We start from the raw sequence: 139,249 nt of genomic DNA on the forward strand, positions 1-139,249 counted from the left end.
AGATGGGTATATAGATATATGTAGATGGGCATATAGATAGATATGTAGATGGTATATAAGAGGATATGTAAATGGATATGTAGAATAGATATGTAGATGGGTATATAGGGATATGTAGATGGGTATATATGGATATATAGATCAATATAGGGATATATAGATGAATATATAGATGGATATGTAAATGGGTATATAATGGATATATAGATGGATATGTAGATGGGTATATAGATGGATATATAGGGATATGGAGATGGATATGTAGATGGATATATAGGGATATGTAGATGGATATGTAGATGGATATGTAGATGGGTATATAGGGATATGTAGATTATGTAGATGGATATATAAGGATATGTAGATGGATATGTAGATGGGTATATAAAGATATGTAGATGGGTATGTAGATGGATATATAAAGGGATATGTAGATGGATATGTAAATGGATATGTAGATGGGTATATAGGGAATATATAGATGGGTATATAGGGATATGTAGATGGGTATATAGATGGATATATAGAGATATGTGGATGGATATGTAGACGGATATAGGGATATGTAGATGGATATGTAGATGGGTATATAGGGATATGTAGATGGATATGTAGATGGGTATATAATGATATATATGTAGATGGGTATATAGATGGATATTGAGATGGGTATATAGATGGATATGTAGATGGATATATGGGGATATATAGATGGGTATACAGATGGATATGTAGATGGATATATAGATGGATATGTAGATGGGTATATAGGTGAATATATAGGGATATGTAGATGGATATGGCAGATGGATATATAGGGATATGTAGATGGATATGTAGATGGATATGTAGATGGGTATATAGGGATATGTATATAGGGATATGTAGATGGGTATATAGATGGATATGTAGATGGATATGTAGGGATATGTAGATGGATATATAGATGGATATTAATGGATATGTAGATGGATATGTAGGGATATGTAGATGGGTATATAGATGGATATGTAGATGGGTATATAGATGGATATGTAGATGGGTATATAGATGGATATGTAGGGATATGTAGATGGGTATGTAGATGGGTATATAGATGGATATATAGAGATATGTAGATGGATATGTAGATGGATATATAGGGATATGTAGATGGGTATATAGATGATATGTAGATGGATATGTAGATGGATATGTAGATGGGTACATATAGATTGGATATGTAGATGGATATATAAGGATATGTAGTGGGTATATAGATGGATATTTATGGATATGTAGATGGATATATAGGGATATGTAGATGGGTATATAGATGGGTATATAGATGGATATGTAGATGGGTATATAGGGATATGTAGATGGATATGTAGATGGGATATGTAGATGGGTATACAGATGGATATGTAGATGGATATAGATGGATATGTAGATGGATATGTAGATGGATATGTAGATGGGTATATAGATGGATATGTAGTAGATGGATATTTATATATAGGATATGTAGATGGGTATGTAGATGGATATAAAGATATAGATGGGTATGTAGATGGGTATATAGGGATATGTAGATATATGTAGATGGGTATATAGATAGATATGTAGATGGGTATATAGATGGATATGTAGATGGGTATATAGATGGATATGTAGATGGATATGTAGATATATATAGGGATATGTAGATGGATATATAGTATATATAGATATGTAGATGGATATGTAGATGGATATGTAGATGGATATAGGTGGATATGTAGATGGATATATAGGGATATGTAGATGGGTATATAGATAGATATGTAGATGGGTATATAGATGGATATGTAGATGGGTATATAGATGATATGTAGATGGATATATAGGATATATAGATGGGTATACAGATGGATATGTAGATGGATATATAGATGGATATGTAGATGGGTATATAGGTGGATATATAGATGATATATAGATGGATATGTAGATGGATATATAGGATATGTAGATGGATATGTAGATGGATATGTAGATGGGTATATAGGATATGTAGATGGGTATATAGATGGATATGCAGATGGGTATATAGGATATGTAGATGGATATAGATGGATATGTAGATGGTATATAGTATGTAGATGGATATGTAGATGGGTATAGATATGAATATGTAGATGGGTATATAGGGATATGTAGATGGGTATATAGATGGATATATGGTATATAGATGGATACAGATGGATATGTAGATGGATATATAGATAAGATATAGATGGGTATATAGGTGGATATAGATGGATATATAGATGGATATGTAGATGGGGTATATAGATGATATGTAGATGGATATATAAAGGGATGTGTAGATGGATATGTAGATGGATATGTAGATGGGTATATAGGGATGGCAAATGTATAGATGGATATGTAGATGGTATATAGGGATATGTAGATGGATATGTAGAAATAAATATGTAGATGGGTATATAGGGATATGTAGATGGGTATAGATGGATATATAGGATATGTAGATGGATATGTAGATGGATATATAGGGATATGTAGATGGATATATAGATGGGTATAAAGGGATATATAGATGGATATATGGAATGGATATGTAAATGGATATAGATGGATATTTATGGATATGTAGATGGATATAGATGATATATAGGGATATGTAGATGGGCATATAGATGGATATGTAGATGGGTATATAGGGATATAGGATATATGTGATGGATATGTAGATGGGTATATAGGGATATGTAGATGGATATAGATAGATGGATATATATGTAGATGGATATGTAGATGGATATGTAGATGGGTATATAAGATATGGATGGATATGTAGTGTAGATGGAGATGGGTATATAGATGGATATGTAGATGGGTATATAGATGGATATGTAGATGGATATATAGGGATATATAGATGGGTATACAGATGGATATGTAGATGGATATATAGATGGATATGTAGATGGATATAGTAGGATGGATATATAGATGGATATAGATGGTATATAGATATGTAGATGGGTATATAGATGGAAATATAGGGATATGTAGATGGATATATAGGGATATGTAGATGGATATATAGATGGATATGTAGATGGGTATATAGGGATATGTAGATGGGTATATAGATGGATATGTAGATGGGTATATAGGGATATGTAGATGGGTATATAGATGGATATGTAGATGGGTATATAGGGATATGTAGATGGGTATATAGATGGATATGTAGATGGATATATAGGGATATGTAGATGGGTATATAGATGATATGTAGATGGATATGTAGATGGGTATATAGGGATATGTAGATGGGTATATAGATGGGTATATAGATGGATATATAGGTGGATATGTAGATGGATATGTAGGGATATGTAGATGGATATATAGATGGATATTAATGGATATGTAGATGGGTATATAGATGGATATGTAGGGATATGTAGATGGGTATATAGATGGGTATGTAGATGGGTATATAGATGGATATATAGAGATATGTAGATGGATATGTAGATGGATATATAGGGATATGTAGATGGGTATATAGATGATATGTAGATGGATATGTAGATGGGTATATAGATGGATATATAGGGATATGTAGATGGGTATATAGATGGATATATAGGGATATATAGGTGGATATGTAGATGGATATATAGATGGATATGTAGATGGATATATAGGGATATGTAGATGGGTATATATGGATATGTAGATGGGTATATAGGGATATGTAGATGGGTATATAGGGATATGTAGATGGGTATAGATGGATATGTAGATGGGTATATAGGGATATGTAGATGGGTATATAGATGGATATGTAGATGGATATGTAGATGGGTATATAGATGGATATGTAGATGGATATGTAGATGGATATGTAGATGGGTATATAGCATATGTAGAAATGGTATATAGATGGATATATAGGGATATGTAGATGGATATGTAGATGGATATATAGGGATATGTAGATGGATATGTAGATGGATATGTAGATGGGTATATAGGGATATGTAGATGGATATGTAGATGGGTATATAGATAGATATGTAGATGGGTATATAGATGGATATTGAGATGGGTATATAGATGGATATGTAGATGGATATAGGGATATATAGATGGGTATACAGATGGATATGTAGATGGATATATAGATGGATATGTAGATGGTATATAGGTGGATATATAGGGATATGTAGATGGATATGTAGATGGATATATAGGGATATGTAGAGTGGATATGTAGATGAATATGTAGATGGGTATATAGGATATGTATATAGGGATATGTAGATGGGTATATAGATGGATATGTAGATGGGTATATAGGGATATGTAGATGGATATGTAGATGGATATGTAGATGGGTATATAGGGATATGTAGATGGATATGTAGATGGGTATATAGATAGATATGTAGATGGGTATATAGATGGATATGCAGATTGGCATATAGATGGATATGTAGATGGATATATAGGGATATGTAGATGGATATGTAGATGGATATATAGGGATGTGTAGATGGATATGTAGATGGGTATATAGGGATATGTAGATGGGTATATATATGGATATGTAGATGGTATATAGGGATATGTAGATGGATATGTAGATGGATATGTAGATGGGTATATAGGGATATGTAGATGGATATGTAGATGGGTATATAGATAGATATGTAGATGGGTATATAGATGGATATGTAGATGGGTATATAGATGGATATGTAGATATATGTAGATGGATATATAGGGGTATGTAGATGGGTATATAGATGGATATATAGGGATATGTAGATGGATATATAGATGGATATATAGGGATATGTAGATGGATATATAGATGGATATATAGGGATATGTAGATGGATATGTAGATGGATATATAGGTGGATATGTAGATGGATATATAGGGATATGTAGATGGGTATATAGATGGATATTTATGGATATGTAGATGGATATGTAGATGGATATATAGGGATATGTAGATGGGTATGTCTGATGGGTATATAGATGGATATGTAGATGGGTATATAGGGATATGTAGATGGGTATATAGTTGGATATGTAGATGGATATATAGGGATATGTAGATGGGTATATAGATGGATATATAGGTGGATATGTAGATGGATATGTAGATGGATATGTAGATGGGTATATAGATGGATATGTAGATGGTATATAGATGGATATGTAGATGGATATATAGTATGTAGATGGATATAGGGATATGTAGATGGGTATATAGATATGTAGATGGGTATAGATGGATATGTAGATGGGTATATAGGATATGTAGATGGGTATGTAGATGGATATATAGGGATATGTAGATGGATATGTAGATGGATATGTAGATGGGTATATAGGGATATGTAGATGGGTATATAGGGATATGTAGATGGATATATAGATGGATATATAGGGATATGTAGATGGATATGTAGATGGATATATAAGGATATGTAGATGGATATGTAGATGGATATGTAGATGGGTATATAGGGATATGTAGATGGATATGTAGATGGGTATATAGATGGATATGTAGATGCGATATAGATGGATATGTAGATGGGTATATAGATGGATATGTAGATGGATATATAGGGATATATAGATGGGTATACAGATGGATATGTAGATGGATATATAGAGATATGTAGATGGATATGTAGATGGATATATAGGGATATGTAGATGGATATGTAGATGGATATATAGGGATATGTAGATGGATATGTAGATGGATATGTAGATGGGTATATAGGGATATGTATATAGGGATATGTAGATGGGTATATAGATGGATATGTAGATGGGTATATAGATGGATATGTAGGGATATGTAGATGGGTATGTAGATGGATATATAGGGATATGTAGATGGGTATATAGATGGATATATAGGGATGTGTAGATGGATATGTAGATGGATATGTAGATGGGTATATAGGGATATGTAGATGGGTATATAGATGGATATGTAGATGGTATATAGGGATATGTAGATGGATATGTAGATGTGTATATAGGGATATGTAGATGGATATGTAGATGGGTATATAGATATATATGTAGATGGGTATATAGATGGATATGTAGATGGATATATAGGGATATGTAGATGGATATATAGGGATATGTAGATGGATATATAGATGGATATATAGGGATATGTAGATGGATATGTAGATGGGTATATAGGTGGATATGTAGATGGATATATAGGGATATGTAGATGGGTATATAGATGGATATGTAGATGGATATGTAGATGGATATATAGGGATATGTAGATGGGTATGTCTGATGGGTATATAGATGGATATGTAGATGGGTATATAGATGGATATGTAGATGGGTATATAGGGATATGTAGATGGATATGTAGATGGATATGTAGATGGGTATATAGGGATATGTAGATGGATATGTAGATGGGTATATAGATGGATATGTAGATGGGTATATAGATGGATATGTAGATGGATATATAGGGATATATAGATGGGTATACAGATGGATATGTAGATGGATATATAGATGGATATGTAGATGGGTATATAGGTGGATATATAGATGGATATATAGATGGATATGTAGATGGATATATAGGGATATGTAGATGGATATATAGATGGATATATAGGGATATGTAGATGGATATGTAGATGGATATATAGGGATATGTAGATGGATATGTAGATGGGTATATAGGGATATGTAGATGGATATGTAGATGGGTATATAGATGGATATGTAGATGGATATATAGGGATATGTAGATGGGTATATAGATGGATATGTAGATGGATATGTAGATGGATATATAGGGATATGTAGATGGGTATGTCTGATGGGTATATAGATGGATATGTAGATGGGTATATAGGGATATGTAGATGGGTATATAGATGGATATGTAGATGGGTATATAGGGATATGTAGATGGGTATATAGATGGATATGTAGATGGATATATAGGGATATATAGATGGGTATACAGATGGATATGTAGATGGATATATAGATGGATATGTAGATGGGTATATAGGTGGATATATAGGGATATGTAGATGGATATGTAGATGGATATATAGGGATATGTAGATGGATATGTAGATGGATATGTAGATGGGTATATAGGGATATGTAGATGGGTATATAGATGGATATGTAGATGGGTATATAGGGATATGTAGATGGATATATAGGGATATGTAGATGGGTATATAGGGATATGTAGATGGGTATATAGATGGGTATATAGATGGATATGTAGATGGGTATATAGATGGGTATATAGATGGATATGAAGATGGGTATATAGGTGGATATGTAGATGGGTATATAGATGGATATATAGATGGGTATATAGATGGATATATAGATGGGTATATAGATGGATATATAGATGGATATATAGGGACATGTAGATGGGTATATAGGGATATGTAGATGGGTATATAGATGGGTATATAGATGGATATGAAGATGGGTATATAGGTGGATATGTAGATGGGTATATAGATGGATATATAGATGGGTATATAGATGGATATGTAGATGGGTATATATAGGGATATGTAGATGGGTATATAGGTGGATATGTAGATGGGTATATAGATGGGTATATATAGGGATATGTAGATGGATATATAGATGGGTATATAGATGGGTATCTATAGGGATATGTAGGTGGGTATATAGATGGGTATATAGATGGATATGTAGATGGCTATATAGGTGGATATGTAGATGGATATATAGGTGGATATATAGATGGATATGTAGGTGGGTATATAGATGGGTATATAGATGGATATGTAGATGGGTATATAGGGATATGTAGATGGGTATATAGATGGATATGTAGATGGGAATATAGATGGGTATATAGGGATATGTAGATGGGTATATAGATGGATATGTAGATGGGTATATAGATGGGTATATAGATGGATATATAGATGGATATGTAGATGGATATGTACGGATATGTAGATGGGTATATAGATGGATATGTAGATGGGTATATAGATAGATATGTAGATGGATATGTAGATGGATGTATAGATGGATATGTAGATGGGTATGTAGATGGGTATATAGATGGATATGTAGATGGGTATATAGATGGATATGTAGATGGATATGTAGATGGATATGTACGGATATGTAGATGGGTATATAGATGGATATGTAGATGGGTATATAGATAGATATGTAGATGGATATGTAGATGGATGTATAGATGGATATGTAGATGGGTATGTAGATGGGTATATAGATGGATATGTAGATGGGTATATAGATGGATATGTAGATGGATATGTAGATGGATATATAGGGATATGTAGATGGGTATGTAGATGGGTATATAGATGGGTATATAGATGGATATATAGGGATATGTAGATGGATATATAGATGGATATATAGGGATATGTAGATGGGTATATAGATGGATATATAGGGATATGTAGATGGATATGTAGATGGGTATATAGATGGATATATATAGGGATATGTAGATGGGTATATAGATGGGTATATAGATGGATATATAGGGATATGTAGATGGGTATATAGGATATGTAGATGGATATGTAGATGGGTATATAGGGATATGTAGATGGATATGTAGATGGATATATAGGGATATGTAGATGGATATGTAGATGGGTATATAGGGATATGTAGATGGGTATATAGATGGATATGTAGATGGGTATATAGTGATATGTAGATGGATATGTAGATGGATATGTAGATGGGTATATAGGGATATGTAGATGGATATGTAGATGGGTATATAGATGGATATGTAGATGGGTATATAGATGGATATGTAGATGGCTATATAGGGATATGTAGATGGGTATGTAGATGGATATATAGGGATATGTAGATGGATATATAGGGATATGTAGATGGAAATGTAGATGGATATCTAGATGGGTATATAGGGATATGTAGATGGGTATATAGATGGATATGTAGATGGATATATAGGGATATGTAGATGGGTATATAGATGGATATGTAGATGGATATATAGGGATATGTAGATGGATATGTAGATGGATATGTAGATGGATATGTAGATGGATATGTAGATGGGTATATAGATGGATATATAGATGGGTATGTAGATGGGTATATAGATGGATATATAGAGATATGTAGATGGATATGTAGATGGATATATAGGGATATGTAGATGGATATATAGGGATATGTAGATGGATATGTAGATGGATATGTAGATGGGTATATAGATGGATATATAGGGGTATGTAGATGGGTATATAGATGGATATATAGAGATATATAGGTGGATATGTAGATGGATATATAGATGGATATGTAGATGGGGATCTTTCCATGACAGAGACTGACCAGGTGAATCCAGGTGAAGGCTATGATCCCTTATTGATGTCACTTGTTAATTACATTTTTTTGTAATGTAGAGTAACATTGTGATTTCAACAATCCTTGATTTACTGTGCAGCAGATATCATAGTCATCAAATCAACTGTTATGTGCAGAATACAATAGGTGTAGTAGAGTGAAATAGTTAATTTACAAGCCTTTAACCAAAAATGCCATTTTAAGAAAATAAAGCTAAGAAAATATTTACTAAATAAACTCAAGTTTTTAAAAACTATGACAATAAAATAACTATAACGAGGCTATATACAGGGGGTACCGGTACAGAGTCAATGTGGAGGCTATATACAGGGGGTACCGGTACAGAGTCAATGTGGAGGCTATATACAGGGGGTACCGGTACAGAGTCAATGTGGAGGTTATATACAGGGGGTACCGGTACAGAGTCAATGTGGAGACTATATACAGGGGGTACCGGTACAGAGTCAATGTGGAGACTATATACAGGGGGTACCGGTACAGAGTCAATGTGGAGACTATATATAGGGGGTACCGGTACAGAGTCAATGTGGAGACTATATATAGGGGGTACCGGTACAGAGTCAATGTGGAGGCTATATACAGGGGGTACCGGTACAGAGTCAATGTGGAGGCTATATACAGGGGGTACCGGTACAGAGTCAATGTGGAGGCTATATACAGGGGGTACCAGTACAGAGTCAATGTGGAGGCTATATACAGGGGGTACCAGTACAGAGACAGTGTGCGGGGGTACAGGTTAGTCGAGGTAATTTGTACATGTAGGTGGGGGTGAAGTGACTATGCAAAGATAAACAGTGAGTAACAGCAGTGTGAAAACAAAGGGGGGTCAATGTAAATAGACTGGTTAGCAATTTGATTAATTGTTCAGCAGTGGTTTGTGGGTAGAAGCTGTTTAGAAGCCTACTACCATCCGTAGCGCATTACAGTGGAATGCCCAACAGTTGTCACGATGCTCAGACCCTAGTCTACAGACAAGGTAGTCCTGTAGAACTTAGTCTCTCCTCACGTTGATATTCTACCTGCTCAGATAAAGACCAAGGAGAAGGGAAATTAAGTGTTACTTGTAAAACTAAATCTTTGTAGAAACATCCAGCCAACAGGAAGGATGAACAACAATGTTTTTTTTTTGTGTGTGTGTGAAGGAAGAAGCACAACGTAAAGGAGAGAGGATGGATGGATGTTCCACAGCTTATTGTATCGACTCTGCAGTTTCAGTATGCTTTTGCGGCACAGTCGATAGCGCGCTGGACTTCGGGCTAGAAGGTCGAGGGTACGAGACCCGCTCCCTGCCTGTTTCATTACAATAACTAAATTTAACAGATCTCGAGCATCTCAACATTTGTAGCCCAGTGAAGGCCACTATATCTGTAATGGAAACGTATTGCCCCAATAATCGTGTCAGATGTAAATGTAGCTGTTTGCTCCTCCTCTTGTGGTATATTGTAAAACCGTCTACAGTTGAGGACCATTCAATATCCCAGTTTTGTTTCCACGGATACGTGTCCAGGGGGGAAAAGGGGGGAGAGAGAAAGCACAGGGAGACGGCCGGATTACGCTCAAACAGACACGAAGCGCGCTTTGGGTGATTCGCGACCTTAAACCATTTTCTGGTAAGACTCCAGTTGATCGGATTTATGTTGTTTGATGTACTGCATGTTTAACTGTCGGATATGTATAGTAGCTTGATGTTTAAGGCTATGATGCAATTCATCACACTTAAAACGTACACCCCGCAGACGCAGATGGTTTAACGGTTTATGAATAGGCGATGATTTGATTCCTAAACCACTTCGTTAGAAAAGCAGGTTTGGCTTGGAGTTATTTCAATAATCAACCATGTGGTATTACAATGATTACATTGGCCACTGACAGTCGCCTAAATAGGCTAAGTGAGAAGGCAGAGAGAGGAATTAGTCTGTTTACCTGATGTGTTTGGCTTGAGGTCTATCCTCTTGCCTCTGAACATTGAAGGCAGGTTATCGTCTTTTTTTTGTCATGAATCTTGTTCTGGATGCAGCTCTGCGGAGTGGTCACTAGCTGGCCACAAAGTCTTTACAATCAGATTAACCTACACTCTAACCGGAACAACACTGTGCTAACACTAATACCTAACCCATACCCTTAAATTAAGACCAACGTGCTCATTTTGGTTTTCATACTTAAAATGGTCTAATTATGTTTTTTTTTTTACTTTGCAGCTGGCCTATCTACAGAAGCAGAAATCGTTTAGTTATGCCTCCATGACAAAACTCATCACAATAAATGTCAACCTGGCATCTTGAAGACCTTTGGCTGTTTCAGTAGCAATAGCAGTGCGCTAAACGCATTGTGTCAGTGGTAACATGCTAAATTGAAGTTTGCAGCCACAAATGCATTTTGTAGCTTACTTTTTTTCTGCGTCTTAAATAGCCCACTTCAGTGAGTCATGTCAGCCGCGGACATAGCAGGTCTAGTTTGAACTGAGGCAGAACTGGTGAATGTTTGTCATCAAAGTCTGCATGTGTGAAACTCAAGTGAGGACTGGAATATATGTGTTTTGGTTTAGTATGAGAGGTGGATGTCTGTTGAAAACAGGTCTGGACCTTCTCACCCCCTCTCCAGGTCAACTGTCACATGGACTCACGCTAGCAGAAGAAAAACAGTCTCTTGGGGAAAGCAACAATCAATGTTTCATGCATCTCTGTCCACAGAATAAGTAGGTCTATTTTAACTCTCATCTTTCAGAAACTAATAATACTAATATAGACAGACACCAGATAATTCAGAGGGGTTGGGTTAAATGTGGAAGAGACATTTTAGTTGAAGGCATTTCAGTTGTACTGACTAGGTATCCCCCTTTCATTCAGTTGTACTGACTAGGTATCCCCCTTTCATTCAGTTGTTCTGACTAGGTATCCCATTCAGTTGTACTGAGCCTTTCATTCAGTTGTACTGACTAGGTATCCCCCTTTCATTCAGTTGTTCTGACTAGGTATCCCCCTTCAGTTGTTCATTCATTCAGTTGTACTGACTAGGTGTCCCCCCCCTTTCATTCAGTTGTTCTGACTAGGTATCCCCCTTTCATTCAGTTGTTCTGACTAGGTATCCCCCTTTCATTCAGTTGTTCTGACTAGGTATCCCCCTTTCATTCAGTTGTACTGACTAGGTATCCCCCTTTCATTCAGTTGTTCTGACTAGGTATCCCCCTTTCATTCAGTTGTACTGACTAGGTATCCCCCCTTTCATTCAGTTGTACTGACTTATCCCCCTTTCATTCAGTTGTTCTGACTAGGTATCCCCCTTTCATTCAGTTGTTCTGACTAGGTATCCCCCCTTTCATTCAGTTGTACTGACTAGGTATCCCCCATTCAGTTGTACTGACTAGGTATCCCCCTTTCATTCAGTTGTACTGACTAGGTATCCCCCTTTCATTCAGTTGTATTCAGTTCCCCCTTTCATTCAGTTGTACTGACTAGGTATCCCCCTTTCATTCAGTTGTACTGACTAGGTATCCCCCCTTTCATTCAGTTGTACTGATTATCCCCCCTTCATTCAGTTGTACTGACTAGGTATCCCCCTTTCATTCAGTTGTTCTGACTAGGTATCCCCCTTTCATTCAGTTGTACTGACTAGGTATCCCCCTTTCATTCAGTTGTTCTGACTGATCTATTCAGTTGTATCTAGGTATCCCCCTTTCATTCAGTTGTACTGACTAGGTATCCCCCTTTCATTCAGTTGTTCTGACTAGGTATCCCCCTTTCATTCAGTTGTACTGACTAGGTATCCCCCTTTCATTCATTCAGTTGTACTGACTAGGTATCCCCCTTTCATTCAGTTGTTCTGACTAGGTATCCCCCTTTCATTCAGTTGTCTGATTATCCCCCTTTCATTCAGTTGTTCTGACTAGGTATCCCCCTTTCATTCAGTTGTACTGACTAGGTATCCCCCTTTCATTCAGTTGTTCTGACTAGGTATCCCCCTTTCATTCAGTTGTACTGACTAGGTATCCCCCTTTCATTCAGTTGTACTGACTAGGTATCCCCCTTTCATTCAGTTGTACTGACTAGGTATCCCCCCTTTCATTCAGTTGTTCTGACTAGGTATCCCCCTTTCATTCAGTTGTTCTGACTAGGTATCCCCCTTTCATTCAGTTGTACTGACTAGGTATCCCCCCTTTCATTCAGTTGTACTGACTAGGTATCCCCCCTTTCATTCAGTTGTTCTGACTAGGTATCCCCCTTTCATTCAGTTGTACTGACTAGGTATCCCCCATTCAGTTGTTCTTTCATTCAGTTGTACTGACTAGGTATCCCCCCTTTCATTCAGTTGTTCTGACTAGGTATCCCCCATTCAGTTTCATTCAGTTGTACTGACTAGGTATCCCCCTTTCATTCAGTTGTTCTGACTAGGTATCCCCCTTTCATTCAGTTGTTCTGACTAGGTATCCCCCTTTCATTCAGTTGTTCTGACTTATCCCCCTTTCATTCAGTTGTACTGACTAGGTATCCCCCTTTCATTCAGTTGTACTGACTAGGTATCCCCCTTTCATTCAGTTGTACTGACTAGGTATCCCCCTTTCATTCAGTTGTTCTGACTAGGTATCCCCCTTTCATTCAGTTGTTCTGACTAGGTATCCCCCTTTCATTCAGTTGTTCTGACTAGGTATCCCCCATTCAGTTTCATTCATTCAGTTGTACTGACTAGGTATCCCCCTTTCATTCAGTTGTTCTGACTAGGTATCCCCCTTTCATTCAGTTGTTCTGACTAGGTATCCCCCTTTCATTTGTCATTCAGTTGTACTGACTAGGTCCCCCTTTCATCCCCCTGACTAGGTATCCCCCTTCATTCAGTTGTTCTGACTAGGTATCCCCTTTCATTCAGTTGTTCTGACTAGGTATCCCCCATTCAGTTGTTCTGACTAGGTATCCCCCTTTCATTCAGTTGTTCTGACTAGGTATCCCCCCTTTCATTCAGTTGTTCTGACTAGGTATCCCCCTTTCATTCAGTTGTTCTGACTAGGTATCCCCCTTTCATTCAGTTGTTCTGACTAGGTATCCCCCTTTCATTCAGTTGTACTGACTAGGTATCCCCCTTTCATTCAGTTGTTCTGACTAGGTATCCCCCTTTCATTCAGTTGTTCTGAGGTATCCCCCTTTCATTCAGTCCCCCCCCTTTCATTCAGTTGTTCTGACTAGGTATCCCCCTTTCATTCAGTTGTACTGACTAGGTATCCCCCTTTCATTCAGTTGTACTGACTAGGTATCCCCCAGTTTCATTCAGTTGTACTGACTAGGTATCCCCCTTTCATTCAGTTGTTCTTCAGACTAGGTATCCCCCTTTCATTCAGTTGTTCTGACTAGGTATCCCCCTTTCATTCAGTTGTACATTCCCCCTTTCATTCAGTTGTACTGACTGGTATCCCCCTTTCATTCAGTTGTTCTGATCCCCCCCTTTCATTCAGTTGTTCTGACTAGGTATCCCCCTTTCATTCAGTTGTTCTGACTAGGTATCCCCCTTTCATTGAGTTGTTCTTCAGTCCCCCTGTCATTCAGTTGTTCTGACTAGGTATCCTCCCTTCTTCCATCTTCAGCCTTGTAGTCAGAATCTTGCTGCCCTTCTCCTTCTCCTTCTTCTTCTTTTTTAAATCATGTTTTATGACTGTCAGACTGGGTAATCGAAATCACATGAACTCTAATTGCCACTGTGAATAGTCATTTGAGTTCAAAAGTTATTCATGAATGTGAACCTAAGAACAAGGATAATGAGGACTTAATAGCGTGATTAAACACCTACTGAGGGTGTCAGGGGTGGACGAGGCATGAGCCTCTCTGAATAATAGAGACAATCAATGCCTGCGTTCCAAATGGGAGCCTATTCCCTATCTAGTGCACTACGTTTGACCGGAGCCCTATGGGCCATGGCACCCTATTCCCTATGGGTCCTGGCCAAAAGTAGTGCACTACGTAGGAAATAGGGTGCCAATTGAGACCAAAGACAATCTTCTCTTCACATGAATATTCATATATTATCTTCACGTGAATATTCATATATTCTCTTCACATTAATATTCATATCCCTGTGATTGGAACTCAACAACAGCAGACGTCTGCAATCACTAATTAGTATTTGTTAGTAAAAACGGGACTTGAAAGAAGCGAGAATATTGGTAGAATTGGAATGGGAGGGAGAGAGAGAGAGTAGAAGGGATAGAATGGGAGGGAGAGAGAGTGGAAAGGAGAGAGAGTGGAAGGGAGAGAGAGTAGAAGGGAGAGAGAGTGGAAGGAGAGAGAGTAGAAGGGATAGAATGGGAGGGAGAGATAGTGGAAGGGAGAGAATGGGAGGGAGAGATAGTGGAAGGGAGAGAGAGTAGAAGGGAGAGAGAGTAGAAGGGAGAGATAGTGGAAAGGATAGAATGGGAGGGAGAGATAGTGGAAAGGATAGAATGGGAGGGAGAGATAGTGGAAGGGAGAGAGAGTGGACGGGAGAGAGAGTGGAAGGGAGAGAGAGTAGAAGGGAGAGAGAGTGGAAGGGATATAATGGGAGGGAGAGAGAGTAGAAGGGAGAGAGTGTGGAAGGGAGAGAGAGTGGACGGGAGAGAGAGTGGACGGGAGAGAGAGTGGAAGGGAGAGAGAGAGAGAGGAAGGGATAGAATGGAAGGGATAGAATGGGAGAGAGGGAGAGGAGTAAGAGGAAGGGAGAGAGAGTGGAAGGGAGAGAGAGTGGAAGGAGAGAGAGTGGAAGGGAGAGAGAGAGAAGGGAGAGAGAGAGGAAGGGAGAGAGAGTGGAAGGGATAGAATGAATGGGAGGGAGAGAGTAGAAGGAAGAGAGAGTAGAAGGGAGAGAGAGAGGAAGGAGAGAGAGAGGGCGGGAGAGAGTGGAAGGGAGAGAGAGTGGAAGGAGAGAGAGTAGAAGGGAGAGAGAGTGAAGGGAGAGAGAGTGGACGGGAGAGAGTGTGGAAGGGATATAATGGGAGGGAGAGAGAGTAGAAGGGAGAGAGAGTGAAGGGATATAATGGGAGGGAGAGAGAGTAGAAGGGAGAGAGAGTGTGGACGGGAGAGAGTGGAAGGGAGAGAGAGTGGAAGGGAGAGAGAGTAGAAGGGAGAGAGAGTGGAAGGGAGAGAGAGTGGAAGGGAGAGAGAGTGGAAGGGATATAATGGGAGGGAGAGAGTGTGGAAGGGAGAGAGTGTAGAAGGGATAGAATGGGAGGGAGAGATAGTGGAAGGGAGAGATAGTGGAAGGGAGAGAGAGTGGAAGGGAGAGAGAGTGGAAGGGAGAGAGAGTGGAAGGGAGAGAGAGTGGAAGGGATATAATGGGAGGGAGAGAGTGTGGAAGGGAGAGAGTGTGGAAGGGAGAGAGTGTGGAAGGAGAGAGAGTGAAGGGAGAGAGAGGGAAGGGAGATAGAGTGGAAGGGAGAGAGAGTGGAAGGGAGAGAGAGTGGAAGGGATATAATGGGAGGGAGAGAGTGGAAGGGATAGAATGGGAGGGAGAGAGAGTAGAAGGGAGAGAGTGTGGAAGGGAGAGAGAGTGGAAAGGAGAGAGTATGGATGGGAGAGAGAGTGGAAGGGAGAGAGAGTGGACGGGAGAGAGAGTGGAAGGAGAGAGAGTGGAAGGGATATAATGGGAGGGAGAGAGAGTAGAAGGGAGAGAGAGTGTGGACGGGAGAGAGTGGAAGGGAGAGAGAGTGGAAGGGAGAGAGAGTAGAAGGGAGAGAGAGTGGAAGGGAGAGAGAGTGGACGGGAGAGAGAGTGGAAAGGAGAGAGTGTAGAAGGGATAGAATGGGAGGGAGAGATAGTGGAAGGGAGAGATAGTGGAAGGGAGAGAGAGTGGAAGGGAGAGAGAGTGGAAGGGAGAGAGAGTGGAAGGGAGAGAGAGTGGAAGGGAGAGAGAGTGGAAGGGAGAGAGAGTGGAAGGGATATAATGGGAGGGAGAGAGTGTGGAAGGGAGAGTGTGGAAGGGAGAGAGTGTGGAAGGGAGAGAGTGTGGAAGGGAGAGAGAGTGGAAGGGAGAGAGAGTGGAAGGGAGAGAGAGTGGAAGGGAGAGAGAGTGGAAGGGATATAATGGGAGGGAGAGAGTGGAAGGGATAGAATGGGAGGGAGAGAGAGTAGAAGGAAGAGAGAGTAGAAGGGAGAGAGTGTGGAAGGGAGAGAGAGGGAAAGGAGAGAGTATGGATGGGAGAGAGAGTGGAAGGGAGAGAGAGTGGACGGGAGAGAGAGTGGACGGGAGAGAGAGTGGAAGGGAGAGAGAGTGGAAGGGATATAATGGGAGGGAGAGAGTGTGGAAGGGAGAGAGTGTGGAAGGGAGAGAGTGTGGAAGGGAGAGAGTGTGGAAGGGAGAGAGAGTGGAAGGGAGAGAGAGTGGAAGGGAGAGAGAGTGGAAAGGAGAGAGTATGGATGGGAGAGAGAGTGGAAGGGAGAGAGAGGGAAAGGAGAGAGTATGGATGGGAGAGAGAGTGGAAGGGAGAGAGAGTGGACTGGAGAGAGTGTGGACGGGAGAGAGAGTGGAAGGGAGAGAGAGTGGAAGGGATATAATGGGAGGGAGAGAGAGTAGAAGGGAGAGAGAGTGGACGGGAGAGAGAGTGGACGGGAGAGAGTGTGGAAGGGAGAGAGAGTGGAAGGGATATAATGGGAGGGAGAGAGTGGAAGGAAGAGCGAGTAGAAGGGAGAGAGTGTGGAAGGGAGAGAGAGTGGAAAGGAGAGAGTATGGATGGGAGAGAGAGTGGAAGGGAGAGAGAGTGGACTGGAGAGAGTGTGGACGGGAGAGAGAGTGGAAGGGAGAGAGAGTGGAAGGGATATAATGGGAGGGAGAGAGAGTAGAAGGGAGAGAGAGTGGACGGGAGAGAGAGTGGACGGGAGAGAGTGTGGACGGGAGAGAGAGTAGAAGGGAGAGAGAGTGGAAAGGAGAGAGTATGGATGGGAGAGAGAGTGGAAGGGAGAGAGAGTGGACTGGAGAGAGAGTGGAAGGGAGAGAGAGTGGAAGGAGAGAGAGTGGAAGGGATATAATGGGAGGGAGAGAGAGTAGAAGGGAGAGAGTGTGGAAGGGAGAGAGAGTGGACGGGAGAGAGAGTGGACGGGAGAGAGTGTGGACGGGAGAGAGAGTAGAAGGGAGAGAGAGTGGAAGGGATATAATGGAAGGGAGAGAGTGTGGAAGGGAGAGAGAGTGGAAGGGAGAGAGAGTGGAAGGGAGAGAGAGAGAAGGGATATAATGGGAGGGAGAGAGAGTAGAAGGGAGAGAGAGTGGAAGGGATAGAATGGGAGGGAGAGAGAGTAGAAGGAAGAGAGAGTAGAAGGAAGAGAGAGAGAAGGGAGAGAGAGTGGAAGGGAGAGAGAGTGGAAGGGAGAGAGAGTAGAAGGGAGAGAGAGTGGAAGGGAGAGAGAGTGGAAGGGAGAGAGAGTGGGCGGAGAGAGAGTGGAAGGGAGAGAGAGTGGAAGGAGAGAGTGTGGAAGGGATATAATGGGAGGGAGAGAGAGTAGAAGGGAGAGAGAGTGGAAGGGATATAATGGGAGGGAGAGAGAGTAGAAGGGAGAGAGAGTGGACGGGAGAGAGTGTGGAAGGGATATAATGGGAGGGAGAGAGAGTAGAAGGGAGAGAGAGTGGAAGGGATATAATGGGAGGGATAGAGAGTAGAAGGGAGAGAGAGTGTGGACGGGAGAGAGTGGAAGGGAGAGAGAGTGGAAGGGAGAGAGAGTAGAAGGGAGAGAGAGTGGAAGGGAGAGAGAGTGGAAGGGAGAGAGAGTGGAATGGATATAATGGGAGGGAGAGAGTGTGGAAGGGAGAGAGTGTAGAAGGGATAGAATGGGAGGGAGAGATAGTGGAAGGAGAGATAGTGGAAGGGAGAGAGAGTGGAAGGGAGAGAGAGTGGAAGGGAGAGAGAGGAAGGGAGAGAGAGTGGAAGGGATATAATGGGAGGGAGAGAGTGTGGAAGGGAGAGAGTGTGGAAGGGAGAGAGTGTGGAAGGGAGAGAGAGTGGAAGGGAGAGAGAGTGGAAGGGAGAGAGAGTGGAAGGGAGAGAGAGTGGAAGGGAGAGAGAGTGGAAGGGATATAATGGGAGGGAGAGAGGGAAGGGATAGAATGGGAGGGAGAGAGAGTAGAAGGGAGAGAGTGTGGAAGGGAGAGAGAGTGGAAAGGAGAGAGTATGGATGGGAGAGAGAGTGGAAGGGAGAGAGAGTGGACGGGAGAGAGAGTGGAAGGGAGAGAGAGTGGAAGGGATATAATGGGAGGGAGAGAGAGTAGAAGGAGAGAGAGTGTGGACGGGAGAGAGTGGAAGGGAGAGAGAGTGGAAGGGAGAGAGAGTAGAAGGGAGAGAGAGTGGAAGGGAGAGAGAGTGGACGGGAGAGAGAGTGGAAAGGAGAGAGTGTAGAAGGGATAGAATGGGAGGGAGAGATAGTGGAAGGGAGAGATAGTGGAAGGGAGAGAGAGTGGAAGGGAGAGAGAGTGGAAGGGAGAGAGAGTGGAAGGGAGAGAGAGTGGAAGGGAGAGAGAGTGGAAGGGAGAGAGAGTGGAAGGGATATAATGGGAGGGAGAGAGTGTGGAAGGGAGAGTGTGGAAGGGAGAGAGTGTGGAAGGGAGAGAGTGTGGAAGGGAGAGAGAGTGGAAGGGAGAGAGAGTGGAAGGGAGAGAGAGTGGAAGGAGAGAGAGTGGAAGGGATATAATGGGAGGGAGAGAGTGGAAGGGATAGAATGGGAGGGAGAGAGAGTAGAAGGAAGAGAGAGTAGAAGGGAGAGAGTGTGGAAGGGAGAGAGAGTGGAAGGAGAGAGTATGGATGGGAGAGAGAGTGGAAGGGAGAGAGAGTGGACGGGAGAGAGAGTGGAAGGGAGAGAGAGTGGAAGGGATATAATGGGAGGGAGAGAGTGTGGAAGGGAGAGAGTGTGGAAGGGAGAGAGTGTGGAAGGGAGAGAGTGGAAGGAGAGAGAGTGGAAGGAGAGAGAGTGGAAGGGAGAGAGAGTGGAAAGGAGAGAGTATGGATGGGAGAGAGAGTGGAAGGGAGAGAGAGTGGAAAGGAGAGAGTATGGATGGGAGAGAGAGTGAAGGGAGAGAGAGTGGACTGGAGAGAGTGTGGACGGGAGAGAGAGTGGAAGGGAGAGAGAGAGTGGAAGGGATATAATGGGAGGGAGAGAGAGTAGAAGGGAGAGAGAGTGGACGGGAGAGAGAGTGGACGGGAGAGAGTGTGGAAGGGAGAGAGAGGGAAGGGATATAATGGGAGGGAGAGAGTGGAAGGAAGAGCGAGAAGGGAGAGAGTGTGGAAGGAGAGAGAGGGAAAGGAGAGAGTATGGATGGGAGAGAGAGTGGAAGGGAGAGAGAGTGGACTGAGAGAGTGTGGACGGGAGAGAGAGTGGAAGGGAGAGAGAGTGGAAGGGATATAATGGGAGGGAGAGAGAGTAGAAGGGAGAGAGAGTGGACGGGAGAGAGAGTGGACGGGAGAGAGTGTGGACGGGAGAGAGAGTAGAAGGAGAGAGAGTGGAAAGGAGAGAGTATGGATGGGAGAGAGAGGGAAGGAGAGAGAGTGGACTGGAGAGAGAGTGGAAGGGAGAGAGAGTGGAAGGGAGAGAGAGTGGAAGGGATATAATGGGAGGGAGAGAGAGTAGAAGGGAGAGAGTGTGGAAGGGAGAGAGAGTGGACGGGAGAGAGAGGGACGGGAGAGAGTGTGGACGGGAGAGAGAGTAGAAGGGAGAGAGAGTGGAAGGGATATAATGGAAGGGAGAGAGTGTGGAAGGGAGAGAGAGTGGAAGGGAGAGAGAGTGAGGAAGGGAGAGAGAGTAGAAGGGATATAATGGGAGGGAGAGAGAGTAGAAGGGAGAGAGAGTGGAAGGGATAGAATGGGAGGGAGAGAGAGTAGAAGGAAGAGAGAGTAGAAGGAAGAGAGAGTAGAAGGGAGAGAGAGTGGAAGGGAGAGAGAGTGGAAGGGAGAGAGAGAGAAGGGAGAGAGTGTGGAAGGGAGAGAGAGTGGAAGGAGAGAGAGGAAAGGGAGAGAGTGGGCGGGAGAGAGAGTGGAAGGGAGAGAGAGTGGAAGGGAGAGAGAGTGGGCGGGAGAGAGAGTGGAAGGGAGAGAGAGTAGAAGGGAGAGAGAGTGGAAGGGAGAGAGAGTGGAAGGGAGAGAGAGTGGACGGGAGAGAGTGTGGAAGGGATATAATGGGAGGGAGAGAGAGTAGAAGGGAGAGAGAGTGGAAGGGATATAATGGGAGGGAGAGAGAGTAGAAGGAGAGAGAGTGGACGGGAGAGAGAGTGGACGGGAGAGAGTGTGGACGGGAGAGAGAGTGGAAGGGAGAGAGAGTGGAAGGGAGAGAGAGTGGACGGGAGAGAGAGTGGAAGGAGAGAGAGTGGAAGGGATATAATGGGAGGGAGAGAGTGTGGAAGGGAGAGAGTGTGAAGGGAGAGAGTGTGGAAGGGAGAGAGAGGGAAGGAGAGAGAGTGGAAGGGAGAGAGAGTGGAAGGATATAATGGGAGGGAGAGAGGGAAGGGATAGAATGGGAGGGAGAGAGAGTAGAAGGAAGAGAGAGTAGAAGGGAGAGAGTGTGGAAGGGAGAGAGAGTGGAAAGGAGAGAGTATGGATGGGAGAGAGAGGGAAGGGAGAGAGAGTGGACTGGAGAGAGTGTGGACGGGAGAGAGAGTGGAAGGGAGAGAGAGTGGAAGGGATATAATGGGAGGGAGAGAGAGTAGAAGGGAGAGAGTGTGGAAGGGAGAGAGAGTGGACGGGAGAGAGAGTGGACGGGAGAGAGTGTGGACGGGAGAGAGAGTAGAAGGGAGAGAGAGTGGAAAGGAGAGAGTATGGATGGGAGAGAGAGTGGAAGGGAGAGAGAGTGGACTGGAGAGAGTGTGGACGGGAGAGAGAGTGGAAGGGAGAGAGAGTGGAAGGGATATAATGGGAGGGAGAGAGAGTAGAAGGGAGAGAGTGTGGAAGGGATATAATGGGAGGGAGAGAGAGTAGAAGGGAGAGAGAGTGGAAGGGATATAATGGGAGGGAGAGAGAGTAGAAGGGAGAGAGTGTGGAAGGGAGAGAGAGTGGACGGGAGAGAGAGTGGACGGGAGAGAGTGTGGACGGGAGAGAGAGTAGAAGGAGAGAGAGTGGAAGGGATATAATGGGAGGGAGAGAGAGTAGAAGGGAGAGAGTGTGGAAGGGAGAGAGAGTGGAAGGGAGAGGGAGAGAAATCCGAGCAAGGGTAGCATTCCAGAGGGACATCAGAGACTGTAACGTTCTCTGCTTCACGGAAACATGGCTCACTGGAGAGACGCAATCCGAAGCGGTGCAGCCAGCGGGTTTCTCCACGCATCGCGCCGACAGAAACAAACATCTCTCTGGTAAGAAGACGGGTGGGGGCGTATGCCTTATGGCCAACGTGACATGGTGTGATGAAGGAAACATACAGGAACTCAAATCCTTCTGTTCACCTGATTTAGAATTCCTCACAATCAAATGTAGACCGCATTATCTACCAAGAGAATTCTCTTCGATTATAATCACAGCCGTATATATCCCCCCCCAAGCAGACACATCGATGGCTCTGAACGAACTTTATTTAACTCTCTGCAAACTGGAAACGATTTATCCGGAGGCTGCATTCATTGTAGCTGGGGATTTTAACAAGGCTAATCTGAAAACAAGACTCCCTAAATTTTATCAGCATATTGATTGCGCAACCAGGGGTGGAAAGACCCTGGATCATTGTTACTCTAACTTCCGCGACGCATATAAGGCCCTGCCCCGCCCCCTTTCGGAAAAGCTGACCACGACTCCATTTTGTTGATCCCTGCCTACAGACAGAAACTAAAACAAGAAGCTCCCACGCTGAGGTCTGTCCAACGCTGGTCCGACCAAGCTGACTCCACACTCCAAGACTGCTTCCATCACGTGGACTGGGAGATGTTTCGTATTGCGTCAGACAACAACATTGACGAATACGCTGATACGGTGTGCGAGTTCATTAGAACGTGCGTTGAAGATGTCGTTCCCATAGCAACGATTAAAACATTCCCTAACCAGAAACCGTGGATTGATGGCAGCATTCGTGTGAAACTGAAGGCACGAACCACTGCTTTTAATCAGGGCAAGGTGTCTGGTAACATGACTGAATACAAACAGTGCAGCTATTCCTCCGCAAGGCTATCAAACAAGCTAAGCGCCAGTACAGAGACAAAGTAGAATCTCAATTCAACGGCTCAGACACAAGAGGTATGTGGCAGGGTCTACAGTCAATCACGGACTACAGGAAGAAACCCAGCCCAGTCACGGACCAGGATGTCTTGCTCCCAGGCAGACTAAATAACTTTTTGCCCGCTTTGAGGACAATACAGTGCCACTGACACGGCCTGCAACGGAATCATGCGGTCTCTCCTTCACTGCAGCCGAAGTGAGTAAGACATTTAAACGTGTTAACCCTCGCAAGGCTGCAGGCCCAGACGGCATCCCCAGCCGCGCCTCAGAGCATGCGCAGACCAGCTGGCCGGTGTGTTTACGGACATATTCAACCAATCCCTATACCAGTCTGCTGTTCCCACATGCTTCAAGAGGGCCACCATTGTTCCTGTTCCCAAGAAAGCTAAGGTAACTGAGCTAAACGACTACCGCCCGTAGCACTCACATCCGTCATCATGAAGTGCTTTGAGAGACTAGTCAAGGACCATATCACCTCCACCCTACCTGACACCCTTGACCCACTCCAATTTGCTTACCGCCCAAATAGGTCCACAGACGATGCAATCTCAACCACACTGCACACTGCCCTAACCCATCTGGACAAGAGGAATACCTATGTGAGAATGCTGTTCATCGACTACAGCTCGGCATTCAACACCATAGTACCCTCCAAGCTCGTCATCAAGCTCGAGACCCTGGGTCTCGACCCCGCCCTGTGCAACTGGGTACTGGACTTCCTGACGGGCCGCCCCAGGTGGTGAGGGTAGGCAACAACATCTCCTCCCGCTGATCCTCAACACTGGGGCCCCACAAGGGTGCGTTCTGAGCCCCCTCCTGTACTCCCTGTTCACCCACGACTGCGTGGCCATGCACGCCTCCAACTCAATCATCAAGTTTGCGGACGACACAACAGTGGTAGGCTTGATTACCAACAACGACGAGACGGCCTACAGGGAGGAGGTGAGGGCCCTCGGAGTGTGGTGTCAGGAAAATAACCTCACACTCAACGTCAACAAAACTAAGGAGATGATTGTGGACTTCAGGAAACAGCAGAGGGAACACCCCCCATCCACATCGATGGAACAGTAGTGGAGAGGGTAGCAAGTTTTAAGTTCCTCGGCATACACATCACAGACAAACTGAATTGGTCCACTCACACAGACAGCATCGTGAGGAAGGCGCAGCAGCGCCTCTTCAACCTCAGGAGGCTGAAGAAATTCGGCTTGTCACCAAAAGCACTCACAAACTTCTACAGATGCACAATCGAGAGCATCCTGGCGGGCTGTATCACCGCCTGGTATGGCAACTGCACCGCCCTCAACCGTAAGGCTCTCCAGAGGGTAGTGAGGTCTGCACAACGCATCACCGGGGGCAAACTACCTGCCCTCCAGGACACCTACACCACCCGATGCTACAGGAAGGCCATAAAGATCATCAAGGACATCAACCACCCGAGCCACTGCCTGTTCACCCCGCTGTCATCCAGAAGGCGAGGTCAGTACAGGTGCATCAAAGCTGGGACCGAGAGACTGAAAAACAGCTTCTATCTCAAGGCCATCAGACTGTTAAACAGCCACCACTAACATTGAGTGGCTACTGCCAACACACTGTCAATGACACTGACTCTACTCCAGCCACTTTAATCATGGGAATTGATGGGAAATTATGTAAATATATCACTAGCCACTTTAAACAATGCTACCTTATATAATGTTACTTACCCTACATTGTTCATCTCATATGCATACGTTGATACTGTACTCTATATCATCGACTGCATCCTTATGTAATACATGTATCACTAGCCACTTTAACTATGCCACTTGGTTTACATACTTATCTCATATGTATATACTGTACTCGATATCATCTACTGTATCTTGCCTATGCTGCTCTGTACCATCACTCATTCATATATCCTTATGTACATATTCTTATCCCCTTACACTGTGTATAAGACAGTAGTTTTTTTTTTTTGGAATTGTTAGTTAGATTACTTGCTCGTTATTACTGCATTGTCGGAACTAGAAGCACAAGCATTTCGCTACACTCGCATTAACATCTGCTAACCATGTGTATGTGACAAATAAAATTTGATTTGATTTGATTTGATTTGAGAGAGAGTAGAAGGGATATAATGGGAGGGAGAGAGAGTAGAAGGGAGAGAGAGTGGAAGGGATAGAATGGGAGGGAGAGAGAGTAGAAGGAAGAGAGAGTAGAAGGGAGAGAGAGTGGAAGGGAGAGAGAGTGGAAGGGAGAGAGAGTAGAAGGGAGAGAGTGTGGAAGGGAGAGAGTGTGGACGGGAGAGAGAGTGGAAGGGAGAGAGAGTGGAAGGGAGAGAGAGTGGGCGGGAGAGAGAGTGGAAGGGAGAGAGAGTAGAAGGGAGAGAGAGTGGAAGGGAGAGAGAGTGGACGGGAGAGAGTGTGGAAGGGATATAATGGGAGGGAGAGAGAGTAGAAGGGAGAGAGAGTGGAAGGGATATAATGGGAGGGAGAGAGAGTAGAAGGGAGAGAGAGTGGACGGGAGAGAGAGTGGACGGGAGAGAGTGTGGACGGGAGAGAGAGTGGAAGGGAGAGAGAGTGGAAGGGAGAGAGTGTGGACGGGAGAGAGAGAGTGTGGACGGGAGAGAGAGTGTGGAAGGGAGAGAGTGTGGAAGGGAGAGAGAGTGGACGGGAGAGAGAGTGGAAAGGAGAGAGAGTGTGGACGGGAGAGAGAGTGGAAAGGAGAGAGAGATTGAGGGAGTGAGAGATGAAAAATGACAGAGAGGGAGAGCGAAAGTAAGAGAGAAGGTGTGATTGACCTGGACATGGAGATGCCTGCTGGGTGGTTGTCTGGTCTCAAGTGTTTCCCAGGTTTGACATCCAACTGAATACAGACTGATTATAGATACATGTTTCTATCTGATATTATCATGTATCTCTGTTTCTGCCTGTTTCTGCCTGTTCCTATCTGATATTATCATGTATCTGTTTCTGCCTGTTTCTGCCTGTTCCTATCTGATATTATCATATATCTCTGTTTCTGCCTGTTTCTGCCTGTTGCTCTCTGATATTATCATATATCTCTGTTTCTGCCTGTTCCTATCTGATATTATCATGTATCTCTGTTTCTGCCTGTTTCTGCCTGTTGCTCTCTGATATTATCATATATCTCTGTTTCTGCCTGTTCCTATCTGATATTATCATATATCTCTGTTTCTGCCTGTTCCTATCTGATATTATCATATATCTCTGTTTCTGCCTGTTCCTATCTGATATTATCATGTATATGATGTTATCATGTATCTCTGTCTATGAAACAGGATTCTGCAGTCATTTATCTACCCAACAGTAATATCATATCAAGATATCCTTCAATTAATACTAGAATGGTTGTAGGTATGAAGTCATCATTTCAGGGGATGTACTGAGAAACTACTGTAAATGTAACAAAGAGTCTTCATCGACACGGCCGACTGACTTCCCTGTTTTCCCCCTCTCCCCTCCCTCTCCTCATTCCTCTTCTCCCAGGTTGATTGACAAGCCCGCCGTCTAATCAAATCGAATCGTCGACCATGATTGCAACAGGGGGCCTCCTGCGTATGAACCGGGACTCCCAGCACTCTAAGAACCAAGCTGAGAACAAGAGGAAGAGGAAACAAGCCAAGAGAAAGAAGAACGATGTAGTTGTGGTGGGAAGCATGATGTACTTCAATACCCATCATGCTCTGTACTACAATACCCATGATGCTTTGTATATTGCATCTAGTTTAGAACGATGTGGTGGTGGGTAGCATGATGGACTACAATACCCATGATGCTTTGTATATTGCATCTAGTTTAGAACGATGTGGTGGTGGTGGGTAGCATGATGGACTACAATACCCATCATGCTCTGTACTACAGTACCCATGATGCTTTGTATATTGCATCAGGTTTAGAACGATGTGGTGGTGGTGGGTAGCATGATGGACTACAGTACCCATGATGCTTTGTATATTGCATCTAGTTTAGAACGATGTGTTGGTGGGGGGTAGCATGATGGACTACAGTACCCATGATGCTTTGTATATTGCATCTAGTTTAGAACGATGTGGTGGTGGTGGGTAGCATGATGGACTACAGTACCCATGATGCTTTGTATATTGCATCAGGTTTAGAACGATGTGGTGGTGGTGGGTAGCATGATGGACTACAGTACCCATGATGCTTTGTGTATTGCATCAGGTTTAGAACGATGTGGTGGTGGTGGGTAGCATGTTGGACTACAGTACCCATGATGCTTTGTGTATTGCATCAGGTTTAGAACGATGTGGTGGTGGTGGGTAGCATGATGGACTACAGTACCCATGATGCTTTGTATATTGCATCAGGTTTAGAACGATGTGGTGGTGGTGGGTAGCATGATGGACTACAGTACCCATGATGCTTTGTGTATTGCATCAGGTTTAGAACGACGTGTTGGTGGTGGCTAGCATGATGGACTACAGTACCCATGATGCTTTGTATATTACATCTACTTTAGAACGATGTGTTGGTGGTGGGTAGCATGATGGACTACAATACCCATCATGCTCTGTACTACAGTACCCATGATGCTTTGTATATTGCATCTAGTTTAGAACGATGTGTTGGTGGTGGGTAGCATGATGGACTACAATACCCATCATGCTCTGTACTACAGTACCCATGATGCTTTGTATATTGCATCAGGTTTAGAACGATGTGGTGGTGGTGGGTAGCATGATGGACTACAGTACCCATGATGCTTTGTATATTGCATCTAGTTTAGAACGATGTGTTGGTGGTGGGTAGCATGATGGACTACAGTACCCATGATGCTTTGTGTATTGCATCAGGTTTAGAACGATGTGTTGGTGGTGGGTAGCATGATGGACTACAGTACCCATGATGCTTTGTGTATTGCATCAGGTTTAGAACGATGTGGTGGTGGTGGGTAGCATGTTGGACTACAGTACCCATGATGCTTTGTGTATTGCATCAGGTTTAGAACGATGTGGTGGTGGTGGGTAGCATGTTGGACTACAGTACCCATGATGCTTTGTGTATTGCATCAGGTTTAGAACGATGTGGTAGCATGATGGACTAAACTGGAGAAGTGAAAATCTTCTTTAGCTTTTTATTTTCTCGATTTCAAAAGACACAAACTAGATTCGAGCCAATGCGTAGTTCAGCACAACGCGACCCGATGACGTGTTTCTGCGCATGAGCTTAGCTAGCTCACTTCACCAAGACATCGCCTACAAGTGTGATCAGGGATTTCTATAGGAGAAGCAGTTTCTAGGCATCTTCATACTTAACCATCTTTGACAATGTGGTGGTGGCTGGTCGCATGGTGTACTAAACTACATTACCCATAATGCTTGGCGTATTAAGAATTCAGCCATAGCAGAAGAATTATACAGTTGTTTGAAGTACAGTAGACCAATATAGCTACTACCATAGGTGTCAAAGCTGTGTGCTGGAAAACCTTGGTAGAGCATGGGTGAAGATAGGGAAACTCATTTTAATTCCCTGGCTTTTTTCATCTTTTATCCAGACTCACTTCTCAGTTCTGACTTAAAAACAAGAGCTGTGTTGGAATACCCATACTACAATACTGTATACCACATATTAATGAGTATATATCTGTAAACTATTAGTTCATTTTAGTGTACAGTAAATGAACGGTATCCTTTCAGTTGAGCGTACTAGAACTTCGCCTGTCTACCGGAAGTTGATGCTGTTGCTATGCAACATCTTGCTAGCTTGTTAGCATAACAAATGACGAGCTAAAAATGTTACGATTTCGAGTGTGTTCAGAAATTCAATCTGGGGTGCCAGAGTGCACTTTGGGCGTTTGTAAATCCAGAGCGTTTCACTATCTGAGCATTCAGAGCACACACTGATACTGGACGCATTCAAAGGCAGTCTGGCACCCAAGCTGGCTCACTGGCTCACTGGCTCACTGGCTCACTGGCTCACTGGCTCACTGGCTCACTGGCTCACTGGCTCACTGGCTCACTGGCTCACTGGCTCACTGGCTCACTGGCTCACTGGCTCACTGGCTCACTGGCTCACTCTGACCATTTTACTCGCCCTAGCAGAGCTGGTTAGGCTGTTTTCGTGTTATCAAATCAAATCCAATGTTATTTGTCACATGCACCAAATACAACAGGTGTTGTAGACCTTACAGTGAAATGGTGAATACAACAGGTGTAGGTAGACCTCACAGTGAAATGCTGAATACAACAGGTGTAGTAGACCTTACAGTGAAATGCTGAATACAACAGGTGTAGTAGACCTTACAGTGAAATGGTGAATACAACAGGTGTAGGTAGACCTCACAGTGAAATGCTGAATACAACAGGTGTAGTAGACCTTACAGTGAAATGCTGAATACAACAGGTGTAGTAGACCTTACATTGAAATGCTGAATACAACAGGTGTAGTAGACCTTACAGTGAAATGCTGAATACAACAGGTGTAGTAGTCCTTACAGTGAAATGCTGAATACAACAGGTGTAGTAGACCTTACAGTGAAATACTGAATACAACAGGTGTAGTAGACCTTACAGTGAAATGCTGAATACAACAGGTGTAGTAGACCTTACATTGAAATGCTGAATACAACAGGTGTAGTAGACCTTACAGTGAAATGCTGAATACAACAGGTGTAGTAGTCCTTACAGTGAAATGCTGAATACAACAGGTGTAGTAGACCTTACAGTGAAATGCTGAATACAACAGGTGTAGTAGACCTTACAGTGAAATGCTGAATACAACAGGTGTAGTAGACCTTACAGTGAAATGCTGAATACAACAGGTGTAGTAGACCTCACAGTGAAATGCTGAATACAACAGGTGTAGTAGACCTTACAGTGAAATGCTGAATACAACAGGTGTAGTAGACCTCACAGTGAAATGCTGAATACAACAGGTGTAGTAGACCTCACAGTGAAATGCTGAATACAACAGGTGTAGTAGACCTTACATTGAAATGCTGAATACAACAGGTGTAGTAGACCTTACATTGAAATGCTGAATACAACAGGTGTAGTAGACCTTACAGTGAAATGCTGAATACAACAGGTGTAGTAGTCCTTACAGTGAAATGCTGAATACAACAGGTGTAGTAGACCTTACAGTGAAATGCTGAATACAACAGGTGTAGTAGACCTTACAGTGAAATGCTGAATACAACAGGTGTAGTAGACCTTACAGTGAAATGCTGAATACAACAGGTGTAGTAGACCTCACAGTGAAATGCTGAATACAACAGGTGTAGTAGACCTTACAGTGAAATGCTGAATACAACAGGTGTAGTAGACCTCACAGTGAAATGCTGAATACAACAGGTGTAGTAGACCTCACAGTGAAATGCTGAATACAACAGGTGTAGTAGACCTCACAGTGAAATGCTGAATACAACAGGTGTAGTAGACCTTACAGTGAAATGCTGAATACAACAGGTGTAGTAGACCTTACAGTGAAATGCTGAATACAACAGGTGTAGTAGACCTCACAGTGAAATGCTGAATACAACAGGTGTAGTAGACCTTACAGTGAAATGCTGAATACAACAGGTGTAGTAGACCTTACAGTGAAATGCTGAATACAACAGGTGTAGTAGACCTTACAGTGAAATGCTGAATACAACAGGTGTAGTAGACCTTACAGTGAAATGCTGAATACAACAGGTGTAGTAGACCTCACAGTGAAATGCTGAATACAACAGGTGTAGTAGACCTCACAGTGAAATGCTGAATACAACAGGTGTAGTAGACCTTACAGTGAAATGCTGAATACAACAGGTGTAGTAGACCTCACAGTGAAATGCTGAATACAACAGGTGTAGTAGACCTCACAGTGAAATGCTGAATACAACAGGTGTAGTAGACCTTACAGTGAAATGCTGAATACAACAGGTGTAGTAGACCTTACAGTGAAATGCTGAATACAACAGGTGTAGTAGACCTTACAGTGAAATACTGAATACAACAGGTGTAGGTAGACCTTACATTGAAATGCTGAATACAACAGGTGTAGTAGACCTTACAGTGAAATGCTGAATACAACAGGTGTAGTAGACCTTACAGTGAAATACTGAATACAACAGGTGTAGGTAGACCTCACAGTGAAATGCTTCCTTACAAGCCCTGGTACATACTGCTGTAATGCTATGTGGTCCATAAGGATAGAGTAGCTAACATACTGCTGTAATGCTATGTGGTCCATAAGGCTATAGTAGCTAACATACTGGTACATACTGCTGTAATGCTACGTGGTCCATAAGGATAGAGTAGCTAACATACTGGTACATACTGCTGTAATGCTATGTGGTCCATAAGGATAGAGTAGCTAACATACTGGTACATACTGCTGTAATGCTATGTGGTCCATAAGGATAGAGTAGCTAACATACTGCTGTAATGCTATGTGGTCCATAAGGATAGAGTAGCTAACATACTGGTACATACTGCTGTAATGCTATGTGGTCCATAAGGATAGAGTAGCTAACATACTGGTACATACTGCTGTAATGCTATGTGTTCCATAAGGATAGAGTAGCTAACATACTGCTGTAATGCTATGTGGTCCATAAGGATAGAGTAGCTAACGTACTGGTACATACTGCTGTAATGCTATGTGGTCCATAAGGATAGAGTAGCTAACGTACTGGTACATACTGCTGTAATGCTATGTGGTCCATAAGGATAGAGTAGCTAACATACTGGTACATACTGCTGTAATGCTATGTGGTCCATAAGGATAGAGTAGCTAACATACTGGTACATACTGCTGTAATGCTATGTGGTCCATAAGGATAGAGTAGCTAACATACTGGTACATACTGCTGTAATGCTATGTGGTCCATAAGGATAGAGTAGCTAACATACTGGTACATACTGCTGTAATGCTATGTGGTCCATAAGGATAGAGTAGCTAACATACTGGTACATACTGCTGTAATGCTATGTGGTCCATACGGATAGAGTAGCTAACATACTGGTACATACTGCTGTAATGCTATGTGGTCCATAAGGATAGAGTAGCTAACATACTGGTACATACTGCTGTAATGCTATGTGGTCCATAAGGATAGAGTAGCTAACATACTGGTACATACTGCTGTAATGCTATGTGGTCCATAAGGATAGAGTAGCTAACATACTGGTACATACTGCTGTAATGCTATGTGGTCCATAAGGATAGAGTAGCTAACATACTGGTACATACTGCTGTAATGCTATGTGGTCCATAAGGATAGAGTAGCTAACATACTGGTACATACTGCTGTAATGCTATGTGGTCCATAAGGATAGAGTAGCTAACATACTGGTACATACTGCTGTAATGCTATGTGGTCCATAAGGATAGAGTAGCTAACATACTGGTACATACTGCTGTAATGCTATGTGGTCCATAAGGATAGAGTAGCTAACATACTGGTACATACTGCTGTAATGCTATGTGGTCCATAAGGATAGAGTAGCTAACGTACTGGTACATACTGCTGTAATGCTATGTGGTCCATAAGGATAGAGTAGCTAACATACTGGTACATACTGCTGTAATGCTATGTGGTCCATACGGATAGAGTAGCTAACATACTGGTACATACTGCTGTAATGCTATGTGGTCCATAAGGATAGAGTAGCTAACAAATTGTCAGCCAACATAACGTGTAACGTAACTGATTTGAATTACTTTATTACATTGCTCAACATTTTCTTAACATTTTGTCATAATTAGTTAAAGCAATGAATTTGTATCCGCTTCTCGTCGGACTTCGGCTGCATATTTTCCGCCATTTTCTGAAGAAATGCATTATGGGCCCTTAAAAGCACGGAAATAGTGTCCACTGCTTGTACACGTCATATTTTGGCAAATTTAGTACGACATCCGGGAACTTTTGGCATACTAACTATATCCATACTATGACCAATAAGCACACGACATACCCAATTCACCTCACAAATAGTACAGCTAGTATGAGAATGCAAAACACAGCTCTAGTTTCTGTGTTAAAATCTATGTTTATCCTAGAAAATACATTCCTGAACTCTATTATAATGATGTCATGTCTGTCTCCTTACGAATCCAGGTGAAGGGGAAACTCAACCTGTGTTCCCCGCCTGGGCTGGTGGCCACGGTGGGACTGGTGGTGTTGATGGTTGGGATAGCCATGGCTGTACTGGGCTACTGGCCACATGAAGGCCACAGCCAGGGGAAGGTATCCGGGGTATCACCAGGGGAGGAGCGGAGAGACAACGGCAGGATGAGCTACTCCAAGAGCCCCCTGGTGTCTGTCACCTGGAGCAATAACAAGGATAACAACACAGCCAACCAGACTGTTGGGGAGTTGACCAACCAGACTGTTGGGGAGTTGACCAACCAGACTGTTGGGGAGTTGACCAACCAGACTGTTGGGGAGTTGACCAACCAGACTGTTGGGGAGTTGACCAACCAGACTGTTGAGGAGTTGACCAACCAGACTGTTGAGGAGTTGACCAACCAGACTGTTGGGGAGTTGACCAACCAGACTGTTGAGGAGTTGACCAACCAGACTGTTGAGGAGTTGACCAACCAGACCGTAGGGGAGTTGACCAACCTGACTGTTGAGGAGTTGACCAACCAGACTGTTGAGGAGTTGACCAACCTGACTGTTGAGGAGTTGACCAACCTGACTGTTGAGGAGTTGACCAACCTGACTGTTGAGGAGTTGACCAACCTGACTGTTGAGGAGTTGACCAACCAGACTGTTGAGGAGTTGACCAACCAGACTGTTGAGGAGTTGACCAACCAGACTGTTGAGGAGTTTACCAACCAGACTGTAGGGGAGTTGACCAACCAGACCGTTGAGGAGTTGACCAACCAGACTGTTGAGGAGTTGACCAACCAGACCGTTGAGGAGTTGACCAACCAGACGAGTGTCGAGTTGACGAGCCAGACTAGTGTTGTTGTCAATGGAAGTTTATCTGTACTTGTATCTGGTAATGGTAGTGTACTTGTATCTGGTAATGGTAGTGTACTTGTATCGGTACCTACCCCTCCTCCTCCTATACCCTCAGGTAGGTTATTTTTTACTAAGATATTTTTACTTACAAAACATTCATCAGGTTGTTCATTCTGTCTACTTTGCAAAGATCCTCTCGCTCTTATCTTGGTCAGGTCATTATTGTAAAAGAAAATGTGTTCTCAGTGACTAAGTTGCTTAAATAAGGGGTAGTCATTTTTCTCCCCCCTCCATCTTCTTCCCATCCTTCAGGTGGGTTGCTCTCTGACTTCTTGGACAACTATCTGTCCTCAGACCACCTGAAGGTGTTCGGGCCCTTAGTCATGGGGATAGGCATATTTATCTTCATCTGTGCAAACGCTGTGCTTCACGAGAACAGAGACCAGAAGACCAAAGTCATCAACCTTAGAGATATCTACTCCACGGTCATCGACCTCCACAGCACACGGACCAAGGAATACTCTCCGAGTAACGGACTGGTCAACTACGTGCAGTCCAGAGGTAGTGTTGAATTACAGTGGCAAGAGAAAAAAAAGGGGTTCTACCTGGAACCATAAAGGGTTCTACCTGGAACCATAAAGGGTTCTTCCTGGAACCATAAAGGGTTCTACCTGGAACCATAAAGGGTTCTACCTGGAACCATAAAGGGTTCTACCTGGAACCATAAAGGGTTCTACCTGGAACCAAAAAGGGTTCTACCTGGAACCAAAAAGGGTTCTTTAAAATGGTTCTCCTATGGGGAAAGTCGAAGAACCCTTTTAGATTATAGATAGCAGCTTATTTTCTAAGAGTGAATAGCTGTTGTTTTTATGGAATAATGTATAGAATTACAGTGGCAAGGAAAAGGTGTGTGAACCCTCAGGAATTACCTGGATTTCTGCATAAATATGACATAACATTTGATCTGATCTTCATCTAAGTCACAACAATAGACAAACACAGTCTGCTTAAACTAACAACACACAAATTATTGTTTTTTTATTGTCTATATTGAATACATAATTTAAACATTCACATTGTAGGTTGGAAAAAGTATGTGAACCCCCTAATGACTTCTCCAAAAGCTAATTGGAGTCAGGAGTCAACTAACCTGGAATCAATGAGACGAGATTGGAGATGTTGGTTAGAGCTGCCATGTCCCATAAAGAATACTCACAAAATTTGAATTTGCTATTCACAAGAAGCGTTGCCTGATGTGAACCATGCCTTGAAGAAAAGAGATCTCAGAAGACCTAAGATTGAGTTGTTGACTTGCATAAAGCTGGAAAGGGTTACAAAAGTATCTCTAAAAGTCAGTCCACGGTAAGGCAAATTGTCTATAAATGGAGAAAGTTCAGCACGGTTGCTACTCTCCCTAGGAGAGGCTGTCCTGCAAAGATGACTGCAGGATCACAGCGCAGAATTCTCAATGAGGTTAAGAAGAATCCTAGAGTGTCAGCTAAAGACTTACAGAAATCTCTGGAACATGCTAACATCTCTGTTGACGAGTCTCCGATACGTAAAACACTAAACAAGAATGGTGTTCATGGGAGGACACCACGGAAGAAGCCACTGCTGTCCAAAAACAACATTGCTGCACGTCTGAAGTTTGCAAAGGAGCACCTGGATGTTCCACAGCACTACTGGCAACATATTCTGTGGACAGATGAAACTACAGTTGAGTTGTTTGGAAGCAACATACATGTGTGTGTGGAGAAGAAAAAGGCCCAGCACACCAACATCAACCTCATCCCAACTGTAAAGTCTGGTGGAGGGAGTATCATGGTTTGGGGCTGCTTTGCTGCCTCGGGGTCTGGACAGCTTGCTATCATCAACAGAAAAATGAATTCCCAAGTTTATCAAGACATTTTGCAGGAGAATGTAAGGCTGTCCGCCTATTGAAGCTCAACAGAAGTTGGGTGATGCAACAGGACAACGACCCAAAAGACAGAAGTAACTCAATAAAAGAGTGGTTTGAACAGAAGAAAATACGCCTTCTGGAGTGGCCCAGTCAGTCCTGACCTCAAGAGAGCGGTTCACACCATCCCAAGAATATTGTGGAACTGAAACAGAATGGAAAGAGGAATGGTCCAAAATTCAGAAAACGTTTGGTTGAGGTTATTGCTGCCAAAGGAGGGTCAAATTGCTGCCAAGGGTTCACATACATTTCCCACCCTGCACTGTGAATGTTTACACGGTGTGTTCAATAAAGACATGAAAACATAGAATTGTTTGTGTGTTATTAGTTTAAGCAGACTCTGTTTGTCTATTTTTGTGACTTAGATGAAGATCAGATCACATTTTATGACCATTTTATGACAGAAATGCAGGTAATTCTAAAAGGTTCACATACCTTTTTTTCCCCCCTGTTTACTCAGGGTCTTTCAACCCCAGAAGAACGCTAGAGCTTGGTGGCAGATCCTGGCTTTCCAACACCGGGTCCGGCCACCAGGGGGAGTCCGTCAGCACTGAGCAGCAGTCCAGACGACCGTCGATTGCTGGGAGGCAGCGTAGCTGGTCTAGAGACAACCAGACATTCACAGACACTGTCTACAGTATCTACAGTGACCAGAAGTGCAGGTACTGTATATGATACAGTTTCTATAGCCTCGTTTGACAGTCCTGATCACGCGAGATCACTGTCTGTTTCTCTAGATGCGTGAAAAAAAAAATAGAATGTGACCTCGCATGATAAGGATGGTTGAACAAGCGTACATTGTATATGTTGCAAAATAAATTACATGTAACGTTTTCTAATCTTATCTAATCAGGTGTTCGGAGCAGGTGCCCTACCCCAGTCAGTGGGACTCAGAGCAGGCCTCGCACCCCAGTCAGTGGGACTCAGAGCAGGCCTCGCACCCCAGTCAGTGGGACTCAGAGCAGGCCTCGCACCCCAGTCAGTGGGACTCAGAGCAGGCCTCGCACCCCAGGCAGTGGGACTCAGAGCAGGCCTCGTACTTTATTGAAAATGGGATCGAGGAAGAGCAGGTAGCAGGCTATAGTCTGGGCACTAAAGAGAAGGATGCTTCAAGAAAGGGCTCGTTGAAGGATGCCTTCAGGAGGAGCTCGACGTCATTGACTCCCCAGGAGTTAAGAGGGTCTAGCAATTACCCTTACTGAACACCAGGAAGGTGCTACAGGGACAGACCCTCACCCCACAGGGCTCCCAACTATCCCCTTCCTCCCACTCATGTCTCCAGGGTGATGATGGAGATGGGGTCTTGTCTGTCACCCAACTCCCTCTTCAGTCTCCAATGCAGCCTCACTGTAATCGTCTGTCTTCCAAGGCAGCAGGGCCCGGCGGCTCAGCTGTCCACTTCTGGAGAGGTCGAACAGTAAGCGATACATCAAACTGGAAACCATGGGCGGAGAGTCCTTCAAGGCAGTGGATGTAGCAACTTCCTGTGTGCCCGACTCGAACCAGGAAGAGGAAAGGGAAGTAGCAGTCGTTCAGGGAGAAGAAGAAGGAAAAGGAGGGGGAGTAAGTCACCTTTAGCTCTTCTTGATCTGAACTCTGGATACTGTAATCCCCAGCTCTTCAACAGAGGAACCCTAAATAGTTCTGCCTCGGCATGTTATCATTTAGATGGATATGAATAGGAAAATACAGGGCTCAAACCCCATCTAGAATCAAGGTGTGGCCTAAGGGAACTCAGAGGAGAGGGTGTGATCAGAGTGGCTCCCAGTTCTTCAACAGATATGACATGTCTTGTCATGTTATGTTATTCTTTCGCATGTGTTTGGGATTGAGGTTTTTACTGTAGCTGTACACAGTTGATGGCAATAGAACATGGACACTGGTATATTTTTTTATTTTACCTTTATTTAACTAGGCAAGTCAGTTAAGAACAAATTCTTATTTACAATGACGGCCTAGGAACAGTGGGTTGTTCTGCCCCTGCCTGTTCAGGGGCAGAACGACAGATTTGTACCTTGTCAGCTCGGTGGTTTGAACTTGCAACCTTCCGGTTGCTAGTCCAACGCTCTAACCACCAGGCTACCCTGCCACCCCAATGTATGTATATATATAAAATACCATTTTATTAGCCATGGACACCGTTGACTTTCAGATCACCAACATGAGGTGAACCACACAAATCAATATCCAGGTCAAAGTATTCCAATGTTTTTTTTCAATGTAACAAATGCAATAATTTGTCTCGATTAAAAAAATGTTGATATTATTTGTAAAAAATAAAATAAAATACCTATAGTATAATTAATTGTTCTGAAATGTTCCTATGTTCCTAATGTTCCACTAGATTTAATGAAACTGTGACACAAAATAAAGCTTTAGTTTAAGAAATAGTTTCTAGGTGTTTCTATGTGCCAGAAATGGAATCTCAGGTAGAATATCGTTCAGATTTTGTGACGAGTTGAGGTGAAAATTAGGTTTCGACTGTTGGATGTATGTTTAATTATGAATAAATAAAGTGGGCTTTAATGTAGATGGCCTGATACATTTATCTGATCCCCCCCCCTCCCTTGTACATGCTGTACCAAAATAGCAATATTGACATTATCCACACTCTATTCAATGAAAATCTAGTCAGTGAAAATGGTACTCTAAACCACAGTCTCTACATCAGTCTAACATGTCCATCTAGTGGTGAAAATGTGTTATTGCTTTTTCTGTCAGCCTCAAGGTATTTTACGAAGCGCCCCTTCCTGTGGGTGTGCTTTGACCAGGGGTGCAACTTTCACTGGGGATGGGGTCCCCCCCCCCAGCTTCTGAAATAGCATTTTTGCCCCCAGTTTTATCATTGGGATGTGATACAAAATGTGTCAAGGCTTTAGGACGATGAGGTGATGTAAGCTGTTTGGAATGTTTATCAGACTGGATATAAAAAAAAAAAAATTATGTCCCCCCCCCACTTCTAACACTAAAAGTTGCACCCCTGGCTTTAACCAATTACTTTAACCAATAGGCCATGTTTGAAATTAATGGGCAAACAATTGAAACCAAGAGAGGTGGCGATAGAGCAGTCGGAACGTTCCGTAGTAGTAGCAAAGATGGTATGATGGTATGAAGATAGACTAAAACAAGCTTTTCCAATAGAAATCCTGGATCACACTTGTAGGCACTTTTCTGAGCTAAACTGACCAACAGATGCACCTCCAACAACACATACAAACTCACATAACACTGCCCCAATTTCTCTCTCAACCGTGTAAGGGCTTTTTTTTTCACGCCTCCCCAAGAGTGCTTGTTAAGAGACGCATCGCTGCTGCGCCCCACAAACATTCTGTCCCCCGCAAAAAAATCGTACATAAATCATGTAGCAGATATAGGATAAGGTAGAAAGAGGATGTGGCCTTTTCTGTAGCTTACAGGCTGAAGATAAAATGGATGACATTGAAATGAGACAGACACATTTTTAAATCATGCCGGTTTCTCCGATAGAGACGGTCTAAACTTATACTGTTACACAAACACATTGCAAATAGGCTAAACAGGATAAATATTATAATAATAATAATAATATATATATATATATAATATACTCCTGATAAAGTTGGGTAACTGATATTCAGAGCTTAAATAGCCAAATGGATTAGTCACAGGAATCAGGAATAATAAAGCCAATGCAATGGCCTGTTTTACAAATGTTGTCCCTACCACATTGCATTCATACAATTCCATTGTGGGCTGACATGGTAGACTCAGATTTTTATCAGGTTTGGACCAGCCTTGATTTGAACCAAAACATATATGTCTATAAGTGACGTCTTTTCACCTTTCATTCAGAACCGAAAATGAACCTGAATTCAACGTCTGGAAAATATATATCTATATTTTAGACGTATTTTTAACGTCCCTTTTCTTATTGGGACTATTCTAGTAGGGAGCCGCAATTGTTTTGTCAGCGAAGGGCGGCAGAATGGTCAGCTTTGGGTCTAATGGTCGTCTTGCACCGAACTGGCACTCCTTCGATATAACGCTTTTTTTTTTAAACGAAAATAAATTAAAACGTGTCAGGTTTGTCACTTTTATTAGGTTTGAGTAATAACATGATCGGAATCTTATATTTTTTATTTTTTTACTTCTTGAAACCCCAAATCCCGTCCTGGTCCGTTTGTTTCGCAAAAGCGTTCCCGGAAATCTCGCGATGTTGCGCCTCTGGGTTTAAACACTCTGTGGTCGTAGTGCCTGTAAAAACCTTCCCACCCGAAGCAAGTTAGTTGTGAAGAAAACAAATCTGCGATCAGCGTCGCACTGTCGGAAATCCTTCTCCTTTAGGACAGTTTTGTCACATCTGTGGTCGCGAAAGAGTTGTGCGAGGGTTTCTGAGAAGAACACGAGTCAGGTAACGTGCTTTTAGTTTGAGATAATGTGTGTGTTGTTGTTTTTTTTCATGGGACAGAATCAAATCTGGTAAAGTGTATTTTGTTAGTAGGAGCGACAGTTTTGAAACGTGCTGATCTGACTGATTTGAACCAGATGTTGCAGACCATAAGTTGACTTGTCAAAATGTGTTGTGCCCTTTCATTTAGAGACTAAAAGCACGTTATGATTCAGCACCAAAAAGACATTTCGGGAATACATACGATCATTTTGAGAAACAAATATGAGACTGCATATTTCACCACGTGTCAACGTTTTGAATATATATGTATCCCAAAATACAACTATAGGCTGCGGTTATTTGGTATATGTGAAAATGTGACCCTGTGATCGCACTCTGTCTCAGGACACATTTCACAAAAAAAATACTATTCTTTCTACTTTTTTTGCCTGAACTCTTCCCAAACCGACTGTCCATGCACTCAGTTTGACAATGAATGATCGAGGTGTTTTTTTGTTGAGGTTTTTATAGCAAAATCAATACATTTTGTAAATAGTGCACATATTCAATACTGCGGTGGTGAACAGGGGTACATGGTGATATTCAGCGCGGGAGTTATTAACAGAATAGTTTTTGTCCTTCAACATGTTGGGACCTGTCTGTCTGGGACCTGTCTGTCTGGGACCTGTCTGTCTGGGACCTGTCTGTCTGCGACCTATGTGTCTGCTACTGGCTACTGAAATGGTGAGTACCACAGCAATATACTCCATGTAGCCTCAGGTTTTTATTTATTTTACAATCATTTTGCATTTAATCTTGCCCATAACATTGTTCTCTCAACAAATGAAGATACTGTACACACTCTTAACATATTTTTCTTATCACCAGTTGAATTGAAACGCCGTGCTAAACATCAAGATATTACACTGATGATTTTAGTGAAAGACAGTTCCAGGAACTAATCATACCAGACACATTATTATCTTGGTAGGCAGAATATATACTCTTGTATATGGCATCTGATAACCCAAGCCTGTCCTGTGATTGTGACATGTTGATATCAGCACTTTTAACAGAATTCCTTCACATTAGACCTTCCTGAATTCACCTCCGTGTTTAAATTGCTGATCAAGCTCAACTTGTTTTCCTGTACAGACACACACACACACACACAGAGACACGCTCATCTGACCGAGAGCAGATATCTTCGTATGCAACAGATGGGTTTAGGTTTGGAAAGGGGAAGTGTATTCAGTCTGTTCACATGTGATGTTTTCTACTTGTTTCTGAAGAGTGTCTGAAGAAGTTACGTAAGTTGCTGACCGTAGATTGAAAACAGTCATAGGTCTATGTCAATGGTGCTGACTATATCTGCTGACAATGAACTAGTGCCGACTAATCCTATTAGTTGTTGTACATATACACGTGACTTATCATCATAATGGTTTTCAATTATGGATGTAGTTTTGATTCAAAATGGGGCAGTATGTATGTTATTTTGTTGTCGCCTTCTTTTTCACTATGAGCAATGGTCAGTGGTTGAAAGTGGCGTTTATGAACTAGAAATATATATTTTAAAAAAATTAGAAAATAGCATCTGTCTTTTGTCCGGGTTAGATCTTAGGAGCAGCGGAGGCCGTTGAGGGGAGGACGGCTCATGATAATGGCCCGAAAAGGAATAGTATCAAACACATGTTTTTAAATCTGTTTGATTTCATTCACTCCATTCCAGCCATTATCATGAGCCGTCCTCCCCTCAACAGCCTCCACTGTTTAGGCGATAGGAGCCGGGTAAAGTCCATGGAACGTCACATTTATTGTTTTGCCAGTGATAGTTAACTTACTATTGAGACCTACTGTAGTGGGGTCAACACTGAGATGAACCATGGTATTGAGACCTACTGTAGTAGGGTCAACACTGAGATGAACCATGGTATTGAGACCTACTGTAGTGGGGTCAACACTGAGATGAACCATGGTATTGAGACCTACTGTAGTGGGGTCAACACTGAGATGAACCATGGTATTGAGACCTACTGTAGTGGGGTCAACACTGAGATGAACCATGGTATTGAGACCTACTGTAGTGGGGTCAACACTGAGATGAACCATGGTATTGAGACCTACTGTAGTGGGGTCAACACTGAGATGAACCATGGTATTGAGACCTACTGTCAACACTGAGATGAACCATGGTATTGAGACCTACTGTAGTGGGGTCAACACTGAGATGAACCATGGTATTGAGACCTACTGTAGTGGGGTCAACACTGAGATGAACCATGGTATTGAGACCTACTGTAGTAGGGTCAACACTGAGATGAACCATGGTATTGAGACCTACTGTAGTGGGGTCAACACTGAGATGAACCATGGTATTGAGACCTACTGTAGTGGGGTCAACACTGAGATGAACCATGGTATTGAGACCTACTGTAGTAGGGTCAACACTGAGATGAACCATGGTATTGAGACCTACTGTAGTGGGGTCAACACTGAGATGAACCATGGTATTGAGACCTACTGTAGTAGGGTCAACACTGAGATGAACCATGGTATTGAGACCTACTGTAGTAGGGTCAACACTGAGATGAACCATGGTATTGAGACCTACTGTAGTAGAGTCAACACTGAGATGAACCATGGTATTAAGACCTACTGTAGTGGGGTCAACACTGAGAGGTGAAACATGGTATTGAGACCTACTGTAGTAGGGTCAACGCTGAGATGAACCATGGTATTGAGACCTACTGTAGTGGGGTCAACACTGAGAGATGAACCATGGTATTGAGACCTACTGTAGTAGGGTCAACACTGAGATGAACCATGGTATTGAGACCTACTGTAGTAGGGTCAACACTGAGATGAACCATGGTATTGAGACCTACTGTAGTGGGGTCAACACTGAGATGAACCATGGTATTGAGACCTACTGTAGTAGGGTCAACACTGAGAGGTGAAACATGGTATTGAGACCTACTGTAGTGGGGTCAACACTGAGATGAACCATGGTATTGAGACCTACTGTAGTGGGGTCAACACTGAGATGAACCATGGTATTGAGACCTACTGTAGTGGGGTCAACACTGAGAGGTGAAACATGGTATTGAGACCTACTGTAGTGGGGTCAACACTGAGAGGTGAAACATGGTATTGAGACCTACTGTAGTAGGGTCAACACTGAGATGAACCATGGTATTGAGACCTACTGTAGTAGGGTCAACACTGAGATGAACCATGGTATTGAGACCTACTGTAGTGGGGTCAACACTGAGAGATGAACCATGGTATTGAGACCTACTGTGGTGGGGTCAACACTGAGAGGTGAAACATGGTATTGAGACCTACTGTAGTAGGGTCAACACAGAGGTGAACCATGGTATTGAGACCTACTGTAGTGGGGTCAACACTGAGAGGTGAACCATGGTATTGAGACCTACTGTGGTGGTGTCAACACTGAGAGGTGAAACATGGTATTGAGACCTACTGTAGTAGGGTCAACACTGAGATGAACCATGGTATTGAGACCTACTGTAGTGGGGTCAACACTGAGATGAACCATGGTATTGAGACCTACTGTAGTGGGGTCAACACTGAGATGAACCATGGTATTGAGACCTACTGTAGTGGGGTCAACACTGAGATGAACCATGGTATTGAGACCTACTGTAGTGGGGTCAACACTGAGATGAACCATGGTATTCAGACCTACTGTAGTGGGGTCAACACTGAGATGAACCATGGTATTGAGACCTACTGTAGTGGGGTCAACACTGAGAGGTGAACCATGGTATTGAGACCTACTGTAGTGGGGTCAACACTGAGAGATGAACCATGGTATTGAGACCTACTGTGGTGGGGTCAACACTGAGAGATGAAACATGGTATTGAGACCTACTGTAGTGGGGTCAACACTGAGAGGTGAACCATGGTATTGAGCCCTACTGTAGTGGGGTCAACACTGAGAGATGAACCATGGTATTGAGACCTACTGTAGTGGGGTCAACACTGAGAGATGAACCATGGTATTGAGACCTACTGTAGTGGGGTCAACACTGAGAGATGAACCATGGTATTGAGAGTTAACACTGAGAGGTGAAACATGGTATTGAGACCTACTGTAGTAGGGTCAACACTGAGATGAACCATGGTATTGAAACCTACTGTAGTAGGGTCAACACTGAGATGAACCATGGTATTGAGACCTACTGTAGTAGGGTCAACACTGAGATGAACCATGGTATTGAGACCTACTGTAGTGGGGTCAACACTGAGATGAACCATGGTATTGAGACCTACTGTAGTGGGGTCAACACTGAGATGAACCATGGTATTCAGACCTACTGTAGTGGGGTCAACACTGAGATGAACCATGGTATTGAGACCTACTGTAGTGGGGTCAACACTGAGATGAACCATGGTATTGAGACCTACTGTAGTGGGGTCAACACTGAGATGAACCATGGTATTGAGACCTACTGTAGTGGGGTCAACACTGAGAGGTGAAACATGGTATTGAGACCTACTGTAGTGGGGTCAACACTGAGATGAACCATGGTATTGAGACCTACTGTAGTGGGGTCAACACTGAGATGAACCATGGTATTGAGACCTACTGTAGTAGGGTCAACACTGAGATGAACCATGGTATTGAGACCTACTGTAGTGGGGTCAACACTGAGATGAACCATGGTATTGAGACCTACTGTAGTGGGGTCAACACTGAGATGAACCATGGTATTGAGACCTACTGTAGTGGGGTCAACACTGAGAGATGAACCATGGTATTGAGACCTACTGTAGTAGGGTCAACACTGAGATGAACCATGGTATTGAGACCTACTGTAGTGGGGTCAACACTGAGATGAACCATGGTATTGAGACCTACTGTAGTGGGGTCAACATTGAGAGATGAACCATGGTATTGAGACCTACTGTAGTGGGGTCAACACTGAGAGATGAACCATGGTATTGAGACCTACTGTAGTGGGGTCAACACTGAGAGATGAAACAATGATAAGGTGTACTTTACTGTGTCTGTATGCTTGTGTTTACACAGGCAGCCTAGTTGTGATATTTTTTTTACACTATTTTTTACACTATTTTTTTTTTACACTTGGCATTTTGACCAATCCGATGAGCTCTTTTGTCCATATGGAATTAGGCTGCTTTTACACAGGTAGCCCATCTAGCTGAGGCATCTGAATCAATCATATTGTCATTTTGAGACTGTAATACTGACACAACATCATATTTGTTCAGGATGCAAAGTCACTCTCCTGCCTTACACTTGAGAGCTATTTGGTAGGACTGTGTGTGAGAGAGAGAGACACAGATTGGGGTTAAAGGTCAGTCACGTGTGATAGCTGGTCTGTCTTTATCATGATGTAGCAATAAGCTGCACAAAGGTTGAAGAAACTCCACCACACACAATCAGCATACCCTGACGCACTCAGCATACCCTGACGCACTCAGCATACCCTGACGCACTCAGCATACCCTGACGCACTTGCTTGTAGAGAAAGAGGGAAGGAGACAGTGGTGTATTCCACCTGCAATCACATGACAGCTGAGTAGAGTAAAGCTGAGTAGAGTAGAGTAGAGGCTGAGTAGAACTAAATAGAGCTGAATTGAGTAGAGCTGAGCTGAGCCTGCACAGTGGCTGAGTAGGGCCTGCACAGTGGCTGAGTAGGGCCTGCACAGTGGCTGAGTAGGGCCTGCACAGTGGCTGAGTAGGGCCTGCACAGTGGCTGAGTAGGGCCTGCACAGTGGCTGAGTAGGGCCTGCACAGTGGCTGAGTAGGGCCTGCACAGTGGCTGAGTAGGGCCTGCACAGTGGCTGAGTAGGGCCTGCACAGTGGCTGAGTAGGGCCTGCACAGTGGCTGAGTAGTAGAATAGAGCTGAGTTGGTCGGTGTCGTCATCACAGACTTGTGCCATCAGCAGAGAGACTTTACCACTCTCACCTTGCCCCAGTCCCTCCTTCTGCCAGGTGTGTACAGACGCTGTCCTTCCCTCCTTCCCAGTCTCAATGTGGTCTGATCTGTCTCTCTCACACACACACACACACACACACCGAGTGTGGTCTGGGCAACACGTGAGCATTAGTTTTGCGTAGGCTAGGAAAAACTTCCTTGGTGTCGGTGAAGAGGGGTGTGATACCGGATCAATCTCGCCTGGCACAGTGATGATAACCGTTATCTATCTCCCGACTCTTCAGTATGGCTTGGACCTTGGTTTTTGCCTTGTAAAAAGCTACGGTGCTGGAGATGGTGGGTATCTATGGGTATTAATAGTGGAGTGCTTAGGGTTGGCTTCTCTTTGAAGGCTCTTTCAAGTGGGCCGTGGTGACGTCTTTGCCTGAGTCTGAAATGACTCCCTACCTACTCCCACAGGGCTCTGGTCTAAAGTAGTGCACTATGTAGGGAATAGGGTTCCATAGGGCTCTGGCAAAAGTAGTGCACTATATAGGGTTCCATAGGGCTCTGGTCTAAAGTAGTGCACTATATAGGGAATAGGGTTCCATAGGGCTCTGGTCTAAAGTAGTGCACTATATAGGGAATAGGGTTCCATTTCAGATGCAGGACCTCTCTCTTTTTACATCTGTTTGAGAATATTGTTGCTCTGAAGTGGTGAAACTGTGTAGCCCGGTCCTAGAGCTGTCTGTGTTTCCTAACTCCTAGAGCTGTCTGTGTTTCCTAACTCCTAGATCGGTCTGTGTTTCCTAACTCCTAGAGCTGTCTGTGTTTCCTAACTCCTAGAGCTGTCTGTGTTTCCTAACTCCTAGATCGGTCTGTGTTTCCTAACTCCTAGAGCTGTTTGTGTTTCCTAACTCCTAGAGCTGTTTGTGTTTCCTAACTCCTAGAGCTGTCTGTGTTTCCTAACTCCTAGATCGGTCTGTGTTTCCTAACTCCTAGATCGGTCTGTGTTTCCTAACTCCTAGAGCTGTTTGTGTTTCCTAACTCCTAGATCGGTCTGTGTTTCTAACTCCTAGATCGGTCTGTGTTTCCTAACTCCTAGATCGGTCTGTGTTTCCTAACTCCTGGTGGTCTGTGTTTCCTAACTCCTAGGTCGGTCTGTGTTTCCTAACTCCTAGGTCGGGCTGTGTTTCCTAACTCCTAGAGCTGTTTGTGTTTCCTAACTCCTAGAGCTGTTTGTGTTTCCTAACTCCTAGATCGGTCTGTGTTTCCTAACTCCTAGATCGGTCTGTGTTTCCTAACTCCTAGATCGGTCTGTGTTTCCTAACTCCTAGATCGGTCTGTGTTGTCTAACCCTGCCAACTCCTATGGTCACGCAAACAATAGGACCATAAGAGTTGTCAAGGCAGAACAAACAGGTCTGGGACCAGGCTTAACATTTTAAATGATTGTATTGTATAATTGTTAATAGCCACGCCTTCAATCCATAACTACCAATATGCCTACTGGAAGATCCCTGATGTACTTAGCTTTGATCTAATACTGTGGGTGTGCTTCAACCTGATCTATTATGTGTGATGTCTTGGTTCCTGTTCCTTTAACACGTCCAACCTGATCTATTCTGATTCGTTGTGTGATGTCTTGGTTCCTGTTCCTTTAACATGAAAGCATGAGTAATTCAGAATGTGAGCTGAGGACAGTGGGATATAGGGAAGGGGAATTGTCACAAATGGCAATCTGTTCCAGGCACTAGACAAGTCGTTGAGAACTGACCAATCAGAGGAGGGTATCGCTGACCACTCCCACAACCAGGGGTCCTAGAGTTATGAGCAGCACATGGAGCGACAGCCACAATCATCACTTATCCCACTGCTTTACACACACATTTCAAAGGTTAGGATTACTCACTGCATTTATGAGGCACTATGCTTCTCCTGGAAGATTAGTGCTTGCGGCATACACGTGCAAGGCCAGGCAGTTCACCGTGAAGAAGACGGTCTACTCAAGAGGAGGATTGGGACACAGTGGAACAGTCGTCATATACTGAGTCGGTGGGACTGAGGCCCCGACGAGTCCCACCTGTATGGATATCAGGACGTCAACAGGGTAACTAAAGGAACATGTTGGTGACACAGAGGTGCAAGGTCATGCAGTTTACGATAACGAAGAAGACAGGCTGTCTGAGCATTCTCTGGTCAACTCTGTCCTCATGTTGAAAAGTACGTTAGAGAGAAGAAATTGGATGATACTGAGGAATCAAAGATCCCTTTCAGGCTAAATGAATCATGTCCAATTCAATTAAGGTAGCCAGATCTCCTTTAACACCCTTTAAGTGCATTTGTGGGGGTGGGGGTGGGTACTCCCCAGGGAGCACAGAACAGAGTCCAGTCCAGACATCACGTGTTGTACAGTATGTCTGTGTGTTGTTTCCTCATATAGTGCCTGTAGCGTATTTCAGGCTAATATACTGCCAACATGCATCTTAAGCTATATATATATATATATATATATATAATTTTTTTAACCTTTTACTTAACTAGGCAAGTCAGTTAAGAACAAATTCTTATTTACAATGACGGACCTAGGAACAGTGGGTTAACTCCCTTGTTCAGGGGCAGAACTGATTTTTACCTTGTCAGCTTGGGGGGGATTTGATCTGGCAACCTTTGGGTTACTAGTCCAACACTCCAACCACTAGGCTACCTGCCGTCCCTACACTCTAACCACTAGGCTCCCTGCCGTCCCTACACTCTAACCACTAGGCTCCCTGCCGTCCCTACACTCTAACCACTAGGCTACCTGCCGTCCCTACACTCTAACCACTAGGCTACCTGCCGTCCCTACGCTCTAACCACTAGGCTACCTGCCGTCCCTCCGCTCTAACCACTAGGCTACCTGCCGTCCCTACGCTCTAACCACTAGGCTACCTGCCGTCCCTACGCTCTAACCACTAGGCTACCTGCCTCTAACCACTAGGCTACCTGCCTCCCCTACACTCTAACCACTAGGCTACCTGAAGTCCCTACACTAACAACTAGGCTACCTGCCATCCCTACGCTCTAACCACTAGGCTACCTGCCGTCCCTACACTTTAACCACTAGGCTACCTGCCGTCCCTACACTTTAACCACTAGGCTACCTGCCGTCCCTACACTCTAACCACTAGGCTACCTGCCTCCCTAACCACTAGGCTACCTGCCGTCCCTACACTTTAACCACTAGGCTACCTGCCGTCCCTACACTCTAACCACTAGGCTACCTGCCTCCCTAGCCACCACTAGGCTACCTGCCGTCCCTACACTCTAACCACTAGGCTACCTGCCTCCCCTACACTCTAACCACTAGGCTACCTGCCGCCCCTACACTCTAACCACTAGGCTACCTGCCGTCCCTACACTCTAACCACTAGGCTACCTGCCGCCCCCACACTCTAACCACTAGGCTACCTGCCGCCCCCACACTCTAACCACTAGGCTACCTGCGTCCCTACACTAACCACTAGGCTCCATGCCGCTCCCACTACTCCCTGCTGTCGCTCTAACCACTAGGTTACCTGCCGTCCCTACGCTCTAACCACTAGGATACCTGCCGTCCCTACGCTCTAACCACTAGGCTACCTGCCGTCCCTACGCTCTAACCACTAGGCTACCTGCCGTCCCTACACTCTAACCACTAGGCTACCTGCCGTCCCTACGCTCTAACCACTAGGCTACCTGCCGTCCCTATGCTCTAACCACTAGGATACCTGCCGTCCCTACGCTCTAACCACTAGGATACCTGCCTCCCCTACGCTCTAACCACTAGGCTACCTGCCGTCCCCACGCTCTAACCACTAGGATACCTGCCGTCCCCACGCTCTAACCACTAGGCTACCTGCCGTCCCTACGCTCTAACCACTAGGCTACCTGCCGTCCCTACGCTCTAACCACTAGGCTACCTGCCGTCCCTACGCTCTAACCACTAGGCTCCCTGCTGTCGCTCTAACCACTAGGCTACCTGCTGTCCCAAATTAATGAGGAATGCTTTTCCAACAGTCTTGAAGGAGTTCCCACATATGCTGAGCACTTGTTGGCTGCTTTGTCCTTCACTCTGCGGTCCAACTCATCCCAAACCATCTCAATTGGGTTGAGGTCTGGGGATTGTGGAGGCCAGGTCATCTGATGCAGTACTCCATCACTCTCCTTCACTCTCCTCTGGAATCAGTTCAATTGCTCTGGGCGGTGCGAACAAAGGATTCACTTCAGGACAAAAGTTTAAGACATTTTTTTTGGTTACTACACGATTCCATACGTGTTATTTCATAGTTTTGATGTCTTCACTATTATTCTACAATGTAGAAAATAGTAAAATTAAGAAAAATCCCGGAATAAGTGAGGTGTTCTAACACCCTTGACCGTAGTGTGTGTCTCTCTCTCTCTCTCTATATATATATATATATATAAATAAATAAATAAATAAAATGGAAAGTACTAATGTTACTGTCTCCACTACAACAACAAAAATACAATTTTTTCCTTGAAACATTTAATTTAAATAGTGTAGAATTCCATTCATTCCTATGGTGGACTGCTCCTTCTTGGTAGTACCAATAATGGCCAACCGATGGCTTCGAAGCCTCTCATTGGCCAATACATAGCATCAGAAATCCATGGTTTATATCATTGACACTAACCGCCAATTAGATGTTTCACGGGTCCACCCAAATACCTGAGAACCGACCCGGGACCCGAGTGGGCCTGGGTTCAAAATGCTAACTTTTTCCTCGAGGTCAGGTCTGTAAGTCATCGGATCTTGGGTCTATGTAACTTTAAATGATAGACCTGACCACAGCTCTGTATATGTTTATGTTATGCTAATAAGGTGAATTTATTGACTTATAGAAGGCCTAGCCAACATTTTAAAGACGGTTTTGTTAACCAGAAGAGCAACGTGGCTGATAAACATATATTTTTTTTGTTACTCTGGTCCAATTGGGCCTGGTCTAGGTTTGGTTGTTCTCTGGTCCGTCCGGGTCCCCCATTTTTGTTGTTGTTATGATGATTGGGTGTGGGTCTGATTGTCCTCGGGTCCTAAAAGCTCTTCTCTGCTCTTTGGACCTGAAGATCTCTTGCCCCAATCAATAGTAGAGAAATGCAAACTGATCTTAGATCAAGGACCATTACTCCAAAATATCACCTAGTCCTTGCCATTCGGGTTCCTTGTGAAGTCCAACTCTCACGTCACCCTATTGAAGTTGAAATTTAAACCGGTAAGGGTTTGTTTAGGGTAGGGACGTCCCACGTATCCCTGATAACACCAACTATATGACAGGCAGAATCCCTAGCTGAGCTGCGTCTGTGACAGTCGGGTCTGATAGGCTGGTTGGAGAACACCACGGCTGCTATAGCGGAGGCTCCGGAAGGAAGGTTCTACCGTCTACCGTCTACCGTAGCCCGGCTACACCACGGATCTACTGTTTTGCGCAATACCGAACCGACAGACGGAGAGAGAGAGAGCTTTACCATACATTTTTTGTTGTTGTACCGGGTACAGTTTCTATTCTGTAGTCGTTAAACCGATTGGAAGACGTGTTGTCTGGTATGTGAATATATATATATCTTTTTACGTGTGAAGGCGATGCTTCCCTGATTTCTCCCCGACCATTACAACTAGCGGACTTCGTTTTCTGTTTTGCAGAAACAGTCATGCGGTACAGCCAAAAATGACATTCAATATGTTTATTTCGTGTTTGGTCGTAACCTTTTCTGGCGCGTCTGTCTGTTACATTGTAAACGTTAATAACGATATAGCTTGTCTAATGTTGTTAGCAGTCTGCCGGACTAGATCTTTTTATTTACGAAGCGAATATCTGTGCCTTTATGTTAACGCTACGACAAGCCTGCACTCATCAAACAGTCTAGTCTGATACTAGTCTGATACTTCATCATATCATTTTACCGATCAAAAAGACATGTTATAGCCAACGCTGGCAGGAAAACATCTTGTTTTGAGGCAATGAATTCATCATGGATGTCATCTACCGATAACGTCGAGTCAGCTATTGTCTGACTTGTGATTGAATCTCTTTCCATCCGACTGTATGTTTTATTTGCTAGACGGTTTGATAAGAAAACCCCCCTCTGCACCGTCATGTGTCTCATTTCCAATCCATTTGACTGTTATTGATCTGCATTGCGGTGGGAGTGGTTTCCAATGTGGAATATCTTTTTGTCGGCCCCCTTAGTATCACAGCACCATATTCTCTACACAGTATGGTCGCAGTCTGACTTGAACCCCGCCGTTACAAGATGCATAAGCTAAGCAACGCTAACATTATGTTGTTTTGTTGTTGTTGCCAATGCTTTGCGAAAGGTGCTACAAAGGCGTTGTCAGCATGTTTTCCAATCATTATTGTTAGCTGGAAGAAGGAGGCATCTTTAGGTCACGCATCCTTCTACTGTAGCGTTTGGATGGAAGAGTAGGTAACTCTCTCCCAGCGGTCTGCGGGTATAACACCGACCTAATGCTATTACTCATATCATGATTCGTGTAGCATGGCGGTTGATTAAATCAGCCACAGTACAGGCTAGTTTATATCATACTATCAGATGTGATATCATGGTACATGTTGAAGTGTACAAGACCTTGGTAGTATAATATGTTGCTGGTATAGTAGATAGTCGGACATTACTGTGAGCGCAGTTGGAGAACCCCTATAGAGCACCAGTAGACAAGTCCTGTTACACCTAAAGGGAACAAGACCTGAAGTGGAATCGAGTACAGTAACTATATTTCTGGTACAGGCTAGTCAAGACGGACATATATACAACACAGACCTGAACAAACCCTGCAATGGTCTGCAGTAGCATGTTGTAGCCTACTGTGTCTCCCTGGTACACTGCATGTAGTAGGACCCATTCGGAAGTACGATATACAGTAGGCCTGATATTTTATGAAGGTCTGAAATATCCTAATATCTCCCTGGTAGAGTAGTCAGACATTACATGTGATTTAGAGATTAGTGTTCCAGTTAATCCCATCAAGAGGTGTGGTCCATCTGTACTCTATTAAATCTACTAATCCACATCTCAGCCACACCAAGCAGATGTTAACAGCACCTTGTTGGTTAGTTGTGTTTTCCACAATCTTTGACATTTTTAAAGTACTCACGGAGTTGTAATATATCTATGGTGAAATGTCATCTGTTTTTTGAGAAAAAAACTAAACAAATGTACAGTCGTTTTGTTCATAGAATTCTTCATCTATTTGTGGAGAAGAAGAACAACAAGATGACTCGGGAAGTTTCAGAGATGGGAAGAGGGATGAGGGTGGAGAGAGGGATGAGAGTGGTGGAGGGGTGAAGGGAGGATGGAGAGAGGGGTGAGAGTGGTGGAGGGATGAGAGTGGTGGAGGGTGGAGAGAGGGATGAGAGTGGTGGAGGGTGGAGAGAGGGATGAGAGTGGTGGAGGGTGGAGAGAGGGATGAGAGTGGTGGAGGGTGGAGAGAGGGATGAGAGTGGTGGAGAGAGGGGTGAGAGGGGTGGAGGGTGGAGAGAGGGATGAGAGTGGTGGAGGGGTGAAGGGAGGGTGGAGAGAGGGATGAGAGTGGTGGAGGGATGAGAGTGGTGGAGGGATGAGAGTGGTGGAGGGTGGAGAGAGGGATGAGAGTGGTGGAGGGATGAGAGTGGTGGAGAGTTTCAGAGATGGGAAGTCAGATTGTGGTTGGAAGTTAGGCTGACTTCTCATCATGTTTTAGTATTGCTGGGATATCGTATCCTCCAGCCAGTCAGTGTCTGTGTCCTGCCTCCAGCCAGTCATAGTGTCTGTGTCCTGCCTCCAGCCAGTCATAGTGTCTGTGTCCTGCCTCCAGCCAGTCATAGTGTCTGTGTCCTGCCTCCAGCCAGTCATAGTGTCTGTGTCCTGCCTCCAGCCAGTCATAGTGTCTGTGTCCTGCCTCCAGCCAGTCATAGTGTTGGGTGGTTAGATGGTTCTGAATGTGTGAGAAATGGCCATGCAGTCACTTCTGTGTAACCTCTCTAAGTCCTCGTGGTGGAGAGAGGGATGAGCGGGGTGGAGAGAGGGATGAGCGGGGTGGAGAGAGGGATGAGCGGGGTGGAGAGAGGGATGATGAGCGGGGTGGAGAGAGGGATGATGAGCGGGGTGGAGAGAGGGATGATGAGCGGGGTGGAGAGAGGGATGATGAGCGGGGTGGAGAGAGGGATGATGAGCGGGGTGGAGAGAGGGATGATGAGAGGGGTGGAGAGAGGGATGATGAGAGGGGTGGAGAGAGGGATGATGAGAGGGGTGGAGAGAGAGATGATGAGAGTGCTGGAGAGCAGGATGATGAGAGTACTGGAGAGGAGAGACATGGGGTCCAGCTGTGGATCTGTAGTTCTGGGTAACAGAGCACACGCACAGGAGCACAGATGGCATGTCATCCTCAATCTGTACAGCAGGCCTCTGTCCAACGGTGTGCATTACAAAGCAATTACAAATCAACATTCAATTCCTCCTAGAACACTTTGTACAGAACGCCATGTTGGCTACAGTATGTGATGTCTTGGGTTCTGATTGTTATCATGTACAGTGCCTACAGAAAGGATTCATACCCCTGGACAAATGTTGTGTTAGTCTGAATTGAAAATTGATTCAATGTTGATTTTGTTGTCACTGGCTTACAAACAATACCACATAATGTCAAAGTGGAATAATGCAAAAAAAAAAAAAGTAAGTTTTACAAATTGAATTACAAATGGAAAAGCTGAAATGTCTTGGATTCAAACCCCTTGACTTGTTTTCCACATTATGTTGTTCCAGTCTGAATATTCACCGGCCTAAACACAATACCTCATAATGACATCACAATAACCCATAATGACATCACAATAACCCCATAATGACATCACAATAATAAATGGAATTATGTTTTTAGAAAGTTTTACAAATGAATAAAAAATGAAAATCTGAAATGTCTTGTGTCAATAAGTATTCATCCCTTTGTTATGGAAAGCTTAAATTAGCTCAGGAGTGAAAATGTGCTTAACATGTCATGTAATAAGTTGCATGGACTCACTCTGTGTACAATAATAGTGTTTAACATGATTTTTGAATGACTACCTCATCTCTGTACCCCACACATTACAATTATCTGTACGGTCAGTGAATTTCAAACACAGATTCAACCACAAAGACCTCACTAAGAAGGGCACCTATTGGTAGATGGGTCAACGATGTTGTAGTTACTCCACAATACTAACCTAATTGACAGAGTAAAACAAAGGAAAACCAGTTTCAAGTCTTGCCATAGATTTTCAAGTTGATTTAAAGTCAAAACTGTAACTCGGCCACTCAGGAACATTCACTGTCTTCTTGGTGAGCAACTACAGTGTGCATTTGGTATGTCCCAGTGTCTGGTTGAAAGCAGAGTGAACCAGGTTTTCCTCTAGGATTTTTGCCTGTGCTTAGCTCCATTCCATTAATTTTTTTTTATCCTGAAACACTCCCCAGTCCTTAACAATTACAAGCATACCCATAACATGATTCAGCCACCACTATGCTTGAAAATATGCAGAGTGGGTAGCGTCCTCTGGTTGTTTTTATATTGTTTAATCAAACTTCAGTCATAATGGAGAAAGCTTAATTTAAAACCACTTAGAATATATTTTCTACCACCCTAAGGTTATGCACAACCTATAAAGCAAATATCTAACTTTATTTTGTATTTTTCAAAAGCATCAAATACACTCAATATGAAAAATATTGTGATATGATGTTTTGGAGATATCACCCAGCCCTAATTTAGGATCTATTTAATGAATCTGGTGATCTTAATGCATCCTGAATCACTCCAGTCCAACTCTAGCCTTAATAAACACATGTTCTGGAGTCACACCCGGTCCAACTCTAGCCTTAATAAACACATGTTCTGGAGTCACACCCGGTCCAAATCTAGCCTTAATAAACACATGTTCTGGAGTCACACCCGGTCCAACTCTAGCCTTAATAAACACATGTTCTGGAGTCACACCCGGTCCAACTCTAGCCTTAATAAACACATGTTCTGGAGTCACACCCGGTCCAACTCTAGCCTTAATAAACACATGTTCTGGAGTCACACCCGGTCCAACTCCAGGATAGAAACAGTAATAATGTCTACCAAATGGCACCCTATTCCCTACGTAGTGCACTACTACCCTATAGGCCCTGGTCTAAAGTAGTGCACTACTACCCTATGGGCCCTGGTCTAAAGTAGTGCACTACTACCCTATAGACCTTGGTCTAAAGTAGTGCACTACTACCCTATGGATCTTGGTCTAAAGTAGTGCACTACTACCCTATGGACCCTGGTCTAAAGTAGTGCACTACTACCCTATGGACCCTGGTCTAAAGTAGTGCACTACTACCCTATGGGCCCTGGTCTAAAGTAGTGCACTACTACCCTATGGGCCCTGGTCTAAAGTAGTGCACTACTACCCTATGGGCCCTGGTCTAAAGTAGTGCACTACTGCCCTATGGACCCTGGTCTAAAGTAGTGCACTACTACCCTATGGGCACTACTACCCTATGGGCCCTGGTCTAAAGTAGTGCACTACTACCCTATGGGCTCTGGTCTAAAGTAGTGCACTACTACCCTATGGGCCCTGGTCTAAAGTAGTGCACTACTGCCCTATGGACCCTGGTCTAAAGTAGTGCACTACTACCCTATGGATCCTGGTCTAAAGTAGTGCACTACTGCCCTATGGGCCCTGGTCTAAAGTAGTGCACTACTACCCTATGGGCCCTGGTCTAAAGTAGTGCACTACTACCCTATGGGCCCTGGTCTAAAGTAGTGCACTACTACCCTATGGGCCCTGGTCTAAAGTAGTGCACTACTACCCTATGGGCCCTGGTCTAAAGTAGTGCACTACTACCCTATAGATCTTGGTCAAAAGTAGTGCACTACTACCCTATAGACCCTGGTCTAAAGTAGTGCACTACTACCCTATAGACCCTGGTCTAAAGTAGTGCACTATTTAGGGAATAGGGTGCCATTTGGGATAAAGAAACAAGCTGCTTATGGCTTTGAAAGGATTTATTTCTGTTTTATGAAAACAGGGCTGGATTTATAACGAAATCAAATCAACATTATGCAAATCCTTTAAAAAAAGATCATCTTCTCTCTTCTCTGAGTGAGCGGGTAGTGTATTGTTGTGGGTTGGCAGAGCCTGGATTGGCATCTCATTGTAATCCTATTCCCAGCTCAGTCGCCACGTAAACGCAGCCAAGAGAGAAGGGTAGAGAAGGTAGATTCTATCGTACACACAAGCTACAGTGAAACAACAAATCCTTAGTTGGGACGAGAGTTTGATGACGGTGAACAGTGGTCCCTCCTTGTAGGACTTCAACTTTCTCTTGTAACGGATAACATAACAATGACCTCACAGCTGTTCCCTGTTCAGTGTTTTTCACTATGCAGTTACTAAATGTCCCATTACAACCGTCCGCTATGTATTCAGAGCTTTTGCAGCCTGTACTTCCCTTATTGGCTGTGGGATCCTGGGGGCTCTCTATTACCATGTCTGTGGGTAAGAGCCCCGAGCCTGAAGCACTGTGTTAAATCTCTCTCTCTGTGGGATCCTGGGGGCTCTCTATTACCATGTCTGTGGGTAAGAGCCCCGAGCCTGAAGGAGGAAGCACAGTGTTAAATCTCTCTCTCTGTGGGATCCTGGGGGCTCTCTATTACCATGTCTGTGGGTAAGAGCCCCGAGCCTGAAGCACTGTGTTAAATCTCTCTCTCTCTCTCTCTCTCTGTGGGTAAGAGCCCCAAGCCTGAAGCACTGTGTTAAATCTCTCTCTGTGGGATCCTGGGGGCTCTCTATTACCATGTCTGTGGGTAAGAGCCCCGAGCCTGAAGCACTGTGTTAAATCTCTCTCTCTGTGGGATCCTGGGGGCTCTCTATTACCATGTCTGTGGGTAAGAGCCCCGAGCCTGAAGCACTGTGTTAAATCTCTCTCTCTGTGGGATCCTGGGGGCTCTCTATTACCATGTCTGTGGGTAAGAGCCCCGAGCCTGAAGCACTGTGTTAAATCTCTCTCTCTCTCTCTCTCTCTGTGGGTAAGCCCCAAGCCTGAAGCACTGTGTTAAATCTCTCTCTCTGTGGGATCCTGGGGGCTCTCTATTACCATGTCTGTGGGTAAGAGCCCCAAGCCTGAAGCACTGTGTTAAATCTCTCTCTCTGTGGGATCCTGGGGGCTCTCTATTACCATGTCTGTGGGTAAGAGCCCCGAGCCTGAAGCACTGTGTTAAATCTCTCTCTCTGTGGGATCCTGGGGGCTCTCTATTACCATGTCTGTGGGTAAGAGCCCCGAGCCTGAAGGAGGAAACACTGTGTTAAATCTCTCTCTGTGGGATCCTGGGGGCTCTCTATTACCATGTCTGTGGGTAAGAGCCCCAAGCCTGAAGCACTGTGTTAAATCTCTCTCTCTGTGGGATCCTGGGGGCTCTCTATTACCATGTCTGTGGGTAAGAGCCCCGAGCCTGAAGCACTGTGTTAAATCTCTCTCTCTGGGGATCCTGGGGGCTCTCTATTACCATGTCTGTGGGTAAGAGCCCCAAGCCTGAAGCACTGTGTTAAATCTCTCTCTCTGTGGGATCCTGGGGCTCTCTATTACCATGTCTGTGGGTAGCCCCAAGCCTGAAGCACTGTGTTAAATCTCTCTCTCTCTGTGGGTAAGAGCCCCAAGCCTGAAGCACTGTGTTAAATCTCTCTCTCTGTGGGTAAGAGCCCCAAGCCTGAAGCACTGTGTTAAATCTCTCTCTCTCTGTGGGTAAGAGCCCCAAGCCTGAAGCACTGTGTTAAATCTCTCTCTCTCTCTGTGGGTAAGAGCCCCAAGCCTGAAGCACTGTGTTAAATCTCTCTCTCTCTGTGGGTAAGAGCCCCAAGCCTGAAGCACTGTGTTAAATCTCTCTCTCTCTGTGGGTAAGAGCCCCAAGCCTGAAGCACTGTGTTAAATCTCTCTCTCTCTGTGGGTAAGAGCCCCAAGCCTGAAGCACTGTGTTAAATCTCTCTCTCTCTGTGGGTAAGAGCCCCAAGCCTGAAGCACTGTGTTAAATCTCTCTCTCTCTGTGGGTAAGAGCCCCAAGCCTGAAGCACTGTGTTAAATCTCTCTCTCTCTGTGGGTAAGAGCCCCAAGCCTGAAGCACTGTGTTAAATCTCTCTCTCTGTGGGTAAGAGCCCCAAGCCTGAAGCACTGTGTTAAATCTCTCTCTCTCTCTGTGGGTAAGAGCCCCAAGCCTGAAGCACTGTGTTAAATCTCTCTCTCTCTGTGGGTAAGAGCCCCAAGCCTGAAGCACTGTGTTAAATCTCTCTCTCTCTGTGGGTAAGAGCCCCAAGCCTGAAGCCCTGTGTTAAATCTCTCTCTCTCTCTGTGGGTAAGAGCCCCAAGCCTGAAGCCCTAGATATCCCCGGAGGAAGCACTGTGTTTAAAATAGCTGGTCATGGCCCTCCCAGATATGTCAGACATCCATACTATGCACCTCTAGGTACTCCACATAGTCTACAGAGGCCTGCCAGCGTGATCTGGCCGTCCCTAGATAACCAGGATGGTGATCAGAGGTTTTTGTTTCCTCCTCTTAATGTGGTGATGGTTTCCCAGTTGAAAGGTTTGTTACTTGCCCATTATTAGTCTGTTACTCTATCCATGCACCTCATGGTTACTCTATCCATGCACCTCATTCATTTTTGTATTTAAAAAAAAAAAAAAGCGTTATTTAACTAGGCAAGTCAGACTTCTTATTTACAATGACGGCCTAGGAACAGTGGGTTAACTGGTCTAGGAACAGTGGGGTTAACTGGCCTAGGAACAGTGGGGTTAACTGGCCTAGGAACAGTGGGGTTAACGGGCCTAGGAACAGTGGGGTTAACTGCCTTGTTCAGAGGCAGAACAACAGATTTTTTTTACCTTGTCCAGAGGCAGAACAACAGATTTTTTTTACCTTGTCCACTCGGGGGGGATTCGATCTTGCAGCCTTTGGGTTACTAGTCCAATGCTCTAACCACTAGGCTACCCTGCCACCTAGTTGATGGGTGTCACTGTGAGGTAGGAGCAGTAGACTGAACGCTTAAAAAAAATAAAAAAATAATGGAAGACTGACTTGAATTGTGAGGATAACCACAATTCTATTCTTAGTTATGATCTAAAACTATTGGTTTTCTAACCCAAAGTTGCAAAGAAAATGTTATATTTAATAAACACAAGAGCCCAGCAAAATGGATAAAAGTGTTGTGGTATAGCAGGAACAGCAGCATCTAGTGGTCAAAACATGGTACTTTCACATGACTTCATGCTGAATAATACAAGCCACTTCAATTACTAATTTCTCTGAACAGGAAAAAAATATATTCACAGGGAATACATTACATAGTATGGAGAAGAAATACTCCAATCCGCAGCATCATACTACTTGTCAAACAGAGCACTTCTACTTTATTCTGGTTGTTGGGGGTGGGATTGGCATGGTCCGTGGGCGACCTTTTTATTGTTTGGGGTGGGATTGCTCATGTCTTACTCTTTGGTAGGAAAAAGTTTAGTCCAAATCGGATGTTGAGTACTGTTTATTGAATATTATATGAATCCTATCAATTTAAAATGGGTACAATCAATTAGCCAACTTTCTCAGAGAACATTTTATTTAAACAAAATAATGTTTCAGGAATGCCAATCTTACCTGTTTCTAACTACAAAAACAATTTCCTAACCATCTGAGATCGGGTGGGTATCATCATGGCTTGCTGAAATGACATGGAACGACTCCTAGTTGACTCATCTAAATCCTCTCTTCCGCCTCCTCTTTCTCTCAGTCGCCATGACGACTGAATCAGGAGCCGACTCTGAGCCTAAGCAGCAGCAGCAGGGGAAAGGAGGGAAGGAGAAAGGAGGGAAGGAGAAAGGAGGGAAGGAGAAGACAGCAGAACACTTCCCAGCCGCCACGGGACACAGCACACCTGCCAGGAGTAACCAGGTGAGACTTCGTAGCTACTGATTTGTTAATTCACTGACATTACAGTGTAGTAGGGGGTCACAGTGCTGAGCAGGTTGTTTACTCTGTTGAACAGAGCCCTATTCCCTATATAGTGCACTACTGTTTATTATGGATCCCCATTAGTTCCTGCCAAGGCAGCAGCTACTCTTCCTGGGGTCCAGCAAAATTATGGCAGTTTGTAAAATTTCACAGTACAAGTATCTACAGTACAAAATCTGTGTGTGCAAGTGTCTGTGCCTATGTTTGTGTCTCTTCACAGTCCCCGCTGTTCAATAAGATGTTTTTTTATCTCTTTTTAAAATCTGATTCTCCTGCTGCGTCAGTTACCTGATGTGGAATAGAGTTCCATGTAGTCAGGGCTCTATGTAGTACTGTGGAATAGAGTTCCATGTAGTCAGGGCTCTATGTAGTACTGTGGAATAGAGTTCCATGTAGTCAGGGCTCTGTGTAGTACTGTGGAATAGAGTTCCATGTAGTCAGGGCTCTATGTAGTACTGTGGAATAGAGTTCCATGTAGTCAGGGCTCTATGTAGTACTGTGGAATAGAGTTCCATGTAGTCAGGGCTCTATGTAGTACTGTGGAATAGAGTTCCATGTAGTCAGGGCTCTATGTAGTACTGTGGAATAGAGTTCCATGTAGTCAGGGCTCTGTGTAGTACTGTGGAATAGAGTTCCATGTAGTCAGGGCTCTGTGTAGCATGTCATTTGTAAAGATTGAAAAAAGTTAGGGGCCTAGACAGCTGCCCTGGGGAATACCTGATTCTATCTGGATTATGTTGAAGAGGTTTCCATTAAAGAACACCCTCTGTGTTCTGTTAGACAGGTAATGCTTTACACCCCCTGCTATAATGTGGATAAAGCCATAACACATACGTTTTTCCAGCAGCAGACTATGATCGATAATGTCAAAAGCTGCACTGAAGTCTAACAAAACAGCCCCCACAATCTTTTTAATCATACATTTCTCTCAGCCAATCATCAGTCATTTGTGTAAGTGCTGTGCTTGTTGAATGTCCTTCCCTATAAGCATGCTGAAATGCTGTTGTAAATTTGTTTACAGTGAAACAAATTGTCAGTTGGAAGTTCGGTGAAAAATTAGATTTTCTTGCGAGGACAAGAAAACTAAGGAAAGTTGTTTTTGGGGATGGGACTGATCAAACATTGTCATAGTGGATTATTTTCCTCTGCCTATTTAATGACTAAACACTGTCATTCTGTTTCTTATCTGTCATTGACATACCAACAACACATACTTAACAGACACTTACTCACCTAGCTACTTTAAGATGGATGCAGTAATAACTAATGGATACATTCTGGATAAGAGTGTTTGCTCAATGACAAAAAATGTACACGGAAAATGTAGACAACTGGCTCCTAATGAAGCCTCAATCGCTAAACCCTGTCGGTGTTTCCTTTCTCTAGTTTGAGGAGGACCTGTCGTCAACCAGGTCGTCAACCAGTCGCCTGTCAATCAAGTCTCCACTGAGGGGAGTCAGGAAGCTGAAGAACATGCAGTGTAAAATCACCCTGCTAGATGGCTCTGACTACACCACGACGGTGGACGTGAGTACAGGGGGGGTGAGGAAGAGGAGGAGAGGAGGAGGTTGCTATCTGCCATCCGTCCAGGGTGGATGTGAGTACAGGGGGTGAGGAAGAGGAGGAGGTTGCTGCTGCTATCTGCCATCCGTCCAGGGTGGATGTGAGTACAGGGGGCGGGGGGAGAGGAGGAGGTTGCTGCTGCTATCTCCCGTCCGTCCAGGGTGGATGTGATTGGACGAAAGTCTAATAGCTAATTTCAGATTTGATCTCTCCCTCTCTCTCTCAAATTAGACAGATAAAATTAACTTTTCTGCCATCAAATATCCAGAGAAACTATCATCTCCCTCCACCAGCCTCCTCCCTCCACCAGCCTCCTCCCTCCACCAGCCCCTCCCTCCACCAGCCCCTCCCTCCATCAGCCTCCTCCCTCCACCAGCCTCCTCCCTCCACAGTAACAACAACTTAGCTTCCAGTTCTGTCAGATGTATTTAGTCTAGAGTTGTGTGTGTAGACAAGCGGGGAGAAGCTTCAACATACCAAGGACTAAACCTTCCTTCCACCCAAACAAACAACCAAATCTGCTTTAGCCAGATAGATGGAGCCCCGTTAGGGGGGAGATTAGCCCTATGTTTGGGTGGGGGCTTTGGAACAGGAGACGTTTGTGTGGTTGTGTAGAGGGGTTTAGGAACGGTTGTTTGGGGTGTGGGTTTAAGAAAGAGTGGTTGAACAGTTTGTCTGTCTGTCTGTCTGTCTGTCTGTGTGTGTGTGTGTGTGTGTGTGTGTGTGTAGAGGGGTTTAGGAACGGTTGTTCGGTTTGGGGTGTGGGTTTAAGAGGATCAGTGTCATTCTCACTGTTCTCTGTGTGAGTCACTCCCAATCCTACTTTACCCTCCTGCTGTGGACATCCAGCACTTCTGAACAACGTCTCATCTGGACGGGGTGTAGACATACAGGGATTGGTGTATGAGCTCATTTGGGGGTCGTTGGGGGGGTAGATTGCAGTAACTGTTGGGGTCATGTTTACATTTTTGGAATTAATACAATTTGGTTTCTTGCTTCATATTGAGTTATACTGATAGTAATTTATATTGAGTTATACCTGGACTGATACAGTCATTGATTGGCAGATGAAGTAAATGCACACGCCCACACAGAACAGTTATTGGATGTTGAGGGAAGAGAGAGAGACGACTTCAGGAGCTCAGCCTTCCACACAGAGAGACCAGCTGCTTCCACGTTTTACACTGTGCTACATTCTACATCATGACGTCATAATCAGAACACAAGGAGAATGATTGAGAGCTGTTTATATGACCCCCTGGGGTGTGGGTCTGTGGCGGGGTCATGTATTAGTGTATGGGCCTCCCCTGCATGAGAGAAGACTGTGAGGAGGGGAGAGAGCCTCCCGAGGGATCTCCCTGGGTTGCCTCATCTGTTTACAGATTTATAGTACCCCCTCCTCTCCTTCAGTCCTTCTCCCTCCACCAGCCCCCTCCTCCCTCGTCCCCTCCCTCCTCCACCCCTCCCTCCTCCACCCCTCCCTCCTCCACCCCTCCCTCCTCCACCCCTCCCTCCTCCACCCCTCCCTCCTCCACCCCTCGCCCTCACCTCCCTCCTCCCCTCCTCCCTCCACCCCTCGCCCTCACCTCCCTCCTCCTCCCCTCCCTCCTCCACTCCTCCCTCCCCTCCCTCCTCCACTCCCCTCCCTCCCTCCTCCCTCCATCAGCCCCTCCCTCCTCCTCCCTCCATCAGCCCCTCCCTCCTCCCTCCATCAGCCTCCTCCCTCCACCAGCCCCTCCCTCCACCCCTCCCTCCTCCCTCCATCAGCCCCTCCCTCCATCCACCCCTCCCTCCTCCCTCCACCAGCCCCTCCCTCCACCCCTCCCTCCTCCCTCCATCAGCCTCCTCCCTCCACCAGCCCCTCCCTCCACCCCTCCCTCCTCCCTCCATCAGCCCCTCCCTCCTCCTCGCCCTCACCTCCCTCCTCCTCCCCTCCCTCCTCCACTCCTCCCTCCCCTCCCTCCTCCACTCCCCTCCCTCCCTCCCTCCTCCCTCCATCAGCCCCTCCCTCCCTCCTCCCTCCATCAGCCCCTCTCTCCTCCCTCCATCAGCCTCCTCCCTCCACCAGCCCCTCCCTCCACCCCTCCCTCCTCCCTCCATCAGCCCCTCCCTCCTCCTCCCTCCACCCCTCCCTCCTCCCTCGATCAGCCCCTCCCTCCACCCCTCCCTCCTCCCTCCATCAGCCCCTCCCTCCACCCCTCGCCCTCACCTCCCTCCTCCCTCCTCCGCCCCTCCACCCCTCCCTCCTCCCTCCTCCACCCCTCCCTCCTCCCTACACCAGCCCCTTCCTCCTCCCTCCACCAGCCCCTCCCTCCTCCCTCCACCCCTCCCTCCTCCCTCCATCAGCCCCTCCCTCCTCCCTCCATCAGCCCCTCCCTCCTCCCTCCATCAGCCCCTCCATCCACCCCTCGCCCTCACCTCCCTCCTCCGCCCCTCCACCCCTCCCTCCATCAGCCCCTCCCTCCACCCCTCCCTCCTCCCTCCATCAGCCCCTCCCTCCACCCCTCCCTCCATCAGCCTCCTCCCTCCACCAGCCCCTCCCTCCACCCCCCTCCCTCCTCCCTCCATCAGCCTCCTCCCTCCACCCCTCACCCTCACCTCCCTCCTCCTCCCCCTCCCTCCCTCCTCCCCCTCCATCAGCCCCTCCCCTGCACCCCTCCCTCCTCCCTCCTCCCTCCACCAGCCCCCTCCCTCCACCAGCCTCCTCCCTCCACCAGCCTCCTCCCTCCACCAGCCTCCTCCCTCCACCAGCCTCCTCCCTCCACCAGCCTCCTCCCTCCACCAGCCCCTCCCTCCATCAGCCTCCTCCCTCCACCAGCCCCTTGGACCAGGCAGCTATGAGGTCAGCTACTGTAAACATGTCAAGGTTAAAGTACAGCTACACACTGACACAGGCTATATGACTGTACATGAACACACAGGCCGGCTGGTTAAAGCCAGCAACATATCACACAGGCCAGCTGGTTACAGGCTGGTTACAGCCAGCAACATATCACACAGGCCAGCTGGTTACAGGCTGGTTACAGCCAGCAACATATCACACAGGCCAGCTGGTTACAGGCTGGTTACAGCCAGCAACATATCACACAGGCCAGCTGGTTACAGGCTGGTTACAGCCAGCAACATATCACACAGGCCAGCTGGTTACAGGCTGGTTACATTTACGTTGTAGGGAGTCTGTTTTTATCTCATTCCCATTACTGTCGGAAGATCAGTTTAGTACTGACAGACTGTCTCCCTTTCTCTCTCTGTCTCTCTCACTGTCTCTCTGTCTCTCTCACTGTCTCTCTCTCACTGTCTCTCTCTGTCACTGTCTCTCTCTCTCTGTCACTGTCTCTCTCCCTCTCTCTCACTGTCTCCCTCTCTCTCACTCTCTCTCACTGTCTCTCTGTCTCTGTCACTGTCACTGTCTCTCTCTCTCTGTCTCTGTCTCTCTCTCTCTGTCTCTCTCTCTCTCTCTGTCTCTCTCACTATCACTGTCACTGTCTCTCTCTCTCTCTGTCTCTGTCTCTCTCTCTCTGTCTCTCTCTCTGTCTCTCTCTCTGTCTCTCTCTCTCTCTGTCTCTCTCTCTCTCACTGTGTCTCTCTCTCTCTCACTGTGTCACTCTCTCTCTCAATGTCTCTCTCTCACTGTCACTCTCTCTCTCTCACTCTCTCCCTCGCTCACCCCCTGTGGGGAAAAATGTATTCACTGTGATCTTCCTTCAAGTCTGAGGGAAGAATCATTAGTTTCCCCTTGTAGCTCGACCTTTTAAAACAAAAATCTAGTTTACCCTACGACTTACATGCTGCTGTTTTGGTGTTGTTATTAAGGAGTCATCGAGGGGTTGGTGTAGTTAAGTGTGATATATATATATATATATATATATATATATATATAATATAACGGTTTATCTCTACTGTATTACCGCCACCACCTTAGCTTAGTGGCTGTTTTCTTTTAATATGGGTTTTACTGTTGTAACCCTGAGCTCCAATCTCATTATTAATAAGCTTCGGTTTTCGTAGAACCTTTTTAAGAACGGCCATAGTTACTATGGGAGGGGGGGGGTTCGATTCACAGCCTAAATACAGTTTTCATAGTGCAGAATCGGGGCCGGGCGGACGGTTCATAGTGCAGAATCGGGGCCGGGCGGACGGTTCATAGTGCAGAATCGGGGGCCGGGCGGACGGTTCATAGTGCAGAATCGGGGCCGGGCGGACGGTTCATAGTGCAGAATCGGGGCCGGGCGGACGGTTCATAGTGCAGAATCGGGGCCGGGCGGACGGTTCATAGTGCAGAATCGGGGCCGGGCGGACGGTTCATAGTGCAGAATCGGGGCCGGGCGGACGGTTCATAGTGCAGAATCGGGGGCCGGGCGGACGGTTCATAGTGCAGAATCGGGGGCCGGGCGGACGGTTCATAGTGCAGAATCGGGGGCCGGGCGGACGTCAGTCTGTGTTGGTGTGACTGTCTGATTGCGCTAGGTTGATGTTGTGCTGGTGTGACATCAGTCTGTGCTAACTGCCGGGGATGTTGTTCCTGCTGGTTTTGAAGTGTCTGTCGAAGCCTCTTTTAATAGGCTTGAGAATCACACACAAGCCTGTCAGATGTAACTCGTAACCTCGGGGAGGCATCGAGAGCAGAGTTATGCCAGGGCTCTGTGAGAGTGGGGAGAGGGAGGGAGGTGGTAACAGCAACCTAAATATATCCCCAGGGACTCAGAGGGAGTTCGACTGGAAGCTAGCCAGACTGCACAGCTACAGCCTGCTGTGAAAGAAGAAGAGGAGGAGGAGGAGGAGGATAACACACAGAGAGGAGGAGGATAACACACAGAGAGGAGGAGGATAACACACAGAGAGGAGGAGGAGGATAACACACAGAGAGGAGGAGGAGGATAACACACAGAGAGGAGGAGGAGGATAACTCACAGAGAGGAGGAGGAGGAGGGAGGATAACTCACAGAGAGGAGGAGGAGGAGGATAACTCACAGAGAGGAGGAGGAGGATAACACACAGAGAGGAGGAGGAGGAGGAGGATAACACACAGAGAGGAGGAGGAGGATAACTCACAGAGAGGAGGAGGAGGATAACACACAGATGAGGAGGAGGAGGATAACACACAGGGAGGAGGAGGTGGATAACACACAGAGAGGAGGAGGTGGATAACACACAGAGAGGAGGAGGTGGATAACACACAGAGAGGAGGAGGTGGATAACACACAGAGAGGAGGAGGATAACACACAGAGAGGAGGAGGAGGATAACACACAGAGAGGAGGAGGAGGATAACACACAGAGAGGAGGAGGAGGATAACACACAGAGAGGAGGAGGAGGATAACACACAGAGGAGGAGGAGGATAACACACACAGAGAGGAGGAGGAGGATACACAGAGGAGGAGGAGGATAACACGCAGAGAGGAGGAGGAGGAGGATAACACGCAGAGGAGGAGGAGGAGGATAACACACACAGAGAGGAGGAGGAGGATACACAGAGGAGGAGGAGGAGGATACACAGAGGAGGAGGAGGATAACACACAGAGAGGAGGAGGAGGATAACACACAGATAGGAGGAGGAGGAGGATAACACACAGAGAGGAGGAGGAGGATAACACACAGAGATGAGGAGGAGGAGGATAACACACAGAGATGAGGAGGAGGAGGATAACACACAGAGGAGGAGGATAACACGCAGAGAGGAGGAGGAGGAGGATAACACGCAGAGAGGAGGATGAGGAGGATAACACGCAGAGAGGAGAGGGAGGAGGATAACATGCAGAGAGGAGAGGGAGGAGGATAACACGCAGAGAGGAGGAGGTGGATAACACACAGAGAGGAGGAGGAGGATAACACACAGAGAGGAGGTGGATAACACACAGAGAGGAGGAGGAGGATAACACACAGAGAGGAGGAGGAGGTTAACACACAGAGGAGGAGGAGGAGGATAACACACAGAGAGGAGGAGGAGGATAACACACAGAGAGGAGGAGGAGGATAACACACAGAGAGGAGGAGGAGGATAACACACAGAGAGGAGGAGGGGGATAACACACAGAGAGGAGGAGGTGGATAACACACATAGAGGAGGAGGAGGTTAACACACAGAGGAGGAGGAGGAGGTTAACACACAGAGAGGAGGAGGAGGATAACACACAGAGAGGAGAAGGAGGATAACACACAGAGAGGAGGAGGGGGATAACACACAGAGACGGGTTCCATTATCCACTAGAGACAGGCTCCGTTATGTTCCGTTATCCACTAGAGACGGGTTCCGTTATCCACTAGAGGCGGGTTCCGTTATGTTCCGTTATCCACTAGAGACGGGCTCCGTTATCCATTAGAGACGGGCTCCGTTATGTTCCATTATCCATTAGCGACGGGCTCCGTTATGTTCCGTTATCCACTAGAGACGGGCTCCGTTATGTTCCATTATCCACTAGAGACGGGTTCCGTTATCCACTAGAGATGGACTCCGTTATGTTCCGTTATCCACTAGAGACGGGTTCCGTTATGTTCCGTTATCCACTAGAGACTGGTTCCGTTATCCACTAGAGGCGGGCTCCGTTATGTTCCGTTATCCACTAGAGACGGGTTCCGTTATCCACTAGAGACGGGTTCCGTTATCCACTAGAGACGGGCTCCGTTACGTTCCGTTATCCACTAGAGACGTGTTCCATTATCCACTAGAGACGGGTTCCGTTATGTTCCGTTATCCACTAGAGACGGGTTCCGTTATCCACTAGAGACGGGCTCCGTTACGTTCCGTTATCCACTCGAGACGGGCTCCGTTACGTTCCGTTATCCACTCGAGACGGGCTCCGTTGTCCACTCGAGACGGGCTCCATTGTCCACTAGAGACGGGCTCCATTGTCCACTAGAGACGGGCTCCATTGTCCACTAGAATCCAGTGTTTCTTTGTCAAACGGTTATATTTCAGTCTTCTGTGATGTATATAAAGTGTAATATTGGGATCTCCTGTGTGGTACAGGTGTAGACTTTTATTTCAAAGTAGATTTTGTTTAAGACTACCAAGAAACACTCCGACTGTGATTTATCCCACTGCAGTAATATACATTTAGGCATTAATTCCAAAAGGTTAAGGTTTATGGTAAACAAAATTAAAAGTGCCAGCCTAGCACTGGGGATTGAACCTGCGATCCTCGGAGCCAGCCTAGCACTACCTGCGATCCAGCCTAGCACTGGGGATTGAACCTGCGATCCTCGGAGCCAGCCTAGCACTGGGGATTGAACCTGCGATCCTCGGAGCCAGCCTAGCACTGGGGATTGAACCTGCGATCCACGGAGCCAGCCTAGCACTGGGGATTGAACCTGCGATCCACGGAGCCAGCCTAGCACTGGGGATTGAACCTGCGATCCTCGGAGCCAGCCTAGCACTGGGGATTGAACCTGCGATCCTCGGAGCCAGCCTAGCACTGGGGATTGAACCTGCGATCCTCGGAGCCAGCCTAGCACTGGGGATTGAACCTGCGATCCACGGAGCCAGCCTAGCACTGGGGATTGAACCTGCGATCCTCGGAGCCAGTATACGCCCATCCGTCAATCCCGTCCGCAGTTCCCTAGCAAGCCTATGGTAAGAGTGATCACCGTTGCCCCTAGTGACCGGTATTGACATCGTCACCCGCCGTCCCGTGGTACTGGACGAACGTCGAATACTGCATTCGATCTGGTGTGACCTCGCTGTCACACTGCCTCATTAGCATACCACTTGGAGAGAAGAAATGTGTTGGGCATTCCTAGGTATATGCTAGTGTAGCAGGACCTGAGTCTGGCTCATGGTCTCGTAATGAGGTAGCCCTGGGGGAATTTCCTCATGGTCTAATGGAAGATGTTGTTTTCTCCCGTGGGGGACCCGGGTTCAGATCCCAACCCTGACATTAGTGTGCACTGTGGACAATGAAATATGAAATCACCCAACAGCCTCCCTGTATTGTTCTCCTATAGTGTGAACTCTGACCCTTGTTCAATAACTGCTCTCTGTGTGTCACCAGAAACGAGCCAGAGGCCAGCTGCTGTTTGCCAAGGTGTGTGACCATCTGAACCTGCTGGAGACGGACTACTTTGGCATCACGTACCGCGACGTGGAGAACCAGAAGGTAGAGGAAGAGGCTCATCAAATATGTCTGTCTGTCCTGTCTGTCTGTATGTCCTGTCTGTCTGTATGTCCTGTCTGTATGTCCTGTCTGTCTGTATGTCTTGTCTGTCTGTATGTCCTGTCTGTATGTCTTGTCTGTCTGTCTGTCTGTCTGTCTGTCTGTCTGTCTGTCTGTCTGTCTGTATGTCCTGGCTGTCTGTCTGTATGTCCTGGCTGTCTGTTGTCGTGTCTGTCTGTTGTCGTGTCTGTCTGTTGTCGTGTCTGTGGTATCATGTACTGTGATGTGGAGAGCCAGAAGGTAGAGGAAGAGTATTATAACTAGGGCCCTTTTTATCGATTAAGCATTTGGAAGGAGGAGTGCTGAGCTAGGATAAATGTTGTGCTCCGGAGTGGAGCAGAGGTCTAAGACACTGCATCTCAGTGCTAGAGGCGTCACTACAGACCCTGGTTCAGAGGTCTAAGACACTGCATCTCAGGGCTAGAGGCGTCACTACAGACCCTGGTTCAGCGGTCTAAGACACTGCATCTCAGTGCTAGAGGCGTCACTACAGACCCTGGTTCAGCGGTCTAAGACACTGCATCTCAGTGCTAGAGGCGTCACTACAGACCCTGGTTCAGCGGTCTAAGACACTGCATCTCAGTGTTAGAGGTGTCACTACAGACCCTGGCCTGGTTCAGAGGTCTAAGACACTGCATCTCAGTGCTAGAGGGCTCACTACAGACCCTGGTTCAAAGGTCTAAGTGTTCGAGGCGTCACTACAGACCCTGGTTCAGAGGTCTAAGACACGGCATCTCAGTGCTAGAGGCGTCACTACAGACCCTGGTTCGAATCCAGGCTGTATCACAAACGACCGTGATTGGGAGTCCCATAAGGCGGCGCACAATTGGCCCAGTGTCGTCCGGGTTTGGCCGATGTAGGCCCGTCATTGTAAATTAGAATTTGTTCTTTAACTGACTTGCCAAGTTTAAATAAAGGTTAAATCATTTATTTTATTTTTTATCAATTCCTAAACTTGGTGTGGGGCAGTGTTGCATAGACAAGGGGGGGGGGACCGGATCCTAGATTAACACAACTACTCTGAGATGTTTGTGGATACCGGCCCTCTGTGTGGACAGACTGACAATAGTTTCCCCAGGGGACTTTCTCAGGGCAGTGGTAACGTAGCAGGCTCTGCTAATGACTGGATACGTGGTCATTCATTGATTTTTATTAATATATATCATTGCCTCTTTCTCCAGAACTGGCTTGACCCGAACAAGGAACTGAAGAAGCAGATAAGGAGTGAGTTGCAGTGTGTTTATAGGGTTACACTATACTGCACTACACTATACTGCACTACACTATGCTGCACTACACTATGCTGCACTACACTATACTGCACTACACTATACTGCACTACACTATGCTGCACTACACTATACTGCACTACACTATACTGCACTACACTATACTGCACTACACTATGCTGCACTACACTATGCTGCACTACACTATACTGCACTACACTATGCTGCACTACACTATACTGCACTACACTATACTGCACTACACTATACTGCACTACACTATACTGCACTACACTATGCTGCACTACACTATGCTGCACTACACTATACTGCACTACACTATACTGCACTACACTATACTGCACTACACTATGCTGCACTACACTATGCTGCACTACACTATACTGCACTACACTATGCTGCACTACACTATGCTGCACTACACTATGCTGCACTACACTATGCTGCACTACACTATACTGCACTACACTATACTGCACTACACTATACTGCACTACACTATACTGCACTACACTATACTGCACTACACTATGTTACACTACACTATGTTACACTACACTATACTGCACTACACTATACTGCACTACACTATGTTACACTACACTATGTTACACTACACTATGTTGCACTACACTATGTTACACTACACTATGCTGCACTACACTATACTGCACTACACTATGTTACACTACACTATACTGCACTACACTATACTGCACTACACTATGTTACACTACACTATGTTACACTACACTATGTTGCACTACACTATGTTACACTACACTAGACTGCACTGCACTACTCTATACTGCACTGCACTATACTGCACTACACTATGCTGCACTACACTATGTTGCACTATGCTGCACTACACTATACTACACTATACTGCGCTACACTATGCTGCACTACACTATGTTACACTACACTATACTGCACTACACTATACTGCACTATACTGCACTACACTATGTTACACTACACTATGTTACACTACACTATGTTACACTACACTATGTTACACTACACTATACTGCACTACACTACACTATGCTGCACTACACTATGCTGCACTACACTATACTGCACTAAACTATACTGCACTACACTATACTGCACTACACTGTTACACTACACTATGTTACACTACACTATACTGCACTACACTATACTGCACTACACTATGTTACACTACACTATACTGCACTACACTATACTGCACTACATTATGTTACACTATACTGCACTACACTATTACACTATACTGCACTACACTATGTTACACTACACTATACTGCACTACACTATGTTACACTACACTATACTGCACTACACTATGTTACACTACACTATACTGCACTACACTATACTGCACTACACTATGTTACACTACACTATACTGCACTACACTATACTGCACTACACTATGTTACACTACACTATACTGCACTACACTATGTTACACTACACTATACTGCACTACACTATACTGCACTACACTATACTGCACTACACTATACTGCACTACACTATGTTACACTACACTATACTGCACTACACTATACTACACTACACTATACTGCACTACACTATACTGCACTACATTATGTTACACTATACTGCACTACACCATACTATACTACACTATACTGCACTACACTATACTGCACTACATTATGTTACACTATACTGCACTACACCATACTATACTACACTATACTGCACTACACTATACTGCACTACATTATGTTACACTATACTGCACTACACTATACTGCACTACACTATACTGCACTACACTATACTGCACTACACTATGTTACACTATACTGCACTACACTATGTTACACTATACTGCACTACACTATGTTACACTACACTATACTGCACTACACTGCACTACTATAGTCTATACTGTACAACACTACTATAGTCTATACTATACAACACTATACTATAGTCTATACTATACAACACTACTATAGTCTATACTATACTATACAACACTACTATAGTCTATACGATACAACACTACTATAGTCTATACTATACAACACTACTATAGTCTATACTATACAACACTACTATAGTCTATACTATAGTCTATACTATACTATACAACACTACTATAGTCTATACTATACAACACTACTATAGTCTATACTATAACATATACTATACAACACTACTATAGTCTATACTGTACAACACTACTATAGTCTATACTATACAACTATACTATAGTCTATACTATAACATATACTATACAACACTACTATAGTCTATACTGTACAACACTACTATAGTCTATACTATACAGCACTACTATAGTCTATACTATAACATATACTATACAACACTACTATAGTCTATACTGTACAACACTACTATAGTCTATACTATAACATATACTATACAACACTACTATAGTCTATACTATACAACACTACTATAGTCTATACTATACAACACTACTATAGTCTATACTATACAACACTACTATAGTCTATACTATACAACACTACTATAGTCTATACTATACAACACTACTATAGTCTATACTATACAACACTACTATAGTCTATACTATACAACACTACTATAGTCTATACTATACAACACTACTATAGTCTATACTATACAACACTACTATAGTCTATACTATACAACAATACTATAGTCTATACTATACAACACTATACTATAGTCTATACTATACAACACTATACTATAGTCTATACTATACAACACTATACTATAGTCTGTACTATACAACACTACTATAGTCTATACCCTGCAACACTATACCATAGTCTATACTTTATTGTTCTGCAGGTGGCCCCTGGAACACTATACTATAACATATACTATACAACACTACTATAGTCTATACTATGCAACACTACTATAGTCTATACTATACAACACTACTATAGTCTATACTATACAACACTGTACTATACAACACTACTATAGTCTATACTATACAACACTACTATAGTCTGTACTATACAACACTATACTATAGTCTATACTATACAACACTACTATAGTCTATACTATACTATACAACACTATACTATAGTCTATACTATACAACACTACTATAGTCTATACTATAGTCTATACTATACAACACTACTATAGTCTATACTATACAACACTACTATAGTCTATACTATAACATATACTATACAACACTACTATAGTCTATACTGTACAACACTACTATAGTCTATACTATAGTCTATACTATACTATACAACACTACTATAGTCTATACTCTACAACACTACTATAGTCTATACTATAGTCTATACTATACAACACTACTATAGTCTATACTATACAACACTACTATAGTCTGTACTATAGTCTGTACTATACAACACTACTATAGTCTATACTATACAACACTACTATAGTCTATACTATACAACACTACTATAGTCTATACTATACAACACTATACTATAGTCTGTACTATACAACACTACTATAGTCTATACTATACAACACTACTATAGTCTATACTATACAACACTACTATAGTCTATTCTATACAACACTACTATAGTCTATACTATACAATGGTCTATACTTTATTGTTCTGCAGGTGGCCCCTGGAACACTATACTATAGTCTATACTATACAACACTACTATAGTCTATGCTATGCAACACTATACTATAGTCTATACTATACAACACTACTATAGTCTATACTATACTATAGTCTATACTTTGTTGTTCTGCAGGTGGTCCCTGGAACTTTGGCTTCAACGTCAAGTTCTACCCCCCAGACCCTGCCCAGCTGTCTGAAGACATCACCAGGTGGGTTGGATGGATCGGCTGCATTGTCAAAGCCTCTGAAATACAGTATGTTGCTATTTATGGTTTAATAATCGTACTGGCATCACTCTCTCTCCCACTCTCTCTCCCCTTCTCTGTTTTACTCTCCCCTTCTCTCCCCCTCCTCTCTCTCTCTCCCCTATGCCTCCCCATCTCTCTCTCCCTTCACTCTCCCCCATTCCTCTCTCTCTCCCCTATGCCTCCCCATCTCACTCCCCCTCCTCTCTCTCTCTCTCTCGCCCCTCTCTCTCCCCCCTCCTCTCTCTCACCCCCTCCTCTCTCTCACCCCCTCCTCTCTCTCACCCCCTCCTCTCTTGCTCTCTCTCCCCCTCCTCTCCTTGCTCTCTCTCCCCCCTCCTCTCCTTGCTCTCTCTCCCCCTCCTCTCCTTGCTCTCTCTCCCCCTCCTCTCCTTGCTCTCTCTCCCCCTCCTCTCCTTGCTCTCTCTCCCCCTCCTCTCCTTGCTCTCTCTCCCCCTCCTCTCCTTGCTCTCTCTCCCCCTCCTCCTCTCTTGCTCTCTCTCCCCCCCTCCTCTCCTTGCTCTCTCCCCTCCTCTCTCGCTCTCTCTCCCCCCTCCTCTCTCTCTCTCTCCCCCTCCTCTCTCTCTCTCTGTCTCTCTCTCTCTCTCTCTCTCTCTGGCTCTCTGGCTCTCTCTCTCTCTCTCTCGCTCTCTCTCTCTCTCTCTCTCTCTCTGTCTCTCTCTTTCTCTCTCTCTCTCTGGCTCTCTCTCTCTCTCTCTCGCTCTCTCTCTCTCTCTGGCTCTCTCTCTCTCTCTGGCTCTCTCTCTCTCTCTCTGGCTCTCTCTCTCTCTCTGGCTCTCTCTCTCTCTCTGGCTCTCTCTCTCTGGCTCTCTCTCTCTCTCTCTCTCTGGCTCTCTCTTCTCTCTCTCTCTAGGTACTACCTGTGTCTCCAGCTGCGTGATGACATGGTGTCTGGTCGTCTCCCCTGTTCCTTCACCACCCACACCATACTGGGCTCCTACACGGTCCAGTCAGAGCTGGGGGACTATGACCCCGAGGAGACGGAGTACAACAGTGAGCTCCGCTTCGCTCCGAACCACACCAAGGAACTCGAGGACAAGGTCATGGACCTACACAAGAACTACAAGTATGTCCGGCAATAGATTTTCCCCGTAGTTACAGGACATGTAGGTGAATAAAGGACATCTCTGAGCCCCGTAGTTACAGGACATCTCTGAGCCCCGTAGTTACAGGACATCTCTGAGCCCCGTAGTTACAGGACATGTAGGTGAATAAAGGACATCTCTGAGCCCCGTAGTTACAGGACATCTCTGAGCCCCGTAGTTACAGGACATGTAGGTGAATAAAGGACATCTCTGAGCCCCGTAGTTACAGGACATCTCTGAGCCCCGTAGTTACAGGACATCTCTGAGCCCCGTAGTTACAGGACATGTAGTTGAATAAAGGACATCTCTGAGCCCCGTAGTTACAGGACATCTCTGAGCCCCGTAGTTACAGGACATCTCTGAGCCCCGTAGTTACAGGACATCTCTGAGCCCCGTAGTTACAGGACATCTCTGAGCCCCGTAGTTACAGGACATCTCTGAGCCCGTAGTTACAGGACATCTCTGAGCCCCGTAGTTACAGGACATCTCTGAGCCCCGTAGTTACAGGACATCTCTGAGCCCGTAGTTACAGGACATCTCTGAGCCCCGTAGTTACAGGACATCTCTGAGCCCCGTTGTTACAGGACATCTCTGAGCCCCGTAGTTACAGGATGTAGTTGATGCCTGATGTCTGTTTTCAGAGGGATGACCCCAGCTGAAGCAGAGTTACACTTTCTGGAGAATGCCAAGAAACTGTCCATGTATGGAGTAGACCTGCATCACGCCAAGGTACACACACACACCACACACACACACACACCACACACACACACCACACACACACACACCACACACACACACCACACACACACACCAAACACACACACACACACACCACACACACACACACACACACACACACACACACACACACACACACACACACACACACACACACACACACACACACACACACACACACACACACACACACACACACACACCACACACACACACCACACACACACACACACACACACACACACACACACACACACACACACACACACACCACAAACACACACCACACACCTACATACACCACACACACCTACATACACCACACACACCTACATACACCACACACACCTACATACACCACACACACCTACATACACCACACACACCTACATACACCACACACACCTACATACACCACACACACCTACATACACCACACACACCTACATACACCACACACACCTACATACACCACACACACCTACATACACCACACACACACCACACACCTACACACACACACACACACCTACATACACACACACACACACACACACACACACCTACATACACCACACACACACACACACACACACACCTACATACACCACACACACCACACATCTACATACACCACACACCTACATACACCACACACACACACACACACACACACACCTACATACACCTACACACACCACACCAAACTCTCTCTCTCACTTCACTGCTTTGTCAGAGGCACTCTGCTCGTCCTTCCAATGCACCGCTGCTGTCTCAGTGATGTCGATGCTTAACACCAACACTGGGCTGCTACTTCAATGTCTGTATGTGCTGTGAGCCAACTGCCTGGGGCCATCTTCCTCCGCTCTAGCAGGACTGCTGCCTGACTGTTACCATCTCTGTTAGTCTCACTGACTGTTACCATCGCTGTTAGTTTCACTGACTGTTACCATCGCTGTTAGTTTCACTGACTGTTACCATCGCTGTTAGTTTCACTGACTGTTACCATCGCTGTTAGTTTCACTGACTGTTACCATCGCTGTTAGTTTCACTGACTGTTACCATCGCTGTTAGTTTCACTGACTGTTACCATCTCTGTTAGTTTCACTGACTGTTACCATCGCTGTTAGTTTCACTGACTGTTACCATCGCTGTTAGTCTCACTGACTGTTACCATTGCTGTTAGTTTCACTGACTGTTACCATCGCTGTTAGTTTCACTGACTGTTACCATCGCTGTTAGTTTCACTGACTGTTACCATCGCTGTTAGTTTCACTGACTGTTACCATCGCTGTTAGTCTCACTGACTGTTACCATTGCTGTTAGTTTCACTGACTGTTACCATCGCTGTTAGTTTCACTGACTGTTACCATCGCTGTTAGTCTCACTGACTGTTACCATTGCTGTTAGTTTCACTGACTGTTACCATCGCTGTTAGTTTCACTGACTGTTACCATCGCTGTTAGTCTCACTGACTGTTACCATTGCTGTTAGTCTCACTGACTGTTACCATCGCTGTTAGTTTCACTGACTGTTACCATCGCTGTTAGTTTCACTGACTGTTACCATCGCTGTTAGTTTCACTGACTGTTACCATCGCTGTTAGTTTCACTGACTGTTACCATCGCTGTTAGTTTCACTGACTGTTACCATCGCTGTTAGTTTCACTGACTGTTACCATCGCTGTTAGTTTCACTGACTGTTACCATCGCTGTTAGTTTCACTAACTCCATGAGGCTCCGCATTGGACTGGCCTGACTTGGCTTCCTTGAGATTATGTACTGTAGTCTCCTCTGTCTTAAAGACGTGTTTGATTGTATTAATCTCATTGGGCAGACAGATGGAGGGGGGGGGGACACAGACAGACAGACAGACCGATGTAGAGAGAGACAGACAGACCGACGTAGAGAGAGAGAGACAGACAGACAGACCGACGTAGAGAGACAGAGAGACAGACAGACCGACGTAGAGAGACAGAGAGACAGACAGACCGACGTAGAGAGAGAGAGAGAGACAGACAGACCGACGTAGAGAGAGAGAGAGACAGACAGACCGACGTAGAGAGAGAGAGAGACAGACAGATCGACGTAGAGAGAGAGAGAGACAGACAGACCGACGTAGAGAGAGACAGACAGACAGACCGAGACAGACACAGACCGACGTAGAGAGAGACGGACAGACACAGACCGACGTAGAGAGAGACGGACAGACACAGACCGACGTAGAGAGAGACGGACAGACACAGACAGACGTAGAGAGAGACGGACAGACACAGACCGACGTAGAGAGAGACGGACAGACACAGACCGACGTAGAGAGACGGACAGACACAGAGAGACGGACAGACACAGACCGACGGACACAGAGAGACGGACAGACACAGACCGACGGACAGACACAGACCGACGTAGAGAGAGACGGACAGACACAGACCGACGTAGAGAGAGACGGACAGACACAGACCGACGTAGAGAGAGACGGACAGACACAGACCGACGTAGAGAGAGACGGACAGACACAGACCGACGTAGAGAGAGACGGACAGACACAGACCGACGTAGAGAGAGACGGACAGACACAGACCGACGTAGAGAGAGACGGACAGACACAGACCGACGTAGAGAGAGACGGACAGACACAGACCGACGTAGAGAGAGACGGACAGACACAGACCGACGTAGAGAGAGACGGACAGACACAGACCGACGTAGAGAGAGACTGACAGACACAGACCGACGTAGAGAGAGACGGACAGACACAGACCGACGTAGAGAGAGACGGACAGACACAGACCGACGTAGAGAGAGACGGACGGACAGACAGACCGACGTAGAGAGAGACGGACGGACAGACAGACCGACGTAGAGAGAGACGGACGGACAGACAGACCGACGTAGAGAGAGACGGACGGACAGACAGACCGACGTAGAGAGAGACGGACGGACAGACAGACCGACGTAGAGAGAGACGGACGGACAGACAGACCGACGTAGAGAGAGACGGACGGACAGACAGATCGACGTAGAGAGAGAGACGGACGGACAGACAGACAGACAGACCGACGTAGTGAGAGATGGGCAGACAGACAGGGAGAAGTAGCTTCCATCCACTAGTACACTTTGAATACAGATTAGTAGTGATGAACAGGGAGAAGTCCATCCACTAGTACACTTTGAATACAGATTAGTGGTGATGAACAGGGAGAAGTCCATCCACTAGTACACTTTGAATACAGATTAGTAGTGATGAACAGGGAGAAGTCCATCCACTAGTACACTTTGAATACAGATTAGTGGTGATGAACAGGGAGAAGTCCATCCACTAGTACACTTTGAATACAGATTAGTGGTGATGAACAGGGAGAAGTCCATCCACTAGTACACTTTGAATACAGATTAGTGGTGATGAACAGGGAGAAGTCCATCCACTAGTACACTTTGAATACAGATTAGTAGTGATGAACAGGGAGAAGTCCATCCACTAGTACACTTTGAATACAGATTAGTGGTGATGAACAGGGAGAAGTCCATCCACTAGTACACTTTGAATACAGATGACTTTTTTCAGCATTTAATAATCCATTTGACTTGTTGAATCGGATCAGCATTGTTGTTTTCTCTCCTCTCATTAAACCACCTGGCTAGTTGGTGGGAAGCCCGTTTGAGTGTTTGGCTCCAGCTAAAGGGGAGGTAAGCGACCCGCTGCATCGTGTGGTGTGTTTATTATTCACGCATGGCTTAAGCTTAGCGGTCATCATGCTAACTGTGGCTTGTTTTTACCCATCATCACCCTCTCCAACGTGTCCCCCTCCCCCCCCTCAGATACACACGTCGTGTACATGTAGAGTAGGAGGTGAGAGATGAAGCCATGCTCCGGTATCCAACTGCCTGTCCGTAGCCGGTTACCGTCAGAACCCAACGCTTGCCCATCCTCTACCCTTCCTCCCTCCACGACTGTTAGAGAAAGAGAAGAATCACTGCCTTCTTAGCGTTGTGCTTCTGTTTCATACTTCCTAGTGAAGGGGTATACACACTGAAACTCCTTCTTTGTGTACTAATTGGGTGTGTTCCAGGACTCTGAAGGCGTAGAGATCATGCTAGGCGTGTGCTCCAGTGGTCTGCTCATCTACAGAGACAGACTGAGAATCAACAGGTTTGCCTGGCCCAAGGTCCTCAAGATCTCCTACAAGAGAAACAACTTCTACATCAAGATACGCCCCGGAGAGGTAAACACACCAACAACATCAACAACAACTGTAGATCTGTTACAAACCGGGTCAGGTGTTTTACCATGTGACTTGACCAGGAAAACTTATGGCCCGGGGCCTAGTCAGACGACTTCTCTGTGGCCCGGGGCCTAGTCAGGCGACTTCTCTGTGGCCCGGTGTCTAGTCAGACGACTTCTCTGTGGCCCGGGGCCTAGTCAGACGACTTCTCTGTGGCCCGGGGCCTAGTCAGACGACTTCTCTGTGGCCCGGGGCCTGGTTAGACGACTTCTCTGTGGCCCGGGGCCTAGTCAGACGACTCCTTTGTGACCCGGGGTTTTTCCTGGTTACGTTATGTGGTCAGTGAAAACCTCTTGTCCCTAGTCATAACATTAGTTTCTATTTGGGAAATGAATTAAAAGTTGCAGACTACTATATTTAAGGACATTTAATTGCTTCTGTTCTGACATGACCACCGCCGCTATCCTTTCCTCCTCTCCTACCCTTCTCTCCTCTCTTCTCCCCCTTCCCATCCCTCCTCTCATCCTTCTCTCCTCCCCCCCTTCCCTCCTCTCATGTCTCTCCTCTTCTCTCTCTCTCCTCTCTCCTGCCCACTCCCTCCTCTTCTCTCTCTCTCTCTCCTGCCCACTCCCTCCTCTTCTCTCTCTCTCCTCTCTCCTGCCCACTCTCTCCTCTCCTCTTCTCTCTCTCTCTCTCTCTCTCCTGCCCACTCTCTCCTCTCCTCTTCTCTCTCTCTCTCTCTCCTCTCTCCTGCCCACTATCTCCTCTCCTCTCTCTCTCTCCTCTCCTCTCTCTCTTCTGAGACACTTGTAACATCACCATCTCTTGCAGTTTGAGCAGTTCGAGAGCACGATTGGCTTCAAGCTCCCTAACCACCGTGCAGCCAAGAGGCTGTGGAAGACCTGTGTCGAGCACCACACGTTCTTCAGGTAAGAGATGTTTGTAGCCTGTCCTTACGATTTGATACGGAGTCTTCAGGTATTCACACCCCTTGACTTACTCCACATGTTGTTGTGTTACAGCCTGAATTCAAAATGGGTTTTTTCCCTCACCCATCTACCCACAATACCTCATAATGACGAGGTGAAAACATGTTTGTAGATAAATGTAGTAAATTCATTGAAAATTAAATACAGAAATATCCAATTTCCGTAAGTATTCACACCCCTGAGTCAATACATGTTAGACACACCTTTGGCAGCGATTACACCTGTGAGTCTTTCTGGGTAAGTCTCTAAGAGCTGTGAGTCTTTCTGGGTAAGTTTCTAAGAGTGATTACAGCTGTGAGTCTTTCTGGGTAAGTCTCTAAGAGCTATGAGTCTTTCTGGGTAAGCCTCTAAGAGCTGTGAGTCTTTCTGGGTAAGTCTCTAAGAGCTTTGCACACCTGGATTGTACAATATTGCAAATTATTCTAAAAGAAATTCTTCAAGCTCTGTCAAAAGGTGTTCTGGAGGTTTTTTCCCCCCTCTGGTTCCTCTGTGACATGCTGGTAGAAATTAGGTAAAACTGATTTAAGTTTACCTGCATTAAAGTCCCCGGCCACTAGGAGCGCCACTTCTGAATGAGCATTTTGTTGTTTGCTTATGGCCTTATAAAGCGTGATGAGTGAGGTCTTGGTGCCAGGAACAGTTTGTGGTGGTAAATAGATGGATACGAATAATACAGATATGAGAACTCTCTTGGTAGATAGTGTGGTCTACAGCTTATCATGAGGTACTCCACCTCAGGCGAGCAATACCTCGAGACTTCTTTTAATATTAGACATCGCACACCAGCTGTTATTGACAAATAGACACACACCACCACCCCTCATCTTACCAGACGTAGCTGTTATTGACAAATAGACACACACACCACCGCCCCTCGTCTTACCAGACGTAGCTGCTCTGTCCTGCCGAACGACAGATTTGTACCTTGTCAGCTCGGGCGTTTGAACTTGCAACCTTCCGGTTACTAGTCCAACGCTCTAACCAACAGGCTACCCTGCCGCCCCAAAATGATTTTACATTTTTAAAATGATTTTAAATCAAATTGGGTTACATGTCTGAGATCTGTTTTGATGTACTGTAAATTAAATGTATTATTATTGTAAAATATACAGATTTTTTTGATCACATAATTGTTGAATTTAGTCTAACTTTTTTTCTCCTCTGTCAGGTTGGTGTCTCCAGAGGCCCCCCCGAAGAAGTTCCTAGGTCTTGGTTCTAAGTTCCGCTACAGCGGTAGAACCCAGGCTCAGACCCGGAGAGTCTCCTCTCAGATCATCAGGGCCGCGCCCATCTTCGAACGCTCCTCCTCCAAACGCTACACCATGTCGCGCAGCTTGGACGGAGGTACTGAGTTAATGTGGAGGCTATATACAGGGGGTACCGGTATAGAGTCAATGTGGAGGCTATATACAGGGGGTACCGGTACAGAGTCAATGTGGAGGCTATATACAGGGTATTACGGTACAGAGTCAATGTGGAGACTATATACAGGGGGTACCGGTATAGAGTCAATGTGGAGGCTATATACAGGGGGTACCAGTACAGAGTCAATGTGGAGGCTATATACAGGGGGTACCGGTACAGAGTCAATGTGGAGGCTATATACAGGGTATTACGGTACAGAGTCAATGTGGAGGCTATATACAGGGTATTACGGTACAGAGTCAATGTGGAGGCTATATACAGGGTATTACGGTACAGAGTCAATGTGGAGGCTATATACAGGGTATTACGGTACAGAGTCAATGTGGAGGCTATATACAGGGTGTTACGGTACAGAGTCAATGTGGAGGCTATATACAGGGTATTACGGTACAGAGTCAATGTGGAGGCTATATACAGGGTGTTACGGTACAGAGTGAATGTTGAGGCTATATACAGGGTGTTACGGTACAGAGTCAATGTGGAGGCTATATACAGGGTATTACGGTACAGAGTCAATGTGGAGGCTATATACAGGGTATTACGGTACAGAGTCAATGTGGAGGCTATATACAGGGTATTACGGTATAGAGTCAATGTGGAGACTATATACAGGGTATTACGGTACAGAGTCAATGTGGAGGCTATATACAGGGGGTACCGGTACAGAGTCAATGTGGAGGCTATATACAGGGTATTACGGTACAGAGTCAATGTGGAGGCTATATACAGGGTATTACGGTACAGAGTCAATGTGGAGGCTATATACAGGGTATTACGGTACAGAGTCAATGTGGAGGCTATATACAGGGTATTACGGTACAGAGTCAATGTGGAGGCTATATACAGGGTATTACGGTACAGAGTCAATGTGGAGGCTATATACAGGGTATTACGGTACAGAGTCAATGTGGAGGCTATATACAGGGTATTACGGTACAGAGTCAATGTGGAGGCTATATACAGGGTATTACGGTACAGAGTCAATGTGGAGGCTATATACAGGGTATTACGGTACAGAGTCAATGTGGAGGCTATATACAGGGTGTACTGGTACAGAGTCAATGTGGAGGCTATATACAGGGTATTACGGTACAGAGTCAATGTGGAGGCTATATACAGGGTGTTACGGTACAGAGTCAATGAGGAGGCAATATACAGGGTATTACGGTACAGAGTCAATGTGGAGGCTATATACAGGGTATTACGGTATAGAGTCAATGTGGAGACTATATACAGGGTATTACGGTACAGAGTCAATGTGGAGGCTATATACAGGGGGTACCGGTACAGAGTCAATGTGGAGGCTATATACAGGGTATTACGGTACAGAGTCAATGTGGAGGCTATATACAGGGTATTACGGTACAGAGTCAATGTGGAGGCTATATACAGGGTATTACGGTACAGAGTCAATGTGGAGGCTATATACAGGGTGTTACGGTACAGAGTCAATGTGGAGGCTATATACAGGGTGTTACGGTACAGAGTCAATGTGGAGGCTATATACAGGGTGTACTGGTACAGAGTCAATGTGGAGGCTATATACAGGGTATTACGGTACAGAGTCAATGTGGAGGCTATATACAGGGTATTACGGTACAGAGTCAATGTGGAGGCTATATACAGGGTATTACGGTACAGAGTCAATGTGGAGGCTATATACAGGGGGTACCGGTACAGAGTCAATGTGGAGGCTATATACAGGGTATTACGGTACAGAGTCAATGTGGAGGCTATATACAGGGTATTACGGTACAGAGTCCATGTGGAGGCTATATACAGGGTATTACGGTACAGAGTCAATGTGGAGGCTATATACAGGGTGTTACGGTACAGAGTCAATGTGGAGGCTATATACAGGGTGTTACGGTACAGAGTCAATGTGGAGGCTATATACAGGGTGTACTGGTACAGAGTCAATGTGGAGGCTATATACAGGGTATTACGGTACAGAGTCCATGTGGAGGCTATATACAGGGTATTACGGTACAGAGTCAATGTGGAGGCTATATACAGGGTATTACGGTACAGAGTCCATATGGAGGCTATATACAGGGTATTACGGTACAGAGTCCATATGGAGACTATATACTTATTCATGAACTGTGTTTAAATGTTCACAATGCCCAGTACACTACCTCATTCTAAGTAGTATACTGTATACTTGAAAATAGAGTCTCTTAGATTAACTGCTATGCTAGTGTGGACATTTTTTTTTAAACCACCTATTGATTCTGTCAACCGGCAAAGAGGGGATACCCAGAGGTTGCTAAAACCAGTCATAGTCTTGGAGTCTGTGTTTCTGTAAGACTAACGCTTCGATCACACCGACAGCGTTGTTACATTTCGCTACACCAGAAAGACATTAATTTCCCAATGAAAAACGCTGCGTTTGCCTTGCAGAGGCAGTTGCAGTGCATTCTGTGTGATGCCCTATGTTGGATGTATCGTTCGTATGCGATTTAAAAACTGTATGTGTAGACCGTTTTGACAGAAATGGTAGCAGAAGGTAAATGTTGAACCTATGTCGCGTATATATGCAGATGGTGCTGTGTACCGGGGGCTGTGTACCGGGGGCTGTGTACCGGTGGGGCTGTGTACCGGTGGGGCTGTGTACCGGGGGCTGTGTACCGGGGGGCTGTGTACCGGGGGGCTGTGTACCGGGGGCTGTCGGTGTGTTAGAAGTTTGAGTTTTACCCCACTGATGTAAAAGGCACAAGCTTAAACAACAACAAAGCAGTCACCCCTTTGGTAATCTAATGTTATGGTTAGATCCTAGATCAGTTCCTAAGGTCATGACTTACCTGAGGATGTACCACACAGAGAACTAATGTTTGGGACAGTAAGCTGATCCTAGATCAGTTCCGAACGTCATGACTTACCTGATGATGTACCACACAGAGAACTAATGTTTGGGACAGTAAGCTGATCCTAGATCAGTTCCTAAGGTCATGACTTACCTGAGGATGTACCACACAGAGAACTAATGTTTGGGACAGTAAGCTGATCCTAGATCAGTTCCTAAGGTCATGACTTACCTGAGGATGTACCACACGGAGAACTAATGTTTGGGACAGTAAGCTGATCCTAGATCAGTTCCTAAGGTCATGACTTACCTGAGGATGTACCACACAGAGAACTAATGTTTGGTTTCTTCTATAAACCCTCACCGTGCCTCCTACCAGCGCCCGTAACAGAGAACCACGACACCCTGATGAGGGAAGCCACGCCCGCCAAAACTGTCACCGCTGGAGACCTGATCACCACGGTAACGCCAGAGAAGAAGGCGGAGGAGGAGAAGGCCGAGGAAGAGGAGGGACAGACCGACGCTACAGAGACGTCAGATCCTAATGTCCCCTCAACCCCCCTCAGACACGACAACAAGGTAAACATCATCATCCTCCTCCTCCTTCCTCATATTAGCCAATGGGGTTTAGTCTTAGAAGTTTGGTTTGTTTTAAAGAGTGCCATTAGCATAGGACCAATATGATTGATCCAGGGCGACCTAGCAACTCTGAGTTGAAGTTACACTCACAAGCTGAAAAACAGATCCTATAAACTTGAATGACTCCTTGCTCTGAGTCCGTTCTATATGACAACCGGAGGGGTTGTACTACGAAGCAATATCAATGACTTAGCCCGCTAACTTGAAAACATATTCTGAGATCATATATACAGTGCCTTGCGAAAGTATTCGGCCCCCTTGAACTTTGCGACCTTTTGCCACATTTCAGGCTTCAAACATAAAGATATAAAACTGTATTTTTTTGTGAAGAATCAACAAGAAGTCGGACACAATCATGAAGTGGAACGACAATTATTGGATATTTCAAACTTTTTTTAACAAATCAAAAACTGAAAAATTGGGCGTGCAAAATTAAATTATTGGCAGGGTCTTGTTTCGAAGGACGCACGGCTCTCGACCTTCGACCTCTCCCGAGTCCGTACAGGGAGGTGCAGCGATGAGACAAGGCTGTAACTACCAATTGGATGAAATCGGGAAGAAAAAGGGTTAAAACATTTTTTTATTTTTTTTAAATTTTGAAAAAAAAACTAAATAATATTTACACTGTCAAGTCTATTAAGGTGGTAATATTGTAGAGAACAATCTAATGATTCATTCTGTGTAATTGATGATGACATAGGGCGAAGAAAACAACATTTTGACATTCATTTCATAGCACCCTCTTGAATTGTCCAGTTTGTCTGTACATTGTACAGCAGTGACTGAACTCCCTACAGCGAATGACTTGGCCGTTATTATGGATTTCCCCCAATGCTTCCAGCTTATTGACCCACTGCTCTACTACAACTGACTGCTTCTTGTCTAATTAGCCTTTTCTTTTCTCCTCCCGTCCATTCTGCTCATATATATTGACTCACCATCCATACCATCTCCCGTCCATTCTACTCACATGTATTGACTTACCATCCATACCATCTCCCGTCCATTCTACTCACGTGTATTGACTCACCATCCATACCATCTCCCGTCCATTCTACTCACGTGTATTGACTTACCATCCATACCATCTCCCGTCCATTCTGCTCATATATATTGACTCACCATCCATACCATCTCCCGTCCATTCTGCTCATATGTATTGACTCACCATCCATACCATCTCCCGTCCATTCTGCTCATATGTATTGACTCACCATCCATACCATCTCCCGTCCATTCTGCTCATATGTATTGACTTACCATCCATACCATCTCCCGTCCATTCTGCTCATATGTATTGACTCACCATCCATACCATCTCCCGTCCGCACTCCCTCCCTCAGCGCTCCCCGTGCCTGTATTCCCGTGACCCCCTCCGCTCTGAGCTCTCCCTCCCTTCCTCCCCCGTGGCCTCCACTAAGGTCCGTCGGCGGCGCAGGGAGAACGCGTCCCGTAAACGCTGTGCGTCCGTCAGCCCGGTTAAATCCTCTGCGGGGTGCCGTCGGCGCCAGGCCAAAGCGGACCGCGCCGCCGCCCTCCTAGAGGAGCAGGTGTTACTCCTGTCGGCCCGGAAACAGCGTCTAGAACAGCTGAAGGCCCACGGGAGGCGGGGCGGCACTCTGTTCTCCTTCTCCCTGCACCTCCCCGACCTCTCCTCTTACCTAGACGAGGATGGCTACCTCACCTTCCCCGACATCACGGAGCTCACCTTCCTCCCTGAGAGCGTGCAGCACTTCCGTCCGTTCAGGTCACCCTCCCTCATCCCCTGCTTCCTCTTCATCTTCTTCTTCCTCTTGTCCACGTCGTTCTCGGTGCCCTACGCCCTCACGCTGTCCTTCCCGCTGGCGCTGTGTCTGTGCTACCTGGAGCCCAAGGCGGCTTCTCTCACCGCATCCATCGCTCAGGGCCTGCATCAACATGACAGTTGTTCAGAGGAAGAGGAAGAGGAAGATGAAGAGGTGTGTCCTACTTACAGTAGGCCTTAAACTATACTATTCCAGTAAGGTCACAGAATAGTCTTACTGCGTCCTGTCCAGACTTGGGCTACGTCCAAAAATGGCACCCTATTCCCGGGCTCTGGTCTAAAGTAGTGCCCTGTATAGGGAATAGGGTGCCATTTTCAGACGCACCCTCAATGACTTTGTCTGTCAGTGTTCCTACTTTCAGAGCCTCGTCTCTTGATGACATCGTCATGACATCACCATCACACGATCCACATTTTATTATCTTGATGCATACGGAGATGTTCATGCGAGTTGCACCTTTTCCTGTTGGATGGCTTTTCTTTTTTTTTAAAGAATGTCAGCTTCTAATATGGAGGTAAACTCCAATGTAGTTTGGCGTGATGGCTGATTTACCATTTAGAGGGTATGTTGCTTCACCCCCCCCATCTCGTGTCATCTTCATTCACAGCCGTATACTGTGGCTGCTTTAGACTAGATGCATACAGACACACTGTTCCACTCAGTCAGTCTCTCTGCATTTACCTCTAGCTAGATGACACACACACACATGTCACAGTGAAACAGGAAGCATTTAGCAAGACCAGAGCTGCTATGATGCAAGCCTCTGATGCTTAACACTGTAGTTCATACAGAATGGAGTCCCGTATAGATCTAGTTCATACAGAATGGAGTCCAGTATAGATCTAGTTCATACAGAATGGACTGGAGTCCCGTATAGATCTAGTTCATACAGAATGGAGTCCCGTATAGATCTAGTTTATACAGAATGGACTGGAGTCCCGTATAGATCTAGTTTATACAGAATGGACTGGAGTCCCGTATAGATCTAGTTCATACAGAATGGAGTCCAGTATAGATCTAGTTTATACAGAATGGACTGGAGTCCCGTATAGATCTAGTTTATACAGAATGGACTGGAGTCCCGTATAGATCTAGTTTATACAGAATGGACTGGAGTCCCGTATAGATCTAGTTTATACAGAATGGACTGGAGTCCCGTATAGATCTAGTTTATACAGAATGGAGTCCCGTATAGATCTAGTTTATACAGAATGGACTGGAGTCCCGTATAGATCTAGTTTATACAGAATGGACTGGAGTCCCGTATAGATCTAGTTTATACAGAATGGACTGGAGTCCCGTATAGATCTAGTTTATACAGAATGGACTGGAGTCCCGTATAGATCTAGTTTATACAGAATGGACTGGAGTCCCGTATAGATCTAGTTCATACAGAATGGAGTCCAGTATAGATCTAGTTTATACAGAATGGACTGGAGTCCCGTATAGATCTAGTTCATACAGAATGGAGTCCAGTATAGATCTAGTTTATACAGAATGGACTGGAGTCCCGTATAGATCTAGTTTATACAGAATGGACTGGAGTCCCGTATAGATCTAGTTTATACAGAATGGACTGGAGTCCCGTATAGATCTAGTTTATACAGAATGGACTGGAGTCCCGTATAGATCTAGTTTATACAGAATGGACTGGAGTCCCGTATAGATCTAGTTCATACAGAATGGAGTCCAGTATAGATCTAGTTTATACAGAATGGACTGGAGTCCCGTATAGATCTAGTTCATACAGAATGGAGTCCAGTATAGATCTAGTTTATACAGAATGGACTGGAGTCCCGTATAGATCTAGTTCATACAGAATGGACTGGAGTCCCGTATAGATCTAGTTCATACAGAATGGAGTCCAGTATAGATCTAGTTTATACAGAATGGACTGGAGTCCCGTATAGATCTAGTTTATACAGAATGGAGTCCCGTATAGATCTAGTTCATACAGAATGGAGTCCCGTATAGATCTAGTTCATACAGAATGGACTGGAGTCCCGTATAGATCTAGTTCATACAGAATGGAGTCCAGTATAGATCTAGTTCATACAGAATGGAGTCCAGTATAGATCTAGTTTATACAGAATGGACTGGAGTCCCGTATAGATCTAGTTCATACAGAATGGAGTCCAGTATAGATCTAGTTCATACAGAATGGAGTCCAGTATAGATCTAGTTCATACAGAATGGAGTCCAGTATAGATCTAGTTCATACAGAATGGACTGGAGTCCCGTATAGATCTAGTTCATACAGAATGGACTGGAGTCCCGTATAGATCTAGTTCATACAGAATGGAGTCCAGTATAGATCTAGTTCATACAGAATGGAGTCCAGTATAGATCTTGTTCATACAGAATGGAGTCCAGTATAGATCTAGTTTATACAGAATGGACTGGAGTCCCGTATAGATCTAGTTCATACAGAATGGACTGGAGTCCCGTATAGATCTAGTTCATACAGAATGGAGTCCAGTATAGATCTAGTTCATACAGAATGGAGTCCAGTATAGATCTAGTTCATACAGAATGGAGTCCAGTATAGATCTAGTTTATACAGAATGGACTGGAGTCCCGTATAGATCTAGTTCATACAGAATGGACTGGAGTCCCGTATAGATCTAGTTCATACAGAATGGAGTCCAGTATAGATCTTGTTCATACAGAATGGAGTCCAGTATAGATCTAGTTCATACAGAATGGACTGGAGTCCCGTATAGATCTAGTTCATACAGAATGGACTGGAGTCCCGTATAGATCTAGTTCCACTAATGCAGAGAGACTGATAAGTCCCCTCCATACACATTACATCCCTATAGAATCATCTTGCACATGGATGCTAAGAGGAGGCCTGAAAGTCTGACCACTTAAATACAAGGTCAATTGAAGGCTTTTGAAGGAGAAAAAAGGAATAGTTTTGTTTTATAAATTATAAACTTACCCAGCTAACTCATGGGCTAAATAAATCCAACTGAAACGAAGTATTGCTTTCCAAATCAAACCGAGCAAAAAAATTATTTTATTACAAAACCTAATTATTGGATTTGACCGAAGTGGCCTTAAATCGTAAGGTTAACATTTCCTCAGAGTCTGTTTGTAAACTATGTTTTCTTCTGTTGCTTTTCTCTTCTCTGCCTCGCCGTTGTTTTATCTTTTAGCAAACTGTGGTGTTTTTGCTTTTTAAAACAACCTCATTTTCCCAAGGCTGCTCCATCCTCTCTCTGTGTGATCGTTACCTGTTATTAAATTATAAATTATTAAATTATATTATATTAACAACGTTTGTGTTGAACGTTTGAACTCTCTTCTCTCGTTCCCTGCTTTCTGATCGGAAACGGTTCCGTTTTTTTTCTACATACCAGACGGACAGCGAGCAAACTGACTTTGCCTTTGACGGGGAAACTACGGCCACTGAGGTTGGTAGATCCATCCAGGAGAACAACTCTCTCGGGAGTCTGGAAGCATGGAAGACTCCCAGGTGTATCCATCACTGAGGGAGAGAATTTCACCATGGTTCAATTCTTAATATATTCTGTTTATTTTTCAGTATTCACCATGGTTGAGTTCTTGGGGGATGCCTGCTTTTTTTCCCCGTATAGTGAATTTTTCTACGTTCTGCTATGTAGCAAATATATTTTGGGGTGTTATGTGTTCTGTTATGTGTGCATGTTATTAGTATATTTATGTGAAGGACTTTCACTCAGGACTTAATCTCAGGTTTCCTGATTCTGTACTGTACCTGTCTCTCTCTCTCCCTCCACTGTGCCCTCACCTCTTCCCTCCCTCCATCCCTCACCTCCCTCCCTCACCTCCCTCCAACCCTCACCTCCATCCCTCCCTCCATCCCTCACCTCTTCCCTCCCTCCATCCCTCACCTCCCTCCCTCACCTCCCTCCAACCCTCACCTCCATCCCTCCCTCCATCCCTCACCTCTTCCCTCCCTCCATCCCTCACCTCTTCCCTCCCTCCATCCCTCACCTCTTCCCTCCCTCCATCCCTCACCTCCCTCCATCCCTCACCTCCCTCCATCCCTCACCTCCCTCCATCCCTCACCTCCCTCCCTCACCTCCCTCCCTCTGTCCCTCACCTCCCTCCCTCTGTCCCTCACCTCCCTCCCTCCGTCCCTCACCTCCATCCCTCCCTCCGTCCCTCACCTCCCTCCATCCCTCACCTCCCTCCCTTACCTCCCTCCCTCACCTCCCTCCCTCCGTCCCTCACCTCCCTCCATCCCTCACCTCCCTCCCTCCGTCCCTCACCTCCCTCCGTCCCTCACCTCCATCCCTCCCTCCATCCCTCACCTCCCTCCATCCCTCACCTCCTTCCCTTACCTCCCTCCCTCTGTCCCTCACCTCCCGTCCCTCACCTCCCTCCCTCCGTCCCTCACCTCCCTCCATCCCTCACCTCCCTCCCTCTGTCCCTCACCTCCCTCCCTCTGTCCCTCACCTCCATCCCTCCCTCCCTCCATCCCTCACCTCCCTCCATCCCTCACCTCCCTCCATCCCTCACCTCCCTCCCTTACCTCCCTGCCTCTGTCCCTCATCTCCCTCCCTCCGTCCCTCACCTCCCTCCCTCCATCCCTCACCTCCCTCCCTCCCTCCGTCACCTCCCTCCCTCCGTCCCTCACCTCCCTCCGTCCCTCACCTCCCTCCGTCCCTCACCTCCCTCCATCCCTCACCTCCCTCCATCCCTCACCTCCCTCCCTCCATCCCTCACCTCCTCCCTTACCTCCCTCCCTCTGTCCCTCACCTCCCTCCCTCCGTCCCTCACCTCCATCCCTCCCTCCATCCCTCACCTCCCTCCATCCCTCACCTCCCTCCCTTACCTCCCTCCCTCTGTCCCTCACCTCCCTCCCTCCGTCCCTCACCTCCCTCCCTCCGTCCCTCACCTCCCTCCATCCCTCACCTCCCTCCATCCCTCACCTCCCTCCCTCCATCCCTCACCTCCCTCCGTCCCTCACCTCCCTCCCTCTGTCCCTCACCTCCCTCCGTCCCTCACCTCCCTCCGTCCCTCACCTCCCTACATCCCTCACCTCCCTCCGTCCCTCACCTCCCTCCCTCTGTCCCTCACCTCCCTCCGTCCCTCACCTCCCTCCGTCCCTCACCTCCCTCCATCTCTCTTCCTCCTTTTTTCTCCTTCTTTCTCTGCGCTGTCAGTCGGAGCCGGAAGACGATCATTCTGAGATGAGGACACAGGTACTCTGGGTTTACCGTCAAGGCCCGGTTTCCCAAAACCAGCCGATAAGGCTAAGTTGATTGTTAGAACATCGTTAAGTCCACGAGCTGTTTCCCAAAACCATCGTTACTAAAGTTGCTCTTGAAAACACTCGTAGTCCAACCTCTTCCTCAAACCACTCTAGAACATCGGAGAGCGTCGTAAGATGCTTTTTTTTGCCCTCCAGCATCACTTTATACACACAAGTTCTCCGCTAAACATAGAATCAAGATGTTTATCTGCGTGACCCTATGAGGGGCGTGGTGCTTGGCCTTAAACAAACTCTATATCTGAGCAATTATAATAGTGTCAAATCATTTTAATTCCTTTTTTTTTTGCATACAATATAGATACATACAATATAGATACATACAATATAGATACATACAATATAGATACATACAATATAGATACATACAATATAGATATAGCTGAATGATTCATTTTATTACAGTTTGTTATTGCTCATCTTTATGAAGGGTGTCGATAATGTGGGTCTCTGTTGTATGTGTCTCTGCTACCTGTATATTGCCTCGTCTAGCCTGCCTTCTGCTACATTATACACAGAGCCTTCAGGAAGTATTCACACCCCTTGACTTTTCCCCACATTTTGTTGTTACAGCCTGAATTTAACATTAATTAAATGTTGTCAGGGTTTTTTTTTTGTCACTGGCTTACACACAAAATACCCCCACGATGTCAAAGTAGAATTAGGTTTTTCATATTTTTTTTTACAAATTAATTATTTGCTCACCAAAAAGTAGCTTAACAAGTCACGTAATAAGTTGCGTGGACTCACTCTGTGTGCAATAATAGTGTTTAACATGATTTTCTTAATGACTCTCTACGCCACACACATGATTATCTGTCAGGTCCCTCAGTCCAGCAGTGAATTTCAAACACAGATTCTATCACAAAGACCAGGGAGGTTTTCCAATAGTTTGTATAAGAAGGGCACCTATTGGTAGATGGGTAAAAACTCAAACTAAACTGTCCCATAGTGGTAGAGGGTGCTCACCAACCTGGACGTGCTCACCAGCCTGGACGTGCTCACCAACCTGGACGTGCTCACCAGCCTGGACGTGCTCACCAGCCTGGGCGTGCTCACCAACCTGGACGTGCTCACCAACCTGGACGTGCTCACCAACCTGGACGTGCTCACCAACCTGGACGTGCTCACCAACCTGGACGTGCTCACCAACCTGGGCGTGCTCACCAACCTGGACGTGCTCACCAACCTGGACGTGCTCACCAACCTGGACGTGCTCACCAACCTGGACGTGCTCACCAACCTGGACGTGCTCACCAACCTGGGCGTGCTCACCAACCTGGGCGTGCTCACCAACCTGGGCGTGCTCACCAACCTGGGCGTGCTCACCAACCTGGGCGTGCTCACCAACCTGGGCGTGCTCACCAACCTGGGCGTGCTCACCAACCTGGGCGTGCTCACCAACCTGGGCGTGCTCACCAACCTGGGCGTGCTCACCAACCTGGGCGTGCTCACCAACCTGTGCGTGCTCACCAACCTGTGCGTGCTCACCAACCTGGGCGTGCTCACCAACCTGGGCGTGCTCACCAACCTGTGCGTGCTCACCAACCTGTGCGTGCTCACCAACCTGTGCGTGCTCACCAACCTGGGCGTGCTCACCAACCTGGGCGTGCTCACCAACCTGGGCGTGCTCACCAACCTGGGCGTGCTCACCAACCTGGGCGTGCTCACCAACCTGGGCGTGCTCACCAACCTGTGCGTGCTCACCAACCTGTGCGTGCTCACCAACCTGTGCGTGCTCACCAACCTGTGCGTGCTCACCAACCTGTGCGTGCTCACCAACCTGTGCGTGCTCACCAACCTGGACGTGCTCACCAACGTGGACGTGCTCACCAACGTGGGCGTGCTCACCAACGTGGACGTGCTCACCAACCTGGGCGTGCTCACCAACCTGGACGTGCTCACCAACCTGTGCGTGCTCACCAACCTGTGCGTGCTCACCAACCTGTGCGTGCTCACCAACCTGGGCGTGCTCACCCCCTGGACATTGTGTTGCTGAAGGGTGTATTTGTTCTCATAAGTGTTCTAATCACAAACAGTTGAGTTATTCTTCAATTTGTAAAATGTCTAAGAAAAGGACTGAGACGACGATGGCTACCCCGGGTTCAGGGTGGAGATCCTGCGGTTATAAGCGTTTCTCTGAAACAGAAACCATCTAGTTTGTCTTGGCTCAGGCGGTCCTCACTCGAACCAGTCCGTGTGCGTATTGCCACGTACTGCGTACAAACTCCCTGGAAAGACGTGTAGCATTCTGGAGGATTGGTCGGTCAGAGCAAATGGCTGCCTGCACCCAACCCGGCTCCTGTGCACTCTTGTCGTCGGTTACGGGAGGCTACTCGAAAAGAGGTTCAGTGGATACTCCCCCTCCCCCCCCAAAAAAAGATTACACTTTGACATTTGTGTGTTTTCTGTAGATCGTTGACCAAAACAAAAAAAGACAAATGCATTTGAATCCCATTTTTGTAGAACAACATAATAAGTCCAGGGGTGTGAATACTTTCTGAAGGCCCTGTATATACAGTGTAGCGCCTGTCACATTCATGTTTCTTTTTGGGGGGCCATTTTGTTCGACCTTGTTGGCTGATATGTTCCGGTATGTTCCATTACATCTCGGTGAGATTCTAACCATTGACCACAGCCTTACACAACAAAACTCTATAGTACTCTGTAGTATTCTACTGTAGTATTCTACTGTAGTACTCTACTATAGTAATCTAATCTAGTACTCTACTATAGTAATCTAATCTAGTACTCTACTGTAGTCCTCTAATCTAGTACTCTACTGTAGTACTCTAATCTAGTACTCTACTGTAGTCCTCTAATCTAGTACTCTACTGTAGTCCTCTAATCTAGTACTCTACTGTAGTACTCTAATCTAGTACTCTACTGTAGTCCTCTAATCTAGTACTCTACTGTAGTACTCTAATCTAGTACTCTACTGTAGTACTCTAATCTAGTACTCTACTGTAGTACTCTAATCTAGTACTCTACTGTAGTACTCTAATCTAGTACTCTAATCTAGTACTCTACTGTAGAACTCTAATCTAGTACTCTACTGTAGTACTCTAATCTAGTACTCTAATCTAGTACTCTACTGTAGTACTCTAATCTAGTACTATATTGTAGTACTCTAATCTAGTACTCTACTGTAGTACTCTAATCTAGTACTCTACTGTAGTCCTCTAGCATAACCCTTCAGATATTCATTTTTCTAGCATTGCACCGAAACGTCTTTACTCCACACTATATAAAATTAAAATGTTTTGGGCACCAGAATTGTTTTACTTTCGCGTTCTATCAAATGTCTCACGTTTCGAAATGAACTAAAGGTATTGACCTTTTCATTTTACTTTAGAAAATGTATTTATTTTGTGTCCAAGTTTATATCATGACATGAAAAAGAATGTCAACATGTCATATTCCCTGCAACTTTCTGAAGAACCAATGTGTGTATGTGTGTGTGTGTGTGTGTGTGTGCTGCTCGAAAGGGGCTTTATTACAGACCGATGTCAACTAGATTTGAATCACTCAATTTCTATCAATCTGTTACAATTATTATTCTGGTGAGCAATGGTTGATTCTAGGTCTGCTAGGGCAACGTTTAATGACCGAAGACTAAATTAAATGTTTCTAATTATGGACAAGTTGAACTAACAAAATTTTGAACATTTAAGACATTAAACCTTACATTAAACCTGTGGGATCGTTTTGTTATCGAGTGTCGTGATACTAAACCTCGTATCGAAGTCAAAATGACGATATCGTGAAAACGCTGCATTCCTTATGCTCTCCCCTCTTGTCTTTCCAGTATAGTTTCATAAGGCGAATTAAAGGAGAGAACGTTTTTATCAAGCATAGTAATCTCATGTTAGAGGTTAGTGAAAAACCAAAAAGCATGATGTGCATTACGCATGCAGGTCTGTTAGTGTGATGAACCCCCTAACTGTGGAAAAAATAAACTGACTGCATCAACAAAATCATGTTGATTTATCTTATCCTACGGTCTTTGAGGTGTTGATACTCACCTTATCGGCTTGGTACAGCTCTAGTGAATTGCCTAAACCCCTAAACCACTAAACCCCTAAACCACTAAACCCTAAAACCCTAAACCCCTAAACACTAAACCCCTAAACCCTAAAACACTAAACCCTAAAACCCTAAACCCTAAAACACTAAACCCTAAAACCCTAAACCCTAAAACCCTAAACCCTAAAACACTAAACCCTAAACCCTAAACCCTAAAACACTAAACCCTAAAACCCTAAACCCCTAAACACTAAACCCCTAAACCCTAAAACACTAAACCCTAAAACCCTAAACCCTAAAACACTAAACCCTAAAACCCTAAACCCTAAAACACTAAACCCTAAACCCTAAAACCTTAGCGAGAAGTGGGAGTGTTGTTCTGAAGCCATACTGCAATGCATCCTCATTAGTCATCCTGGTGTGCGTTCCAATTTGGCACCCTATTCCCTATATATAGTGCACTACTTTAGATCAGATCCCTATGGGAGCCTGGTCAAAAGTAGTGCACTATAAAGGGAATTAGGGTGCCGTTTGAGACGCAGGCCTTGTTACTTTGGTTTATCCCATTCTGGTCTAGTCATGCTACTGTGCCTGCTGTCTGTGCTGAGCCTCCAGAGTCATTTATCAGTTCCTCACAGCCCTGGGATACTCCTGCCTGGGGCTTAGCCTTGGAGGGAATCATCCTCACAGCCCTGAGATACTCCTGCCTGGGGCTTAGCCTTGGAGGGAATCATCCTCACAGCTCTGAGATACTCCTGCCTGGGGCTTAGCCTTGGAGGGAATCATCCTCACAGCCCTGAGATACTCCTGCCTGGGGCTTAGCCTTGGAGGGAATCATCCTCACAGCTCTGAGATACTCCTGCCTGGGGCTTAGCCTTGGAGGGAATCATCCTCACAGCTCTGAGATACTCCTGCCTGGGGCTTAGCCTTGGAGGGAATCATCCTCACAGCCCTGGGATACTCCTGCCTGGGGCTTAGCCTTGGAGGGAATCATCCTCACAGCCCTGAGATACTCCTGCCTGGGGCTTAGCCTTGGAGGGAATCAAAGCTACCATATGAAATACAAAACACCACGCATGGCTTCTCTCCCGACCCTTGTATTGCCTGCCTAGTTGCCTACCTTACTTCCTGCTTAGCCTGCTTGTATCCTGCTTGGTGATTAGTCGATCAGCACCTGACGTCCTTCTATCCTGCTCCTGATTGGTGGTTCAGAACACAGAGGCGTCGGAGGAGCTGGTGAAACGTCAGAGAGACGTCAGTGAACTGAAGCGCTCCTTCCTGGAGACGTCAGGTGGCGCTGAATCCCTGGGACTGACGGAGTGGGAGAAGAGACTGTCCTCGTCTCCTCCAGCGCGCTCCCACAGCGAGGGAGTGGAGGAGGCACCCATGATAGAGCCACTAAACACCCCACAGGACTCAGTAAGAACCATGAACCTAGGGAGTACTAGAATACATGCTAGCTAACTGCATGGGTACACTGCATGGATACACTGAGGGGGTTTTAGGTGAGCGAAGAGACTCAACTGCTCTGACCACATCTGTGTGTCAGATCCAGGGTGGACGAGCTAACTGCATGGATGGGGCACAAGGTTTTTTTTCCACGTGGTCGGGGGCAGACTCTATGCATGTGGACACTGTCTTTTGCGCTAGAGAAGAATCTGGACAATCACAGAACATGGACACTATATGATATAAAACTGTGTTTTCTCTGTAGGAGACAGAGGAAGTTCCTGCTTGAATATATAATATAGAACTGTGTTGTCTCTGTAGGAGACAGAGGAAGTTCCTGCTTGAATATATAATATAGAACTGTGTTGTCTCTGTAGGAGACAGAGGAAGTTCCTGCTTGAATATATAATATAGAACTGTGTTGTCTCTGTAGGAGACAGAGGAAGTTCCTGCTTGAATATATAATATAGAACTGTGTTTTCTCCGTAGGAGACAGAGGAAGTTCCTGCTTGAATATATAATATAGAACTGTGTTTTCTCCATAGGAGACAGAGGAAGTTCCTGCTGCTGAGGAAGAAATGAAGCAGGAGGTACAAGCCAATGGCATTGAGGCAAGACATCCATTGTGTGTTTGCGTCTGTGTATCTCTCTGTGTGTCTGTCTGGTCACTGTAAGCTAAGTCTCTCCTTAGTGTGTGTCTGTCTGTCTGTATGTGTCTTCATCTGTGTCTGTGTGTATCTCTCTGTGTGTGTGTCTGTGGTCACTGTAAGCTAAGTCTCTTCCTGTAGGCTGCAGGCATGGTGAACTCTAGTGATGTGGGGGCGGGGACTGCAGGAGGACAGGGGTGTGGTCTGATGACTGACACCTTAGAAGACGTCACCAGTGACTGGACGGACAGAGAGACGGACGGAGAGGAAGACAAGTTCCTAGTATCTCCAGAGCTGAAGATAAGTCCAGGGACAGTCAGACAGGAAGTCTCGACAGCCATCTTGGACAAGAGAGGAACACTCATCATCCTGAGGGAGATGGAGTCTGAAGACAAAATGGACGCCGGCAGAGACGTTACCAAGACCAACCAGGAGAAAGGAGGCGGGACTTCAGCAAGCGTTAAGGAAGGTGAAGATGACGAACTAGATGGAGATCCTCTCACCAGATCTAAGGAGAAATATGCCATAATCGACACGAATGAAGATGAGACCGGTGGTGAGGTAGATGCTGAGGCCATGTCTAAGGAGACCAGCAACAAGAGAGAGATATCTCTCAACTTAAGCCAGACTGAAACGGATGAAGAAATGAGTGCCGTTAACTCACTGCAGAAGACTGAGGCTCCAAGTCCCTCTGAGGTCTTGACCAAGACAGTTGAAAGGTCAGAGTTCACCACCGTGTCACATGAGAAGGTGACGGAGCTGATTACCCAGGATGCACCGCCAAAGAGAGAGGAATCGTGCGGCCTGGATGAAGCTGTGAGCAACCTATCACAGTGGGCCTTCCCCGACGGTCAATTTGCCACCAAACCATCACCTGGATCTCTTGCCGTGGTACTGTATATAAAACAATACAAGCTGCATGTGAGGCTTCCTCCTTCACATGTCCTACTGTACCTAGCTGCTGCCCTCCACCCCTCCAGCGGTGCTCCAACCAGTATTACTGAGACGTACAGTAACCCCGTGTCCTGCATGGCTCCACTACCAAACAAGCTTTCTGTATATGTCCCCTTTCATCTGCCCACTTCAGGCTTTTTGTTGCTCTCAAAGCTTTGCTTCATTTTGACATATGGCTCCAAAGCTTACTGCATCTTGCAGCTCCCAGCTCCTCAGGTGGGCAGCTCCTCAGGTGGGCAGCTCCTCAGGTGGGCAGCTCCTCAGGTGGGCAGCTCCTCAGGTGGGCAGCTCCCAGCTCCTCAGGTGGGCAGCTCCCAGCTCTTCTGGTGGGCAGCAACTCGGGTGGGCAGCTACTCGGGTGGGCAGCTACCAGCTCCTCGGGTGGGCAGCTCCTCAGGTGGGCAGCTCCCAGCTCCTCGGGTGGGCAGCTCCTCGGGTGGGCAGCTCCCAGCTCCTCGGGTGGGCAGCTCCTCGGGTGGGCAGCTCCCAGCTCCTCGGGTGGGCAGCTCCTCAGGTGGGCAGCTCCCAGCTCCTCGGGTGGGCAGCTCCTCAGGTGGGCAGCTACCAGCTCCTCGGGTGGGCAGCTCCTCAGGTGGGCAGCTACCAGCTCCTCGGGTGGGCAGCTCCTCAGGTGGGCAGCTACCAGCTCCTCGGGTGGGCAGCTCCTCGGGTGGGCAGCTACTCGGGTGGGCAGCTACTCGGGTGGGCAACTCCTCAGCTACCAGCTTCTCAGGTGGGCAGCTACTCAGGTTGGCAGCTCCTCAGCTCCCAGCTCCTCGGGTGGGCAGCTCCCAGCTCCTCGGGTGGGCAGCTCCCAGCTCCTCGGGTGGGCAGCTCCCAGCTCCTCGGGTGGGCAGCTCCTCGGGTGGGCAGCTACCAGCTCCTCGGGTGGGCAGGTCCTCGGGTGGGCAGCTCCTAGCTTCTCGGGTGGGCAGCTACCAGCTCCTCGGGTGGGAAGCTCCTCGGGTGGGCAGTGGGCAGCTCCTCGGGTGGGCAGCTCCCAGCTCCTCGGGTGGGCAGCTACCAGCTCCTCGGGTGGGCAGGTCCTCGGGTGGGCAGCTCCTAGCTTCTCGGGTGGGCAGCTACCAGCTCCTCGGGTGGGCAGCTCCTCGGGTGGGCAGTGGGCAGCTCCTCGGGTGGGCAGCTCCCAGCTCCTCGGGTGGGCAGCTCCCAGCTCCTCGGGTGGGCAGCTACCAGCTCCTCGGGTGGGCAGCTACCAGCTCCTCGGGTGGGCCGCTAAAAGGCTTTCGTTATGACTGTTTTGCTGCTCAGCACCATTTTATTTCCTCCAGCTCTGTCATTGGTCATTGGCAGTGACATCATTACTTAGTATCCTGACATTCGCTGCAGCTTCTCTCACTCTGTCACCAGAAACATTGTATGAGTTTAGGTTGTATTAGGCCCTGTCCCCTTCCTGTCTGCAACGCGCCGTAAGGTTGCATCCTACTGAAGTCTTCTCTGTGTTAGATTAAACTCTCCTTCTCTCTCCTCCTCTCTCCTTCTCTCTCCTCCTCTCCTCCTCTCTCCTCTCCTCCTCTCTCCTCTCCTTCTTCTCCTTCTCTCTCCTTCTCTCTCCTCTCTCTCCTCCTCTCTCCTCCTCTCTCCTTGTCTCTCCTCCTCTCTCCTTCTCTCTCCTCTCCTTCTCTCTCCTCTCCTCGTCTCTCCTCGTCTCTCCTCGTCTCTCCTCGTCTCTCCTCCTCTCCTCTCTCCTTCTCTCTCCCCTTCTCTCTCCTCGTCTCTCCTCCTCTCTCCTTCTCTCTCCCCTTCTCTCTCCTTGCCCTGGCCAACAGTCTTCACTGGGATGGGTCCCCACCTCTGTAACCAAGGTGACTGCTGCTCTGGTCGTCATGGAAGCGTCAGTCACAGCAGTCATGTTGTGTCGGATTTCCCGAACAACATTATTTAGACCGTTTTAAATTCACTGGAGGCTCTGTTAAATGTTACAAAACTGGAATATGTTGTGCTGGAAAACTTCTCCCTGTTAACTGGTCTGTCAATAGACTACCTTTTGTGGTGTCTGTCTCTCTGTAAATGTTTGTAAGCTTATATTTTTACTATAAGGTCAGCTATTCTACCAGAGGTCAAGGATCATGACGTCTCTCTTGTCCCTGACAGAGCCTGGCTGAAGAGGAGGAGGAGGAGATAGGAGGGAGCCAGGGGATTGCTGAGACAGCACACTCTACAGGACCTACGGTGAGCCTCTGCCCTACTGATTCTGCAGAACCACAACTGAAGAAACACAGGCTGCAGGCTTGCACCCAGAACCTCTCACAGTAGATGCTGATCTAGAACCAGTAATGTAACTGCCGAGACCCAGCCAGAACTGACTGTAGAGGTGCTGACCAGAACTGACTGTAAAGGTGCTACCAGAACTGACTGTAGAGGTACTACCAGAACTGACTGTAGAGGTGCTACCAGAACTGACTGTAGAGGTGCTGACCAGAACTGACTGTAGAGGTGCTACCAGAACCAGCTGTTATTACATATGTAGTACCAGAACTGACTGTAGAGGTGCTGACCAGAACTGACTGTAGAGGTGCTGACCAGAACTGACTGTAGAGGTGCTGACCAGAACTGACTGTAGAGGTGCTACCAGAACTGACTGTAGAGGTGCTGCCAGAACTGACTGTAGAGGTGCTACCAGAACTGACTGTAGAGGTGCTACCAGAACTGACTGTAGAGGTGCTACCAGAACTGACTGTAGAGGTGCTACCAGAACTGACTGTAGAGGTGCTGACCAGAACTGACTGTAAAGGTGCTACCAGAACCAGCTGTCATTACATATGTAGTACCAGAACTGACTGTAGAGGTGCTGACCAGAACTGACTGTAGAGGTGCTGACCAGAACTGACTGTAGAGGTGCTGACCAGAACTGACTGTAGAGGTGCTGACCAGAACTGACTGTAGAGGTGCTGCCAGAACTGACTGTAGAGGTGCTGACCAGAACTGACTGTAGAGGTGCTGACCAGAACTGACTGTAGAGGTGCTGACCAGAACTGACTGTAGAGGTGCTGCCAGAACTGACTGTAGAGGTGCTACCAGAACTGACTGTAGAGGTGCTGACCAGAACTGACTGTAGAGGTACTACCAGAACTGACTGTAGAGGTGCTACCAGAACTGACTGTAGAGGTGCTACCAGAACTGACTGTAGAGGTGCTGACCAGAACTGACTGTAGAGGTGCTACCAGAACTGACTGTAGAGGTGCTGCCAGAACTGACTGTAGAGGTGCTACCAGAACTGACTGTAGAGGTGCTACCAGAACTGACTGTAGAGGTGCTGACCAGAACTGACTGTAGAGGTGCTGACCAGAACTGACTGTAGAGGTGCTGACCAGAACTGACTGTAGAGGTGCTGACCAGAACTGACTGTAGAGGTGCTGACCAGAACTGACTGTAGAGGTGCTGCCAGAACTGACTGTAGAGGTGCTGACCAGAACTGACTGTAGAGGTGCTGACCAGAACTGACTGTAGAGGTGCTGACCAGAACTGACTGTAGAGGTGCTACCAGAACTGACTGTAGAGGTGCTACCAGAACTGACTGTAGAGGTGCTACCAGAACTGACTGTAGAGGTACTGACCAGAACTGACTGTAGAGGTGCTACCAGAACCAGCTGTCATTACATATGTAGTGCCAGAACTGACTGTAGAGGTACTACCAGAACTGACTGTAGAGGTGCTACCAGAACTGACTGTAGAGGTGCTACCAGAACTGACTGTAGAGGTGCTACCAGAACTGACTATAGAGGTACTACCAGAACTGACTGTAGAGGTGCTACCAGAACTGACTGTAGAGGTGCTACCAGAACTGACTGTAGAGGTGCTACCAGAACTGACTGTAGAGGTGCTACCAGAACCAGCTGTCATTACATATGTAGTACCAGAACTGACTGTAGAGGTGCTACCAGAACTGACTGTAGAGGTGCTGACCAGAACTGACTGTAGAGGTGCTACCAGAACCAGCTGTCATTACATATGTAGTACCAGAACTGACTGTAGAGGTGTAGGTATCCATAGGACCGTTTCCATAGGGACATATCCATAGGACCGTTTCCATAGGGACATATCCATAGGACCGTTACCATAGGGACATATCCATAGGACCGTTTCCATAGGGACATATCCATAGGACCGTTTCCATAGGGACATATCCATAGGACCGTTTCCATAGGGACATATCCATAGGACCGTTTCCATAGGGACATATCCATAGGACCGTTTCCATAGGGACGTTTCCATAGGGACGTTTCCATAGGGACGTTTCCATAGGGACGTTTCCATAGGGACGTTTCCATAGGGACGTTTCCATAGGACCGTTTCCATAGGGACGTTTCCATAGGGCCGTTTCCATAGGGACGTTTGATAGGTTGTACTTTACTTCCTCTGACTAGGGTTATTATGTGTTTTAATGGTTTAGCTCATGGTGTTGTTCTCTCTTCAGGTTCTCCATTCTGGCATGCGTTTGTCCTTATTCCATTGTGTTTGTCTTGATTCCATTGTGTTTGTTAGCAAAACACACACACACACACACACACACACACACACACACACACACACACACACGTTCCTAAATGGCAGATGGAACTGTCAAGCATTGATACTACTATTAATGTTGAGGGTTCTGCCTTCCTGTGTTCCCCTGTCATCCCTTCTCATGTCTTCTCCCTCTGTTCCCGTTATCTCCCAGAAACCCGAGGCTGTGCCAGCAGTGGAGGTACCTGTCGTCCACACGGAGACTAAAACCATCACGTACGAGTCCTCAGAGGTACGTTCATTAGGGCAGCGACGGAAGAGGAAGAGGAAGAGAAAAGGAAAGCAACAGTGAGAGTTTCTTCCTGGTTCAGGTAGTCCCTTTCCTTTCCACTCATTTTGAGTTTTGTCACGTGACTTTTGACAGGGTGACTACAATGGCGATGTGGAACCCGGTGTTCTGATGAGCGCACAGACCGTCACCTCGGAGACCACCAGCACCACCACTACCACGCACATCACTAAGGTCAGGGGTCATTTCATCAGCTGACCCTTTTTGACCACTGAGTCTCTAACCATAACACATTATAAACTAATTACCACTGAGTCTCTAACCATAACACATTATAAACTAATTACCACTGAGTCTCTAACCATAACACATTATAAACTAATTACCACTGTCTCTAACCATAATACATTATAAACTAATTACCACTGAGTCTCTAACCATAATACATTATAAACTAATTACCACTGAGTCTAACCATAACACATTATAAACTAATTACCACTGAGTCTCTAACATAATACATTATAAACTAATTACCACTGAGTCTAACCATAACACATTATAAACTAATTACCACTGAGTCTCTAACATAACACATTATAAACTAATTACCACTGAGTCTAACCATAACACATTATAAACTAATTACCACTGAGTCTCTAACATAACACATTATAAACTAATTACCACTGAGTCTCTAACATAACACATTATAAACTAATTACCACTGAGTCTCTAACCATAACACATTATAAACTAATTACCACTGTCTCTAACCATAACACATTATAAACTAATTACCACTGAGTCTCTAACCATAACACATTATAAACTAATTACCACTGAGTCTCTAACCATAACACATTATAAACTAATTACCACTGTCTCTAACCATAACACATTATAAACTAATTACCACTGAGTCTCTAACCATAACACATTATAAACTAATTACCACTGAGTCTCTAACCATAACACATTATAAACTAATTACCACTGTCTCTAACCATAACCCATTATAAACTAATTACCACTGTCTCTAACCATAACCCATTATAAACTAATTACCACTGTCTCTAACCATAACCCATTATAAACTAATTACCACTGAGTCTCTAACCATAACACATTATAAACTAATTACCACTGAGTCTCTAACCATAACACATTATAAACTAATTACCACTGAGTCTCTAACCATAACACATTATAAACTAATTACCACTGAGTCTCTAACCATAACACATTATAAACTAATTACCACTGAGTCTCTAACCATAACACATTATAAACTAATTACCACTGTCTCTAACCATAACACATTATAAACTAATTACCACTGAGTCTCTAACCATAACACATTATAAACTAATTACCACTGTCTCTAACCATAACACATTATAAACTAATTACCACTGTCTCTAACCATAACACATTATAAACTAATTACCACTGTCTCTAACCATAACCCATTATAAACTAATTACCACTGAGTCTCTAACCATAACACATTATAAACTAATTACCACTGTCTCTAACCATAACACATTATAAACTAATTACCACTGAGTCTCTAACCATAACACATTATAAACTAATTACCACTGTCTCTAACCATAACACATTATAAACTAATTACCACTGTCTCTAACCATAACACATTATAAACTAATTACCACTGAGTCTCTAACCATAACACATTATAAACTAATTACCACTGTCTCTAACCATAACACATTATAAACTAATTACCACTGTCTCTAACCATAACACATTATAAACTAATTACCACTGTCTCTAACCATAACACATTATAAACTAATTACCACTGAGTCTCTAACCATAACACATTATAAACTAATTACCACTGAGTCTCTAACCATAACACATTATAAACTAATTACCACTGTCTCTAACCATAACACATTATAAACTAATTACCACTGTCTCTAACCATAATACATTATAAACTAATTACCACTGTCTCTAACCATAACACATTATAAACTAATTACCACTGAGTCTCTAACCATAATACATTATAAACTAATTACCACTGAGTCTCTAACCATAACACATTATAAACTAATTACCACTGAGTCTCTAACCATAACACATTATAAACTAATTACCACTGTCTCTAACCATAACACATTATAAACTAATTACCACTGAGTCTCTAACCATAATACATTATAAACTAATTACCACTGACTCTAACCATAACACATTATAAACTAATTACCACTGTCTCTAACCATAACACATTATAAACTAATTACCACTGTCTCTAACCATAACACATTATAAACTAATTACCACTGAGTCTCTAACCATAACACATTATAAACTAATTACCACTGAGTCTCTAACCATAACACATTATAAACTAATTACCACTGAGTCTCTAACCATAACACATTATAAACTAATTACCACTGAGTCTCTAACCATAATACATTATAAACTAATTACCACTGAGTCTCTAACCATAACACATTATAAACTAATTACCACTGTCTCTAACCATAACACATTATAAACTAATTACCACTGAGTCTCTAACCATAACACATTATAAACTAATTACCACTGTCTCTAACCATAACACATTATAAACTAATTACCACTGAGTCTCTAACCATAACACATTATAAACTAATTACCACTGAGTCTCTAACCATAACACATTATAAACTAATTACCACTGTCTCTAACCATAACACATTATAAACTAATTACCACTGTCTCTAACCATAACACATTATAAACTAATTACCACTGTCTCTAACCATAATACATTATAAACTAATTACCACTGAGTCTCTAACCATAACACATTATAAACTAATTACCACTGAGTCTCTAACCATAACACATTATAAACTAATTACCACTGAGTCTCTAACCATAACACATTATAAACTAATTACCACTGAGTCTCTAACCATAACACATTATAAACTAATTACCACTGTCTCTAACCATAACACATTATAAACTAATTACCACTGAGTCTCTAACCATAACACATTATAAACTAATTACCACTGTCTCTAACCATAATACATTATAAACTAATTACCACTGACTCTAACCATAACACATTATAAACTAATTACCACTGAGTCTCTAACCATAATACATTATAAACTAATTACCACTGAGTCTCTAACCATAATACATTATAAACTAATTACCACTGAGTCTCTAACCATAACACATTATAAACTAATTACCACTTTTACATCTCCTTCGTAACGTTCTGTCCCCTCTATCAATCCCTTCGTAACGTTCTGTCCCCTCTATCAATCCCTTCGTAACGTTCTGTCCCCTCTATCAATCCCTTCGTAACGTTCTGTCCCCTCTATCAATCCCTTCGTAACGTTCTGTCCCCTCTATCAATCCCTTCGTAACGTTCTGTCCCCTCTATCAATCCCTTCGTAACGTTCTGTCCCCTCTATCAATCCATTCTGCTGTCAGACTGTGAAAGGAGGGATCTCTGAGACCAGGATAGAGAAGAGGATTGTCATTACAGGAGAAGCAGGAGATATCGACCATGATCAGGTCACTTTCTTTCTTAATCACCTTTTCTTTCTGTCTTAATTTATTGATTATTTTGATTATTGATTATTTTGATGATCAATTGATTATTTTGAAAGTATACAGATGAGGATTACAAAATGTATCATGAATCTGGAGAAGATATTAACTTCCTCTCTCACCTATAAAGTGACAATAATGACTTGAGTATAATGGATGTATTTGACTGTGTAATGTTATCTCACTTGAATGTTTCTGGTTGATGTAACTAGTGTAGTAGACTACTACTAACCAGTAGGTTACCCTGTAACAAGTAGTCCTGCTAGACACACTCACTGACTCCCACCTCGTCCCTCCCCACCTCGTCCCTCCCCACCTCGTCCCTCCCCACCTTGTCCCTCCCCACCTTGTCCCTCCCCACCTTGTCCCTCCCCACCTTGTCCCTCCCCACCTTGTCCCTCCCCACCTTGTCCCTCCCCACCTTGTCCCTCCCCACCTTGTCCCTCCCCACCTTGTCCCTCCCCACCTTGTCCCTCCCTCCCCACCTCCTCCCTCTCCACCTCCTCCCTTCTGTCCCTCCTCCCCACCTCCCTCCCGTCCCTCCTCCCTCCTGTCCCTCCTGTCCCCACCTCCCTCCTGTCCCCCTCCCTCCCGTCCCTCCCGTCCCTCCTCCCTCCCGTCCCTCCTCCCTCCCGTCCCTCCTCCCTCCCGTCCCTCCTCCCCACCTCCCTCCCGTCCCACCTCCCCCACCTCCCTCCCCCGCCCCACCTCCCTCCGTCCCACCTCCCCACCACCTCCCTCCCGTCCCTCCTCCCTCCCCCGTCCCTCCTCCCTCCCGTCTCCTCCCTCCCCCGTCCCTCCCCCCACCTCCCTCCCGTCCCACCTCCCCCCACCTCCCTCCCGTCCCACCTCCCCCACCTCCCTCCCGTCCCACCTCCCGTCCCACCTCCCTTCCCCCTCTCTGTCTCCCTCTCCTGGTATTGGTATGGTATTGCACCACCAGGCTCTGGCCCAGGCCATAAAGGAGGCCAAAGAGCAGCACCCTGACATGTCAGTGACCAAAGTAGTGGTTCATAAAGAGACAGAGATCACACCTGAGGGAGAGGACTGACCCAGGTAAGGAGACCACCGTTATGTGGTCGTGGTATGGTTCGGTTGTGGTCAGCTGGGCTGGGCTTGGAAGCTAGTCCACTCATCTTCCTCCATCTCTCCTTGGCATGCTCCTGCTTCCCCCCATCATCATCAGCACGTCTCTTACTGGCACTGAGTCTTGCTTCTGAAATACTAACAGGCTACTACACATCCTCATCATCCTACATCTAGACATTATAACTCGATCTACTGTCCTTCCAGGAGGAGTTTTCCACTTGCAGACAGTGTGAAATACATTGGAAACGCTCAGCTAATGTATGCACACGGGACATGTATATATAATAGTTTCCCTATAACAAAGCTAGTAGTTCTAGCGCTGTAGCTGTAGTTCTAGTGCTGTAGCTGTCGTCCTAGCGCTGTAGTTGTCGTCCTAGCGCTGTAGTTGTAGTCCTTGCGCTGTAGTTGTAGTCCTAGCGCTATAGTTGTAGTCCTAGTGCTGTAGTTGTAGTCCTAGCGCTGTGGTTGTACTAGCGCTGTAGCTGCAGTTCTGGCGATGTAGTTGTAGTTCTAGCGCTGTGGCTGTAGTCCTAGTGCTGTAGTTCTAGGGCTGTATCTGTAGTTCTAGTGCTGTAGTCCTAGTGCTGTATCTGTAGTTCTAGCGCTGTAGCTGTAGTTCTAGCGCTGTAGCTGTAGTTCTAGCGCTGTAGCTGTAGTTCTAGCGCTGTAGCTGTAGTCCTAGTGCTGTAGTTCTAGTGCTGTAGTTCTAGTGCTGTGGCTGTAGTTCTAGCGCTGTGGCTGTAGTTCTAGCGCTGTGGCTGTAGTTCTAGTGCTGTAGTTCTAGTGCTGTAGTTCTAGCGCTGTAGTTCTAGTGCTGTATCTGTAGTTCTAGCGCTGTAGCTGTAGTTCTAGCGCTGTAGCTGTAGTTCTAGCGCTGTAGCTGTAGTTCTAGCGCTGTAGCTGTAGTCCTAGTGCTGTAGTTCTAGTGCTGTATCTGTAGTTCTAGCGCTGTATCTGTAGTTCTAGCGCTGTAGTTCTAGTGCTGTAGTTCTAGTGCTGTAGTTCTAGCGCTGTATCTGTAGTTCTAGCGCTGTAGTTCTAGTGCTGTATCTGTAGTTCTAGCGCTGTAGTTCTAGTGCTGTAGTTCTAGTGCTGTAGTTCTAGTGCTGTAGTTCTAGTGCTGTAGTTCTAGCGCTGTAGTTCTAGTGCTGTAGTTCTAGTGCTGTATCTGTAGTTCTAGCGCTGTAGTTCTAGCGCTGTAGTTCTAGTGCTGTATCTGTAGTTCTAGTGCTGTGGCTGTAGTTCTAGTGCTGTAGTTCTAGTGCTGTAGTTCTAGTGCTGTGGCTGTAGTTCTAGCGCTGTAGTTCTAGTGCTGTATCTGTAGTTCTAGTGCTGTAGTTCTAGTGCTGTAGTTCTAGTGCTGTAGTTCTAGTGCTGTAGTTCTAGCGCTGTGGCTGTAGTTCTAGCGCTGTAGCTGTAGTTCTAGCGCTGTAGCTGTAGTTCTAGCGCTGTAGTTCTAGCGCTGTGGCTGTAGTCCTAGTGCTGTAGTTCTAGGGCTGTATCTGTAGTTCTAGTGCTGTAGTTCTAGTGCTGTAGCTGTAGTTCTAGCGCTGTAGCTGTAGTTCTAGCGCTGTAGTTCTAGCTAGAGCTGCATGTCAGGTCTGCTAAGTAACTTGTCTGTGTGGACTCAGCTCTAACCTGGATACACTAGTTTCGATATGCCTCACAAACTTGCAAATAAATCAGTCCGATTGATTATTAATTAGTAGATTAATTAAATGTATCTATCTGAATCGGATCTGTAAACTCATCCAAACAAAATCATGTGATTGACCAACCTCTTCAAAGCTTCTAAAATGAGGAAGTGTTGTCATCATAAAGAGCCTAGATTTCCCTACTTCCTGTCATGTGTTTGTAGACAGAGGCAGGTCCAATCTGTTGTATCTAGGTCAGAGGAGTGAGTTGTGCTGCTCCGTGCGTGCTCTCTGGTTGCCACGTCAACATAACTGCCAAAACACACGGGAAGGGTTGGGTTCAAGAGGGTTAAACACATGGAACGCTGCAGATAGAAATGTAGTGAATAGAGCCGGCATGATTCCTCACTCTACATGTCAGAGATGCATGCATGTTCTGTGTAATATGTTTATATCTGAACGTTCCACAGTGTGCAAACTGTTGTTGTGTTTCAGTATTCTGGCATGTCTAGTCTAGCTTCTACTGTTTTTTTTTGTTTGTTTGTTTTTTTGTGGATTCTGATTGGTTGCTTGTATGATGGAATAGAAGCTCTATGGCGGTCCCCCTTCCCACTCCTTCATGTTACCTCTCCTGGTTTAAGGATTTAACCACATCTTTTCTTTTTATTTAAACATCTTTGTCATTTTAAAACATATTCAGTGGGCATACTCTCCATGTTGTTGACCTCTTTAAGCCTTTACACTCGTGGGAATTGGCCTATATGGATAGGGCTAAATTGAAACGTTTCTAACAGAAGAACTATAAAAGCAAATGCATAACAATGGTAACAATTGAAAGAGAACAGTTTGGAGATAAATGGGGAAATAATTAGACCAAAAGGTGAGGACTCAACAGTTCACCTGACCAGACTGAATCCAAACATCACACTGTTGATTTGATGTGAATGTTACACTTACTGTACTTTTCACAGCATTTATTAATAACGACATCTGAATATACTGTGATACATTTAGTAACATAAGAATATTCCTGGACAATGTGGGGTAGGTGAAATGTAAAACAAAACAAAAATGACGACAAAGGTTTGAGGGAGAGGACTAACTGGTGTTTCCAAGTGGACACACAACTCTCCAAAGTGTTCACAGTTTCTAAGTCATTTCAATTGTTTTATGACTCAAGGAAAGATCCTCCAACTACTAGTACTTTTTTTTTTAGCTCTCCTAGCTGTGTCATTGAGGAACTAAAGCAAGTACACTTGTAGTTGTTTTGTTTGGAACACAGCCATTCATCCTCGTCATCACACAATTACAGTGCCTCGCAAAAGTATTCATTCCGCCTTGATGTTGTTCCTATTTTTTTTGCATTACAACATGTCATTTAAATGGATTTTCATCTGGATTTCATGTAATGGACATACACTAAATAGTCCAAATTGGTGAAGTGAAATGAAAAAAAAAGAAGTTATTTGCTGTGATGCCCCTAAATAAGATCAACCAATTTCCTTCAGAAGTCACATAATTAGTTAGATTGAACATAGGTGTACTTTATTTAAGTGTCACATGATCTGTCACATGATCTCAGTATATATACACCTGTTCTGAAAGACCTGAGTCTGCAACACCACTAAGCAAGCAGCACCATGAAGACCAAAGAGCTCTCCAAACAGGTCAGGGACAAATTTGTGGAGAAGTAAAATAACAACAGTTTGCAACAGTTTGCTTCACTCTATCAATCCCTTCTGCTTTTCTTCATAACGTTCTGTCCTCTATCAATCCCTTCTGCTTTTCTTCATAACGTTCCATCACTCAGGGACAAATTTGTGGAGAAGTACAGTTCAGGGTTGGACAATAAAAAAAAATATCCAGAACTTTGAACATCCCACGGAGCACCATTAAATCCATTATTTAAAAATGGAAAGAATATGGAAAGAATATGGCACCACAACAAACCTGCCAAGAGAGGGCCGCTCAACAAAACTCACGGACCAGGCAAGGAGGGCATTAATCAGAGAGGCAACAGAGACACCAAAGATAACCCTGAAGGAGCTGCAATGGACAGTGGAGATTTGAATATCTGTCCATAGGACCACTTTAAGCCATACACTCCACAGAGCTGGGCTTTACGGAGGAGTGGACAGAAAAAAGCCTTTGCTTAAAGAAAAGAATAAGAAAACACGTTTGGTGTTTGTCAAAAGGCATGTGGGAGACTCCCCAAACATACGGAAGAAGGTACTCTGGTCAGATGAGACTAAAATTCAGCTTTCATCACCCTGAGAACACCATCCCCACAGTGAAGCATGGCGGTGGCAGCATCATGCTGTGGGGATGTTTTTAATCGTCAGGGAAACTGGTCAGAATTGAAGGAATGATGGATGGCGCTAAATACAGGAAAATTCTTGTGGGAAACCTGTTTCAGTCTTCAAGAGATTTGAGACTGGGACAGAGGTTCACCTTACAGCAGGACAATGACCTTAAGCATACTGCTAAAGCAACACTCGGGTGGTTTAATGGGAAACATTTAAATGTCTTGGAATGGCCTAGACAAAGCTCAGACTCAATCCATTTGAGAATCGGTGGTAAGATTTAAAGATTGCTGTAGACCAGCAGAACCCATCCATTTGAAGAACCCGGAGCAGTTTTGCCTTGAAGAATGGGCAAAAATTCCAGTGGCTAGATGTGCCAATCTTAGAGAGACATACCTCAAGAGACTTGCAGCTGTAATTGCTGCAAAATGTGTCTCTACAAAGTATTGACTTTGGGGGGGGTGTGAATAGTCTGTTTTTTTGTTGTCTTTCTTGTTTGTTTCACAAACATGTCTATATTTTGCATCTTGCATGTGGTGTAAATCAAAAGATTCAAATCCCCCAAAAAATCTATTTTAATTCCAGGTTGTAAGGCAACAAAATAGGAAAAATGCCAAGGGTTGAATACCTTCGCAAGACACTGTACTGTTGTTGTTTAGACAATTTTCTTCACAATAGACAAAAAAAAATTGGCTCATACTGTTCAGAACAACCAATGGTATGACGCCATGTCATCTTGTAACATCAACTATAAACACCATCATGACATGAGTTTTATGATATGAAAATATGGACTCACAGGTGTTTGGTTTGCTTGTATGACGTCAAAACGCTATCTATTATAATCCTAATCATCTCATCTTTCAAATGACATCGAGTCCTCTTCATTTACAGCATGTCCCTCATTTAGACAATGGCAAAAGTTGCTCAATTAGCGGGAGGGATGGGGGTGGGGGGGGCATTTCGTGTGTCACGCTCAACTTTAGAGCGGTTGTCAAAACAAACAAAAAAAAAAAAAAAAAAAAAGCCAGAGCTCTGACATCATGTATAGCAGAGCCAGAGCTCTGACATCATGTATAGCAGAGCCAGAGCTCTGACATCATGTATAGCAGAGCCAGAGCTCTGACATCATGTATAGCAGAGCTGTGAAGCTCTAACATCATGTATAGCATATTACTGTACAGCCACAGCGTTCCCTTTTAGGTGTTTATTAGTGCCCAAATCTGCCATTTTCAACCCATATATTTATGGCTACGACTGTAAAGGTTTATGATTTGACGATGACCTTTATCCTGCATTACTTTAAGTCCTCTAGGTTTTTCCAGGTGTTATTTCTTCTGAGTTAAACTATAACTCACATGCTACAGCACTGTGTGTGTGTGTGTGTGTGCATGTGTGTGTGTGCGTGTCTGCCATGCATGACCAATGATGAGACTGTCATAACTCCATGGCCTTGCCCTCAGCTCTGTGAGGTCTCCGTGACCTTGCCCTCAGCTTTGTGAGGTCTCCGTGGCCTTGTCCTCAGCTCTGTGAGGTCTCCTTGTCCTCAGCTCTGTGAGGTCTCCTTGTCCTCAGCTTTGTGAGGTCTCCGTGGCCTTGTCCTCAGCTCTGTGAGGTCTCCTTGTCCTCAGCTCTGTGAGGTCTCCGTGGCCTTGTCCTCAGCTCTGCTCGTGCTACTCTCCTTGCTGTTACTCTCTGTTAGTGTGATGCTTCTCAGACAAATATTTAATTTAGTCCTGGATCCACAGAGGGCTTTCAGAGATACAGAGAATGTTTTTTTTAGTCCAGGATTAAGGCTTATTCTATGTCCAGGAAACTGGACCTAAAAAATGATCTGTGGATGCCTTGCATTTCCAATGTCCTGCTCTGCGTTATGTTTTCACTGTCATTTACATGACTGACGACTTCTGCCTCCCTTAGTGTGCCGTTTCCTATGTGGTTCCATATGAGTGGAAATTCACTAACCAACGTTCTTTCTCTTTTAGGAGTAAAGCCCAGGACTGTTTTTAAATCCCCTGGTGGAAGGACTCCCCTCAAACCTCCAGCATCCAACTCCCAACGTCATATGATGGGTTTCATTACATTACTGTGCCTGCCTGCTGGGCCTGTTGTAAACTACAGTGGAGACTACACAGGCCAGCCTATTGTTCTACAGACAGTCTTGTTCTATAGAAATACAATCTATAGAGCGGGCTTCCCCGTTCAAGTCAATGATGGCGTAATAGATTCTAATTCTATGCTCTCCTCTCTCTATGGTGCCGTTCCTAATCTGAGCTCCATGTGCTTACCTTGGCTTTACTGCCTAAATTGTGATGTCAACGGAAGATTAAAGTCAAAATTAGGTAGTTAAGGTTTATGCCTATCGTCAGTCCCATCCGTCATTATAAAAATTTTAAAAAGTATATTTGCATGAGCAGAATGCCGCAATTATTATAATAAAAATAAAATGATCCAAGATTTACTGTGAGATAATAAACAAACAGGCTATTAAATCACTTGAACTCTCGCTGAACTCTACAACAGGCAGGTGGATTTCATTCACCGTCTTGCTATCTATTTAAGATTATATTATAAACAGTCTTTTTTTTTTTTTTTTTTTTTGGTCATTTTATTTATAAAATGAAAATTCATCACTCCGAGAGGGGAAAAAAGAAGTTAAACTGCTGTAGGCTTTATGTGACCTATTAGAGCACACAACAATATTATTATTCTAATGACTTAGTAGCTGGTAGAAGTGCCGACCTCAATACCGCCTCACTCAATCGTCTCAGATAGAAATACATTTTAAATCCACTTTTACAACAAAGTCCTGTATGTGTTGTCCTGGGCAACAGCAACTGCAAACCAAGGCAGATTATATCGTCTATATTCAGCAACAAATTATTTTATTCATGTTGTATTGTATTTTTTGTCTGAACATTTTGTCAGTATTCTTTATTCAAACATTGTAGCATATTTCAAAATAGCCTGTGTCCCAGATCGGTTTGTCCTCGTGGCAACTCTATATCACCCATTGAGCGACATGGAGATGGCATGATGGCACTATCCGACTGGCACCCAGGCTATATTTGAGACGGTTGACAGATTGTTTTAAAAAAACACTTTCTAGATGGGGGGATTACATAGTTTGTGCCCAGGCTATGCTTGAGACAATGACAAGTCTGTTTTTTAAAAACACTTAGTCTCGATGTGGGTTTTACTTGTATTGTTGTGATCTATCTGCAAACGGACACAAATGGTAAACATTCTCCTCTGTATTAATTCATGGCTGGACTACAGTTCCCACAATGCTGTGTGTGACTGACTGAAAGGCCCAGGACTCAAACTAACAGGACTGCTCTGTCCAGATGAACATATTTTGGTCTGAAATAGCACCCTATCCTCTATATAGTGCACTACTTTTAACCAGAGCCGTATGGCATTCACTATAAAGGGGATATGGTGCTATTTGTGACTCATCCAAAGACAAGTATTTAATCTGATCTGTCAGTCAATCAGGTCTCAGAAGCCGTAATAGTTCTGTTCTATCATAGTTGCTTCTAGACACTGATCTTGGGTCAGTTTTGCATTTTCCCTATTATAGCTAAGGTTGGGATTGGGGAGGGGGGGGGTCTAATTTTGAATTGAACCTTTATCGTACTTGGCAAGTCAATTTAAGAAGAAAAAAATCTTATTCACAATGATGGCCTACCCTAGCCAAACCCTTCCACAAACCCAGACGACGCTGGGACTCCCGATCACAGCCCGTTGTGATACAGACCCGGGTCTGTAGTGACGCCTCCCTTAGACCTCTGCGCCACTCGGTCCCCAAAAGCTGATCTAAGCTGATCCTAGATCGGTACCTAAAGGTAAACTTCACCCCAGAGCCAGTATCATCAATATATAACTATATATAGCTACAACCAATCAGGATGTTCCAGCACCAACAGAACGTGGAATTATACAAAGTGGCAAATGCATATTATTGTGATTTTTTTTTTTTTCTTTTCTTTTTGAATAAAATATTGATTATATTATTCTGAAGCTTGTCTCTGTCTTCAGTGGATGTAATGAACTACTTACCTCTTGTAAAAAATGTTGATCATGTACATCTGGAAAAGCTATAATTTCAGTACATTAATTTACTATCCAATATTGTAGGCTAATAACATATAATGCAGAAATGGCCCTCAGACACTGAGCATTGTCCAATGTTTACCACGTGCTCGATTGATTAAATGCCAATTCAGAAAAATGTTTTATCCAATTGTATTTGTCACATGCTTCATAAACAACAGGTGTGTAGACTAACAGTGAAATTCTTACCTTCCCAACAATGGATATATACAAAAACAATGTGGGGGAAAAGTCCAGGGCTCAGAGTACTTCCTGAATCCACTGTACATGGGATACCCATCAAATCGACCAAAGAGTTCAAAATGCCCAGTATTTCTGTCTTCATATTTCAGAACAACATATGGGTTCTTTAGACTTCAGAATGATGAAAAAAATCCATGTTGAGGGCAAATTATTACTAACCCAATCACAGTGGAGAACACTGAGGGCCTTCTACACCTTCAGAGAATGGCTAACCAATCACAGTGGAGAACAATGAGGGCCTTCTACACCTTCAGAGAAGGGCTAACCAATCACAGTGGAGAACAATGAGGGCCTTCTACACCTTCAGAGAAGGGCTAACCAATCACAGTGGAGAACACTGAGTGCCTTCTACACCTTCAGAGAAGGGCTAACCAATCACAGTGGAGAACACTGAGTGGCAGAACCTGGTTCTCCAGTAGGTGTGCCTGTGTCCACCCAGGCCCACTCATGCCTATACCCCTGATGAAAACAGCACATGACTCCATTGAACATCACACAAATAGCCTACTAATCAAGACTTAGGACTAAACTTTTTTTCAATACCTGGTTTGGATATCCATTGTTGCCTAAGTTGAAACGTCTTTGCTACGTACCCAAACGACTGCCAATTACATTTTTATTTTTCTAAACCGGTTGAGAGCTGAGTTACTGCCTGCACATTATATTGCGCTGAAACTAGGCTGCGTGCACGTGAAGATGCACTACATGACCAAAAGTATGTGGACACCTGCTTGTTGAATATCTCATTCCAAAATCATGGGCATTAATATGGAGTTGGTCCCTCCCCTGTAACAGCCTCCACTCTTCCTGGAAGACTTTCCACTAGATGTTGGAACATTGCTGAGGGGAACTTGCTTCCATTCAGCCACAAGAGCATTCGTGAGGTCAGGCACTGATGTTGGGCGATTAGGCCTCCTGGCTCACAGTCAGCGTTCCAATTCATCCTAAAGGTGTTCAATAGGGTTGAGGCCAAGGCTTTGTGCAGGCCAGTCAAGTTCTTCCACGCCGATCTCCGACAAACCATTTCTGTATGGACCTCGCTTTGTGCACGGAGGCATTGTCATGCTGAAACAGGAAAGGGCCTTCCCCAAACTCTTGCCACAAAGTTGGGTGCACAGAATCATCTACAATGTCATTGTATGCTGTAGAGTTAAGGTTTTCCTTCACTGGTACAAAGTGACCTAGTCTGAACCATGAAAAACAGCCCCAGAGCATTATTCCTCCTCCACCTAACTTTACAGTTGGCACTGTTCATTGCAGCAGGTAGCATTCTCCTGGCATCCGCCAAACCCAGAATCGTCCATCAAACTGCCAGATGGTGAGGCGTGATTCATCACTCCAGAGAACGTGTTTCCACTGCTCCAGAGTCTCCACTGACTTGTTGGAAAAGTAGACGGTGTTACTGAACTCTTCAGTGAGACCATTCTACTGCCAATGTTTGTCTATGGAGATTGCATGGCTGTGTGCTCGATTTTAGACACCTGTCAGCAACGGGTGTGGCTGAAATAGCCGAATCCACAAATTTGAAGGGATGTCCACATAATTTTGTGTATATATAGTCTATTTCATGTGCTTTGCGATTGTGTAGGCTACTTTGTGCATGATTTCTCGTTGTACTAAATCATTGATAAGTGCTATACCTCCACTACACTACTTTGATATAAGCATCAGTGGGGAAGTGAGTATATGTACTGAAACAGCTATACACCTCCACTCCACCACTGGCCCTTTTGTGGTTTTATGAAAAACTCTCCTACATCAGTGTGTTGGTATTACTGTCCTTTCAGCATCAAGAACCTGTCACACACTTAAGGCCTATAATCGATATAAAGACTTCAGGTATACACATTTCCAGAAAGAAGTGTATATATTTGGTCTGGTCGAAGAAGCTCGGTTTCGTGGCTTACTGAATAGAAGCGGATAATTATGAGGCTTTTTTTTTTTTTGTCTGCTGGTCTTGGAATGAAATGATTCCTCACTGTCCCAAGACCGAGTATCCTACAAATGTATCTGACACCGAGACAAGACCGAGACACTCAAAATGTGGTCTGAAGACTGATCTGGAGACCTAGACCCGTATCCAGTACTACAACACGGGACTGTATGTTCGTCAACAGAAACAGAACGGAGAGTAGATGCGGTTTATTGACACAGCAACACAGTCTAGTCAGGATAACGACTCGTCTGCCTCTGTTCGACTCCCTGGGATCAGGGTCCAGAGTAAGACTGCGCTGCAGACTCGTTGAAGAAGTAAAATGTATCATCCAAATCGAGGTAAGTGATCGCTGTTCTAATCTCCAGGAGCTGTTTTCGATCATAGGAAATGACTGCGGAGAAATTATCTACGTATAAAGTTAAGATCAGTGTAAAAAAAACAACAACACATAAGAATTAGGCTTTTTTTTTTTTTTTTTTTTTTACGAACTCATTGTTCTGTGGCGCCATCTTCTTCTATGGTATAAAGGCGTTTGCAGCGATTAAATGGGTATTCTGCCACCTACTGCGCAGGTGGATAATAAACATGAAGTAATGCCGGGTAAAACAAATCATATATATATATATATATATATACAGTACCAGTTAAAAGTTTGGACACACCTTCTCATTCAAGGGGTTTTTCTTTATTCCTACTATGTTCTACATTGTAGAGTAATAGTGAAGACATTAAAACTATGAAATAACACATATGGAATCATGTAGTAACCAAAAAAAGTGTTTATAGACAAATCAAAATATTTAATATTTGAGATTCTTCAATGTAGCCACCCTTTGCCTTGATGACTGCTTTGCACACTCATGGCAAACTTTTGTCTAGTACTGTATATAGCCATAAACTACCAATAACTAAATTTAAATTGAACTAAATCAGCTTTTCTAACACCATTCTACTCAGGTCTGGTTCAGAAGGATCCTGTGACGGCGGGACAGTTTCTGGCGACAGAAGTCAGTGCAGTGCTTCTGCCATGAAGTCTTGGAGGCCCAAAAAAACTTCTCGGCTGCAGATATGATGTCTGACCTCTTGGACACTTGTGGCTATAAACGCTACAAAAATCCACCATCTTTACAATAAGTGTATGCAGATCGCTTGATTGGCGTATATCGTTTTCAACTGATTGTGATGCATCCACCTCCGTATCTTCTTCTTCAACACTGTGGCCTCTTACCTCTTCAACTCCCTGAACCGCCTCCACATAGTAGAATTGCTTTACAGCCCTGATCCTTGACCCTTCAACTTATTTCACCCTAACAGGGCACTCAGGGAATTCGATCCTCGCCACAGTTGCAACATTTTACATTCACAGACTCTTCACTAATATATTCCTTCGGTCTGAAAACTTTTTACACTTTTTTTGCATCGGGTTTTGCACGAACGCTCTTAACAGCGTATCTTATATATCCCAAACTTTACATAGAAAATAAAGTAAATAGTTCTCCACTAATACTAATCCAAACATCACTAATACAGATAAAGTTTGCCCTTTGTACCCCTCATTCTCCGTTACGGGTCAAGAGACGTGCTTTAACTAGTCCTGGAAAGATATTGATTACCAATTTCCACCCGGGACGCCAGAGAGAACCCTTTTTACCGGTGTACTGCTCCGAAAATCAAAGCTCTCCACTTCATGTGTCGATAATTTTGCAAGTTACAAATCACGCTCTTTTTGCTTACATAAACACGATATCAACACCATACCACTCCTGGTTACTATGACTACATGATATCAACACCATACCACCCCTGGTTACTATGACTACACAATATCAACACCATACCGCTCCTGGTTACTATGACTACACGATATCAACACCATACCACTTTTCCCATCCTCGTGAGAAAAAAAAAAACATTTTCAAATGAACGTCTTCATTTTTTTTTAAACGTCCCAACAAGCAACGATTCATCAGACTAATTTTCCAATTACAATTTAACCCTTTTTTTGTGTTCCATTCTTGGACTTAACTGTTGTCATCTTTCTCACTAACTGTACTTGACGCTCTTTCAACCTCAAACAACAGTTCTGTTTCCGCCATCTCAACCCTTTTTCGATTTCACCTTTATTTAACCAGGTAGGCCAGTTGAGAACAAGTTCTTATTTACAACTGTGACCTCTGGCCAAGATAAAGCACAGCAGTTTGACACAGAGTTACACATGGAGTAAACAAAACATACAGTCATACAATAACACAATAGAAAAAGTTTATATACAGTGTGTGCAAATTAAGTAAGGAGGTAATGCAATAAATAGGCCAATAGTGGCAAAGTAATTACAATTTAGCTAATTAACACTGGAGTGATAGATGTTTAGATGATGATGTGCAAGTAGATAAATAAAGTAATAAATAAAACAGTATGGGGATGAGGTAGGTAGTTGGATGGGCTATTTACAGATGGGCTATTTACAGATGGACTATGTACAGCTGCAGCGATCGGTTAGCTGCTCAGATAGCTGATGCTTAAACCTCAGGCCCTGGCAGCCCCATCTTGGTATTTATGGGAGTAAATCAGGGAGCCCAAGTCACATTGTATCCTAAACAAGAAGGAGATGGAAGGACAAGGAGATGCCTCCAAGGTGGCATAGCAGTTCAGACGTCTTTTGTCCTCGTCTTGTCGTGTCCTGTATATATATATATTTACAACTTTTTTCACATACATTTTATTTTTATTTTCCATCAACTCATCTTCAAAACACTCTCCTGCAACCCGCCTCACCAATTTATATTTATAAAAAAGTATTATTTACCTCAAATCTGTAATCCTCCAAGAAGCTAGCCTGAAACTAGCCAGAAGCTAATCCAGAAGCTAATCAGAAGCTAGTTCAGAAGCTAGTTAGCTTCTTTACTGGCAAATCGTTAGTATTCAGCTAACCACGGTTTGTGGTCATCAGCTATACTTTAGCTCGAAAATCTATCACCAGTTCTGTACGGCGCAGCGCGGCTCGGAACGGAACATACCGGACCAATTTTTCTCTCCATGTCCCTGGATTTCGACTGCTCTCTGGACATTCATACCCGGATCTCACGGCTAGCTAGCTGCTATCGATGGCCTGGCTAGCTGTCTAAATCGCCGTGACCCCCAACCAACCACTCCACTCACTGGACCCTTTTGATCACTCGACTAAGCATGCCTCTCCTTACTGTCAATATGTCTTGTCCATTGCTGTTCTGGTTAGTGTTTATTGGCTTATTTCACTGTAGAGCCTCTAGTCCTGCTCACTATACCTTATCCAACCTATTAGTTCCACCACCCACACATGCACTGACATCTCCTGGTTTCAATGATGTTTCTAGAGACAATATCTCTCTCTTCATCACTCAATACCTAGGTTTACCTCCACTGTATTCACATACTACCATACCTTTGTCTGTACATTATACCTTGATGCTATTTTACCGCCCCCGAAACCTCCTTTTACTCTATGTTCCAGACGTTCTAGACGACCAATTCTCATAGCTTTTAGCCGTACCCTTATTCTACTCCTCCTATGTTCCTCTGGCGATGTAGAGGTGAATCCAGGCCCTGCAGTGCCTAGCTCCACTCCTATTCCCCAGGCGCTCTCTTTTGACGACTTCTGTAACCGTAATAGCCTTGGTTTCATGCATGTTAACATTAGAAGCCTCCTCCCTAAGTTTGTTCTATTCACTGCTTTAGCATACTCTGCCAACCCGGATGTTCTAGCTGTGTCTGAATCCTGGCTTAGGAAGACCACCAAAAATTCAGAAATTTTAATTCCAAACTACAACATTTTCAGACAAGATAGAACTGCCAAAGGGGGCGGTGTTGCAATCTACTGCAAAGATAGCCTGCAGAGTTCTGTCCTACTATCCAGGTCTGTACCCACTGCTAGGCGACCTAAACTGGAACATGCTTAACACCCCGGCCATCCTACAATCTAAACTTGATGCCCTCAATCTCACACAAATTATCAATGAACCTACCAGGTACCTCCCCAAAGCCTTAAACACGGGCACCCTCATAGATATCATCCTAACCAACTTCCCCTCTAAATACACCTCTGCTGTCTTCAACCAAGATCTCAGCGATCACTGCCTCATTGCCTGCATCTGTAATGGGTCAGCGGTCAAACGACCTCCACTCATCACTGTAAAACGCTCCCTGTAAAACGCTCCCTGAAACACTTCTGCGAGCAGGCCTTTCTAATCGACCTGGCCGGGGTATCCTGGAAGGATATTGATCTCATCCCGTCAGTAGAGGATGCCTGGATATATTTTTTAAATGCCTTCCTAACCATCTTAAATAAACATGCCCCATTCAAGAAATTTAGAACCAGGAACAGATATAGCCCTTGGTTCTCCCCAGACCTGACTGCCCTTAACCAACACAAAAACATCCTATGGCGTTCTGCATTAGCATCGAACAGCCCCCGTGATATGCAGCTGTTCAGGGAAGCTAGAAACCATTATACACAGGCAGTTAGAAAAGCCAAGGCTAGCTTTTTCAAGCAGAAATTTGCTTCCTGCAACACTAACTCAAAAAAGTTCTGGGACACTGTAAAGTCCATGGAGAATAAGAACACTTCCTCCCACTTCCTCCCAGCTGCCCACTGCACTGAAGATAGGAAACACTGTCACCACTGATAAATCCACCATAATTGATAATTTCAATAAGCATTTTTCTACGGCTGGCCATGCTTTCCACCTGGCTACTCCTACCCCGGTCCTACCCCGGTCAACAGCACTGCACCCCCAACAGCAACTCGCCCAAGCCTTCCCCATTTCTCCTTCTCCCAAATCCATTCAGCTGATGTTCTGAAAGAGCTGCAAAATCTGGACCCCTACAAATCAGCTGGGCTAGACAATCTGGACCCTTTCTTTCTGAAATTATCTGCCGAAATTGTTGCCACCCCTATTACTAGCCTGTTCAACCTCTCTTTCATGTCGTCTGAGATTCCCAAAGATTGGAAAGCAGCTGCGGTCATCCCCCTCTTCAAAGGGGGGGACACTCTTGACCCAAACTGCTACAGACCCATATCTATCCTACCGTGCCTTTCTAAGGTCTTCGAAAGCCAAGTCAACAAACAGATTACCGACCATTTCGAATCTCACCATACCTTCTCTGCTATGCAATCTGGTTTCAGAGCTGGTCATGGGTGCACCTCAGCCACGCTCAAGGTCCTAAACGATATCTTAACCGCCATCGATAAGAAACATTACTGTGCAGCCGTATTCATTGATCTGGCCAAGGCTTTCGACTCTGTCAATCACCACATCCTCATCGGCAGACTCGACAGCCTTGGTTTCTCAAATGATTGCCTCACCTGGTTCACCAACTACTTCTCTGATAGAGTTCAGTGTGTCAAATCGGAGGGTCTGCTGTCCGGACACCATTCTGTATACTTCTGGCCCTTCTTTGCACACTGTGTTAACAACCCTCCAGGCAAGCTTCAATGCCATACAACTCTCCTTCCGTGGCCTCCAATTGCTCTTAAATACAAGTAAAACTAAATGCATGCTCTTCAACCGATCGCTACCTGCACCTACCCGCCTGTCCAACATCACTACTCTGGACGGCTCTGACTTAGAATACGTGGACAACTACAAATACTTAGGTGTCTGGTTAGACTGTAAACTCTCCTTCCAGACCCACATCAAACACCTCCAATCCAAAGTTAAATCTAGAATCGGCTTCCTATTTCGCAACAAAGCATCCTTCACTCATGCTGCCAAACATACCCTTGTAAAACTGACCATCCTACCAATCCTCGACTTTGGCGATGTCATTTACAAAATAGCCTCCAATACCCTACTCAACAAATTGGATGCAGTCTATCACAGTGCAATCCGTTTTGTCACCAAAGCCCCATATACTACCCACCATTGCGACCTGTACGCTCTCGTTGGCTGGCCCTCACTTCATACTCGTCGCCAAACCCACTGGCTCCATGTCATCTACAAGACCCTGCTAGGTAAAGTCCCCCCTTATCTCAGCTCGCTGGTCACCATAGCATCTCCCACCTGTATCACATGCTCCAGCAGGTATATCTCTCTAGTCACCCCCAAAACCAATTCTTTCTTTGGCCGCCTCTCCTTCCAGTTCTCTGCTGCCAATGACTGGAACGAACTACAAAAATCTCTGAAACTGGAAACACTTATCTCCCTCACTAGCTTTAAGCACCAACTGTCAGAGCAGCTCACAGATTACTGCACCTGTACATAGCCCACCTATAATTTAGCCCAAACAACTACCTCTTTCCCAACTGTATTTCATTTTAATGTATTTATTTATTTTGCTCCTTTGCACCCCATTATTTTTATTTCTACTTTTTTTTTTTTTTCTTTTTTATTTCTACTTTGCACATTCTTCCATTGCAAAACTACCATTCCAGTGTTTTACTTGCTATATTGTATTTACTTTGCCACCATGGCCTTTTTTGCCTTTACCTCCCTTCTCACCTCATTTGCTCACATCGTATATAGACTTGTTTATACTGTATTATTGACTGTATGTTTGTTTTACTCCATGTGTAACTCTGTGTCGTTGTATCTGTCGAACTGCTTTGCTTTATCTTGGCCAGGTTGCAATTGTAAATGAGAACTTGTTCTCAACTTGCCTACCTGGTTAAATAAAGGTAAAATAAAAAATAAATAAATAAGAAGATACTTGAAAGTTGACCGTTTTGTTTTTTATCCTTTCTGGCGGTGGGTTTGTGATCGGCTACGAAAAGCCAACTGACATTTACTCCTGGAGGTGCTGACCTCGACAACTACTGTGATTATTATTATTATTATTTGACCATGCTGGTCATCTATGAACATTTGAACATCTTGGCCATGTTCTGTTATAATCTCCACCCGGCACAGCCAGAAGGGGACTGGCCACCCCACAGAGCCTGGTTCCTCTCTAGATTTCTTCCTAGGTTTTGGCCTTTCTAGGGAGTTTTTCCTAGCCACCGTGCTTCTACACCTGCATTGCTTGCTGTTTGGGGTTTTAGACTGTGTTTCTGTACAGCATTTTGAGATATCAGCTGATGTAAGAAGGGCTTTATGAATAAGTGTTATTTGGTTATTGGCCTTTCTGAGAGTGGGTTATTGGGTGATTTACATAATGATCTAAATTGGGTCATATTAGGGTAATTTCCATTACTATAGTATAGTAGACTAGAGGCTGCCTGTCCTGCTGTAATTCATCTCCAGTCCTATAGATGGCAGCAACACTAGAGTCACCCACTCTGAGCGCCGACGACCACAACAAGAGGAGGAAGAGGAAGAAAGACAAGGCAAGGCTCCTGTCGTTGGGTTTTTTCTAGACGGGATACAGTTTATGTCAAAAAATTTCGTAACAGGTTAGGAGAATATAACCAGCAGTTTAGGATAATTAACGTACCGGGTTAGGAGAATTAGGTTAATGTTATGAAAAAGGGTTACGGGTAGCTAAAATAGATTTTTTAATATATATATTTTGTTGTACTTTTGACGTTAATTTGACATAAAGTGTATCCCATCTAGCAGTGACCCGCGCGTCGTCGACTGCAGCCTTGCGTGACACCAGAAAAAGGGGATTCGTGTTTCGCGTAATGCTGTTTATTCTGTCTCTCGACAATTTGTTATTCTCGAAGGGGGTGGAAATCGTATATTTTCACGTTTAATCGACACGTCGAACAATGTGAAATGTTCTATTTTGTGTTGTAAAGTGGATAAAAGTTAAGGAAAACCTTGAAATGGAGGCTTGCTGAGCAAAATGGCTGGGCGCACTGAAATGTGAAACATTTGTAAGGTTAAACAGTATCAGCAGAAATAACTGGCACGCAAGGGCGCAGAAATACCTTCTTTTTCCACCTCTGGATGTGAAACATCACTGTAAGCCATTTGTTAGTGGCATCATTTCTATTTGATTAATTAGATGTTTTTTTTTTTTTTTGTCGATACCTGCCTGCATTTATCGATATAACTTCGTCGTGTATTTTTCCATCGGATTTCTGCTTGACCGCATTCTGTTATTGTCTCGACGCTGTTGGATTAAAACACCAGAAAACAACAGCCGACCGAGTCAGGAATGTTGTTCTTTTTGATGTGACTATATTGTTGTTGTTTTTCGACAAGACACTGATGAGATTGTCTGCGGATGTGCAAACTAATCGATATTAATTAGAAACACTCTGCTATTGTTGCCTTTCAGACACGGCAGCTGGGGGTTTTAACTCTGGAAACGACACACCTGCCCCAGTTACTGTAAAAAAAAAAAAAAAAGACACCTTTTTAATTGACCCTTTCAACACTTGACTTTTTTTTTCAACAGATAAATACCCCTAAATAAACCTGCAATCATGGGTGAATTCCTGAAATACATTGACTACGATCACAAGACCAGTTTCCTGAAGATGTTGAACCAGCAGAGGATGGAAGGGGACCACTGTGACGTTGTGGTTGTGGTGGAAAACGTTGAGTTCAGAGCTCACCGCTGTGTCCTGGCCGCCTGCAGCATCTACTTCAAGAAGCTGTTTAAAAAACAGAACGATGTGGACAACTCCATCGTGGAGCTCGACTTCATCCGTTCAGACATCTTCGAGGAGGTCCTCAATTACATGTACACCGCCAGGCTCGCCGTCCGCAAAAAGGACATCAACCTCATGATGTCATCCGGACAGGTCCTGGGGATCACGTTCCTCGACAACCTGTGTTCGCAGAAACGCGAGCCCAACATGAAGCCGAGTCGTGAGAACCAGGCGCCAGGGGACGGTATGAGAGCCCAGGACGCCATCCTCAAAGAGCTGGCCATGGAGGAGGTGAGGAAGAACAGCTTCTATGATGGAGGGATGGAGGCCATGGGCTCCGGAGGGCCTCACGGGGTCCCTCCTCACTTCGGCGGGAACATGTCTAAAGACCCCCACAGCGCCCACGGCTGGACCTCCTCTTCCTCCTCCTCCAGCGATATGAAGCTTGACTACCTGCTGTACGGCCACCGCTCTGACGGCATCCACCCGGGAATGAAACCAGGCGGAGACGGCCCCAAGAAAGACAAGTCCCACCTGGCCCACCGTCCGTTCGCTTGCGAGGTGTGCCCCAAAACCTTTACCACCCAGGCCCACCTCAAAGAGCACCTGAAGATCCACACGGGCTTTAAACCGCACCGCTGCCTGGTCTGTGGCAAGGCGTTCATACGAGGGCCCGACTTAAAGCGGCACGAGAGGGTCCACAGCAACGAGAGACCCTTCGGATGCCAGATGTGTGAAAAGGCCTTCAAGCACAAGTCCCACCTGCGAGACCACGAGCGGCAGCACAGAGGAGAGAGGCCCTTCAACTGCGGCTCCTGTGAAAAGGCGTTCATCAAAGCGTCCGACCTGAAGCGCCACTGGAACACGATGCACAGCCAGCGCAGAACGCTGTCCCCCGCCGCCACCGCCCCGGGCAGCATCCAGGGAGACGCCGACACGCAGAGCCAGAGGGACTGGAAGCTAGAGGCTGGGCCACACTCGTAAGGACAGACTGTTACACACACACCAAGCATACATAGTGACAGACACACACACACACACACACACCAAGCATACATAGTGACAGACACACACACACACACACACACACACACAGACACACACAAGCATACATAGTGACAGACACACACACACACACACACACAAGCATACATAGTGACAGACACACACACACACACACACACACACACAAGCATACATAGTGACAGACACACACACACACAAGCACACACACACAAGCATACATAGTGACAGACACACACACACCAAGCATACATAGTGACAGACAGACACACACCAAGCATACATAGTGACAGACACACACACACACACACCAAGCATACATAGTGACAGACACACACACACCAAGCATACATAGTGACACACACACACACACAAGCATACATAGTGACACACACACACACACCAAGCATACATAGTGACAGACACACACACACACACACCAAGCATACATAGTGACACACACACACACACCAAGCATACATAGTGACAGACACACATGAATACAGGGCCTGTGATATGTATTGATGTGTGATATCCCGATGAGAAGACGAAAGGATCGTAACTTGTCTGTTACTGGCATGACCCAATGGACTCTAATCTGATCCTGTTGAATCGTTGAACTACGTATGTTTTTCATTTACCCCCCCCAAAAAATCATGTAAAAAATAATAATCATGTCAAACTTTACTTGTCTATGTACTTCTACGACCAGTATATTTTTCACAGGGAAAACATTGTTACTATTTAGACAGATAGGGGAACGGGGGAGGGGAACGGGGGGGGTGTTCTTCTCTATAATAATTATTATTATAACTTTATTACACTTTATCTGTAACATTTTTAAGTGTTTTTATTTTTGTTTAACCTTCCTGGATTTTAAGAGAGAGAAGAAGAGGAGAGAGAGAGAGAGAGAAAGAAATGATTCTCTGCATAAAATGTGTTGTTCCGTATATTCTCCTACATGTTGATTGTGTTTTTAAAAATGGATGTTTAGTTGTGCTGATTGATTGATATTTACACTGTACAAGGTAACCAGAGTCACCATTCTTCATTTTGTTAAACCAACGTCTTGGGCCTTTTGTTGTTGATGATGATGATAGACAGCAAGGCTCCCAAGTCAATTCTGGAAGTTAAAAGTTAAAAATCCAACCTTTTGATTTGACAAGCAATGTGAATCACGGTCTGTTCACACCTTAGCAGCATGAATTCCGACTAGATTTGACTGTTATACAGTATCACTAGCCCATCATCAAGATACCATCGGAGAGAGAGAGAGAGAGACACCACGTCTGTATATACTGTAGTGTGACTAGTTGCACAATTTAAAACATTTAGAATACAACACCGTATATGCACATTTAGCATTGTTCTCTTTACACACTGAAAATAAAACCATATTTGATGAGTTGATTTTTCTGATTGTCAACATCTGATTTCTTTTGTTTATGAATTCAGTGCATGTACTTAATATACATGTCTATAGCAGTCTATGGGGGCAGGTGCTCTCTGGTCGATGTAAAGTTACGATAATATCAGTTCAGGGAGAAATTGTGTCCCAAATGGCATCATTTTCGCTATGTAGTGCACTACTTTAGACCAGGGGTCCATAGAGCTCTAGACAAAAGTAGTGCACTATACAGGGAATAGGATTCCGTTTGGGAAGCGAACAGGCTACAGTGTTTATTTATCCTAAACTCAGAACAGTGCGTCCAGCGTGTGAGGGAAGAGGGTTTCGTGACATCCAGAGGCCTATTTTCAATTCTCTTCTCACGGAAGCAACGCAGTCATGCTAGCTAGTCACGCCCCCTCAACGATATGAACTCTCTGGATTGGATGATATTTCCTCACCAATCCAACGCTTTTAAATCCTTGTGGGGGAGTGACTGAGTGTATATTTAGGGGAAGGGGGGGATTAATGCCCTGGTAAAACCACTGACAACACGGAAAGAGGTATCATTATCCTATGAAGATTTTACACCTACAAAGCAAATATATATTTTTAAATAAAATGTACTACTATTAATTTCACAGTTCAGAGTAGTTCAGAGACGTTTCAGTCCTATTAGAATATTTTTAGAAAATGGTAAAATAGATATCAGTTCAGACAATCAGTGATGTGAAAAGGTTAATTCATTTCTTCAGTCGTCTTCAGATCAGTGATCTGCTAATCTCAAGGAAGATCACGCTTCAGCTCCTAAACCCCCCCCCATCAACCCTTTACGCTCCTTTATGTGAAGCAGAAATACGGGATATCCGTAAACAACCGAGCGCAGATTCCACCTATCAGATGACAAGATAGAGGTACCCACCTTGTTGTTTATACTCGTTCAATTGAATCCGATCCAAGTTTCTGGAGTTATGAGTTGATAACGTCAAGACAGGAAGGCAGGATGCATGTCGGAACAAGTTCCCTACTTTGCCTTCAACACTAGATGGTGTTCTGCACGCAGCTATACACTTCTATTGGCCAATACAGATACTTGCCGAAACTATTCACACTAATTAGTTACGTTACCACGTGGGATTGAATTGTTGTTGTTTTTTTGTGTCGACGATCGGCACAAAATAAATCTGTAAATGTCAACGTGAAAGAAAAATTATAACCTTTTTTTTTTTTTAATGACTGAAAAATACAACGTTGATATATTTTGATTACGTAAGTAAATATTCAACCCTCTGAGTCAATACATGTTAGAATCACCTTTGGCAGCGATTACAGCTGTGTCTTAACAGTTTAACACACCTGGATTGTACAATATTTGCCCATTAATGTAAAACAAAAAAACCTCAAGCTCTGTCAAGTTGATTGTTGATCATTGTGAGACAGCTATTTTCAAGTCTTGCCATAGATTTTCAACCTGATTCAAGTCAAAACTCTAACTAGGCCACTCATGAACATTCAATGTTGTCTTGGTAAGCAACTCTAGTGTAGATTTGGCCTTGTGTTTTAGGTTATTGTCCTGCTGAAAGGGTAAATTCATCAGAGGGTTAAACACACACCATGGGATTGATGGGGTTGGAACCAGGTGTGAAGGAAGACAAGACTAAACCAATGGAAAATGAAAAAATGGATCAGCGATTGGCTAGAAGGTCGGTGACGTCGACCGTCGAACAAGGTTAGGGACCGACTTCGGTAGAAGTAAAACCAATCCTTCATGTGATATCCTTCTGTCCTCTATGTAAGGTCCTCCCAGGTGGCACCCTCTTCCCTACATAGTGCACTACCCCTGTTTTAGCCTAATCCACCAAGGCTACATTTCTATGGGCCCTGGTCAAAGTAAGGCACTATACAGGGAAGAGGGTTTTGGACTCAGGACCTAAACTGCTAACAGAACAGAGAGAGAAAGAGTTTGATATAATCTGATCATTTGAAATGGTTGTATGGAAACATGATGTCAACTTCTAATGGAACAGACGGCCCTCTACCCTCCTCTCTCTCCTTCTCTCCACCCTCCTCTCTCTCCTTCCCTCTTCCCTCCTCTCTCTCCTTCTTTCCTCTCTCTCCTTCCCTCAACCCTCCTCTCTCTCCTTCCCTTTCCCCCTTCTCTCCTTCCCTCTCTCCTTCCCTCTTCCCTCCTCTCTCCTTCCCTCCTCTCTCTCCTTCCCTCTACTCTCCTCTCTCTCCTTCCCTCTACCCTCCTCTCTCTCCTTCTCTCCACCCCCTCTCTCTCCTCCCCTCTATCTTCCTCTCTCTCTTTCCCTCTTCCCCCTCTCTCTCCTTCTCTCCACCCTACTCTCTCCTTCCCTCTTCCCTCCTCTCTCTTCTCCCCTCTACCCTCCTCTCTCCTTCCCTCTTCCCTCCTCTCTCTCCTCCCCTCTACCCTCCTCTCTCTCCTCCCCTCTACCCTCCTCTCTCTCCTCCCCTCTACCCTCCACTCTCTCCTTCCCTCTTCCCTCCTCTCTTTCCTCCCCTCTACCCTCCTCTCTCTCCTTCCCTCTCTCTCCTCCTTTCTTCTCTCCTTCTCTCCACTCTCCTCTCTCTCCTCCTTTCTACCCTCATCTCTCCTCCTTTCTACCCTCCTCTCTCTCCTTCCCTCTACCCTCCTCTCTCTCCTTCTCTCCACTCTCCTCTCTCTCCTCCTTTCTACCCTCCTCTCTCTCCTTCCCTCTACCCTCCTCTCTCTCCTTCTCTCCACCCTCCTCTCTCTCCTCCCCTCTACCTTCCTCTCTCTCCTTCCCTCCACCCTCCTCTCTCTCCTCCTCTCTCCTTCCCTCCACCCTCCTCTCTCTCCTTCCCTCCACCATCCTCTCTCTCCTACCCTCCTCTCTCTCCTTCTCTCCACTCTCCTCTCTCTCCTCCTTTCTACCCTCCTCTCTCTCCTTCCCTCTACCCTCCTCTCTCTCCTCCTTTCTACCCTCCTCTCTCTCCTTCCCTCTACCCTCCTCTCTCTCCTTCCCTCTACCCTCCTCTCTCTCCTCCTTTCTACCCTCCTCTCTCTCGTCCTTTCTACCCTCCTCTCCCTCCTTCCCTCTACCCTCCTCTCTCTCCTCCTTTCTACCCTCCTCTCTCCCTTCCCTCCACCCTCCTCTCTCTCCTCCTCTCTCCTTCCCTCTACCCTCCTCTCTCTCCTTCCCTCTACCCTCCTCTCTCTCCTTCCGTCTACCCTCCTCTCTCTCCTTCCCTCTACCCTCCTCTCTCTCCTTCCCTCTACCCTCCTCTCTCTCCTTCCCTCTACCCTCCTCTCTCCTTCCCTCTACCCTCCTCTCTGCCTAGCTCCCTGGTGTTAGTGGAAGCCCAGGGTCGTTTCTCTGCATGTCTATGAAGTGTGTGTTCATACACCAGTCTAAAGTACTTTGCTCATTCCAGGCTTTTTCTTCTTTTTATTTGACTCTTTTCTACATTGTAGAATCTCAAATATATTTGTTTAACACTTTTTTGGTTACTACATAATTCCATATGTGTTATTTCATAGTTTTGATGTCTTCACAAATGTAGAAAATAGTTCCAATTAAGAAAAACCCTGGAATGAGTAGGTGTGTCCAAACAGGCCTTGCTACCCTGTGTGTGTGTGTTGGTGTGTGGCCATGTGTCTTGGGGAGTTCTATTGAGAGAGTGAGTGTGTGTGTGTGTGTTGAACACCCGGTTTCCATTACCCCGGCAGGCGCGCGCACACACACACACACACACACACACAGGGTAGCAAGGCCTACGAGCGTACTTCCCTTCCAGGGCCAGACCACAAACCTCCTGTCTCCAGTCTCCGCCCTGCTCTGCCTTCCCAGAAAAATACCAGCATCTCATTAAAACACTATCGTTACATCTCAACACACAGCTCAGTATTCAACCCTGTGTAGTGTAATACCCTGTTCAGAAGGTATTCATACCCTGTTTAGGAGGTATTCATACCCTGTTTAGGAGGTATTCATACCCTGTTTAGGAGGTATTCATACCCTGTTTAGGAGGTATTCATACCCTGTTTAGGAGGTATTCATACCCTGTTTAGGAGGTATTCATACCCTGTTTAGGAGGTATTCATACCCTGTTCAGAAGGTATTCATACCCTGTTTAAGGTATTCATACCCTGTTTAGGGTTATTCATACCCTGTTCAGAAGGTATTCATACCCTGTTTAGGGTTATTCATACCCTGTTCAGAAGGTATTCATACCCTGTTCAGAAGGTATTCATACCCTGTTTAGGGTTATTCATACCCTGTTCAGAAGGTATTCATACCCTGTTCAGAAGGTATTCATACCCTGTTTAGGAGGTATTCATACCCTGTTTAGGGTTATTCATACCCTGTTCAGAAGGTATTCATACCCTGTTTAGGAGGTATTCATACCCTGTTTAGGGTTATTCATACCCTGTTTAGGAGGTATTCATACCCTGTTTAGGGTTATTCATACCCTGTTCAGAAGGTATTCATACCCTGTTCAGAAGGTATTCATACCCTGTTTAGGAGGTATTCATACCCTGTTTAGGGTTATTCATACCCTGTTCAGAAGGTATTCATACCCTGTTTAGGAGGTATTCATACCCTGTTTAGGGTTATTCATACCCTGTTTAGGAGGTATTCATACCCTGTTTAGGAGGTATTCATACCCTGTTCAGAAGGTATTCATACCCTGTTTAGGGTTATTCATACCCTGTTCAGAAGGTATTCATATCCTGTTCAGAAGGTATTCATACCCTGTTTAGGAGGTATTCATACCCTGTTTAGGGTTATTCATACCCTGTTTAGGGTTATTCATACCCTGTTCAGAAGGTATTCATACCCTGTTCAGAAGGTATTCATACCCTGTTTAGGAGGTATTCATACCCTGTTTAGGAGGTATTCATACCCTGTTTAGGAGGTATTCATACCCTGTTTAGGAGGTATTCATACCCTGTTTAGGAGGTATTCATACCCTGTTCAGAAGTTGTTGTTTACATGTTGTGGTGTTTCAGCCTGAATTCAACATGGTTGAAAATGATTGTTTTTCTCACCCATCTGTAGACATGGGTGAGAAAGGACAAAGTGAAAACAAATGTATAGATAATGAAATACAGAAATATCTCATTTACATAAGTATTCACACCCCTGAGTCAATACATGTTAGACACACCTTTGGCAGCGATTACAGCTGTGAGTCTTTCTGAGTGAGTGTCTAAGAGTGATTACAGCTGTGAGTCTTTCTGGGTAAGTCTCTAAGAGCTTTGCAAACCTGGACGTCTCTCTCTTCTCCCCGACAGAGCCAACCTATCCCCTGTCATCACGTCTCTCTCTCTTCTCCCCGACAGAGCCAACCTATCCCCTGTCATCACGTCCCTGTCTCCCTCAGAGCCAACCTATCCCCTGTCTCTCTCTCTCCCTGACAGAGCCAACCTATCCCCTGTCATCACGTCTCTCTCTCTTCTCCCTGACAGAGCCAACCTATCCCCTGTCACCTATCCCCTGTCATCACGTCTCTCTCTCTTCTCTTCTCCCTGACAGAGCCAACCTATCCCCTGTCATCACATCTCTCTCTTCTCCCTGACAGAGCCAACCTATCCCCTGTCATCACGCCTCTCTCTTCTCCCTGACAGAGCCAACCTATCCCCTGTCATCACGTCTCTCTCTCTTCTCCCTGACAGAGCCAACCTATCCCCTGTCAACATGTCTCTCTCTTCTCAGACTCTGGACTAGATGTGTTATTACTGCCTGGTCCTCCAGACCATGGACTGGATGTGTAAATAGGCATCCCCCTCCCTTCTCTTTTCTTCACAGGCATCCTCCTGTCCTCTTCCCTCTCCTCTTTTCTTCACAGGCATCCTCCTGTCCTCTTCCCTCTCCTCTTTTCTTCACAGGCATCCTCCTGTCCTCTTCCCTCTCCTCTTTTCTTCACAGGCATTCCC

The 139,249-nt window shown here is 45.1% G+C and overlaps 3 protein-coding genes across 28 annotated transcripts; all 3 read left to right on the forward strand.

Annotated features, from left to right (window-relative positions):
• The first annotated feature begins 10,632 nt into the window (after window positions 1-10,632).
• Window positions 10,633-38,997, forward strand: LOC121841226. The gene is made up of 7 exons (XM_042308319.1): window positions 10,633-11,090; window positions 12,082-12,175; window positions 27,097-27,257; window positions 33,674-34,640; window positions 34,838-35,086; window positions 36,943-37,144; window positions 37,336-38,997. Exons 3-7 carry the CDS (start codon window positions 27,141-27,143, stop codon window positions 37,682-37,684), a joined length of 1,884 nt encoding a protein of 627 aa, XP_042164253.1. The 5' UTR covers window positions 10,633-11,090; window positions 12,082-12,175; window positions 27,097-27,140; the 3' UTR covers window positions 37,685-38,997.
• A 1,698-nt stretch (window positions 38,998-40,695) lies between these two features.
• On the forward strand, window positions 40,696-120,126 carry epb41l3b (erythrocyte membrane protein band 4.1-like 3b). Of its 25 annotated transcripts, none has more exons than XM_042308054.1 (26): window positions 40,696-40,872; window positions 61,607-61,746; window positions 63,193-63,333; window positions 71,359-71,463; window positions 72,702-72,744; window positions 76,529-76,604; window positions 77,515-77,727; window positions 78,388-78,475; window positions 82,132-82,176; window positions 82,560-82,712; window positions 83,544-83,641; window positions 84,870-85,045; window positions 88,312-88,511; window positions 89,915-90,529; window positions 93,742-93,795; window positions 95,533-95,571; window positions 99,448-99,513; window positions 100,878-101,084; window positions 101,660-101,725; window positions 101,903-102,652; window positions 104,831-104,908; window positions 107,400-107,477; window positions 107,610-107,708; window positions 110,958-111,041; window positions 112,021-112,133; window positions 118,089-120,126. In XM_042308054.1, the coding sequence occupies exons 3-25, from the start codon at window positions 63,280-63,282 to the stop codon at window positions 112,126-112,128; spliced, it is 3,495 nt and encodes a 1,164-aa protein (XP_042163988.1). In that variant the 5' UTR covers window positions 40,696-40,872; window positions 61,607-61,746; window positions 63,193-63,279; the 3' UTR covers window positions 112,129-112,133; window positions 118,089-120,126. The 25 variants fall into 25 exon arrangements, with proteins under 25 accessions (XP_042163988.1, XP_042163977.1, XP_042163978.1 ...); XM_042308043.1 differs by lacking the exon at window positions 40,696-40,872 and adding an exon at window positions 40,885-41,595 and having other exon boundaries at window positions 61,586-61,746; XM_042308044.1 differs by lacking the exon at window positions 40,696-40,872 and adding an exon at window positions 42,043-42,161 and having other exon boundaries at window positions 61,586-61,746.
• Window positions 120,127-129,735: 9,609 nt separating this feature from the next.
• LOC121841195 (zinc finger and BTB domain-containing protein 14-like) lies at window positions 129,736-131,960 on the forward strand. 2 transcript variants are annotated; one of them, XM_042308108.1, is made up of 2 exons: window positions 129,736-130,278; window positions 130,718-131,960. In XM_042308108.1, exon 2 carries the CDS (start codon window positions 130,746-130,748, stop codon window positions 131,895-131,897), a length of 1,152 nt encoding a protein of 383 aa, XP_042164042.1. In that variant the 5' UTR covers window positions 129,736-130,278; window positions 130,718-130,745; the 3' UTR covers window positions 131,898-131,960. The 2 variants fall into 2 exon arrangements, with proteins under 2 accessions (XP_042164042.1, XP_042164043.1); XM_042308109.1 differs by having other exon boundaries at window positions 129,736-129,992.
• The last annotated feature ends 7,289 nt before the right edge of the window (window positions 131,961-139,249 follow it).

The sequence above is a fragment of the Oncorhynchus tshawytscha genome, linkage group LG28, assembly GCF_018296145.1.
Source record: "Oncorhynchus tshawytscha isolate Ot180627B linkage group LG28, Otsh_v2.0, whole genome shotgun sequence".
NCBI lineage: Eukaryota > Metazoa > Chordata > Actinopteri > Salmoniformes > Salmonidae > Oncorhynchus > Oncorhynchus tshawytscha.

What these genes read in the sequence shown, in the direction of transcription:
- LOC121841226 (XM_042308319.1), top strand. Translation starts at nt 27,141, where the DNA reads ATGATTGCAACAGGGGGCCTCCTGCGTATGAACCGGGACTCCCAGCAC. An exon ending in TCCTCCTCCTATACCCTCAG is followed by an intron (nt 34,641 to 34,837) that starts GTAGGTTATTTT and finishes CCCATCCTTCAG; the next exon opens with GTGGGTTGCTCTCTGACTTC. An exon ending in CAACTACGTGCAGTCCAGAG is followed by an intron (nt 35,087 to 36,942) that starts GTAGTGTTGAAT and finishes CTGTTTACTCAG; the next exon opens with GGTCTTTCAACCCCAGAAGA.
- epb41l3b (XM_042308043.1), top strand. Translation starts at nt 61,591, where the DNA reads ATGACGACTGAATCAGGAGCCGACTCTGAGCCTAAGCAGCAGCAGCAG. An exon ending in ACTGAAGAAGCAGATAAGGA is followed by an intron (nt 72,745 to 76,528) that starts GTGAGTTGCAGT and finishes GTTGTTCTGCAG; the next exon opens with GTGGTCCCTGGAACTTTGGC. An exon ending in CACACTCTACAGGACCTACG is followed by an intron (nt 104,909 to 107,399) that starts GTGAGCCTCTGC and finishes GTTATCTCCCAG; the next exon opens with AAACCCGAGGCTGTGCCAGC.
- LOC121841195 (XM_042308108.1), top strand. Translation starts at nt 130,746, where the DNA reads ATGGGTGAATTCCTGAAATACATTGACTACGATCACAAGACCAGTTTC.